We start from the raw sequence: 117,382 nt of genomic DNA on the forward strand, positions 1-117,382 counted from the left end.
CTCTTTTTCCTTTTTTTGGGGTTAAGCATTTATTTTCTATTTATATTCTTCCAATCTTGTGGTAGACATAAAGTGTGTGGCACTATAAGAGAAATTCAGGATTAACAACTTACAACTAGAATAGAATCCACTTAGCAAAACATTTATATTTTTTTCCCATAGAATCATAGATCCCTATGGGAACTATTTGTTGCAACCGCCCCACCAATATAGCTTTGCCAAACAAACCCCACAAGAATTGACCATTTAATTAACACTTAGGCATAAAGGAAACAAAAAATTTCTTCAATTAGTGGAAGACACCAGGCCCATTAAAGATTACTAGCACAACAAGAGGGTCTCAAAAAGACACATTAGTGGGAAAAAGGAGTTTTTTAGATACAACTGAAAATGCTAACATGTGAGAGAGAAAAAGGAGATAGTGCGGTAGCCCACCATAGGATAGGATTGAAAAGTTCGAAAAGTCTAGGCTGAACCTGATCTTCCTTCAAAGTTTCAAAAGGAGTGGCCAACCAAGTTGCATCAGGTTTCGTTAATATCCTATCCAAAGGCTCACAGCCATCTAGAACCTGTTTGGTAAGTTTGGTTTTGAAGTAATAGGTAACTAGAATGTACTTGCAAATTTTGCATTTCTTGTTCCTAAGTTGGGGGAGAAGACCCTACATTTTAGGATTTTGTGAAAATAAAATTATGAACCTTTTTTGAGGAGATAGAATCATTTTCAATGATTTGACTAGCCATTCTAGATAGAGATTGTAGCAATCAAAATCTCACCAATACATAATATAAATATCTTTGATTTGAACCTCATCTCTTCGTCGACCACTATTTATCTATTAAAAGAAAATTTTTTTTTTTTTTAAATAACTGAAAGGAGTTTAGCTTAACACGAAAGTCGGTGAGTTGAACTTGAGCCCAGTCATTTGTGGGAGAGTCAAAGGCACCACTAGTCCAACTTACCTTTGAAATTTTTAGTTGAGTACATATTTGCGCTTTTTTTGAGATGATTAGAAATAATATAGTGTCAGGCAACTAGAATCAAGAAATCATCCAGATCTCGCCCGCCCCCATTAAAAAAAAAAAAAAAACAAAACAAAAATTAAGTGTCTGAGGAGGTGCCAACCCACCTAAAGGTGCAGTTGGTCATATTTGCTCTATTTAATTTAATCATTATAGTATGCCTTGTACAATTTGTGACCGAGTAACAACGTACGTCTCATGCAAAATCTAGTCTTAATTGAGTAAGTTTTACACTGGATTTGGGGCCCAGTAGATGCCTATAAATATAGAGGGCATTAGCGTGGGAGCAGTCCACTAAGTTTTTTTTGGGCCTGAATGTACTAACTTAGATAGCCCATATAGTAACAATCATTTTTGGCCCAAGCCTGGCCTGATCCGACCTGAACCTCATATTCTGGGCCAGCTAGGCCCTATTGTAAAACTTACAAAAAGAAATAATACTGAAGCAGCACATGATTTTATTTTTTATTTTTTATGACATGAAATCTATATTTTCGAAACAGAAGATTTTATTTAAAATAAAAACAAGAAAGAGAAAATTTTATAGCATATACTAAAGGTTAATAACAAAAAGGCTAACGGCCTTGTAATTGAATAGGTTGACATCTTTTAGTGTTTCTAATGAAGACATACATGATTCAAATTTCCTTCACTCTCAACTACCGAATTATAAAAATTAAAAATTAAAAAAAAAATTAAATTAATTTGGCTCAATAACAAATTACACTCTAAATTTCATCGGTTTTATTTTAGTCCATAATTTGAGTAAGCTTTACACTGGATTTACGGCCCAGTAGATGCCAATAAAGGTAGAGGGAATTTTTCTGGGAATGGTCCACTAAGTTTGTTTTGGGCCTGAATGTGCCAACGTAGAGTGCCCATATTATAGCAATCATTTTTCTGGCCCAGGCCTGGCCGGATCCGCCCTGAACGTAATATTGCGGGCCAGATCGGCCCAATTGTAAAAATTACAAAAAGAAGTAATCACTGGACCATTAAATGATTTTTTTGGGGGCATGAAACCGTTATTTTCAAAATAGAAGAGATAAATTATAATTTTTTTTTTTTTTTTTAAAAAAAAAAAAACAGAATATTTTATAGTATACTAAAGGTTAAATGACGAAAGAGAATTAAATTAATTTAGCTCAATAACAACTTACACTCTAAATTTTGTCAGTTTTTGTTTTAGCCCATATAGTTTGGATTTTTTCAATTTCATGTCCCAACTTTCATTTCTTGTTCAATGTAGTTATTTTTGTAGCCTAAAAAAAAACATGACATAATAAAAATGATGTATTATTATTTTATTGGAGAAATTAAACACACATGACAAACTTATGTAGTACCTAATAGAAAATATGAGGGGAAAGATTGTTGATGTAAACAGAATAGAACTTTATAAGGTAAAAACCAAATTCTGAAATTTTAAGGTATAAAATCCAGACATCCTAAACTTTGGGAGTGTAGTTTGCAACTTAGCCTAAAAATAAAAAAAATAAAAAAAATCCTTACTTAACAATAAAAAACTCAAAGAAAAACTATCAAATGGAAAATTTTGAAATTGAAAATGTTTAAGAAAATTAATACCTTGAGGATGCTTGCAACTTGCAAGTCTTGTACGAGTTGTATTGGCTATTCCTTGATGGCGATGAACTGGTCGTGTTAAGTTACTCAAATCACAGAGTTGCAAATCAACTCCTACTTTTAGTTTAGTAAAACCGACACAAAATTTTATTAAAGAGAAAACTATAAAAGTTGATACAACCTGAGCAATAAAAGCTCAAAAACATGAAGGGATTATTACATCCAATCAAACAGAGACAAGTTGAAACCCTTAGACAAAACAGCCAACCCTTCGGCAAAAGTTCCCCTCTCATTCCTCTTGCCATAAAACATCTCCAAGTCCAGTTTGCTAGCTCACGTGGTCTACATATGGGGGGCAGTAACATTAATGAAAGGAAGGTTGAGGTTAAGGGCGGCCAAGACAGAGAGCATGGATCACATCTCTTCTTGGTTCTTACTCCTCTTCATAGCTATAACATGTGATGTGGAGCCAATCAACTCCTACTTTAAAGCTTTGCTAAATGTAAGTTAATACTACCTAGGCCCTGTTCATTAATCGATGAATGTGACATGGACACTATCAGTGGTGGCTCTAAAAAAATTTTCTAGAGTAGTCATTAATAATTTTAAATTATATAAAATCTATGAAAATATAACTTATATATCGATATCAACAAAAAAAAAAAAAAAAAAAAACACAAATACATGAAGTTTTAGAATTTTCTTCTACTAGTTTTCATATTTTGAAATCTTCATTATGAATGCTACTAACTTCATTATTGTTACTAAGATTAATTATTTTTGTTGTTAAGCGAAAAAGAATACAATACACTTAGAGGCAACAAAGTCCGTATATACCAATAACTTAATGTAATTGCTCTAACCAATACTATCACTTAAAATAAAATAATATAAATTTGGAGATTGTTAAAGACTTAAAGTTCACAATCCTATTTTATAAGCTACTGCCCATAACTAGGTTATAATACTATACTCTCTTGTCAGAAAGGAAAAAAAAAAAAAAAAAAAAGTTTACAATACCCCCTCCCCTTTCTCTCTCTCTCTTTAGGGTTTATTTGGATTGAGGGGGGAGTGGAGAAGAGTAAAGTAGAGTTGGTTAAATATATATATAAAGCTCATACATTTACAAGACAAATAAAATAATCCTAATTTTGTACAAATATTATAAGAATTAAAATAAGCATAAATAGATCAAAAAACCTCTTCATTGAGGCATTACTAAACCACATTTTTTTTAATACAAAGTCAAATCATAAGAAAAATATCTTAAGAAAGGCTATCGATGCCTATGAAATAGGGATAACAATGGGATAAGGCGGGGCGGGGCAAGTCCAAAGGATGGGATCTTCACCCCTATCCCGCATAGTTTTGTCTTACCCCATCCCTGCCCCGCCCACATGACAAGGAAAATTTTCTTACTCCATCCCTTTTCCTTGGAGCCTCGCAAAGCCCCGCCTTATCCCGTAAAACTCTACTTTTTATTAATTTACCCCCAACTATTACAATTTTTTTTTAATAAAACTTGTTTTGTTAATAAAAATATACTTGAAATTACAAATAAATTTATCCCATCAAATCAAACTATTTTTTAGCAAAAATTGAATAATATAATCAAAGTGTTTAACAAGACAATCTCACCCAAAAAAAAAAAAAAAAATCGCATAATACAAAATCAATGATTCAATAGTATATAAATTTGTTTCTAATAAAGACAATAACATGTTAAAATTGGATTTAACCCAAAAAAATGTTAAAATTGATACCTTATTTCCAACCTTACTAGAGAAAAAAAGAGGCAGAGAGCCATGTTGGGTAGAATAAAAATAAGTTGATGATATGTTTGTTTAAATATTAATGTTTTAAGGTATGAAAAATTTACAATTTAACACTTATCAACGCAAGATGGGATGGGGTGAGTCTAAAAAGTCTAAACTCATCCCCACCCCACCAACTTTTTGGGGCGAAGAAAACCCATGCAGGACAAAACGGAGAAGGGCAGAGCAAAATTACCATCCCTACTATGGAAGGTCATCAATGCACCCACATCACATTGATACAAGAATCTGTACTTTAAAAATTAAAATAGTTGCAAAACAAGTACATTCCATTTCTTTGCCACATAGATAGGATTTTTACACATGATTTTCACCTTCACAAAACTATAATCCTTACACTAGCTAGAACCAGTAGCATTCTCCCCCCTCCTCTCGCCATGCAAACTACCGGATTTGAATCCACAATATTTGTTTCATATAGATTTTCATCATTCCAAGGCATATGCATCTCTATGGTTAATTTACTAGGGACCGGCTCTCATTCAGTTCAAATTTCTCCCATTTCCTCTTATTTTTATCCGGATGCAAGACGTGTGCCAAAAAAAATATCCAAAGGCACAAAACAAGCCACCTAAAAAAAAACCAATTTATTATTCTCTCAACAACCAACCTCCCTTGCCAAACCCGGACCGCTGGTCACTTCCCACAGCAGACCTTTTAGACTATGTGATTCATATGGTGATGCCCTTTCACTGAAATAATTATCACATATTTCAGATTCATCATACATATAGCAGACTTTCTCAAAAGTAGTAGGCTCCGCTCGTATCTGAGACAAGAGATACTGTCTCCTCCAAATAAACCATTGAGAAGTACAAAATATAAAGGACCTTGCAAATGATATGCACTTTAAAAACTTTAATTATTGTTATACAGGTTGAAAACATAATTTTAATTATAATTTGTGGGTTCAATTAGCTCAACTGGTAAAATTTTGTATGGTTGAATAAAAAATTTAGGATTTAATCCCTATCTACACCAAAAACTAATTGGTATCTTGATTTAATGATAAAAAAACTATTATCAAATGATATGCACTTTAAAAACTTTAATTATTGTTATACAAATCGAAAACACAATTTTAATTATAATTTATGAATTCTAATTAGCTTAACTAGTAAAAATAAAATATTTAGGGTTTAATTTCTGTCTACACTAAAAATTGATTGGTATCTTAAGCAGACACCATAAATTGAAATTTTCCAAAAAAAAATTTAATTTTATATCTTAATGAATATATTAAAAAGAACCGGGTCGATCCAGTACTGCGGTGCATTAAATCCATTGAAATGTGGATACGTGGCATTTATTTGATGATTGTCCACGTTTCATCAAATAAATGCCACGTATCCACATTTCAATGCCCCCATTGAAAGGGAGTAATTAAAAAGAGGGGAGGGGCCAGGGGATTGCTGTTGAAGCTATATTCGGTGGTAATGACAATGTCTTGCAGGTCCACTCTCCAACGTAAATGAATGGACAAGATTGAGTAGAAGCTTAGAACAATCGGATACCACAAGCTAGGTATGCTTAGAAAATTTGAATTCCATGAGTGTCAATGAAATTGCACGAAATTATGGGACGGGTTATATGATATATATAACAATTGGCTAAAAGTAATCTGAATCAGAGCACCCACAGCAGATGTGGTAAAATTATGCCCTTTTAACACATCAAAATACTTACTTTATTATTTTACCACATCATTTTACAATACGCCATTTATCACATGTTTTATTTTTCAATTCTATATATTAAAATAATATATACAACATATTAAAATAATATTTACAACTCATCAAACACAATCAACAACCACCACACTGCTGCCAACAACTAGCAGCCACCACCACACAACCACCACATCCTCCACAACCCAAAACACAATTCAAAACAAACCCATAACCCACCAACACCAAATCGAAAGCCCCACCACCACCACCTCAACCACAAACCTCAACAAAATCACTGCCTCCACACCCTCACCCACACCCACTTCCAAACCCAAAACCTTCATAATCCAAGTCAACCCAGACTTAAAACCCACCATCTTCCCCCCACACTCTCCGCTACCTCCATGCCACTCGCTTCCCTCAATTCCTCGACCTCAAAACCACCGGCAACTCCGACCTCTTCAAAGAGTCCAACTTTGGCTCCGACCTTGTCATCGCCGTCATCGACACCGACATTACTCCCAACCACAAAAGCTTCAACGACCAAGACCTCAATTCCATACCCACCCACCGCCGATCCATCCATCAGAACCCATAGCCTAGCCCATCCAAACCCACCCACCTCCGTCGGAACCGAACCCAGCCAACACAATCTGAACCCACACATCACCGTTTAAACCCACCCACTGCCCAACCCACCCATCAAACCACAACAACAACAACAACAACAACAACAACAACAACAACAAAAAAAAAAAAAAAAAAAAAAAAAAAAAAACCATTACTAGAGAGAGATTGGGGTGGAAGTGATCGTCAGCGTCAACGTGGAAGAGCAGTAAGGGTGAGAGAACAAAAGATGAGAGGTTAAGAGAGAGGAAAGGATTGGGGTTTGAGAAAAAAAGAGAGGAAGAGACTAACAGAGAGATGAGAGAGAAAGATGAATAAAAAAATAATAAACCCATGTGCTATATTGCTCCGTACTGTGCAAAAGTTATCACGATACTATAACATGTTGCAAAAATTTGACACATTTAACACATTTGATAAAGCTCTGTTTTTTGTGTTTGATGTGCCAAATGCCAAATATTATAGCATTTAGCACAAATGTGTCCCATTGTTAAGGAGGACCACATAGTACACTTGACAAAGATGTAAACAAAAATCTTATTTCATTTTCTCAGTGCTAGCCCTAAAATCCCTACTTCTTCTTCTTTTTATTAATTTAAATATTATTGTTAATTATTTCCTCCAGTGCGATAATCGAGTTTATATAGAACATTGTCATTAAACCAAAAAATTAAACTAGAATTTTTTTTTTTTTCACTTTCTTTTCAATTTGACTTTTCTTTTAAAAAAATAAAATTACAAGGTATAAAAGTGGGTAATGTTTATATATTTTACATGCATGGACGAAACCCTAAAAATATCTCCTTCCAAGTTCCAACTAAACAATAGGACTATTAGGTTGTATTTGTCACCATCGATCTCACAAAATGGGATAGTGAAATGTATAATAAAATAAAAATTGACCATTTAAATTTTATCTGTGGGTTTCAGTTAACTCAACTAATAAAGTTTTTTATGGTTGAATAAGAGATATGAGTTCAATCTCCGCCTACAATTCCCTCAAAAAAAATATAAATTGACATAGAATTAAATACATTTTTAGATTTATAATATCTAATCTAAAGATTTTGAATTATGAATTAGAATCTATTTCAAAGAAAAGAGACTGCTTTATCCCCCATCCTAGTATTAAAGAACTGAAAGAAGAGTTCAATGATCCTACAAGGAATTCCCTTTTTTAATGGCTTATTTACTTTCCTGGCAAAAAAAATCAGAACGAAGGAAAGTCCACATAAAATGAATATGATCCCATTTAGCTTTGATTACATCGGATAAAGCACTCACCGAATTTAGAGCATGAGAATTGACACAAAAGTCCAAAACTACAAATCACGTTTGCATGAATTTATGCATGCATATATCTTGAGAACTTTCTCCACAACTTTAGGTGAACTGAACCACCATATATAAATGTTTTTTTTTTTTTTTTTTTGGAGAAAGCACCATATATAAATGTTATGTAAGCATTAAAATTTAACGACTTATTTTCATTACTCTCTGTGGGCAATATGACTAATATCTCTAAACCATTTTCTGTTATTTATTATTAAGGTAATTTATGTGCAAACATAATAATTAGGAAGATGAATTTGATTATCATCCCTATCATACTCAATTCCGAAATGCCTATAAGACACAAGGGATGTGAATTATCCACAAGCACACACACACACACAAAAATAGACATAAATGAAGTGTTTTCTTGGCTATATTGATGTGTTTTGCTATGCTATTTTCAGATTGTGCACACTAATTAATAAATTGTTGACATATTGAGCTATGAGTCTTGTAACTTAACGACATCATTTGTTCTCGAACAAAATCATGTGTCATATTAACATTTGTGTTCCACTTTATTTTCTATCAATTGCAATATGTCATATATCTGATTTTTGTTTTCCATTTTTAACTTTAGTTATTGTATATGAAAAGGGGAAAAAAGTGACAAAATGTGATTGAGGGAATATAAAGTGAAACAAAGTTAGGGCCAAAGATTTTTATTTGTTTGCTCTCTTTTATAATGAGCATCATAAGGTTCAAATTCTCCTCATCTTATTGTAACTATCAAATAATAATAATAATAATAAACCCCTAATCAATTGATAACGTCATGTTGTTGAAATTTGAAAATCGATTGAAAAAATAATAATCAATATATATTTCTAAATAATATGTTGTTGAGGAAAAAAGGTAACTGATATTGTTCATGTAACATTATTAATTGTCCCTAACCTCTCTAAATGGCGATATGTCAACAAGCTTTTAAAAGCCGAAAAAAAGCATATAAATCCATTGGGTAGACCGCCAGACCTGTATAGTATAACCTGATTATGAGAGATGATGACGACTCGCAACCCCCCACTGATCCATCATAAATTCGGTGGTTGTTTGTTTAGTTTGTTTGATGCAATTATTGATGCAAGAGTCCCATGTAATTGTAACTTGTAAGTAAGTGAAACAGGCCCAACCGTCCAAGCCACAAAAGGCAGTGACAAACGTCTTCTTGTTTTCACTCACTCAGTGCACACTCCAATATTGCACACAACCATTCCCACACTTTTATGTCCCGATTTCAGTGTAAAGTATGTGTACAGTTATATGCAACAGTTTGTGTGAAATAAACACTATATATTAAAATCATAATTTTAATGCAAAATATATATATATACGGTTGTGTACAACCGATGTGAAATAAACATTAGTTATTGAACACGCACTTTCAAGTCACAATTTCAATACAAAGTGTATATGTATAGTTGTATGCAACAATTTGTATGAAATAAACGTTACTCAGTCATGATTTTAATGCAAGGTATGTGAGTACAGTTGTGTGCGACTGGTGTGAAATAAACATTGGTTCTTGAACAATATACAAAGTCAGCTAGAAAACAATCTCAATTTCTCTCTGGGTACTGTTGTACTGCCCGACTCTCTCTTGCTCTCTCTCCACCTGTCCCAATTGACATAAATGAGTTTAAAGTAAGTGAGCCGCGGGCAGTTGAAGTAATTAAGCCGCCTGCGTCTAGCTACGTAAATTACTGTATCTTTTCAAGAACAATTTCCCTTATAAATTTGCAACCTTGTTGCTATCCTTTCCAAATACTAAGCTCAGCATTCAGCTTTTTCTGATCTCTACTAAAAATCCATAGCTAAACCAAGATGCATCTACACACTCTCGCTTTTCTCGCTGTAAGTTTTATAATATCTTGCACCCATCTGGACATAATAATCTCTCTTTCAAACTCTCTGTTCCAAGAGAGTTCATATTTCCTTGATTTCAATAACTTTTTTATTAGTATTTTTATGTAACATAACGTGACTTTATGTGTTGCAGGTTGCACTGGTGGCAAGCCATGCTGCTGTGCCTCCTGAAAAGTACTGGAACTCCGTGCTGCCAAACACTCCAATGCCTAAAGCCCTCAGTGATCTTCTCCAGCCTGGTTGGTACTTCAAATCTGAGAGGACCACTCTTGCATCTTTTCACTAACATCTCTATAATATACTTCTAGTTATTTCTTACGACCTGAAAGTTGCAAAAACAATTTTGAGCTTTGGCAAGAGGTTTTTCTTTTAATTTTTTAATTATTTGCTTAGGAAAATGTTAAAATTACTACATATTTTTACTAAGTAAATCACTTACAAACTGACTTAATAATGAAGGTAATTTATGTCACTTAAACAACTAATAAATAAATAGGGAAGCAAGTTAAACATGATAGCCCATGTCATAGCCATTGCTTACCTTACAAAATCACCATTATTACATGATAATTCATCTCTCATACCTTCAGTTATGAAGGCTTGGAGGAGAGATCCTCGTGTGTTCTTCTTCTTCTTAATAATATTGTGGTCTAGCAAAATAAATAAATAAATGGAATGCAACTAAGAACTCTTAGAAAGTGACCTTTTACGAAACGTGAACTATATCTAAATAAATAAAGCATCCATTTTTGCACAAAATAAAATGATAAATAAATATCTTAATTAACTTTTGTGATTAAAGACACGTCGGTTTGTAAGATTTATATAGTAAAATTGTAGTATTCTATCATTATTTAATTGTTTATGTATAGCTTTTTATTTTTTATTTTTGTCTTTAACTAAAAAAAAATGTCTAATTTTTTAGGTACAATTATATTTTAACTAACCTTAACAAATTAACAACAATAAATTTAACAACACAACAAATTTCTTTCATAAATAAAGAGATGGAAAATTTTAGTTGGTGTGTCATAATAGTGACAATCTCTTCTCTTAAATAAAATTTATCTATAGTCTTTTAGGTACAATAAAGTAGGTTCTCCAATTAAATTTAAACCTTTCATTTCATTTACCAATAAGATATATATGGTGCTATATTTTTCATTAATAATTAAATTCAAAATAACCAAATGTTTACATTCAATTAATATACTACACCTAAAGTGCGTATCAAAGTTTTATACTTGTTAATAAACCAATAGGCTTTTAGCAAAAATCTACATCTAGATTCTAGACGTACTAAAAGTCTTTCATCTTATAAGTTCTAGCTTCTAATTCATGTGGTGTTTTGTGTAAAAAAAAAAAAAAAAAAAAAAAAGCTTGATTATTAGTTTATTAGACACTGGTGTATATGGGGTGTGTGCACGTTAATCACACTCACTAATTAAAGTCTTTCATCTTGTAAGTTCTACTTCTAGCTTCTAATTCATGTTGCTAACCTTGCAGGCCTGATCGATGACAAAAGCACTTCAGTCGATGTAGGAAAGGGTGGCGTAAACGTTGATGCAGGAAAAGGAAAGCCAGCTGATGGCGGCACTCACGTCGGTGTTGGAGGCAAAGGAGTTGGAGTGCAAACTGGAAAGCCAGGCGGCAAAGGAACCAATGTGGGTGTTGGCAAAGGAGGAGTATCTGTGAGCACAGGCCACAAAGGAAAGCCTGTGTATGTTGGAGTAAAACCAGGGAAAAATCCCTTTGTTTATAATTATGCTGCCACTGAGAATCAACTCCATGATGACCCCAATGTAGCTCTTTTCTTCTTGGAAAAGGACTTGCATCCAGGCACAAAAATGAACTTGCACTTCACTAAAAACACGAACACAGCTACCTTTTTGTCTCGCCAAGTTGCAAATTCAATACCCTTTTCATCTAACAAGGTTGCAGATATTTTTAACCGGTTTTCAGTGAAACCTGGGTCAATGGAAGCTGATATAATTCAAAGCACAATTGAAGAATGTGAAAAGACAGGCATCAAAGGGGAGGAAAAATATTGTGCAACATCATTAGAGTCAATGGTGGATTTCAGCACTTCCAAGCTTGGAAAAGATGTTCAGGCAATCTCTACCGAGGTGGGAAAAGAAACCCAGATGCAGAAATACACTATAGTCCCAGGAGTGAAGAAGGTTGGAAGTGACAAATCTGTTGTGTGCCATAAACAGAACTATGTCTATGCTGTCTTTTACTGCCATGCAACAGAGACCACACAGGCTTATATGGTGCCGCTAGAGGGTGCTGATGGAACAAAAGCTAAAGCAGTGGCTGTATGTCACACAAACACATCAGAATGGAACCCAAAGCATTTGGCCTTCCAAGTACTCAAAGTTAAGCCTGGAACTGTCCCTGTCTGCCATTTCCTTCCCGAGGATCATGTTGTCTGGGCATCCAAATAGAAGTCTCTGGGAAAGGCTCAAACCTCCATAGCATAATTTAATTGCAAGAGTCTGAAATCCTTATATGTACTGTGATATAAACTACAGCGTTTAGTTACATGTTTGAGTGTCCTTTAGTCATGGATGATACATTATGTACTCACTAATAATACATCCTGTCTCTTTCTACTTACTAATAAATTCATATATTTTCGCTTTATTGGGCCACTTTCATTCTCTTTATTTCCTCCATAACAAGACTTAAATGTAATGCTGGTACGCATCAGTAATAAGATAAACCAACAGAAAGACCTTGTTGTTGCTACATTCTTTTCTATAGTGTCCTCAAACCAGAAGGGTAGGAGCCCTTGGTTTGTTAAGACACCTCAAAATTAGGAGTGGAGGAGGATCCTTAAGATATGGTTTTAGAGCCATTTATGAAGCAACAAGCAACATTTTGCCAAAGTTTCTAATTTCCTGGAAGGGGGGAATTGGGATTGGAAACTTGCAAGGTCTGAAGGTTTTGTTCCTATTCAATGCAAGCTCTCCTTCATTGAGCTTGATGAGAAGGATACGGCCTTTTGGCTTCTTCCAAGTTTGGCAAGTATACTTGTGCTGAAACTTGGAATGCCATTAGAGTGAAGTTACATGAGATAAATTTGAGAATCATCTGATTTTCTACTAAATATCTAGGCATGGTTTCTTTAATTGGTTGGCTTTTAGGAATAGGTTGTCTTTTAGGAATAGGTTGTCCAGTCTAGATACTAGATAGAGTCCTTCAATGGGGGAATCAAGGAGATTAGGCTTGTGTCTTTTTGCTGAGGTTGCTTGAAAAGTAGGATCCATTTGTGTTTTGAATGCGCCTTTTCTAGAATAATACGGAAGGAAGTCATGAAATGCTGCTTAATTAACAAGCCCAAGCTGGTTTGGGATGATTAGACTACTTAATTAAGGCCTTCCAAATTTGAAAAGGAACTCTAAAGGTTGTGCTATGCAAGTTGGTGTGGGGCCTAGCATGTGTCACATTGGGTTTGGGGTTAAAGGAAGATAAAGCTGAGGACAGCATTGTGAATATCACTCAATAAATGAATTAAGGCTAAACACCTACCTGAGGAATTAAAGTTTGATGCGCAATTGTTTCTCAAAAAAAAAAAAAAAAGTTTGATGCGCAATTACCACTAACTATGCGTAATGATAACCATGCAGATATCCATATAACTTCAAAGCCTTTGTTCCATGAGCAAACAAAGCATACAGAGGTGCATTGCCACCTTATTCAAGAAAAAGGGAAAGTGGATTATTGTTTTCCATTAATGTTTCTATAGAAGCTCAAACGGAAAATGTTTACCTAGATTGAATTTACCATATAATAAGTTGAAATCATATACATCTCCCAACTAACTTAGAAGCGGAAGTGATTTGAGAGTTTGAGATCTATATTTTTTAATAAATTTGGATTTAGAAGAGGTATTCTCAACCCAAACAAGTTGTTTCTGTTCTTAAATAAGTGCACCAAAATAGACCAAATAGAACCAAAATGAACTAAAGTAGATTGAACAGACCAAAGCAAACAAAAATAGACTGAAATGCTATATTCTAATATGACTCAACAAAAGAGTAGCAACAATAAATACTAAACTTCATCTTTTAGATATTACTAGCTTGTAACCTGTGCTTACGTACGAAAACATAGAAAATAAATAAAGTGCGTCGAATGAAACAGTTTAGTCTGCATTTTTTTTTTTTTTTGGTAAAAATATTCGAGTCATGTTTTGGGTGTTCTTATTCTATTAGCAATAGTAACATGTTATGATTTAAAATGGAGGAAAAATTTAGTGTTTTAAAGACCTTGGCACTTGAAAGAGGTAAGAGAGGGAGAAATATTTGGTGTTTGTGTTTAATGAGAAGATGAACAACCTCAGTAAATAAGCAAGAGGAAGTTTTTTCTTCTTTTCTTTAAATCACTTTAGAGATCAACGGGTATGAGAGAGAGAATTTGGAGGTTTCTAGGAATTGTGAAGCAAAATTATGGATAATCTCTTTGGATTTTGAACCCAATAACTCATTTGACCCAACAAATATATATATATATATGAACATGTAGTGCAAAATTGAGGATCCAATTGAGAATCTAATCGGATTTTCTCTCAACTTTGGCTTTAATAATAAAAGGATAAGTATGAAATAATGTACTGAAATTACTTTTTTAAATACTAAGTATGTGTAAAGGTAAATTAATAACCCTAAACACACTTCCCAAAGTTAATAAGCATAAGAGAAACCACATCAACATGTGTAAAGTCTTCTAACATAGAAAAATGTACTCATTTTACACATTTTGACCCAAAAAGACACCCACATCAATGTGTGTAAAATTATGCATTTATACACAATTGCTACAATAACTGTGCATATATGCACGGTTACTATAGCATGTGTATTTAATATTTTACATTTTTTTCTCTCTCCTTCACCTCACTCTCTCAACTTCTCACTCTCACCTCTTTCTCGTTTTATCTCTCCCTCGGTCCACCAATCAGTTCACCGATCACCGGTATCCCACCTACAGTGATCATCGTAAAAGCTCTAAACTTTCTAGAACAACAAAACTGAAAGTAAGAAAAAAAAAAGGAGGCTCATTGAGATCAACAGGCAAACCACAAAGGAGGATGCTCGTTGAGATCAACAAGCAAACCACAACGTACAAGACCCAGAAACGACACTGTGGTGAAGCTCTTAGGGACTTGATGTGTGGGTTCGACGGAAGCGACAGTAATTGGGTATTGATCCGTGGGTATTGATCGAGGCTATTAATCGGGTTGATGGTGGGTTTTGATGGGTATTGATCCGTGGGTATTGATCGGGTTGATGGTAGCTAGGTTTAGAATATTTTATTTGAATAAACGTGTATAATAAATAAACTGATGTGGGTGTTGTATAAAAATGAGAGTATAAAATAGAAAAAGTAAATTTTAGATGTGCAAATTTACAAAAATTTTGCATCCACTGATGTGGTTGCTCTAAGTGTAGTTATCCAAAAATGTTCCTCCTAGGCAAGCAAAAGTTCTATTGTCGCAATCCAAAGAATCAACCAATGCATTGGAATACCTTTTTTCTTTTCTTTTTTTTCCTTTTTATGTAAGCAAAATTCACTAAAATCATAAAGATACAACCCATATACAAGGTATACAGAGAAATACCAACAAATCATGAAAAAAGCAAATTAAAAAAAAAAAAAATCAAGAAATCATAACTGAAAAGGGGGGGCTTAACTCCAAAATTGTTCTCTTACAATCCTAACAATGCGCATTGCATTCTCTCCAACAACACCGCAAAATTGCATTACCAAGGCCTCGGAATACTTACAAATCCCACGGGTAAAAAAGATCTAGTCATCTTTGAAGCTTTGCCTACACCTCATTTAAGTTGAAATAGCATCCTTTGATTCCCCGATACCCATTATGCCTCTGCAGGCCACCAGCAGTAGCCTGTTTGCCACAGCTTATTTTTAGCTTATCCGGCTTATGTACAACTTAAAGCTTTACTTTTTCTAGGTACAGTTGAATTTTTATTCAGCTTATTTTGTAAGCCCAATGAACAATGAAAATAAGCAATCCCAAACAAGCCAGTAGGAAGCAAATACATCACAGGGCCCATAGATTCCCATTGTCTTTGCAAAGAAAGGTAATTCATGGATGCCATTTTCCAAATGAAGTAACTGATTCAGCATTTAATGAGAATGAGCTCATCAGCCTGTCTACTATGGACAAGCAATGCTCAAACCTCTCAAATTTCTTCTTTCAAAGCAAACCTTCTAGCTGAAGTCGAGCGAAGGCTATACTTATTGCAAAACTGCAATTCAAGAGATGCACTTCTTTCTCATGCCCTTCCCCAAGGAATGCATTGCATAATCAGAATGGATAAGATAGCTTCCCTGTAGTGGAAAAAGAAAATATTAGATTTGGTATCAGAACATCTGAGGCATAACGCTTTGATTCATCACTAAGAAAAATGGAGTTCAACACTTACTCAATAATCAGAATTTACAAACACTGGTTCAAAGCCATCGTCACCATTCAATGTCATGAAACACATCTTTTTCTTCACCAAGAATAAAACGCTCCCTTCTAATTCATGAATCAGGCACAATAGCTCCCCTTAACACTGATCAGCCTGGAAAGGTTCCAATGAACCCCACGTTCTTCCTACTTTCAATTTGACATGCAAAGGAACTGGAAAACAAATAATGAGATAAAATACAGAAAAGAAAATTTCTCAGAATGCAAAGAAATGTGAACTACAGATGCTGAACATATACCAAGAAGCAAGGTGGCATTTTCCATGCTCATCTGCAACAGCAATGCAGCTTCCTTTATCATACAAGGATCAACTTCCAGTACTAATTCATCATGTACCTAGATGGGAATCACCAACCATCTATCAATTTTCATGCAGCACATATTGCAGTGTAAGAACAAAAAAGTAAAGCAAAAAGCCCACTGCATTAACAAACCTGTTATTAAGATTTTTTTTATTCATAAAATCTGCCTGTTTCAGATTGTTGGAAATAATTGAGCGATGAAAAGAAAAAATTATAGAAAACAACAATAGTAAGCAGTTTTCCCAAGCACCTGTAATAAGATTCGGCAGCGGCCTTTGAGCTTTTGAAACTTTGTAGCGAGTGAACTACCTGGCCTATCAACTCCTTCGACAATCACAGAGTAAATCTCTATCATTGCGATCTTAATAATGTCAGCAGCAGATCCCTACAAAAAGCAGCTATTAATAAATTATATTATAATTTGATGCTACATTTAAACACCCATAACCACCCTCATCCCAAAGGAAGAAAGTTTTACCTGACAAATAGAATTGACTGCTTGTCTCTGGGCTTTTGATCTTTCATTACTGTTTCCAAATTTAATTTTTGACAAAAAACGCTTTCTTCCCCTGAGGGTTTCCACATATCTGAATCACAAGTGCACTCAGATAAGTCACATACTGTATAGCACAAAAAGGAAAACATTTCTGAAAAGACTGCATAATTATACAAGCAGTTAATGGCAATTATAAGACAAATGGAAAGAAAATTCTTGTTTGGAAAATAAAAGAGATAAACAGGATGTAGAACCTAATAACCTTCAGTCACATACATTCAAGAAAAAGGCTTTATAGTGAACAAAATGGAATGTGAGAAAACAAGAAATTGGATAGTATTTAAGTGAAAAACAAAAAAACAAAAAATCTAAACTCTCTCACTCAATCTCTTGCATTATCTTTATCCTTGTATAGAAGGAGAGGGAGAGAGAGGGGTAAAAAACAATGAAAAATAAAATACTCACCCTTTCTGACGGCAAGATGCAACGGCATCACGAAGCCAAGAAGCAACACCAGGAAAAGAACTTTTGAAACTTCGGATTTTTTCTGCAGCTTCGTCCGAGCTGCAATGCAGTTGTTCTGCAAGAGTGTTTGCACCCATTCCATAAAGAATGCCATACACCAACCTTTTGGTCTGGTCTCGTTCATTGGAATCAACAGACTCAATTGGTTTCCCAGTCCATCTTGCAGCTATCATAGTAAAAACATCACCATGCCGCTTGCTAAGAAGTTCAATTAATGAGGAGTCTTTAGAAAAGTGGGCCATCAGCCGCAGTTCAATTTGAGAATAATCTGCTGTTAAAAGTAACCAGTTATCCTGCAAAGATTAAGAATGGACTCAACCAGAATATAAACCAAAAAAATCTCCACAAAATAATTGTTGCATTTACACAAACCCACAAAAACACATGCATCTGAAAAGCCCAAGGGACAAATCCTTCATACAATAAATCATAATGCTCTCTCTCTCTCTCTCACAAAAAGACATCCTAGCCCCTCCCCCCCACCCACCCCCCTCTCACTCTAATTGCTAAAATTCAAAATCACCCAACTTGACTGCTTGCAACCTCACTTAAGCTACCAAATTCCCTCTACTATCAAAGTTCCTTACACCACCACCTACAGTTAGGAACCCTCGCACTGAGTCAAACCAACAATCACCAAGCCAAACACCTAAGTTGCCTCCATCAAGCCAAGCTTCAGTAAACTGGCAGATACATCTTTATAAAATCCCCTATCACAGCATCAACATAAAGTTCCTACTCAAACAGATAAAATTCATTAAATAAATAAAAATTACTGATGTTCTCTGATATTGCTTCTGGAAAAGAAACTTTTCAAAGTACAGTGCCAACTGCCAAATACGGTAAATGTATTATCCTTTACCGAATTTATGTCCACACTGATCTTCATCCTAAAGCTATTTTTTTATTAAAACAAAAAAAAAAAAAAAAACAAATCATTTAACTAGTATCTTTCAATATATACAGGGCAAATTATTGAAGAGAAACAAATTTTACAAGAAATTAAACAAATCCTGGTTTTGGGAATTCCTTTGAAGCAACATTCATCAATATATTTTGCAACAGGCAGATCAACTAGAATCCAAATTTCAAAGTTAAACACAAATCTGGCCTTTCTGCACTATCCCCTGGCAGAAAAGCTTGGTCATAAGCAATTAGGGGACTCCACACTCCCACTGGCTCTCCCAGGCAGAAAACCAGAGAGAGAGAGAGAGAGAGAGAAAGAAGAGGTGAAAATGGGGGAACTTTTGTCCAGCTTGCATCCTCAGATTGCTATGGGTTGAGAGCTAATGTAAAAAAAAAATTCCAGGTCTTCAATTATGAAAATATATTCATCGGTTTATTCTCCAAAGTTTAATTGACGAGCATTTATTATCTACCTGATCATAAATACATGAACATCAAGATCATTACCTGCGTAGGAACAAAGAAATCGCGAGCATTAATTTTATAATGATCAGCATCAGCATCACCTCCATTTTTATTCTTGTTCATTTTGAAGTCAACCACATGTTCCACACACTGCATAACTCAAAAAATACAAGATGATGACGATGATGAAAAAAATAAATAAATGATAGTAATAGTTCATTACACTAATTTTTAAATTTCACTAACACAAGAAAATATCTAAAATGATAAATATGACGGGTGCATATATATGACAGGTGAAGAAATCAAACCTGAAGATTAGGTTCCTCCATTGAAAGCCGCCCAGTTGCGGTTGATGTTTGGAGCCAATGACCATGAAGTGTGTACCTCTGTGTCCTCAAAGATAGCCTAGCCAGTGAACAAATTGATCCCAAGGTGCAGTTTAGGAGCTTTGCCAATGTACGGTGCTCCTTAATGACTGGAACAATAGGATGCTCATGCCTGAAATGAAACCAAATCCAGTTGTTATGCATAGCTTAGCAACTATGAGAATGCCCAAGGACAAAACCTATGTGCTAGAAGCAATGTGCAAATAAATGGGTATATGATATGCAAGTGTAGCAGTTCAAAAATCCAACGCAGATTGTTTATTAAAATTCAAGAGGCTACAATAGTTGCTTTCTCTGTTATATCCACTCCATCTTAGTCTTCAATTGGGAAAAATTATTGGAGAAGGATCATCACTTTAAGCCCTGCTATCCAAAAAAAAAAACTTAAAGGCAAAATCATGTACTGGCATAATGAGGATGCACCTGAACTCACTACCTTGAAAGACATATGTCACCATGTAATGAAGCACAGTTTTTTTCCTCCTTTTTAGGACATAGGAAAGATGTACAGTTCAAACTATATAAAACACAGTTGCACCTCCTTCAACACCAATACCCTTATTACAATCCACAATGAACATAACCTTTTTTTGCATCAATAAGCACAACAACGCATGCTAAAAGGACCCAGAAGTTTGAAAGACTCAGAAGAGGATGATACAATTTCAACAACTGCCCCACAGCCTAATCTATTAAAAATTTAAAGCCTTATGGAGGATAATAATTCCAACAATTATCTGTGCTTGCTGGACCAACCATGAGGAAAGACCAAAGGTTTGGACTGCTGGCAACTAAATCCAACTCAACAACTTCAACCCAAGGACTTGGGGAAATAATACAGGACTCTTTTGCCTCCTAAGCCATTAGGTCAACCGCCTGCATTTTTTCAACCTTCCTCTTGACTTTCTCTGCACAAGTCTACTAGCTGTTTAACAAAGTTTTTCCTTTCAACAAATAATTCACAATTAGATAATTGCTACTATTTTGCTTTTGCACTATCCTTGCAAAGGCAAAGCAGAAAATGTCACAGGGCATTGCAATACAAGGAATGACTCTCTTACTTGTAATTTCAAGAAGAGAAAGACAATATACAAGCCCAAAATAATTGCATGTATTCCAGGAAAATTTTCCCAAAATTTTTTTTTCACAAAAATCTAATGTTTTTCACTATTTTGAAAATGCAGCTATACTTGCTTTCCCAAGACATCACTTCAACAGAGTAATACTACAACATATTCTTAAGGAAAACAAGTGACCAACAAATCGATAGCATATAGAAATTTAAGCTTCACCTACTGAAGATACACTATTTTACTAAAAGGTTCTGCCAACATAGGTAGAAGATCTGGACCACTAGGACCGTTAATAATAATAATAATAATAATAATAATAATATACGGATGACTAACATTCATACACATCATTATGTGAACACTAATGCACTTTTTGAGTATGGCTGATGCAAGCACTTTCCAAATTCACATCGACAAATGTGAAACATTGCTCATCGAAAATAGTAACTCAATTTATCAAAAGTCCACCTGAACTTTGCTGCAGAGACATCAAGTAGTTACTCAGAATAAGAAACCCTCAATGTATATCCCTGATCAGATTTGTCACAACCCAAAAGGGCCACTCTTCAAAAATTAAGAATCTCTTAAATTACACAATTTTGAATTAAACAATGAATGGTATTATTGGAGATAATATAGTGAAAACTTAAAATATGGAGAGAGCATAAATTATTGCAGTATCTAATTAGTAAACAAATTCACCTTAAGATGCGTAAAGAGCATAGAACAAGAAATCACTCCCAATACCTTAACAGATCCAAGCAATGCTTGTCAGTACTTGGATGTTGCTTTCCCTTATTGTGCCCCTCTGGTATTGCCAGCTTCAAGTGTCCATACAGCACATTTGCAATATCTGCTGCTGTATATAATGAAAATGTCATGCCAGCCAGCTTATGAGCTTCCTTCTCCAGATACCTAAGCTTTTTCCCCAACACATTACGTGCCTGAAGGCATCCCTCCATGTCAACACCTATTCCCCAAAGCTCCATGTCTGCAAGCACATTAACCTAACATACACATACAAGCATACAAATTTTTGTCAAATACTTCAAAATCAGTTCAATGGTTTCTGAAGGACGACTTTCTTTTAACTCATAATCCCTAAGTGGCTCAACAGTCAGCTAATTTTAGCACCTATGCCAAGCATCAGTTTCGTACTTAAGCTATTAATCAAGGTCAAAAAATAAGAAGCATCAGTTTCGTACTTAAGCTATTAATCAAGGTCAAAAAATAAGAAATGGAAAATTTAAAAATAAAAGGAAGAAGAACCCCACCAGAAGAGAGGTCACACTTTCAGAGATTTATCGAGGCCAAAAATTAAAGTAGAAAAATGAGATAAGAGAAGTCATGCTTAAGATATTTATCAAGGACAAAGAAGAAGAAAAAGAATGGTTCTATTTACATGCTCCAAAATGAACGCATTATACTATCCATTTCCTTTTAGATACCACCAAAAAGTTTAAATGCCCCAGATCACAGAACTCCTCTAGAAGTTAATAACAGAGAGCATAAGGTAACTTACCAATGGGATTTCTATATTCATAAGGGCTTCAATAAGTTCTTCGGAAATAAGCAACTTCCAAAGTACAGAACATAAAGCTCGTGTTTGTGCAACCCGACGGCAGCACCCATTATGAGCAGCCCTTCGCATCTGATTCTTCCACCTGCCACTCATATTAGCAGCTGCTGCAGCCTCGCTGGATAAACGTTTTTTAACTTCCTATTTTTATAAATTTATCAGAAGGCAGTTTGAGAAAAGAAGAACACCATAGTACTATTAACTAAAAGACAAGATTTCAAGAACTTTAGATGTCATGGGGCCATAAGAAATTAAAAGCAAGAAAATTCTCAGCATTGGGAAAATAAATAAATAAATTATCTTCCAAAAACATACTACACATGCTTGAAATTACTGTCAAAGTAATTGATATGACTCTTCTAAATACCTTCTCCAGGTTTGGGTTAGAGCTTCTTTCCTCATCAGGCCACAGAATCCATGCCACTATGCACACATCAATTCCATCTTTTACATTAACTGGGGATAACAATAAGAATGAGTTGTCTATGAGTTCAACACCCATATTTTTCACAGCAAGATCCGAACCAAATTTTTGAACTGAAACTGCAGAATTTTTAAGAGCCTGAATCTGAACTTTAAGGTTCCAAGTAAATTTTCTAACATTTCTTTGCCCCAATATTTCACCAATCCGGTTCCATCTTTGTCTAACTATCTCCAACAAATACTCAGGAGGTGAAACATTACTCTTATCACCAGATGTACCCACAGATGAGTAACAATTTCTTCTGTTTTCAGACCACAGTAGATCCTTTGGGAGATTGACATAATACACAGGAGAATTTTCCCAACAAATGGCTATGCCGTGTATTTCAAAGGGGGCAACAGAGTTCACTTCCGATCGTTTGTTGTAGTGGATATCAAAATAGAATTCCCGTGTAGTCTCCCAAAGATCCAAGAAGGAATCAAATCCACCAGGAGTATTAATTGCATTGATAGGGCCCTTCCCACAAGCACTGTCCTTATTACCAAGAGACAAATTTTCCTTGCTATGTGGTTCCTGTACTCCACAATGAAGATACTCATCACATACCCTGGTTCCATCACGAGAGTTTTGTAACTGAATAGAGCGTGCCATATCTGCACTTTTGGTATTACCAATGGTAGCATTCAGCTCAGAACCACCAGTAACAGACCCTCCAACTGGTACCCCAGAATTTTCAGCACCAAAGTTACATTGCACTGCAGCCATTGAGTTTACTTCTGCTGAAGCCACTAAGCCAATATCTGATGTTCTCATTAACTTCTCACCTTCACTTTCTGAAGAAACTTTGTCAGAATTCTCATTTTCTGCTGTGGATGGCTTAGCAGAAACATGCTCCATGTGCTCTACATCAACAAAGCTACTACTAGTTTCATTTCCAGAAGATGTAGTTGCAACTCCTTGCGTAACGTGATTGCCCATGGCATTTGCCAATATGGGTTGAGAAATGTGTTGCACATTAAATCCAAGTGATTTGAAAGCTGAGAAGGCAGCAACCCTTGCTTCTTCAGCTTTATCCAGAACAATTTTGCGTGCACCATTCTTAATCTTCTTCACCACTCCAAGTTGTACACGTCTTTGTGCTGAACCTGCTAACACTCATATTAGTCAACTTGTCAGGATTAAAAGATCTATAAAACCATAAATGCATTAAATTTTCAATTGAAGATGAATTACATGAAAACAACCTTAAACTGGAAGAAGAGAATGAAAGATAACAGCATACAGTGCTATAAATATTAAATCTACCACCATTAATAATCCAAGCATCACAAATATTTTTATGTCATCTTTATAATCCTCCTTCCTCATACTAACAGATTAGTAACGTAAATAATTTTTTGATAGATTAGAAATTTTATAAAAAGAACAAAAAGGCAAGGCCCTAGTACACAGGAAATATACAAGATAATTGCAAGAAAAATCTATGATCTAAAGCTACAATGATCTTAAAAATCCAACAAATAGGAAGAAGCTAAACCCTGTGTTAGATTAAATGATTAAATTTACAATTTCCTAATAACTTAAGCTTTTAAGACAATCAATAATTTATAATTTATTATGGTATCAAAGCAATAGATCCCGGGTTCAAACCCTGTATCCACCTTACCTCCCATTTAAAAAAATTTCCACGTGTTGGCCCCACTTAATAAGGGCAGCTTAGCCCACAAATGAAGGGAAAGTGTTAGATTAAATTATCAAATTCACCATTTCCTAATAATTTAGGCTTTTGAGACAATTGATAATTTATCAACCTAATTGCCCTCTACCAATCAAACAATGATCTCAAAAATAAAAGTTTCAATTGCACATATGAGATCTCCATTCCATCAACATCTTGCAATCATGCTCCCTCCAAATGCACAATATCAAGCATAGAGGAAAAGCATTCCACACATTCAAACTTTGATGTCTCTTGAGAACACCTCCAACATATAAAAAGTTCCACCAAATTAGGCATTACCCAAGAAATTCCAAACAAAGCAAATACTAACAATCACAGCTTGCTAGCAATATCACAATGCAAAAAGAGGTGCTTAATCGACTCCCCAACAACTTTGACATACAAGACCAATCAACAATGATGATCTTGTGCTTCCTTAGATTATCAATTGTTAAGAAAATTTTATTCCAATACATAATAATGAGTCACCCAAGTATACAGGAAGTATACAACAGTGGACCAAAATAATCAAATACATAAATAACAAGCATCCATCAAATCATAGACCAAAAAAATAGAATGACTTCCTATGATAGACATCCAATCCGATAGAGATTTAAAGAAGAAAAGTTTTAAATCAACTATAGTTTTTTCAGAATCTTCAAAACACTGATTGTTTCTCTCCTGCTCCTATTAATGTAAATGCTCCTATTAATATAAACCACATAAAAAATGTCAAAAATGTTATTAACAGATAGTGCAAAGCTTGAGAGATAGTAAGACACCAATCAAGAGCATCATTTAATCAATACATGTACTCTGCCTTTATTCAAATTCTCCTCTCCCCCCCCCCCCCCCACATTTATTATATAAAAAAATCCAATTTTGGAGAGACCAATAGAAAGGAGCTTTTAGTTTGTCCCATTTTACCTATCAAAGGGGGGGGGGGGGGGGGGGGGAGAGAAGACCAATAGAAAGCAAATATCAGATAGATGAAACTTCCCAAAGAAATTTGACAAGAACCACATGCTATAACAGTCATGTCAAGAAATCCCATTAATGGCCACAAAACAAATACAACTTATGGTCCATACTATTCTTTGGTTTGAAAATCCATGACAAAACAAAGATATTTTCAATTTTTCATGCATGACTTGAAATGTAATTATAACTATGAACCAATATCAGAGACCAAAAATCTCGTAAGTATCACCTTCTGTAGCCCATGAAGAAGATTCAAAAAGAGCTTTGGTGATTTCAGGAACAGATGCTTCTGCAATTGCTAGAGGTGTACGCAAGCCAGCTTTGTAGAGTGCTCTTGCTCGAGAACCCTAAAAGTCAAATAATAGAAACAACCAATCCTTGACTATTTATAAAATGTTCTAAAACACTAAAATTCAAATGATAAAAACAACCAATCCCAAATTATTATAGAAACCTGAAACCACTAGTGAGGTTCCCCTCAAGACAGTAACAGAAAGGTAGTTTGCTAATAGAAGTACCTTAACATATGGAATTGTAGTAAGCTCTACAATTTCTGCTCTCACTCCAAATGAAACACGATTTTGGAACTTGGCAACCAAGCCTTCCAGATCATGCCATCCAAGCCTCTCACAAAATAAAGTAACCATTGATGCAAACCTTCCAGCATTCTCTTGTAAGGCTTGAACCATGCCTCGAGCCACTTTAAAAGCTTCACAAACCTCAGCCACAGGAACTTCCTTCATCCCAGGTTTAAGAAAATGTATTTAGCAAAACAAGAAAACCAAAAAACAAATACACATCAACAAAACCATCCCATATAAAGATGATTCAGAATCCTATCAAAGTAACCAAACTAATAAATATGCAGTCCAAGTGAAAATCAAGGAAAATAGACCAGAAGATTTAATTGAATGTTATCCCAAGTCACAGTCACCTCAAACATACGCAATCCATTAATAGCATGCAATACATGGTATTTTGTTTGCTTACATTCACAAATTGGGGAAAAATAGGAAATCTATTAGTGCATGCAATACCTGCACTAATCTTGATAAGATGAGTGCAACATAGAAACGTTTACACACTCGAAGTGGTTGATCATCCGAAAGCATATTACTGTTTGTGATCCCAAGTCGGTTTTCACTTTTGCCATGCTGCACTTTCATATTGTCTCTTGACTGCTTTGAAATGCGCAAAGGTGCACCATGTGCCATGCGCATCAAAAACGGCTCAACAACTCCAACTCGATTGCCCACTGACTGCATTTCATGCAATTGGGAAGAGAAATTAATTAATTTTTATTGTAAAATCAGATGTAAAGATGAAAATTACAGGCTGAGAAATAAACCACATTAAAGTTTATAATTTTTTAAATTCAAAAAAAAAAAGAATAAGTTATCAGCATGATTCTGAGAAGATGGAATCATCTACTAAGGAAATCCAATACACAATCATGGATTTATGAAGAAAGAAAGCATACTTTATATTGATTCTACCATTAGGTAAATCTCTAAACCTAATTGCTCTTAAAAATACAAAAAATTTGTTACTGCAACAAGCCAATGAGCTCTAGCTCAATTCGCACCTCCTTCCCTTATAAGTTCTAGGTGGATAGTGAGGTTCTAGGTTCAAGACCCAATGGGTGTGTGCAACTAACACAAAAGAAATATTTGTTACTGTGCCAAGACATCCATTTAAAGAGGTCAATACTTTTAAAACTCCGCATGGCATTTAAAAAAACAATTTGGAGGTCCACTTGGCGCATGAGGTAAACTTTAGATAATCGCAAAGATGGAAGCACAAAACAAGTTCTTAGTAAACTTGAGGCTTGCCTCCAGCGATACAGGAAATCATCCCTTTATCATAGCACAACAAACGGAACTCCAAAAAGCCTCCCATGACAAAATTACATAAGCCTAGTGTTCAATAGAAAACGGAGGGTCAATAATATAAACCAAGAAAGAGTGATTGATAATGAATTTCCTTTTGGAATCAGAGAAGCCACTATAACAAGAAGCATAATTACCTGGTCAAGAGCAGATAATTGCATAAAACGTTCATAGTACAGTTCCCAATCTGGCTCAACGCCAACATTTATTGGTGTTACCAGGTAAACTAAATGCAAATCAGATGCAAGCACAAATCCTTCTCTTGCCCTTGAAAGATCATCCAGCACAATCTAGGGAACCAAACATAAGCATTGAATCAATTTCAACAACAAATATTTTCCCAGTAATCAACATTACTTATTGCACAGAGAGTAAATCAATAGTAAGGAAATTAAATAAAAAGAAAAAAAAATGAAAATAGAAGATGCAAATTTTTACAAGTGATTCTTCTGGGCAAAGAGAACTGCCAAAAGCTGCTCGTCCAAGTGGTGTGGTACTGTATAACCTAGTATCATCATTCCATTCAAGAAATTTTCTGTGGCACAACCACCGAAGAGATTCCTGAGCTGATTTCACCACATCTTGAAATGGCTTGGTGGAATTCAGAAGAGTACACCTAACATATCGATGAATATCATTAGCAGTTTGAACAATCCCACCAGCCACAACTTCTAAAATGGCATGAGTCATTCCATTCATATCTTCAGATAGACAAGAATGCAATGGTGGACAGCTTTCATTAAGAAGTCCCATCATTCTTTTTATTTCTTCTGGTTTGCATATTAGTACCTGGTAAGGTAAAATCATTAGGGGAAAACATCAACATCTTAATATAAAAGCAGTACATTATGTCCTCACTGAAATACATCAAAAAAGTAAGTCAAATATGATAAAAATAAATAAAATAAAGGTAATAAAACAATAACAAGCATCAATCAATTTGACATTTAAAAAGACAGTCAAAAATCATATAAGCAACCAGCAATCATCCCAGATAACAATAAAAAATAAGAGGCGCCTGGACTAATATGAAACATAAAACAGGAACTAAAAAATCAGACATACACTTTCCCCCTTTGTATCTATCCCAGTCCGACCAGCCCGACCAGCCATCTGTTTGTACCTTGTCCCATCAATAAAATCACGACCAATCCTGGGTTGTCGAAAAATGACCCTCCTAGCTGGTAAATTAACCCCAGCAGCTAAGGTAGATGTAGCAGTTAAGACACGTAAAAGGCCTCTGCGGTAGCAGGTTTCAACAATCTCTCTCTCCTCAACCTACCGAAAAGATAAATAAACATCCAAACCTTTAAAAGTAAGGAAATCCCACAACTGTCAATGGCCAAGGAAATCACCATTAAAAATTATTTTAAGACAATCAAAAGACAAAGAAATCAAGTATATACCATGAAAAATAATGAAAGATACAGCCCCAACAAAATAAATAAATACCGTGAGACCAGCGTGGTGATAGGCAACACCAGAAGGGAGAGTTTCTTCCAATGTAGGATCCAGTCCTGCTGGACTCCTTCGCAAGGCGTCAATAGCTGAAGTAATATCCAAGAACTCACTTTCATCATTACGAACATTAATAGAAAATCTTTTGAGGAACTTTGAAACATGCCTTGCAGTTGATTCACATCCTTTTCGACTAGAGCAAAATATTAACACTGAATGACCCTCTTGAACAACCTGAAATATGTTTCTTGGTACATAAATTTTCAACTTCTGGAATAATGCCCTAAGACAGCTTTACCACACAAGAAATCCCTACCTCATTACATAGCTCAACAATATGATCTGGATCTTTACCACCAAGGTCAGATGCTTTTGAGATTGTTCGAACAATATCCATTTTTTTGCTATAAATAGTGTTACCAACTTTAATATATTCTTCTAATGGAACTGGTCGAAAATCTGTCTGGTATAATGCAGCCTACATGCAGATTCAGGAAAAAATAGATCTATAAGTTTATCAAACACAAAAGAAGGCTACATCAATCATGTGGCAAGACTTAATATCCTCCCTCAAGGCAAGGTGTAAAAAGTAGATACCGCTAATTCAATTGCCTTAACAAAAAATGAGAATTTATTTAAATATGAGGCATAAAATCATTTACAACAAATATAAATGCACCATAGATGCATCATATAAACTTGAAACAAATTGTTACGATCAAAGCTACCTGGTGCATTGTGTTCCTTTCACCTATGATTTACCAACCCTGAGACGACAAATAATGAAAAACCCAAAAAGAAAATCTTTCAAGTACAGGGTCTTTCCATAACATTGATTTTTTTTTTTAAGCAATAAAAAAAAAAACTTTATTAAATCAAAAGAAAACATGCCTATCCATACACAAGCTGTGTACAGCAGGACAAAATCAGTGAAGTCTAAAAAAAAAGAAAAAGAATGGCATGGCAGAACAGCCATCCAATCAAACAGAACTTGCAGGAAAATGAACTTCAACTCACACGTGCTTTGTTCTAAATCTTCAAAAGCTCTCTTATTCTATTCCTTCCAAATTATCCACATAAAGCACTATCATCATAACATTGAAAAATAATGATAGCGACATCCAAAAATTGAGACAATGGTGTCCAAAAATTCCTTCCAGATGAAACAAGCATAAATTTCACAAAAGTCAAAATCAACAACATCCACATCCTCAGAGGTATAAGTTCTACTCTAGTATAAAGCACAAATACCCTAGGGTGAGCTTCTATGATGTCAGCTGATTGCCAATCACTCCTAAATCTACAAAGGGAGTAACATGCACTACTTTTAAGAAAGAGGACTAAACTCTCATGTAGAACCCATCAACTAGATTTTTTAGATGTATCACTCCAAGACTCGTAATGTTCCTCCTAGAAAAGGACTAAGATATTTGATGACATTAGAAATATATTAGTCAAGCTTCTATGAATCAATTTTGCGCCCATTTTTAGCTCTATTCCTCTGTATTCCAGATACGTATTAGGCTAATGATACATCCACAGAACCATAGGTGGTATTTGGGGCATTTTTCAGGCATTGATTCCCTTCTTATGTAAAAATGTGTGACAATTGCAGATCTTTCCCCTTTCTTCTTTAGTTCAGGAAGTTACAAACACCTACAGGGTCTTGGTTTTTCAACTTCACCCTTCATCCCCATTCTTTGTTCTTACAAGGGAAAGAGTTGCCATTTGAGCTAGAGCTCATTGGCCACAAGTAGATCTTTACATAAAAATTAACGTGAAACACTAGAATATGTGTAATGAAAATTAGTTCGACTCACTTGAAGCCAATCAGCAACAGCTGCCACATTTGGCATGGTCGCACTCATCCCAACAATTTGCAAACCATGAGCAGGGTCAGCCTTACCACTGCTCATACCTGAACTTTCTCCACTACTTGATTCTGAATTGCCTTCACCAGCTGCATAACGAAGCTTTGTCAACATAAGTTCCAAAAGATAACCCCTATTCCGATCACCAACCTGTTGATGAACATAAGGATGAGAACTTACTATGTAACTCGATCAAAGAGCACAAGCTTAAAGCCAAGAAGAAAAACTAAATGGAGAATGCCTTTCAAAGAGAAAATAAAATAAAAAAGGCAAGATATCTACAAAATACCCCCACAGCCTTTGACTAAAATACCATGTGTAGTTCATCTATCACGATTATTCCAATTTCTGACAAGCGACCCTCTTCAAGTAATCTGTTTATTAGAGAGTTTGCCTTCTCTATTGTGCAGACAGCTACAGCAGTATCTTTAGGAAGTGTTCCCCCACCTTGGTTTCCATAATAGCTACGAACATGCTTACCAAGTGGTTCAAGAAGGACCTCCAGATGTTCAGCCTGCACCAATTAGTACACAAACTTGAAATATATATACATAATTTGAATTAAGGAAACTGTAATCAATTTATGCTTGCATCAATTCAAAAAAAAAAAAACCCAATAAAGCACCTTTTCTGCACAAATAGATACATAAGGAAGTACAAGTAGTGCGATTTTTCCAGTTGATATGACACGCCGCAACATCAAAATTTCAGCAACAAAACTTTTACCAGCACTGCAGCAGAGGAAGCAACGTGAAGCAACACAAAGATTCTCAATAACACTCCCCCCCCACCCCCCCCAAAAAAAAAAAAATTTAAAAAAAAAAAAAAAAAAAGAGCAAAACTTGTAATGAGCGCATAAATTTGGGGTTGATATGGATATAAATAGAACTGCCAATTATACAAATTAATAACACAAGCAATTCAAAAGTCACATGTATATATGATTTAGAAACAAATTGTAATTACACTAGAAAGAAAAATAATATACTTTCTCTTTTTGATAAGTAAAAATAATATACTTTCTCAAATATCAAACCATACATTTGAAAATATCAAGTATGTGTTAATGAATAAAATCTAGAAGCTAGAAGCCTTAAAATGCTCAGCAGCCTTGAACACTACCAACTGCTCCAAAAGTTTAAGCTACTAAGAAATATTGAATATAATTATTTAATCATTATTCTAACACTCCCCCCACATGTGGGCCAAGATGCCCTCTCAATAAGTTGACATAGGATAAATTGGGGAATTGTCTAGGTGTGCTTGTGATAGGCTTAAGGTTAGGAGGATTTACAAATTCATGATTTAGAACCTTACAAAGAAGGGTTAGGGTTCAAGAATGACAAAAGTTTTGTAGGGAAAAAAAAATTTTGGGTTGCAAAGAGGTAAGAAGAAACGGAAATAGAATCTGCCCACAGTTTGTGAACAGTACACATGAATAATACCCATGAATAGTGACAGAATATCAAAGAGAAGGGAAATATATGAGAGAGAAGAAGGGGAAGAAAATTAAGGACAATATGTCTCAATACTCAAAACACTCAATATTTTATTAATCAACATCAATTCATCCTTGATAGAACTAGGACTCCTTTGATTAGTAAACAAAAGCCCACACATAAAATACTCATAAACTAAATAAGACTTACTTATTAATATAAATAACTCAAGTCCCACAACTATGGCTCATTACCAACAATTGTAGAGTTACTAAAATACACTTGGCTCTTTAATAACCAAATAAAACCAATTTAACTACCATGAACACTTATTCTTGGGCTTTGCATTAAATTTAGGCTTCCATGGAGGATATTGTTTCTAACCACAGTACAGTTGCGCTATCATAAGCAAGGCCCAACAAATGGGACTTTTAATTTTTTGAATGAGAGGTAGAGCACATATGTGGTTCAAACTCAAAACCACTTGCATCAATAACAAGATAAACTACCCACTTATCCCAAAAGCTTAAGCTATTAAGAAAATTTAATCATTTATCCATTATTCTAACAAGCCTAACCAAGAATATAGCAACCAGAGCATCACAAATATTATTTGTCTTCTTCATATCTAACTGCAGTAGATCATACAAAAAGTTAATTCATATTGGTTTAATCACATGGGTTTGAAATACTAGAGGGATTAAAAAAAAAGTATTAACTACAAATAATAATAAAAAGTAAAGAATTAAGAGAAGATAGTATAACTGAAAAATTAAGATGAATTCTAAGTCCACAGGAAACTACCTTGTAGATGCACAATATACTAAGTTTCTTCTCTGTAAGACGCCATCCACCTGAAGGCAGTCAACCTGAAGAATAATATAAAAAATTTAAATAAATAAATAAAGTATGTGTATCATGCTTCAAACCTAGGAAGCAAAGGATAGAGATATCTCATGTTGATATGATATGATATAGATACACATCCAGTCATCATTGAAAAATAGGCTACCAGATAAATCAGGGATACTACCAATAATAAATATAAGTTCCATTTTTTGTTCCATTCTAAATCAAACATAGATGCAACTCAGTAATTTAACCACACAGGCAGTCCTAAGTCAATCACATATGTAAACATATGTCATTAATCCCTTCAATGTCTTCACACACAATCACAGCCCCTATATACTTTAAAATTGATAATATGCATATCATAACATTTTTTTTAAAGTAACAAAAATATATTATAAAAAGAAGAAAAGTGTCACCTGAGTATACAAGGAGTATACATCAGGGACAAAGTACAACAGTCCAAAAACCCATGAACTGAAAATAAATCATGAACCGAAGTGAAAGAATGACGGCCTAACACTACAACCCAATCCAGAAGTCTTGAAAAAGAAAAGTTTGAGATATGAAACTGCTTTCTCCAATTCCTCAAAATGGCCATATCATAACATTGAAGGTGTATGTAACAAGTGTCAAAAGTATCCAAGAAGTATCGGCCAAATTTTACATTTTAAATTTTGGTAATTGCATACGCCTATCAAATAATCACACACATTGATGAGTATCCAAGAAGTGATTGTCCCCACTACTCATAAGGATGCAGGTCCCATATAAAAGTATCCATGCTACATAGCTTTAAACTTACAACATCTTAAAAACTAAAGCACATGAACATGATTGCAAGGGCGGTAATAATATATAATGTGATTGCAAGCATGGTAATAAAATACCAAGGTCCAGAACCCCAACCACATCTCCTCACATGCCATAATCCAATCAACCACCACAGCAAACCAAGAGTTTATAGTTACCTGCCAAGGATACAATTTTGAAATTCCTTTCTTTCTATATACGCCGCATACTTCAGATGGAAGCCAACGATTTAGATCTAAACGATCTTCAAGCGGCACAAAACTTGAAGGAGTACTTGCTCCATCCGATTCATGGTCAAGATTTAAATTTTTGACTTCATTAACTGGTGAATTAGATGTTGTGTGATTTGAATCCCTGATTTCAATAACAGGTGGCTTAGATGTCATGCAATCATTATTTGGACACAATAAATCCACCTTCCTGTTAGTTACAGCAACTACAGATGTCATCTCCTTTCCCTCATGCATCTCTTCATCTGTCTGAACTTTGTCACATCGAATTAATGTATTTCCAGTTTCTAGCCCTTTATGACCTACAGAACCACATTCGGATTGCTCACCACCTCTATGAGAAGCACATTCTGAGCCATCTACAGTAGGACAGTGCGGGTTACTTTCATCCAGGGTTTTGTCCTCACATGAAAAGTCAAGATGCTTAACAGGAAGTGGGGATACTTCTTTATCCAGATCTTTTGCATGCTTCCCCAATGACCCCAAAGAAGTAATTAATTCTGTATGCCATACTCTGTTCTCACCCTTGTCCGATGTTTCCTTTGACTTGTCATGACAGATTCCATTTCTCAAACTGCACGAGTTCACGGTTTTACATTGGCTTTTTGAAATATTAGTTTCTTCAGCAGCCTGAGCAGAAATGTCAACCATTGGATCACACAAACCATCAGCAAGTTGAATTGCTTCATTCCAAAAAGCTTCTCCTGATGAAAATACAGAGCTTCCACGCATTGACCTGGGAGTTTCATGAGCACATGCTTTAACCATCAACGAACCCGGTGTGCAGAATTCTTTCATTTTTACAGATGACTCAGGAGTGTTACTGCATTTTTTCAAGAAGGCTTGAAGCTCAATGGGACCATTACCATCAGCAACCTACCCATGAAAAACAATAATGAGAATAAATAATAGATTACTGAATCAGCAAAACAAGACTATAAGATTCATAACTGAGTAGTTTAAACTTCACCCTACCTCTCTAGAAGAGCTGAAAATTGATCCCATGGTTTTATCAACAAGAACAGACTGCATATCCTCAGGATTTTTCTTATTGGAACAAGTGATTTCACCTTCTAAAAGTGACTGATTACTGTTGCAATGCCTCTTCTTGGATGTCTTATCCTTCTCGTCCAGCCACGATGGACTACAATGTCTCTTATGGCCGTTCACTTCTAGCTCTGACCCTGACTTTACATTTGATTGAAACTCACTGCATATAATAAAGCATCAGAATAAATAACAGAAAGTAAAGGAACAGCACAGCAACTTCATCCCAAACGCCACTACTGGAAAGAATTCTTCAAAAAAAGTAACAACAAAATCCGACACCAGATATCAGTAAAAGATGCATACAAAAAATTGTGCCCGAAATTTATTGTACAGTACCTACAATACAAAGACAAAAAGTCAGCAGCAAACTTTTTGAGCTCTGGGTTCTCAACAGCTTGTGCAGAAGTTGAGCAACCCATTGCAAGACCTCCAACTGAAACATCGTCCATCACAGGTACTTCTCGAAATGCTTCCTTCTTAGCCACTTCAACTGCTTCGGAGTGCAATTGTACTTGTGAAGAGGGCCGCATTTGTTCATCCTTGGAAGAATTATTAATCTCCAACGCCAAATTTCTTTTAACCGCGTCTTGCCTAGACAACGAATCACGAGCTGTATAGGACGCTTTTGCATTGTTGTTGTCATCCTCTGAAGTCACCAAGTAATTGTCCAGAGTACCTTTGGCACTCGGAGACCCTTCTACGGTACCTTTCAGATCTTTTTCACTTCTACCAGACTTCAAACCAGGTGATACAGGTTTGCGTTTCTTCGAAGCAAAGAACTGTAAAAACCCAAATGAGTGGTCACTGAGAAACTGGAAGAACTACAAAAAACCCCGTTTGGCTACCAAGAAAGTGTGGAAAACGAAAAAGAAAAGCATCCAACGTTAAATTGCCACTGAATTCCATGTAAATATTATTTTCTTGCTCAGCAACCAGACAATTTGTCACGACATTTTCAAATTTATCAAAATTCTTAGCGCAGTGTTTTAATTCAAGAGCGAACCTAGTGCTCGATCTGTAATCTTCGCTTAGCAAGAGAAATTTGAGTGTGATAAAGTGAAAGGATGTGGATCAAGATGACCGTTGAGAGTATTAGGGTTTGAGAAATAGCGATATTGGATTAGAAAGTGGACGGACCTGATCGATGCGCGCCCGTGGCGAACCAGACGCCATGATCGAAGACGGAGCGTTTTCAGAGCGGTCCGCAAAACCCTAGTTATTTCTTTGCCATCGCCGAGACGATTTTGAATGTTCACGCGCAAGCGCCAAAGTCTAGACAATTTGCAGATGTACAGGTAAAAGCGTTTTCATTCAAAAATTTTGACAATTTTGCAATTGTGCCCTTTTCCTCTTCTATATTTTCTTCATTTACTCGAACTAATATAAGGGTACGTTTGGTACACTGAATGTAGATTACATTAGGAATAATAATCTTTATTACTGGGAATAGAAGACATTGTAATTGAATAACTATTACTATTCATAAGTTTGGTTGTTACATATGGAAAACTTGTAAAAGATGATGTATAAGGAAACTTTATATTTTTTGAAATATATTAATTTTAAAACCTATTATATACACTAAGGCTCCGTTTGGGAGTTTATAAGGGAATGGAATAGAATTGAATGGAATGATTATAAGGGAATGGAATGGAATGAACTAAATTTAAGTAAGGGAAATGAATGGAAAAGAATGGAATGGAATGGAATGGAATTAAGTAACCTTGTTTGGATGTTTTAAAATAAATGAATGGAAAGGAATGAAAATGAATGGAATGTAACTAATCTTGTTTGGGAGCAACATGGAGGGAATGGAATGGAATCATTTTCTGATAATATTACTATTAGACCCCTATTTTAAAATAAAGAGTTGAATATATAGGGGTATTTTGGGAGTTTTAGTAAAAAAATCATTAAATCTAATTCCATTCCCTCCTATTCCTCCCAATTTTGGGGGGAATGAAAATTTGAGGTTTTAAGAGAATAGAGAGGAATGAGTGTTCCCTCCTATCCATTCCATTCCCTCCCACTTAAACTCCCAAACAAGGGAATGAGCTTTCCATTCCCTCCATTAAAACTCCCAAACAAGGGAATGGAAGAATATTCTAAAATTATTCTTTTCATTCCTTTCCATTCCATTCCATTCCCTCCTCCCAAACGAGGCCTAAGGAATAGCTATTACATCCATTTTAAAGAGGAATAGCTATTCTTCAATTTAAAGAATAGTTATTCTAATGTAATTACTAATCCATGTAATAAAGATGCAACCAAATGACCGAATTGATATTACACATGAATAACTATTCCATTACAGGAGCTATTACAGCGTACCAAACGTACCCTAAATGTGTATATGTATATATATATATATATATATGTGTGTGTGTGTGTGAAGTTCCCTCTTGGAGACTTAAACCCCAATCCTTACCCCCACACCCCACAAACACTTATACTTGTAGAGTGATCATTGCACCAAAAGTGTGCGGTGGTGGTTTTCCCATCTACTATAACTAATAATGGAAATAATATGTGTACAAGTACAACTTTTCAGTTTCCCATATGAAAGTGATGTTATTCAAATTACAACTAGTCACGTTAGCTGTTGTGATAATTATGTGTTCTTAACATTGCTCTTAAAATACATTTTATATATTTCCTTACTTTGTGAGTAAAGGTGTTCAAAAACCTACAAATTTGACTTTGATCAACATAATTAATCATAGACAATTTCACTGAAATACTCAATCACAATTGTCAATAATTTTGTAATTCAATCAACACCTCATGGTATTTTTTATTGAGATATCTATAATTCAAATCCTCTGCCCAAGTCGTAACTATTGAATTATCAATAAATACACACACACACCATCATAATTGGGTTTTGTAACCTAAAACCTAACTTGTTTTTATTAGCTTTTGGACCTTTCAACCCTCAAATTGGAGAATCCCACCTACCTAGTGGTTTGATGAATCATTGACCTTTGTTTTGCCATCCTCACCTCTCACCAGCATCATCAATCCTTCACATTTGTCGCACATCAAATATGAGTCGCACTTAATCTCGATCTAAAATATGAGTCGCACCTAATCTCAATCTTTATTCGATATGGCAAATATGATCCACGTTGATGCCACTAGTTAATTGATCTACCTCCTCTAGCATCTAATTGGTGGAACTAGTCATCAGCTTGAAAGTAATCTTTACAAAATCCTTTTTAGGTTTAGTGATTGTTCAAAACTCAATCTAATCACGTTGATTAACAATTTGACTCTCAACTCAACCAAACCCAACCCATAAACACCTCTATTTGAGAGCTTAAACAAGAGGGAATATAACAAGTATGAAGAATTGCTCATTTTATTATACTCACTAGAAGTGCCAAATCATGTTTTCATTTGAATTTGGGCGAACTATAGGAGAGTACGAAAATGTTTAAGTAACTTTTATTGGAATTTAAATAATACACCCCTTATCTACTTGTTCTCATTTTCACTCATCACCTAATTTCCTTGCCATTGGCACCTCCCTATCTTCACATATTATTGATTTGAATGCCTTAAGAAAATACAAGATAATCTTAAAACCACAATGATGATGATGATGATGTTGTTGTTGCTGTGTGTGTGTTTTTTTAAACAAAATTATATCAAACACACAACTAAATTTTCAAGAAATCAAATTTTCATTGAATAATCATTGAAATTGCTAATTATTTCAAGGGTCTGTTTGGGTTCTACTTATTCTACTGAAACTGAAATTTTTTTACTAAAAGTACTGTAGATAAAGGTAAAAACTAGCTGAAATAGTATAGTAGAACCCAGTGGGACCTATGAATAGTAGCAAAAATAAACTGAATAGTAAAATAAACTGGTAAAAATATTTTTTGCCAAACACACACTAATATATTCCCTCATTTATACAGTTTTTTGGAAATTTATATATTTAGGGTTTGTTTGGATACCGCTTATTTTGCTGAAAGTGAAAATTTATTACTAAAAGTACGGTAGATGAAAGTAAAAGATAGTTGAAATCGTACGGTAGGGGCCATGAATAGTACAAAAAGTGTAATAGGAGGCTATGAATAGTATTAAAAGTGCAATAGGATCCATGAATAGTAGTAAAAATAAGTTGAATAGTGAAATAATTTATAATTTTCGTTGCTTCCCAAACGCATACTATGAGTTTGTTTGGATAGCGCTTATTGTTGAAAACTAAAAATATTGTAGCAAAATAAATTTTAAATGTGTAAATAGTGTCGTGGGACCAATTTTTAATGAAAATTTTGCTGAAAAAAAAAATGTTTGTGGATCCTGTAAACAGTGCATGAGATCCACTGATAGACGCAAACGCGCAACGCAAGTGTTGAAAACGCTATCCAAACTCCACCTATGAGTATGTTCCATGGAATCTTAACTTGCAAGGCTGTTATGCCCACAGATGTTGGGACTCTATTTGTGAATGGAGTAAATTCATAAGATAATTAGTTGTCTCCATTAAATTGTTAAGAATTTTGTAACCTAACTAGTTGGCGTATATATATTAGGACAAAATTTAGGTATAGTACCTTAAATATTATTCCTTAAGTTCGCCTCTTAAGATTCAGCCATGTGGCTATTTAACTAAAAAATACACTTTCATCACATCAGAAAAAATCCATATGACAGAATTTTAAAAGGGGAACATAAGGAACAACACCTAAGAATTGTACCTAAGTCTTGTTGGGTTACACGTGTGAGTGAAATCCCACATTGAATAAAGATGAGAATAATAAGTGGTTAATATAATATAATTAAGCACATATCCATTGAGCTTAGCCCTTTTAGGTTAAAGTGCGTCTCTATATGTTATATTAATTACTCAAGGAAGCTCCCTAAGGTGTTTATTCACCCTTCAAGTGGTATCAAAGCCCATGGTGGTGTGCGGTGAAAGTGGTAAGGTGTTCATGATCCCTACCCAGCGGGGACAGAAAAAGCCTAAATGACCCACACACAAAGATCCTAGATAAAAAATTTTAAAAAATTAAAAAAAGAAAAGAAAAGCCCAACAAATGAATATTGCTAATGGTGCTAAATAATGGTGTGATGCAAGGTTGCCATGGACATGGACGTGCGGAGTTCCCATGGATGTGTGTGTAGGGTTGACACATAGTTCCCATGGATGGCGTACGAGAGACCCATGGATGACGCGTTGATGAAGTGAAAAGCCCATTAGGTAAGGGAAAATGAGTAGGACTTGTTCATGGCCCACAAAGAGGTTTTGAACCCTATAGAGAGGCAGACTCACATGAGGGTGAGATTTTTGGGTTACACGTGTGAATGAAGTCCCACATTTAATAAATATGAGAAAAATAAGTGATTAATATAACATAATTAAGTACATATTCATTAAACTTAAGCCTTTTGGGTTAAAATGCGTTTCTATATGTTATATTAATTACTTAAAGAAGCTTCCCAATGTGTTTATCCACCCACCAAGTCTTGCTCTATATATTATATATATTTTAAAGAGCAAGACTTAGGTACAGTACTTAAGTGTTGTTCCTTATATTCCTCTCTTAAGATTCTGCCATATGGATTTTTTTACATGGAATGAAAGTGCATTTTTAAGTTAAGTAGTCACATAACTGAATCTTAAAATAGAAACTTAATGAACAATACCTAAGTTACTGTACCTAAATTTTGTCAAATTTTAAAATCCTAGTTGACACTTTTTGATATCTCTAAAAAAAACATTTAAAGTTTAAATACTCACTCCTATAATAAAAAAAAGGTTTAAAACTCACTCTTCCAACTTTTGAATTATAACTTTCTCAAAATAAAAAACAATTGAATTATTAAAAAAAATTGACTCGTTAAAGTGTTTTGTTGTTATTTATTTATTGAGAAATGTTATAATCACAGTATTTTTACAACAAATCATAAATGGCAAGTTGACATGGGTTGTTACTGGTGAGATAAAAAAATAATTTAAGTAGTAGGTTCAAATTAGAATCAATAACAATTAACCACTTATAATCTATTGTGAAAATTATGTGGACGTTATACCTCTATATTTTAAGAAGACATAACATAACATTTTGTCTTCTCGAAAAAAAAAAAAAAAAAACACATTACATATTGATTTAATAAATTAGAATTATAGACCATTTTTAACAATCTAAATAACCTAGTGAGTACTGAAAGTTGTTGGAAAATGGGCTTTATATATATTTTAGGGTAAATTCCACAAACCACCCCTGAGGTTTGTGATAATACCAACTAAGTCCATAACATTTTAAAACCTACCAATTTCATCTTAAAAAGACAATTTTGTCCCTGAACTTAAAAAAAAACCTAAACGCCGTTACTTTTTTTTTTTAATTTCCACTCCCCCTCTCCTCTGAGTTTCTCTTTCTCAGAACCCTCTCTCTCCACAACGCCAAGGCCGTGAAGGACCTCCGATCCTGCATGGACGCCGACGTGTCCCTCGCTCTCAAGAAGACAAGCTGATCAAAGTCAAGCTCGAGGCGCTGTGGATCGGACCAGGACCTCCGTGGTGAACGGGCTGAGGAAGAAGCTGAAGGATTCGTTTGAGGGTTTCAATAATCTCCGGCAACAGATCTCGTCGGAGTATCGGGAGATCGTACAACGCCGGTACTTCACCGTCACCGGCAAAAATCCCGACGACAAAACCGTTGACCTTCTTATTTCCACAGGTCACCTTTTGTTCAGACACTTTTCGAATTTTCTGTTGAGATTTTTAGGAGATTTCATTGGGAATTTTCAAAGGGATTTATGTGTGTTGTTTGGCTTGGATTTTTGCTGTTTTTTTTTTTGGGTTTCTATTGGTTTTGAAAGAGACTTTTATTGGTGGTGTTGTTGATGCCGGTGACCAAGTCATGGGCTTCACCGTGGCTAAGGTTCCATTACAGATATAGGGATTTTTTTAGAAAATAACTATAAAATCTAAACAATATCATTAGTTAGCAAACGTTTTAAACTATTTTGGTTTCTAACAATTCGAGTTTATTGGAGTCGATTTGTGGGTTGTAAAATCGAGTTTAGTATACTCGATTTTCCTTTTTTGCAGTGAACGACGTGGGAAATGGGCGTACAGAAATCGAGTTAAATAAACTCGATTTCTATGCATACAAACCGAGTCCAATACACTCGGTTTTTACACATAGAAATCGAGTTAAATAAACTCGATTTCCATGCATACAAACCGAGTCCAATACACTCGGTTTTTACACATAGAAATCGAGTCCATTGGACTCGATTTCTGTGTGTAGAAAACGAGTCAATTAGACTCGGTTTGTATGTATAAAAACCGACTAGCGGTTTTTCTACACAGAAATCAAGTCCGTTGGACTTGATTTCTATTTTCTTTTGCCACACGTGTCTCTCAACAGAACTCTGAAAAAAACTCTCATTCAAAACAGTCTCAAAAAAACTCAGTCCTCCCACACTTTACAGTACTCTCTCAAAAAAAACTCTTTAGTTCAAAAAACTCTCATTCCCTCCCACACTCACAGTGCATCACTCAAAAAACTCAGTCTCTCTCTCTCTCTCTCACTCTCAGTCCTCTTCAGCTCCGTCGCCGTTCCGTCGCACTCGATCTCTCTTCAGCTCCGTCGCCGTTCCGTCGCATTCATTCCCTCTCTTCAGCTTCGTCCTTGTCCGTCGCCGTCGGCCCTCCATCTCGCTTCGGTCTCTCACTTTCCGTCGCCGTCGCCGTCATAGAAACGTCGCCTTCGCCGTCAGCGTCTCCGTCTCCGTCGCCGTCGCCGTCGCCGTCGCCGTCCCAACAAACCGCAGGGTATCATTCTCATTTGATCTCTTCTTTTTGGGTTTTTATATCATTGTATGATTTTTGCTTATATGTTCTTTTATTTTTTTTATTTTTTATAGTGAGTTTCTGTCATTGCCCAGATATTGCTGGGTATGGGTATGGCAATTATAATAGATACGCTTGGAATTGAATAATTAAAGTAATATTATTTCTGGTCTAACAAAGATATGTTCAAAGCAAATCAATTTGATTGCATGTTAAGATCTAACATAGATTTGTTCAAAGTAAACGAATTTGACTGCATATTAATTTTGGAAGGCAATGCAAGAGGAAAAATATAGAAAATCTTCTTATAATTTAACTACAAGAACATATGCTTCACCGGGTTGCATCCAATCCCCTGAATCATTTTTAGTAGTGTTTGCCACCACTGGCCGAGGTGCATCTCTAGTGTTTGGATCCACCTCTAATTTGGTGTATTGTCCAAATGTTGAGAGTATCATATGATGATTGAATTATTAAACATATAAATTTATGGTTATAAGGGTTCATATATTAAGGATTAATAATTGCTCAATTTTGAGCAGTAATGCACATTTTTCAAAGAAGAAAATACATTTGTTTTAATAATTTATTAGCTTACATGCATAATTTCATTGTGGTTATTGTGTGTGCTTTTTGGAATATATGCGTATAGTTTGTCTGTAATATTTTTTAAATATAAATAAAAAAAATAAACATTAAATACATCTTAATCACTATCCTTATGACATTTGTTATATAACAAAATCATTAATTTATTAAACTATAATATGCTCCATAAGTTTTTTATTTTTTATGTAGAAATGAGATTTTTCGTACCTAGTTGTGTTGGGGTGGTAGGGTAAAGGCTTTGTTCACCATTGTACCCTGGTTTGGATGTTTTGTTGTGAGTTCAGACAATCAATTTTAGAAAGTCTTTTAAGAACCCACCCCACAAACTCCTCCCCCCTTTTTAATTTTTTCAGATCTTTTATGTAGCACGTAACTGTAGGGTCCATTTGGTAGGAGGGAAAATAGTAAGGCCAACTATGTGGGTAGCCCAAATTAATCAACGCGGATATGATTTTCCTTCATTCTTTTTGTCACCTTTTGTAAAACTTCATTGTAGCCGAAATTAATTTTATGAGTAAAGAGGACCATCTGCTTGTTGTCAAAATAAACTGAATCATTTTCTTGTTCATCACTTTCCTTGCCAATTTAACATGTGATTATATTACTCGACTCCCTAAACTTCGTGCAGTATGGCTGCTGTTCCTGCTCAGCTCCCTGATGAGTTTGGTCCTGAGCCCACTGACGATTCAGTGTTAAGGTTTATAAAAACACATCGAGCGTGCGCTGTTTGGGAAGGCAAGGTAAAAATGAAAACCGATCACCTGCTGAATATTCTCTTCTTATCCTTTTACATTATGTTGATTTTTTTTTCTTCCCATTTCTGAAATTCTAAGTGTCAATGGTATTACTAGCTTTCAATGCATGGTCATGCGCATTAGTTGGGTTAAGTTAGATTGGTTGACTGTTAGTGTGGGTGTACATGAACAAAGCAATCCTAGGTTCATAAGAGTTATTTTTGTTTGAAGCAATGTGACCTGTGATAATTTTATTGTTGCTTGGCAAGAAGTTGTTCAGGTTGTGGTTGTTGCAGTAATTTTTATTGTTATTATTGAGAACGCTAGCCTTTGCCTCTAGTTTCTTTTACTTTCCTCTATTTAGGTTGTTTATTTTCCATATCATGTCAAACAGAGCTAAATTTTTTTTAAAAAAATGTGCTTGAGATTGGAAGCAATGGTACATGCATAAAATATGATCCTTAGGTTCCAAAAGCAAAACATAGAAGTTTATATTTAGGAATCCATTTGGAATTACAACTTGTCTAACAAACCTAGCTTAATGAATCATATTGAAGACAAGCTTTTGTCATAAATCAAATAAAATCCTTAAGGACCCTTTTCACTTGAGTTTCTTACTTGCATTAAAATACTTAGTTAAGTAAATTCAAGGGTTGGACAACAACAGAGCTTAAGGGAAAACAAACACAAATCAGCAACTATGACAACGAAATACAACCAAATTCCAAGATAGTTACTTAAAGCTTCTTAAATTAATGAAATAGCTTTAAGAAGCCTTTTGACTTTTCCTGGTTTAGAGGCAGCAATAGGCTGGTCGCATGGGAAGCCTTTCATTACTAGACAAATGTATAAAGTGCATTGCATCCTTTTATTTTGCTCCCGTTGTTGCTTTTTTTTTTGGTTTTTTTTTTTTGTTTTTGGGGTTGATATTTTAAGGTCCCTTCATAATTGCTTTATTTTTGTTTTTTGGGATCAATAACTACAATCATATATACAAAGGTTATGGCATATTGCATCTCATCACCATAATTCTATCATGTGCAGGATCCAGGGCCACTGAAATGCCGCGGTCGTAATGACGAGTTCCGAAAACGACGCCGGATAGTGGTGGATGATCGTATCGTCGACATTGTGAAGAGAGTTGGATTAGAGGGGCTGTATAGGACCCCAGGTAGAGAGATTGATCATAACCTGATCACGGCCTTCGTTGAGCGATGGCGGCCTGAAACCCACACCTTCCACCTGCCACATGGTGAGACAACGATCACATTACAAGATGTGGAGGTTCTTTTTGGGATTCCAATCGATGGTGAGGCAATTGTTGGAACAACTGACTTGACATGGAAAGATGAATGTCAGAGTCTGCTTGGAATTGCTACTAATGACACCACGCTTAAAGGACAAAGGATCCAAATAAAGAAGTTACTAGAAAAAATTGACGAAGGGTTGCCCGATGATGCAACAGAGGTGGTTGTGCATCAATATGCACGGTGTTATATCCTAGCACTCCTGGCAGACACAATTTTCGCCGACAAGTCTGGTGATAGGGTGCATACGATGTGGTTGCAGATGCTGAGGAACCTTCGGAATCCACCTCAGTACAGTTGGGGGAGCGCTTGCCTTGCATGGCTGTACAGAGAGTTATGCAAGGCAACCGACAGAGGTGCTAGTCAGATTGGTGGGGCCTTGTTGCTAGTTCAGTATTGGGCATGGGTCAGATTCCCTTTTTTGTGCCCAAGGATGGACCTCCCACCAGATGGTGCATATGGCCCACCATTTGCACCTTCTCCATTGTCTATTAAGTAAGTCTCTTCCTTGACCGATTCTCTCTATTGGAAATAAATCCATAATTTTAAACACATTGTTAGACATAGAAAATAAAATTTTAACCTTGACAACCACGGAGGTCATATGTTATGATTGATGTATAATATAAGTCTTATTAATTTTTAGCTCCACCTCTAATCATATGTATAGATAATCATTTATTAGTATAATCTTAGTGGTATGTACTGTTAAATTTACGATTGCCCATCACTTATTGTTGTTGATTACTTCATATTCTCAATTCCAAGTATTGACTCCCTCTTTCGCAATTGTAGGACTGTGTGGGTTGTGAACACCTTGAATAGCCCCGCCGAAATCTGTCTGGTCCGGTACCGTCAGCTTTTAGATTGTATGCATCCAAAGCAGGTACCAACATTGTGTTTATTCTATTGTTTATGACTATTGTTTATGATTATTGTATTTATAAATGTAAAAGAGCTCATAGATATGGAACATTGCATAATGTGCTGCCCTTTGATTTGACTATTTTAGGTGGTGTGGCAACCATATGAAGCTGAATTAGCCCACCTGCCTGCGTTTTGTGTCGCCGGAAGGGATGTATGGACGGCAAAGGTACCGCTTGTATGTTTCTGGCTAGTAGAGAAACATACACCGGACCGTGTTGTTCGTCAGTTCGGGATGGTACAAGAACCCCCCCCATATGTTGATACTGACGAAGCCCTTCATGCCATAGACCTGAGGGGGAAGGTGGAGGTGAATTGGAGGGACAGACATGATGGCCATATCCGAGTATGGAATACTCGAGCACGATCTCTATGTCTTGGAGCACGACTAGAGGGTGATATGTCGCCTGCTCATCCATACTTCGATTGGTACGATAGGGTGACTTGGAGGTTCGTCGACCACACTTCGGCTTCACTTATTATTATGGTAATTGCTTCGACCTTTCTTTTCAATTTTTGTTGCGTATCAGGAACTTCAGTATGATGTACTAATTGTATTTATTTACTTTCAGGTTGCCAGTCACAAGAAGTTGTTGAGACTTTATACAGTAGGCAGTCTTGAGTACAAGCATATTTCAGCTGTACTTAAGACAGTGGAACGCCTTCACCGTATAACTGCTCGACTTCCGTTGGAAGATATCGATGGGGCAAATCCAGAAGTGCCAGAAGATACTGGACGACCAAGCACGAGCTCAACTCGTGCCAGCCATAGCCATGGTCAGCGTGCTGCATCCCATCAGGTTGTCAGTAGGGCAGATCTCCCTCCACCCCCACGTGCATCTCCTGCCCCAGAGTTCCCTCCACCTCCACATGCATCTCCTTCCCTAGAGATCCCTCCACATACTGCTCATGCAGTTTCTGACCTAGATATCTCTCTACCCACTACTCCTGCATCTTTTCACCCCGAGATCCCTTCACACACCTCACATACATTTTTTGATCCTGCTCATCTTTCATTTACTCCACCATCCTTTGATCTCGGCCCTGATTTCAATCAAACCCCTCCTGTCATGCACACGCAATCCCCATCGTACAACATTGGTCATATAGACCATGTACCGCCCCATAGTCACTCCATGTCATTCATGCCCAATCCTAGACTGCATATAGATCCCATGAGTACGGGCACTCACATTTCATTTGCTACACCATCCTCCCCCGCAGTTGTTGGGAGTCAAGCAAAACAACCAGCTGTGCATGTTGAGAATGAGCAGGTTGTTGGGTTACAGTCACCCCCACAAGGTCGACCTAAACGTACAATGAAAGCACCTCCTTGTGGGACAGGTGGTCACAAAGCAGGACACAACGCTGGCCCCACGGTATGACAAATCATTTAATGTAATAAATATCGAGTAACTACTGTTATGGTTGGTATTGGAATTCATGTAATCCATTGTTTGGTTGTAACTTCATCTTTGCAGCAACGTGAGGAGCCTCACGAAGGAGATGCAGTACCCCCTCCCCCACATACCAGACACTATACGAGACAGCATAAGCGTAAAATGCATTAGGATTAGCATCCCATAGAGGTTCGCTCTCTCTCTCTCGCTCTCTGAAATCACTTTTTTTTTATTTATTTAATTCTTTTAATGCTTTCAAAACATTCCTAATTATTTGATGTGGGTTTATCAAGAAACAAAGGAGGACACTCGAGAATTGGAGTTTCTGACCCTAAGTGATGATCAGCACTTAGCTTAGAAAACACCTCACTCTTTCTAGGTTGGACCTGAAAATGCTTCACAGGTTTGTTAGGATCTCTCTTTCTGCCATATTAATGGTGTTTTTAACAATTAATTTGAATTGACTTTTAGGTAAAATGATAATGTAATGCTTTCAGTTTTCAAATTTTGAACTGCACGTTATAATTTTTTGCCATGGAGCAGGTTTGTCCAGCCCCGTACTGAATGAAGGGGAGCTTGAGTCCTTGCTAAATGATCCCTCTTTGAAACCTCAAGTTTTGCCAACATTTTTTGATATTCGTAAAGGAGTTGATGGTTCCTTGGAAAAGACACTAAATATATATAGTGAAGCTGCTGATGAAGCTGTTCGAAATGGTTCCCAACTGCTTGTTCTGTCAGACCGTTCTGATGTGCTGGTAAAAAACTTTCACCTTACCTCTGTATTCATCCTGAAGTTATCTTTGTTTTTATATCTCAATCCTTTTTTTAGCTCATTGAGAGTTTATATCTACTGTGAGCATGAGTTAATTTTATTAAGTTAAAAAGAATTATATTTAGTTAAATGACCATTGAACAGAAACTTTTATAGTTCACTACTAGCATTATTCTGATCATACCGATGTTTGAACTTCCTGATTATTATTCGTTGTCCTGCATTTTTCTTGATAAAGTTTTATGGCTTTATAAAATATTGTATGTTATGCAAACGATTGCCATTTGTCCTACATGTAGTGGGTCATGTTCTAGTGTGTATGCATGAGTTTTTACGTAAACACACACACACACACATATATATGTGCGTGTGTGTGGTACTTTAACGTAATCCTCATTAAAGCCTGGGAGGAAACTTTTTTGTAGACTGATTTTCTTATGTTGGAGCAATGCGTTGTTTCTTTTTCTTCCAGGAACCAACTCGTCCGGCAGTTCCAATACTTCTGGCTGTTGGTGCGGTTCATCAGCATCTTATTCAGAATGGATTGCGAATGTCAGCTTCTATTGTTGCAGAGACTGCACAATGCTTCAGCACTCATCAGTTTGCCTGTTTGGTTGGATTTGGTGCAAGGTAATTTTTCCCTTGTGAAAATTTTTAAATAATGGATTTCTTTTTATTTGTTGAAAAAAATTAACAAATATTGTTTCTTGTTAATATTTTCTTAAAGCATTATTTTATTTGGTCTGATACCAGTTACTCTAAAATGTTCTCAGATAAATTCACTTTCTGTGTGTTAGTTGCATTATCTTAGACAATTTCATAGATCCTTCATAGTTGACACCTATGAAAAAAAATAGATCGTTTATAGCTGATCCCACTGTGAGAAGCAAAAAATTAATAATCAATATATATTATAATTTAATTATTGCAATTAAAAATTAACTGCTTTAATTTTTTTTTTACTTACAAATGGGGAGGGGGATTTGAACCCATACTCTCTCCATGGAGAGGAGCATACAATGCTACTGAGCCATGAGGCTCTTGGCATTTGTACGGCATACATAAAATAGAACAAAGTGTATTTCTGTAAATGAAGGAACAGTTTTTTATTACTTATAAAAAAAAAAAGTAGGAATAGTTTCTTGAAAGTAAAGCTATAAGTTGCAGGGACAAGATTACTTTCTGGAAATGTCTCAGTAGCTGATTAAATCCCGCTAACAGTGTAGAATATTGTAAAAATGCTTTAAATGTATAATAAGTCCTTTTTTTTTTTTTTTTTGCTAAACAATGTATTGCAAACTTCTGTTCCTGTTTTACATGCACGTTTGGTTGTGTTAATGCTTGACCAAACTGTCTTATGAAAAGATCTTAGAGGGTTCTACATCCCTCTGAATCAGAATCCTCTTCTTCATCTTCATTCCATTATTTGGGCTTGTTGATACTTTTACGTCTATTTTTTATCTTGAAAATGCTTAACACTATATCTCTTGAATTATTTTTTCAGTGCCATATGTCCATACTTGGCACTAGAAACATGCCGACAGTGGCGTCTGAGTAATAAAACCGTAAACAATTATGAGGAATGGAAAGATGCCTACTGTAACAATTGAGCAGGCTCAAAAGAACTTTTGCAAGGTCAGTACATCAATATTAGAAGGAATATTTTAGGGATGAAAATATTTTGCTGTAATTTTCTAATGCAATTCATGTAATATTGTTCCCATAGCGTGTGTTGGCCCAATTCAATTCAGGCACTTATGTCAAGTGCGTTAGAACTTGATGATTCATTTTAGTGAGTTCCACCTTAAGAATTATCCACTTCTGGTTTATCTGTGGTTTCAATAGAAAAAAATGTTGCTCTATTCCATTGCTTTACTATTTTATACTGATTGTTTCTAATTATTTCAGGCTGTTAAATCCGGTCTTCTCAAAATTCTTTCCAAAATGGGAATCTCATTGCTTTCTAGGTATTAACTCTTTTTATTTTTATTTATTTATTTATATATATATATATATATATTTTTTTTTAATCATGAATACCTCCGGTGTACTAGAGTGGCACTAATGTAATACCTGTTTTTTGTTCACTTTGCTAATTATATTCCCATTATACGTATAAAATATTCCTTTCCCATGTATATGAAAACAAGAGCTCCTATCAGCAGTCCTGGTTAATAGGCAGCAATTTTGACTAAATATCTAAAATTTGCAGGCTTAAGCAAGGGAGAAAGCTGAAAAAGAGGGATTTGAAGTAAGCAATCCCAAGACCCAAAATTTGGTGGCTAACACAAAGGCCCTAGCAGAAAATGAAGGGGAGGGACTTGCCAAGGTTACATTTCTTTTACTTTTGTGCCTTGATTTATCCACCCCCTAGCTTAAATAAGTGTCCCTGCTCAGCACACTGTAATTCATCTTGATTATTACAGCACAGTTGAAGAGTTGGTGGAAGTGGGTCCTGAACAGTTAAAGGAGGTAAGGAGTTTTTTTTTTTCTTTTTTATAAACCTATAGTTGTAAGACTCCAGAACATATGACCTTACAAGAGTAATTGTGAATCATTTTCCCCCCTAGTAAAAGATATAAGGTGTTAGCAAATAGCTTTCAATGAAGGGATGATATCCTCCTCCATTAACTGAGGCAGTGGCTTGGCCGCAGCTTTTGCTGGAGGTTTGGCCTTTGCTGGAGCTTCTTCTTGAGCTGTCTTCACCTCCTTTGTGGGTCCAATGATAATGTAGTATGCCTTACTTTGTGATAGTTATTATTAAATTACCATCTCATATATATATACACACACATATATCACCAAATTGTTCATTTTCTTTCCCGGCTGATAATTAGTAGCACAAAAGTCAATTGTTTTTAAAAAAATAACAAAAAAAAACTACTGGATATGTTGAATTCTCCATTTATTTTTTTGTATCCCTTGATTTGTTATCACTTTTTTGGCAATTGAACAAGACTCAAAACACAAAATAATAGTCTTTGGTGTGTAGAACAACTCGCTACAGCATATTCCAGAAAATAAGAAAATTACCAAACTACCCCTAGTTTTAGTAAGACTTTATTAAAACTGAACCAGCAACTTTCTAAAGTAAAGAAACTAAATACTTAGATTTAATAACAACTAAAGTAGCCTTTAAAAGGTGCCAAAAAGCCCCCCACGTCAAAATTAGTCCATAATTCTAGGTTTACTATTTAATCTTGTTTCTCCTTGAACACTTTACTTTTTGCATCATTAAGCCTAACGTATAAGTTATCATTTGTCCTTAATGCCATTATCTTTCAGGTACTTAATATACCGACTAAGATGAATGAGGTGACTAATAACTTATGTTGAATCATTTTGCTCATACAGTCATTGATAGTCATCCTTTAATACTGATCATTTGTGCATCCTTTTTGTGCAGCTGTTGGTGCCATATTGTCAGCAACTGATTCAGTTCGCACGCTGCAGGTACACGATGTTCATCCTTACATGAATGTTATACATGGCAGCATTTTAGGAGAGCAGCCTCTGTTCATGTTGTGTATCCTCCTTATAGAGCATTTTAAAATGCCATTCTTTCACATACTAGTTGATATCTGATTAATGGATTCTGGCTTTGAAACAGGGACAAGGAGCTTGTCATTTCCTTCAATGGGAGGATACTCAAGAAATTACCACAATTAATGATCTTGTAGATGAAAGCAAACATGGCATATCTGTAGATTCTACTTCAACAAGCCATGAGTTAGTCACTAAAATGGGTGATTTGAGTACTAATAATTGAAAGAGGAAGTTTGATTCACTAGAGATGGAAAATCCTCAACATCTCCCAACTTCTGTGGCTGTACATGAACATTTTGAGAAAGATCAAGAGCCTGTCATAGAGAGGAGTGAACATGATGAGAGTTCAGAGAATTTAACATCTACAAAGTATATTGATCCATCACGAGTTGAGGACTCTTCAAATCTCCAAGACCTAGCTGTGCTGGAGGTTGAGTTGACTGTAAGTGAACCTTCTGCTCTTACTGTATCTTTGCATTCTTGTTGGCCTTTTGCCAATGGTGATTGGTACAGTTTTTGTGTCAATCATAAACTCCTCGTGTATGCACTCCATCTGTGTTCAGTGTGAAATGCTCCTGTCTATCATCATTAATTGTCTGATATTTAACTAGTTAACACTTGTGACATGGTATGACCTGATTAGACATGGTGTGACTTGGGTGGGGTAGTGTGAGTTGTGAGGGTGGTTTTGATAGTTGTGGAAAAAAATGCCCACACCTTATATGGAGGAAGTGGGGAATATTTGGCTAAACAAAAACGGGAAGGCTGCTATCCTTATATATGAATTCTCAATTTACATGCTGGATTGGCTACATTAATTCTTACATCTAAATTTTGGATGGAGTGAGTGTACTGCTCTCCAACCCCCCACCTCCAATCCTTTTGTTTTACTTGTTGTTGGCTAGCAAGGTATTATCGGCCAATTGACTATAATTGGAGCCTATCTTTAGCTAAACTAGAGCTTTCAATCTTTTTTGCAACTCAAGTTTGCATCCTTTCCTGCCATTGTCCTTTCGGTGCTGCAATTCAGATCATTTGTGTCCATTGGTGCAGCCATTGGACAACAACAAATCTTGCACTTGATCATGGCAGCTTGCCCTGAATTAATGCAAGCCATAAGCCTGTAACCACCAAGAATTAAGCAAGCATCTTCTTTTGCCATATGCCCTTCTGATCAGTTTGTGCCTGTCTGACTATCATGATCTGATAGGTACAGGAACATGCCAATTTTGCTGTGTTTGAAGTATTTAGGATTCTAGAAAGAAAAAAAATGATAAAAACTTAGGATTCTTTTTGACAATAATCTGAACTTTTTGAATATATTTATATTGTAGCCAAAGAAAGAAAATGGATCATACTAGATTTAATATAGTACTATATTTGCATGTTTTTAATATAGTAAACTAGTCTGCATCGCACTATATTTGTTGAGCTAATGTCTACCATCCTTTTGTGCCTTTTCAGTTCTCTATGTTGACCTCTTCATTTCTTGTCTGCTTCCTATCTTGAGGGGGATGGTGGACAAATTGTTCTAGTAGGCATTAGACTTTGACAGTTAAAAGGTTGAAAGCTTCGGATAATCTTATGGTATAAGCCATCGAAGTCCCAATTTTATGCTACTGACCTGATCTGAGTTTTTTGGGACTTGGGAAAACTGAAAAGATTGCATAGGTTCAAAGATAATTGCTAGTGTATTTTTGCATGACTCAGATGCAGGATAGTAGCTTTTCTGGGAATGACTTTGCCTTTGTGATGATTCCTTTGACATTGACTTGATTTTTCAGAGAGGATCTGTCCTTGAGTGCTCTAACTGCTGCTGTTTCTATTTCAGTGGTCCTCCTACGGAGTGTTTTGTCTACCATGCTCGAGCCACAGAAGCCCGACTGCCATCCTCTGTAAGTGTTTCATTATTCATTTGCTGTTTTATTTTCTGACTTTTCTCAATTAACAAGACTTTGTTGGTTTTTGGGTGATGCAAATGATAAGAAAGAAATTGAAAATCTTGTAAATAATTTAAGAGTTGACATGGGACTTCTTGTTCCAAGCTCTCAACTTGTGGCCTAACTGAAATTGGAGCTGGATACCAATTCATCTAAAAAAAATGTACAGTTTGTGTGGGTGTTCTAGATATCTTTTCTTACAATCTGATAGTTATATTGTAGGATTAAGTAGAACTTCTAGAATAACATTCTATTTAATCTTGGAACAGTCATCTGCTAAGAACATATTTTATAAACTAGAACATGTAAAGGTTAAATTTCTTCTTGCATTTTTTGAATGGACAAATAGGTATATGATTGATTTTGTAATGTGCAAGCATGTCCAAACCATTTTTATTTGCTGCTCGGACGTGATTGTGTTGTCCTTATGTATGCTGCAACACCAATTTTTGGATATTCATGTTTCTCTGTATTTTTCTAGGATCATGGGGAAGGAAGAAAGGTTATGTGTGTTGAGCTGGTGGCTAATCGCTTCTTACGCAAGGTGATTGTTTTACGTTTTATCATGTCAAGAAATATATGTGGTAAAGTGCATACATTGAGAAAATAGGTATTGCAAAGATGACAACATGAAATTAATTTCTTTGGATGTGGAAACTAAGGGCCTGATTGGAACAGAAAACTGTTTTTGAGAAGGAGAATACAAAACTGATTCCTATTATTTTTTAAATAAAAAATGTGTTCGATAAAGAAATAGTTCAAAAACAGTTTTAAAAAATTAAACAGAATTTGGGTTTGGGTAATAAAAAAAACTGTTGGAAAGTGTTTAAAACAACAAAACTAACAAGAGTGGTTAGTGCCATGCATACATTTATCTTTGTATTTCCATTCTTAAAACCATCAACCTGCATTTTCGGGTTATCTTGCTGATGCTCTAGGGTCTTGTTGCCACTAATTTGGTGGCTAACCATAATTGAAACATAAACTATAAAGAAGTGCATTATATCGTTTTTTTAATTTTTATTTTATATGAGCTTCTTTCTCTTGCCAGGGAAGCTGGATTTCACATTCTCATTACCAGCTAACAGCTGTTAGTGTCTGATGAGAAGTACTTTCGGCGTGTGAAATGGCAATACATGGTGTTAGATGAAGCCCAGGCAATCAAAAGTTCGAACAGGTTCTAACTTATTTCTTTGTGGTTGTAGTGGCTTTATTCTTTTGAGATGTTTTTATTCTTTGGTCTTTGTTGCTATCATTTTATTTCTTGCGTCCCACTAAAGAGTCAACCGTGGGGAGTTATCTTATTTTGTGTGTATGTAATAAAATGGACATATAGTGGGAAGAGAGTAATACCATTAAAAAAAAGGGTCATACCTAGTACCTATAAAAAAAAAAGGGCGTCATACCTAATGCACAAGACTCCCACTTTTGCGGGTTTGGGAGAGGTGATTGGCAGGCAATCTTACCTCCAAAATTTTCTTTTTGGAGACTAACTTCTAGATTCGATCTTGCAACTTGTCAATTTTGGTTGAAGGCACTTGCCATCGCATCAAAGCCTGACATCTAGAGTAGTACCATAAAAAAATTGAAACAAACCCAAGAATCTACTGAAATCATTTATTTATTCAGCATTCGTTTATTAAATATGTAGTCACATAAAGAACAAGTTTTCTCATCCATCTGATCTTTCCTTTCCTTTTTTGAACTCTGCTTTTATTTCTTTTAATAAATTGATACCTGTTGTTACTTTAGTTTTCATTTCATATCCATTCTGTTCTTTTTATTTCAATGTGCTTTTTTTATCATCATCATTCTTGTTGATGTTGATATTATTATTAGAATTATTTTGTTAAGAGAAATTAAGATTCAATATAAAACGTCATCCAGATAAATTGTATCTTTTTAGTATTGCAGTATCGACATGTCTATAGTATCACATAAGAATTCAGTTTTAGCCATTACAGCCCTCCTAAAGTTTCATGAATCATCTTTCTGGTGAATAGTTTATGTTTCTAATCCTTTATATTCTCATCATTAATTCATTGGATATTTGACTCGGCAGTATAAGATGGAAGACACTGCTTAGCTTCAATTGTCGGAACCGATTGCTGCTGACTGGTACACCTATCCAGAATAATATGGCAGAGCTGTGGGCCCTTTTGCATTTTATTATGCCAACCTTATTTGACAGCCATGAACAATTTAATGAGTGGTTTTCAAAAGGGTAAGCATTTTTTCTTTGGTTGGTTCTTCTGCCTTCACTTTTGACCTTTGATATTAATATAACTATATCTTTCTAACTTGTATTTTGGTTGCCTTTTTTCTTACAGCATTCAATTCTTAAGCCTTTTATGCTGCGAAGAGTTAAAACAGATGTAATTTCTGAGCTGACCAGGAAAACTGAGGTTACAGTGCATTGCAAGTTGAGTTCTCGCCAGCAAGCTTTTTATCAGGCTATTAAGAACAAGATATCTCTTGCCGAGTTGTTTGAGGGCAATCGTGGGCATCTTGATGAGAAGAAAATACTAAATTTAATGAATATTGTCATTCAGCTGAGAAAGGTATATTCTCAATTCTATTGGCATTCTGTTTGGTTCCCCTTCTTCATTTAAAAAGTATAACTTATCAACTCTGTGGGGGCAAGAAGTTGTGGAGTTTCATGCATTTTGTCTGTCATGTGGAATATTTCTTTTTACTAGTTGTCCATGACATGTGTTCCAATGGTGCAATGGTAGGTGTGTAATCATCCAGAGTTGTTTGAAAGGAATGAGGGAAGAACATACCTCCACTTTGGGGAGATCCCAAATTCTCTTCTGCCCCCTCCCTTTGGGGAGTTGGAGGACGTGCACTATGCAGGAGGTCACAATCCTATAACATACAAGGTACGTTCTTAAAGCTTTTTCTGCCTTACATTAATGTTTTTGTTTGTTATATATACTACCAAAACATTAAGGTTCACTGTCATGAAAATGCCAACCTTACTAAATACTCAATTCTTAGGTTTCTCTTATAGCTTTAAAAGTGAGGAAAGTTGCTTTGCTTCTTCTTCTTCTTCTTTATTTATTTATTTATTTATTTTTAATAAAATAAGTGAATACTTCATGCATTTGCACTTGCTTTATGTGTTTGGCTATAGACATGACACATGTACAAAAAAAATTAAAAAATTAAAATTAATGATTCTTTTTTGTTGATAAGGGCAGATTGTTCTGTATTTTTTTTGAGTTAGGCCAGCAGGCTAATATTTTTTTCTAGGAGGTCATTTGGTGAGCTCAAATATTTTTTTGTGGGGGAATGGGGGGGGGGAGAGGGGTGGGCAATTCAATTTTTTCGAATCCCAGCCTTTGGCAGGCCTCTATATATGTGCGTGTGTGGGTGTTGTAAATGGGAATTCAAATTTTGGTGGGCACCATAGCCACCCAAGGGATATTTTGACTCTTCCAATGTGATGAGAATGCACGCTCCAGCTTCATTCTCTGCTTTAGTTTATGAGAATAAGGAACTTGAGCTCTTTATAGTTTATGTTTCTCTTGCTTTGTTCTTGCTAACTTGCTGCTTGCCCTTATCAGTTATCTGTTAATATATATATTTTTTCTTCCAGTGACAGATTGTATAAGTCAAGTTTTAGGACTTCATATTCTGGGTTGGTTGGGCCGGCTTGCTTTCCCTCCTCCTCGATGTTTATTAGTTCTTCCACCTCGGCCTCTCTCTTGTGGTAAATACAGATTACATTCCATTTGTTTGGTTTTTTTTCCCTCTTTCATCTTTGGTTGTGACTCTGATTCATATTTTTGGCAGGTGTTTTCCCTAATTTTGATTCCATATTTGTTCCTCGAGATAAAGATGTGTCTAATTGTGAAGGCTCTGCTGACCTGCATCATAGTCCTTCAATTGTTAAATTTGATGAGACGTCATCACAAATATCTTGTCGTGACGCTCAGTCTTCGAGTGAATTGTCAATCCCCAAGAGTCCTTATGTGTTTGGCTAAAAGGTAGCGTAACAACTTTAAACGTGGATGTGCTTGAGCAGACAGTGTTGCATGTTCAAAATCAGCTTCTTACCCGTCTTGAATCAATGAATCCGCTTCAACACGAGTCCATGACACAGGTGGTGGAATCTACTTTTATCGTTTTGGATCGTCTATTAGTTAATTATACACCTTTTCAAGAGCGTGTGAAGGAGTTCATTGCCTGTGCATCATCAGACAATGGACAATTAGCTATGAGTGTTCTATTCCATATCTTTATTTTAAATTTGTTCTGGTATTGATGAAACATTCACAAACTCACAAGAAGTTTATTGTAGGAAATACAAAGTTGGTAATCTCTTGTTATCAAACACTTGCTGAGAGTAATAATGGAAATGTCTTTTCCCAATTCTTTTGCACATTGACCACAAACATGTAGAAAAACTCACTGAAGCTCTGTTGTTTGCGAGTCTATAGTTATAACTATTGTAATTATCACTGTCACAATGAAACTTAGTATGTGAAATTCATCATGTACATGTGTGTAAAAGACATTTGTCAAAATATAATAAATATTCTGATCTATCTGCTCAAAATTACTGCAACATTTTGCAGGGTGAAATTCATCATGTTGTAAATCCAGATCCATACCATGGAGTTTTTGGTTCCGATGCCAATCGTTATGCCAAAGATTTGCAAGATCACATTGATTTTGGTACTTCAGGAAAAGTTGCAGGATTTATAGCTGAAACAATTCAGGTTATCTTCTTTTCTTTTATTTTTTCTTCATTTTTTTCTTTTTTGGCATCTATAGTAAGGTCTGAAATTGTTGGTGTTACAACCACCTATTTAAGGACACTGAAAATTTTCTAATTGGTTGTACTTTTCACTTACTGTAGGGAGCTGGAGGAGCAGTTGAATTGGCGCCTGGATACTTGAAACTGGTTTATGACATTGTACGCAAGGCTGGTGGTGTCTGCATTGTAGATGAAGTGCAAACTGGCTTTGGTCGAACAGGAAGCAATTACTGGGGCTTTGAAACACAGGGCGTCATTCCTGATATATTTACTATGGCAAAGGTCATTACCCATAATCTATTTTAGGAAGACATGTAAATCATGTTAGTGTTGCAAGTGTCAATAGCTTTTTTCTTTAAATAACTTACAATTTCAGTTAATCAGTTTTTGTTTTATAATCTTATGCAACCATTCCATTGAATCTCACAATTAATATCTATCAGGGTATTGGCAATGGTTTACCATTGGGAGCAGTTGTGACAACCCCAGAGATTGCGAGTGTATTGGCCCAGAAAATTCAATTTAATACTTTTGGAGGAAACCCTGTATGTTCGGCTGGGGGGCTAGCAGTGCTGAGAGTTATTGACCAGGAGAAGCGTCAAGCTCATTGCGATGATGTTGGTTCTCACTTGCTCAAGCGTTTGAGAGCTCTTCAGCAAACACATGAAAGTAATTACTCTTGAATTTAACATTTGTAAAAAAATCATCACACTTTTGTCTGTATATGGGTATCTATTGTAATTTAATAGATAATATTGGCCTTGCCCTTTTAGAGCACTTCCTCTAAGTCTCCAAATTACATTGAAATGTGAATCCTATGAACCAATTGTTAGGTTTCTATGCACTAGTGGAATTTCTTTCCTTAGTATTAAAAACCCATATACGTAATATAGTATTCCCATTAATCACTAATTCCCATTAATCAATGAATGCAAACCTTAAGAAGGTCACTGTTAATTTAATATTTGCCTTCATGCATCATGCTAATGAAAATTGTATGAGGATTTTAGTCTTCAGGCAGGAGCTTGCATTTAAACTTAAACAGAGTTTTATCAAGTTTTACTTGATGTCATGGCCCTCAGTCGGTACTTCCCTGTATCTGTTAGAATCAGTTTTTCGCAGTAGCCAATGTGTTATCTATATGGGTTTCCTCTCCAATTCAATATCGTTAAACTTGTTTTTTATGTGTTATTTGTACACTTATTTCCTCTCCAACTTTGTATTTCCTACAATAAACTTGTTGTGATATTGTGAATGTTTCATCAATACCAGAACAAATTTAAAATAAAGATATGGAATAGAACACTCATAGCTAATTGTCCATTGTTCAATTTAAAATAAAAGTCATCTATTTCACCTTTTCTGTTCCATTGATGCTTCTATCAATCACAAATTGTTAGAATTTATTTTTTCCTTATAAAATAACCAATGTTTAAAATGGGGAAAAAAAATCAGACAAATGAGAGGTTGTAATTGATATATTTGATAGACAATAATCTGTTCACTAGATAAATGCATAGTCGGGTTTGCATGGATGTTGAGGTGGGAAATTTCCTACGAGTGTCGTTAGAAATAAGTGTTTCCTTGGGGTGTTTATTGTTTCTCTCTTTTTGGTTGTTTTTTGATGAATGAGCATGATTGCACTGATGGTACTGACCAAGCTTCAATTGGAAGTTGTAGCATCAATGCTCAAAGCACGAATAATTAAAGGGCTGATGGTGGATTGACAATATATATTACTGCTTGAAGGGGAAGGGAAGGATGTGCATGTGTCTATAGCATTCAGGAAAAATCATAGTTAAGAATTGTGAACATTGGGTTCAATAAAGGCTTTTTATGTTTTTTTTTTTGGGAACAAAAGAACCCTTACAAGTAATATTCTCCCCTAAAAAATAAAATAAATTTTTATTTTTATTTTTTTACCTAAATAATGAGGCTATTGCATTTACGTGGAGCTCTCTTGCCATTTCTCTTTTTGGTCTTCTATAATTAACTATAATAGGAGGAAAAAAACAACCTTAAAAACAACCTTAACCGTCCAAGTCACACATCACTCTGACAAAACTTGTTCCTGGCCTGGATATATATGTACTGTTTAAAGTTCATTTCAGTAAGTTAATTCAATCATCACAATTAAACTAGTGAGTAGTAAGCAATATAAACTACAAAATTGTGGGGATTTAAAATTGAAAGACAAAATTAAACAGTCATAATATCACAATCTACAAACAGGTACATTAGATATAAAATACTTCAATTACAAGTTCATTCAGTGACAAACAAAATAATAATTGTGTGGATACAACCCAGTAGTAAGTTCAAATACATAATAAAGAGAACCCCAATTGACATCTACAATGCCATTCCAAACTCGAGTATTTGCATGCCTAGCAAAAATTCAAATATTGTTGTTAGATACCAAAACCCAAAACATACGTACTAATCTATGCAACTTGGCTAATTGATACAATCATGGCATTTTATATAAAAGCATCACTTACCTAGTTTGGATTATTACTGCTTGTCGAAGCCCCACGGGAAAGCGGACATCTTCTACGGTTATGCCCATGTTGATGACACAGTCCACAGCTCTGCTTTTGCTGAATCTCCCTCAAGTCAGAATCTGGCCTCCGGCTTCCCGGTTCTCGCCGGACCCCATCCATCTCATTTCGTATCCTAGACGCCACAGGTCGACCTTTGCCCCGCAACAGTTTTGGGTCAGGCACCCACTTTGGACCATCCACATCCCTCCACAATGAATCTGACTTTGGCACCACAAATGCATGTGAGTAGGTGTGAATGGCGTTCACCAAACTATAACATGGGTCAATATATGCAGTCGCATCTTGCCCCAAGTACTGAAGAGCTTTAATTGCATGTGAACAAGGGATCTTTCTAATTTGCCACTTTCCACAACCACATGTTCTGGCCTTTACATTTACTTCATAACTATGGTGTCCCCCTCCAGAGCTATAGATGTTGTATGAAGTAATTACTTGATATATACCATTCTGATTATTAAACGGATTTATTTGGTGTGAAATTGATTTTTGTAGGTTGTGTCCATAGATTTTTAAGGCATATTTAGTCCATACCTTGTCCTTTGAGAGCTCATGAGTAATTTCTTTGTGTCGATCATGGAAATACGCAACAAGTTTGCAATGAGTGAATTCAACCATTGCAGCAATGGGTAGGCCACGGGCACCTTTGAGTACTCCATTGAAGCACTCCGAGACATTGGTTGTCATAGCCCCATAACGGTATCCACCATCATGTAGTTGGGTCCACTTGTCTAGATCCTCATTCATTAGATATGTGTATGGCATGATGGATGAGTCGGGTTCACTTTCCTGCCGCTCGGTTCTCCGTTTCTTCCTAAGGGCCTCGATCTCAGCTTCCTTGATAGGTTGCATGTACAGCTCAAATTTTGATTCCTTAGTAGCATACCCCGCTTTCAAGGCTAATGACTTTAAAGTGGCGTCCTGAAAATGCGTGTTGAAGTTGCTAGCAACATGTCGAAGGCAATATCTGTGAACTACTCGTTGTCGTCCATCATCATGTCTAGGCCAGTTTGCAATTGCACTTTGAATACCCTTATGTCGGTCAGAAATTATACAGATGTCCTTATCTGCTATCACATCCCCCAGTGCATTCCTGAGGCGTTCTAAAAACCACCCCCAACTAGACCCTGACTCTTTGTCCACAACAGCAAAGGCAAGAGGCAAAACCTTGTTGTTGGCATCGGTGGCCATTGCAATCAACAACACCCCTCGATATTTACCATACAAATGGGTCCCATCAATACTGATCACTGGCTTACAATGTCTGAATCCTGCAATGCATGGAGCGAAAGCCCAAAATATATAGCGCAATATTGTATCACCGAACTCGTCCCTGGGTATGGTGTGAAACCAGAAACGGGTGCCAGGTTCTTGATCCCAGTATGCAAACAATAACTTTTTCAACCTTTCGTAAGACTCTTCCCAATCCCCAAATATCTTTGCAATACCTCGTTGTTTCGCATCCCATATCTTATAGTAAGAAAGAATATGCCCATAATACTTCCCTTTAATGAAATGTCTGAGGTGATAAATTGTTGCCGTGTGTTTCTCTTTCAACAATGGAACAAATTCTTCTGCTAGAAAATTACAATCCATCATTCTACCATCAAGGGCCGTGGCAAGGGGCATACAACTATGAGGACCCCTATAAGATGTGACCATCCATAGTCCGAGTTCAGGCTTCACAACTGCCCCAACGTACCACATGCATGATTCATCGCTGCATTTCACAGACAGTCTACTTGTGGTCGACCTACTAGTCACAAAGTTTCTGTTATGCTTTGCGGCGTAAATTGTTAATGCACGTCTCACCGCATCTTTATTAGCAAAAATCAACCCTTTCGCAAAATTCATGTCTGCATTCCAAGAACCAAATGATTGCTGAACAACTTCAGGATCAACCATATTTTCCCAAGTATTTTCATAAAATGATGAGGCAGGAGGTTCATAAACGAGGGCCGTATTTGTAACATGCTGAACTCTAGCATTAGCGTCCTCATCATCTTCATCACATTCAGTCATATCATCAACATGAGGAATGTGAGTAATTTCATGGTCATCAAGACCCCTGTCAAAGTCACCATCGTCAATCCTCTCTTCATACTCATCTCTATCCTCACAATCTTCCCTAGAACAGTCTTCGTCTTCATCTTCATCTTCAACTACTGGAACTGTAGAGGATTCACCTCGATGTGTACAAAATTGATCTTCATATCTATTTCCAGGTTCACTCTCAATTGTTACTGGTGTCTCTTGAAAAGGGGGTGTATAGCCTCCCAATGTGGTGCATTGATCATCTAGGACTGCAAACTGTAGAGATGTAGTTGTTTGTACAATTTCGTCTTCTACGCCGACTTCTGCACGAGGCTCCAAAGTGACATATAACTCAAAATCTGCTGCTTGTTTCCATTTGTCCATCTTACTAAACATGAATTTCACATGTTTGTCCTCTGTTATCGCCATATATCTGTAATTAATGCATTGATTGAGGACTTCATATGGAGAACGGAAAGTAATATGTATGTCATGCAAAGCAGGGTTCACTTGCAACTCTTCCATAATTTTTACTTTCAGCTCATTCAGGGTCTTTAGCTTACGGCGTATCATCATATAGTAGCACTGGATACCCGGACCTTGAAATGAGGCTCCATCATAAGGGTTGGCATTGCTAAGGGGTCCACCATAGTATATATTTATATAGATCATTGTCAACCTATAGATCATCAAGTGCAATTGTGTTAGTGACAAATTTATAACGCTCAATCAACATCAATCACAAAACTTTGCGTATGAAATGCCAACAATACTAACCTCAACCAAATTTGCATATACTCACCTTTAGTAATCTTACAAAAATAGTCATTACCAATTTCATATTCTTTAAAAATTCTAAATCATTCTAGGGGCATAACTTTCAAAACCCATTCAAATAAGTTATGATGAACAAAATATTATATACCAACCAGTTATCCATTGAAATCTCTGTTACAAATCTTAAACAAATATATCTTGAAATAATTTATGGTAAAAAGACTACTATCTTAGGTATCAAACTCATAATGTTATGATATATTCATGAGAAAGACCTAAAAGTACTAAATATTCCTAACAATTGATCACAATATTTAGTACTAAATATTCCCAATAATTAATCACAATATTAATTTTTTTTTTAACTTAGCATATTATCACAATATTTACACTAACAAACAAAACAAATATTCCCATATGTTGTAATAACATAATAATCACAATATTTGGTACTAAATATTCCCAATAATCACAATATTTGTAGTTATTTTCTAAAAAAACCCTAATGACTCCATTCTTTTTGCCAATATCTAATCCCCTAAAATCCTAAAGGGCTATGGAAATGGACAGCGTTTGCTCTCTTTCTATTTTTAAAGTCTGCTCCTTTTTTCCTAACTTGGAATGTTACAAATGGTAATAACACCAAATATTTGTAAATTTTTCACAAACTATATGTGCTCGTGCTGCACCATCCTTACACATTCATTCATGGTCATGGTCATGGTCATGACCATTTCATGTTACAATTTTACTGTTGCAACTTCCTTAAAAAAAATAAAAAATAATTGGATTTATAAAATAATTGGATTTATAAAATAATTGGATTTATGCCAAAAAAGTTTTATATATTCTCTTAAATGAAAAAATAAAAATAAAAAGGAAAAAATTGCATATCTAGAGTACTCAAATTTTCACATAATAATCACAATATTTGGTACTAAATATTCCCAATAATCACAATATTAACTTTCTTAAAAAAAAACTTAGCAAATAATTTAATCACAATATTCACACTAACAAAAAAAAAAAAAAAAAAATTCCCCAATATGTTGTAATTTAATCAAAATATTTACACTAACAAAAAAAAATTCCCCAATATGTTGTAATTTAATTACAATTATTTACTAAATATTCCCAACAATTAATCATTAAATTACTACTCATTATAGATATTTTTTCTTAAGTAGATTTATGATCTTATATAAATGTGTTATAACATTAATTTTAAAAAAAAAAAAAGCAAATAATCACAATATACTAACAAATAAATTAATCACACTATTTACACTAACAAATAAGAAAAACAAAACATTTCCTAATATGTTCTAAATTTTTCTTTAAAAAAAACCTAGCAAATAATCACAATATACTAACAAATAAATTGATCACAATATTTACACTAACAAATAAGAAAAAACAAAACTTTTCCTAATATGTTCTAAATTTTTCTTTAAAAAAAATCTAGCAAAATAATCACAACATTGTAAAAATATTACCTGAGAATGTTGTGTGATGAGTGTTCTGTGAGTGAGTTGAATATAGAGACTGTGAGTTGAAAGAGTGTTCAAGAGAACTTATATTCACAATACAGAGAGAGCATATAGAGACTGAGTTGAAAGAGTTGAAAGAGAACTTATATTCACAATACAGAGAGAGCATATAGAGACTAAGTTGAAAGAGTTGAAAGAGTGTTTAAGATAACTTATATTCACAATACAGAGAGAGCATATAGAGACTGAGTTGAAACAGTTGAGAGAGCATAAGACAGTCTTGAGTTTCTGATATTCACAATACAACTTATTCCCACGGCAAGAGAGAACTTATTGGAGCTGGGACCCACAGACACATGGAGGGCTGGGGACTGAAGCTGCTGTGGGGGAACTGTGATGCCCACGTGAAAGCTGCTGTGGGATGGGAGTGTTGCTGTTTGATGGAACTGATGCTGGTTTATAAAAGGAAATCGAGTCCAAAGGACTCGGTTCCTAAGCCTGAAAAACGAGTTCGTTAAACTCGACTTCTAAGGCTGGAAATCGAGTCCAATGGACTCGGTTTCCAGGCTTTGAAACCGAGTGCAAGGGACTCGGTTTCCATGCTTTAAAACCGAGTCCTTTGGACTCGATTTCCAGCCTTAGAAGTCGAGTTCTTTTAACTCGATTTCTAGCAATAATAAACTAATAAACCCAGGAAATCGTGGATACTGAACTCGAGTTGCTATATTCCAAATTAGTTTCAAACGTTTCCTAACTAATGAAATAGTTTCGGTTTCAAGGTTATTTTCTAAAAAATCCCCAGATATAGAGTGCTGAGATTGAGAACTCAGAGAAGAGAGGGGGAGAGGAAATAAAAAAAAAGTAACGGCGTTTATGAAAATGGTAGGTTTTAAAATGTTTTGGACTTAGTTGGATATTATCACAAACCTCTGGGTGGTTTGTGGAATTTACCCTATATTTTATATATATATTTTTTCTAAAGCAAATTTGATCAAAAAGAGAAAAGGGCACCGTTGTTTATTTTTCTCTTAAAAGCCAGAAGATAGGAGGTGGTCTGTGTATTTGTGTAATATCTAGATCAAAATCAAAATTAAATCAAACACACATTAATAGTTAAGAAAAAAAAAAAAAAACACACACACACACAGAGACACGAAACGCGCGCTTATCGCTAGGGTTTTCACTTTTTCAGGCTCAGTGGGGAAGAAGAAAAATTAAAGCAGAGCATTAACACTAAAATTTTCACTCTCGGGGAAAGAAAAAACCGTAAGTTTTTCCCGCCAATTCTTCCATCCATTGCCTCCATTATAGTGTTTCGGTTCTCTTCTGCACTAGCATTGCTCTTTGGTTGCCAGAGGCGCTGTTTGTTTCTCGTCAAAATCTTAATTGGGGCCGTTCATTTCATTTTGCCAGACTTTACGATTGGTTTTAAGGCTTCAATTTAATTTATGTGGACTATTTTTTGCTAGGTTTAGTGCATGTTTATATTTTGTAATTTTTCGATTGGTTTCTGCGATTCAAAAACTCATAGCAAAAAGTTGTTTCCTAAACTTAAGGAGCTCGAAGCATGGTTTGCGTTATAATCTTGTTTTAGGGGTTTATGTGTTTAATTTGTGATATTTCTGTATGAGAGTAATAAAGGAGTGTAGCATTAATTTGCCCTGGAAATCAGGGTTTGTCTTCGTTTCAATGTAAAGAAGTTCCTCAATAATTGTAGGTAATATATATATATATATATATATATTATTTATATTGTATTAATTTAGTGAATGGCACTTCAATTTGGGAGGTGGCAAATTGATTTAGAAATAATTTTTCCGTCAAATTAAATGGCCGTTTTGTTGGGGGGGGGGGGGGGTTGTATAGTCTAATTTTGGTGCCGTTGTTGTTGTTGTTTGTCTCCATTGTGATTGTTTTAATGTTTAAGCAATAATATGTAATGTGTATTGTATATATCACACTTGGATTCATATGATACTTGCATTCACATGTGATTTATGATTTGTTTTTACATATTGGGTTTGATTCCCTCTAGGAGTTACCCCTGAATTACTTGATACACTGGTTTTGGCGAATGAGGTCGTGTATCCGTGATTTACTCCCAGGGGGTGGGTCCAAAGGGCCCTGCCTTGGTGAAGGTTTCATGTCATAAAAAAAAAAAAAAAGAGTTAGTGTCTATTTGGTGTAGTTTATTTTATTTTAAATATTTATTATTATTATTTTTATTCAGCTTATGTTTTTAGAGCCCTCATTTTTTCTAGGTACAACAATACATTTGTCTGAATTATTTTTTTCAAAGTAAAATCACCTAAAGAAAATAAGCTTTACCAAGTGAATTATTATGCTTGCATGAATTAGATTATATGTTCTCTGTGTTTAGAGTATGTTAATACCTTTGGTTTAGTAGTTTTAGCTTTTGTGCTGCTTGTGCAAGTGAATTTTTGTATTGAAATGTAGTGTATTTTAATAAAAAGAATTTATTGCTGTTTCTCAGGTCTTTTTATTACTCATCTTCGAAAGAGGTTTGATAGAGAGCATGGTGGAAGCAGATGGAGTCGAGAACCTTGAATTTGAATGGGGTAAAAAGAGAGGAGTTGGTGGGAAAAAGAAAGATGTCCAATTTTATGAAACGTTTACATATGATGGTGTGGAGTATTCTCTCTATGATTCTGTTTACCTTTACAAGGAAGGTGAACCCGACCCTTATGTTGGGAAAATTATAAAAATATGGGAGAATTCAGACAAGACAAAAAAAGTGAAGATTCTTTGGTTCTTTCGCCCTTGCGAGATTCAGAATTTTCTTGGGAATGAAGACAGTGCTGAGAATGAATTATTTTTGGCCTCTGGTGAAGGTGTAGGCCTTGCAAATGTTAATCCTTTGGTAATTGAACTTAGGATAAAATAGTTTAGCATTTTCCCCTCTTTTTGTATATCCACTCTCTATTGCATTTAGCACTTTGATCTTGTAACTGGTTCTTCTGCTTATAATGTTAGAGATAGAATCAGTTTCCAGGTGATACAGAATCTAATATACTGTTATTTTAGAAAAGATTGGTGTGTATATTATTTGAAATTCTTCTTTAATACTATTGCTTTTTCGGTAGCATAACTTATTAATACTCTTATTTTACGTCTCTGCAAAAGTTGATTTGTGGATTTTCAAACATGTTGCCACAATTGAACTGCTAATTGCTTTAAACAAACTTCAACATCTTCTTTATTTTTTATTATTTGAATTCTGAATGTGTATTTAATTCTTTGACATGAGGTAAGCTTTTTTTTATGAATTAGTTTTTTTTTTTTTAATATTTTGTAAGTATGAAATAGTTTATTTTAAGTGCCTTTGGAGTTGAGAAGTACTTTTCAGCTCAAGTGAATCAGCTATTAATCATTTTTATATGATTAATCAGGAAGCAATTTCTGGAAAATGCAATGTTGTCTGTACTTCAAAGGATAGTAGAAATCCACAACCTTCAGATGAAGAACTTCAAGCAGCTGACTTTATATTTTGCCGTGCCTTTGATGTTGGGAATCATAGAATTCTGGATAAGATAGAGGAAAAAGTTGCTGGGATTGAAGGTATAACTTTTCTTTTCCTGTTTGTTTGTTTGGTTTTAATTTTTTTTTTTTTTTTTTAATAATAATTCCTTGGAAGTCCCAATGGTGTAATTTCAAATTAGTTGTTTATTGTTCTAATTTGTCTTATGTGTTCATTGGTTTGTAATTGTTGCAGTTAAATTTATCTTTAACAGAATAGATCTTCAGAAGACCAATGTTGTTTTGAAACTTGATTCAGACAAGAAAGGAGCTAGTGGAAATGCTGTAGCAAGTTATGAAACAGGGGTTCCTTCCCAGCAAACTCCAACTATAGAGCACACAAATCTAAAGACAACTGGAATTTCTATTGATAATTTAGGGAAGGACAATGCTGGTTCTAACTCTTCATTAGTTAAACAGAAATCTTCACTTAGAGAGAAGCCTATTTCTACCATAGGTGTAGAATCTGATGAAATGGCTAAAAGTAATGATAGAATGGAGAATGATTTCAATGACGGGACCAAATCTGGTCCTATTGTTAAAGAAAATACAGACTTGAAAGCTTCTCTAGTTGAACAAAAATCTTTGCTTAGAAAGCAGCCTGTTTCTAATATAGGTACAGAGGTAAAAATTTCTAAAACTAATAATAGACAGGAAAATGTTTCTAGTGGCAAGACTACATTAAGGTTTGAAGATGATTCAATCAAGGTTGGTAAACGGGTTGACATTGAGAAGAAAGTAAAGTCTGCTAAGGATTTTGGTGAAATGGAGGATAGACCATCTAAGAGAGCAAAGTTTGATGGTTTTGTTAAAGTTGATGATAAGAACAAGAAGAGTCCACAGATATTAAGCACTGATTTGGATAGTAATGATGCAAAGGCTTTAGCAACTGTAACTGCTTTAGATGATAAATCTAGGCTTAAACTTGCTAAGGATACTCAAGTGGCTGAAAAAGATCCTTTCAAGAAGGTAAAACCTGATGACAAGACAAAGTTTTCTAATGGGAGGTTGCCTACAGCATCTCCTGGACGGGCTTTGGATGAGGACAAAAAGATTGATCACCAAGTAATGGAAGTAACACGAAGACCAGATACGGTAAGTTATATTGTTAGGATTACCACTTTCTTGCCTTTTTTCTTTTCTTTTATGGGATCCTAACTTGAATAGATGTTATGTTCTAATTGATGAGGTATTTTTACTATAGCAACTGTATATTGCTGTGGAGTTCTTCTACGGACACCAGAAAAGCTCATAACATTTTCACAATTTGAGGTGTTAGCCAACCATAGGTCAAAATAAAATGAAATAAAAAAAAAAAAAAAAAAAAATTATATTGGGACCCACCACAACTTAAAACAAAGGTTTTGTGAAATGTTGTGAGATTTTGTTGTGCTACTAGACTTTCTCATTACTAATTGTTTCTTTGTCATATATACATATATATATATATATATATATATTTGTGTGCTTTTCTATTCGACCAAGATATAGATCTTGCCTGTAGCCAATGATGTTTCATACCAAAATTTCAAATTTCATATCGGTCGGTATGGCTGGTATTTTTTTTGTATTGGTACCAAATTCAATACTAAGGAACCCATGTTTGTACTGGCTAAAATATAGGATTGTATCAATAAAATATTGATCATTTTCATTTTGGCGATATTGGGAAGTTTGTAGTTGGAACCGATTCATAATATGGTGTTTTTGTAATTTTGATACAACTTAAAAAAAAAAAAAATTTATCAAGACATATCCGTTGTACCTATCATGGTTATAGTCTTCCTTTTTGTTCTCTCTCTCTCACACACACACACACACCTCCATTGGTATCAATCAATGACTTGAAGCAAAGAGGATATCAAATGCTAGGGGCCAAGCTTCTCTTCACCTCAATCTTTTGGAGGTGGGCTTGTTAAGGTGTTAGGGGTCGTGACCAATTGGTAATGTGTGCTCACTCATTGATATTCTTGGAGAGTTTGAGATTTCTTTTTCTTAAGCCAAAGAGTATAATAATTTGAGAGCCGTGGAAATGAAAGGGTATTTGAGGGTGAGATGTGATATTCCATATGGTATTGGATTGGATTGGATTGTATAAGTATGTTGCTGGGTGTGTGCTAAGTCCCCATAAGATAAGTAATAAGTTGATATGAGCTATAAGCAATTATGAGGAGTCCCAATTGTGACTAGTCCTTTTGGGAGCTAACACTTTTCTTGAGTCATGACAAATGGTATTAGAGCCAAACCAGTAACTTTGTGTGGCTTGGGGAGCCTGTAGCATAGCATGGGTTCTGAATAGGATGCTAGAGATATTAGTGGGGGACATAAATATCTTAGACTGTGTGGATTGGATGAATGTGTGTTACGCATGTATGTGCTGAATTCTACATTATACATGTATTATGTCAATCTGGGCTTTAAGAGGAGTTGCAATTGTGACTATACTAACTATCCTTTTGGGGTATAATGCAGATGTGTTTAGCATTTTTTGTAGGACATGATATTAGAATGGTTTGTGGTGAAGTGTCAGATAAAGGAAAAAGGGAGTATGGAAAGTTGTGGATGGAATGGTGGTGAACCATGGGCTGTTGGATTAAGGAGAGTCCATGTGGCAGTTATTCCACCTGTCATACTAAGCAAAAGCCGTCATATTTGCTTTATTGTTGCTTTTTTGTGGCTCAATGTGAATTGTGTCTCAATGTGAATTGTGTAGTACCAGTCTACTCTACCGTAAGCAAACTTTCAGAAAATCATTTCCGATCATAAACTGTCAGTTGTAAACTTTAGACCAAACTGATTTTAAAGTCACTACAAGAGGTTTATGAGCAGCTTTAGACATCTTGATATTTGGATTATGTAAAATGTTGCTACATGAAAATATGAGTTATTGTAGCTGATAAAGTTCACATATATTTGCTCATGAATTTCTAGGTAAAAATATTTTTACGTCCTTTACATCTATTGGAAATTGATTTATATTTATAAATATACAATTGTTTTTTTTTTTTTTTTTTTTTTGATTGGTAAGAAAGAAAATATAATTGAAAAAGGAATGGCAGGAAAAATACACACGATAGTGAACAAAGAGTATTATAAATATACAAATTATTCGAAACAGTGCCAGAATGTATCAGTATTGAAATAGTATGTTCACATAGGCAAACTGGAACAGATTTTACAATTTTACTCCAGAGAAATATTATATATGTCAGGTTCGGTTGCAGACTTACTTTGTTGTTGGCACCATTGGCTTGGGAAATATAATTCCGATATTTGGAATTTGGTACCAGGCTGTTTGATGTGGACTATTTGGACTGAACTTAATTGGCGTTCTTTTGAGGATATCAAGAAATCAATGGCCCAGTTGTTAGTTGTTAGATTTGTGCCAACAGGCTCTCTTTGATTGGTCTCGGTGTTGGGGTCTTTCGGATTGTTCTACTATTACTGATTTTCTTTTGTCTCTTAGAATATGATTTTGATTCATTTATTTCTTTTTGTTGCTACGTTGTTCTTTGTTCACTACTGTGAACTCTATGTATCTTTTATTCTTTTCTATTAATAATATTACTTTCTTACCTATCAAAAAAAGAAAGAAATATTATATATGTCATTCGCTAGTCAAAGGATGTGTTTATGGATGCCCTTTAGTGCTTTCTTTGTTGTTCTCTATGTGAAGGTTCTATTCAAGATGAGATTTAGTTCTTACCGTTTCCCATTTTCTGCATTTTGACAGGATAGAAGCAGATGGTTTAAGGGACTTGTAAGTTGTTCTTTCTCCCTCCAATTGCATGTTCTCAAATTTCATTTACTTATTAGAAGCAATTAAAAAATGACTTATCAATTAGGGAAGTAACATGGAGTTTGACTTCAGAAAGAATAGAATGGAGGAAAAAAATATATGTGGCCGACCCTAACTAATCAATTGAGGATCCATAGCCGACCCCAAAATTTGGGATTAAGGCTTGTTATTATTAGTTTTGATCATTGCTCATGAACCCATGAGTTCATATTTTTTGTTGACATTTTGGTTTCATTATCATAATTTTATTTCCTTGTCTCTCTCTGACAGGAGCAGAGAAACAAGAATTATTAGCATTGGAATCTGAAATACAATTTTTTTTTTACAAGTAAATCTGGCATAGGACATGGATGGCATATATGAATATAAAGTGGGACAGTTTAGACTAATCTATGGAATACCTTTTGTATCTTCAGCCCTGGGAAGACAGAATGAAAACTGCTAATGAGCAAGGAACACTGGTTCTTCTTCAAAATTTGGATCCAACTTATACTTCAGCAGAAGTGGAGGTATTACTCATTCTGGAGCTTTGGTTATTTATTTATTTAGTCTATATGTTCTTGCTGGATTTAATTATGATATCTGTGTTTGGTTTTATAACCCCTATACAAAAGTGCACCTTTTAATGCAGTTTACTTTCAAAACTTTCCCATTTATACAATGGCTAGGAGGAGATTAGGTGAGAAATGTAGAGAAATTGAACATACTTAAAACAAAGAAAAGATAAAAATGGGATGGGGATAAATTATAGATAAAAAAGAAAATTTTGTTGAGATTAGAAGAATAGGGGATTATAATTTTGTTAATAAAAATTGTTTTAAGAGAAGAGATAATAAACATAGTTAGGGTGTACCCTCCTCAAGTAGGGCTGGAAGAATCTGTAGAGCAAATTTTTTGGAGGACATTGATAAATTGATTTAAGGGTTACCAGATGGTTAAAAAAATTTTATTAAAGGAAACCTAAATGTCATGTTGGAAAAGATGTTGGGGGTTTGAAAGAGTTCATGGAGGCTAGAGGTATTAAGGAATGACTTAGGAGATGTTGTTATAGACTTTGGCATTTGATCTGATATTGATGAATACTTGCTTCCAGAAAGGGACACTTTCTTAATAACCTTCAACTGTTGGATTTTCAAAAAAAAAAAAAAAATGTATATATATGTATATATATATATATATATATATTCAAAAGTGGGACAGATGTTAATCGAGATGTCATCTTTACTCAAGAATTCAATAGTAAATGTTGTAACAGTTGCAAGGTGGCTGAAGTGGAAACTGTTAGGGTACAACTTACATCTTGGGTTCGATCCCCACTAGGAGTTCCCTAGATTACTTGATACACGATTCTGACAGGTGGGGTGGTGCATTTGTGGTTTACCACCCAAGGGTTGAAAGGGCCCAGTCTTGGTGAAGTTCCATGCATCAAAATAATAATAATAAAAAAAAGTTTTGGTTCAAGTGGAAAGGGAAGAGGACATTCAAACTAGTGACCTTTGCTTCATGGATTGTAGTCCCTTACCGATTGTATTGCCTTTTGGGGTTCTAGCTATTTGTACTAAAAGATGGAAAAAAAAAAAGAGATTATAGAGGAATCCAATAATCAGGTGGCGGGAGGAAGGCAAGTGAGACCCAAATGAAGAGGTTGAATGAAATGATAATGCTAAAGAATGCTTGGAGAATATTAAGGATGTTTACTACCAACTCAGGAGACTTAATGGTGGAATGAAGAGGTCCAAGAAGTGGTTAGATTAAAGAGAGAGAGTCGGATTATGGGCTAGATCTAAGGCTTACGATGAAATTATATAGCAAGTTGGGGATGGAAGATGGAGAAAAGAATATTTACAAACTGTCTAAGATAAAGAGAAATGAAAACAAAAGACTTAATTTGTGTCTAGTATCTTATGGATTAAGATTAAAAGGGTGTTAGTGAACGAAGAGGAGATAAAAGTGGGATGGGAGTGTTAGTTTTCATCAAAAAGGTGTTAGTGAAGGATGAGGAGACTAAAGAGAGGTGGGAGTGTTAATTTTGATAAATATATTTAATAGAAGCCATAAAGATATTGAAGTATGCTACTAATAAAATAAAAAAAAAAGATATTGAAGTATCCTGAGTAATTAAGAAGCATGGACATGACAAAACCCCTAGCATTCCTTGTTTGACACAGAAATGGTGGAGAGACAATTGCTTGTGTCCTTGGTGTGTTGAGAGGGTTTTTTTTTTAAAAAAAAAAAAAATTGTGGACACTGTCTCAACATGGTGACACAATCTTCTCTCTCTCTCTCTCTCTCTCTCTCTATCCCTTTGCCACTCAATCGACCGTTCGACACTCTCCCCACCTAGATGGGTGTTTAGGTTAGTTGCCATTCAAGCTTGTTTTCAATTTAAAATATTAGGCAAAAAAAAAATGTTGCTATTTTGTGAAACTTATGTGAAAAATAGTTGATTATGGCAGTGAAGGATGGAATTTTGGGAGAGACTGATTGAATATAGGTTAAGAAATAGAATGCTAGTATTGGATAATCAGCTTTCTTACTAAAGTAGACCTTAGAAATCTCCATATGGTTTTTATTGACCTATAGAAAGTGTATGTTAGGGAATTTAGAGAGTTTACATGGTGAGTTGTAGAAAAGTAAGGAGTTCCTCTAAAGTATATTAAGGTTATAAGGATATGTATTAGTAAATATTAAAGTCACTAAGGAGGATTTTGAGGGATACTTAGCTGTTCCAACACTTTTTGTGGTCTCTAGGCATTGGGGTTCAAACCCCACTAGCCCCTTCTTCCTAATTTACCTAAAAAAAAAATTGTTGTTACTAAGATATGTATGATGGAGCAATATCTACTATGAGAGCAAGTGAAAGTATCACGAGTTTCCTATCACAATAGGTTTGCATCAAGGAGGAGCATTAAGTCCATATCTTTTTGTATTGGTTACGGATGGGGGTTACAAGATTGATTTCGGATGAAGTCTATTGGTGTATACTTTTTGTGGACTATATAGTTTTAGTGAATGAAACTAAACGTGTAATCAATGTCAAATTGGAAATTTGGAGGGATATTTTAGAATGTAAAGGCTACATTAAGTGGGAGTAAAACAAAGCACATGGAGTTTAAGTTTGGCAAAAGTAAAAACAAAGATGAAAGGATTGTAACTTGATGGTCAAGAGATACCAAAGAGGCTTTCGATGTCTTGAATTGATAATTCATAAGGGCGTAGAGATGTACAAGATGTGAATCATAGGATAAGAGCATGGCGGAATAAGTGAAAAAGCACACGAGGAGCATTATGTGAGTGTAGAGTACCTATTAAGTCAGAGGAAGAGTTATATAAGGCTGCTATAAGACTAGTTATGCTCTATAGTACATAATGATGCGGTAATAAGAAGCTACATGTTCACAAAATGAGCGTAGTTGAAATAAGAATGTTGAGATGGATAGGTAGAAATATAGGGAAAGATAAGATATGGAATAAATAAATTTGTTTAAAGATAGGTCTGGCTCCGTTTGATGAAATGAGGAGAATCAATGGGTATGGTTGGTCATGTGTAGAGGAGGGCAACTAATTTATTAGTGAGTGAGTGATCTGGGGGAACAAAAAGAGGTAGAGGAAGACCTAATATAGCGTTTGTAGAAGTAAAAATGATTTGTCAATGGAGGAGGTGACAGAGAGTATGATGTTGGATATGATAGAATGGAGAGACGAACACATGTAGCCCATTCCAATTACTCTTTAGGATTAATAGCTGACCTTAAAATTACTTGTAGTTATTTTCTAAGAAAAATATTATTATTTTTTTTAATTGTTCCATCTTTTTAGTTATGGTGGCCACTACACAGTTCATACATTGCTGTTTATGTCGGTTTTTTGTTTTGTAAAGTTTTTCTCCTTTTCCCACCTCCATTTGAGGATGTATTATCCAATCTCAATGAACATTAAATTATTTATTAGGATATTGTTTGGCATGGCTTCAAGGAAAGTTGCACAGCAAAGATGATTCAGCAGACTTCAATTTCTAGCCCTCACTCTGGTATGAAGACAGGCACCTTTACCTTAACTATATTGTCAACCAACTGGGTAGTTTTTTCTTTTTCCTCTTTGGAACAAAGACTGGATGATGTCTTGGAAAGTCATCATTTAATGATTTTTTTTGTTCGAAAATACAGAGCACGGCTGAAATGATATTTTCAGTATTGCTTTTACCTCAATTATGACACGGTAGTTTGTTGTTGTTGTAGGTCAAGCTTTAATTATATTTAAAACAAGAGAAGCAGCAGAGATAGCTGTTAGAAAGTTAGATGAGGGCTGTCTATTATTATCAAATGGGAGGTATGTCTGCAACTCCAATTAACCAGCTGTGCCTTATATTGATTAATTGGTGTCAACAGGAGGAATCCTGCTTTGTCTTTTTCCTTTGTCAAAATACATTTTTGTCAAGCATGATATGTAAAACCTCTTGAACTAGGACTAATATATGTTTTTTTTTTGTTTTTTGTTTTTTTTTTTTTTTTTTAAATTTCTCCTATGACCTTTCACCTTGATGAGAACCTAATGAATACTTCAGAAGCCCCAGGACCACCTTTATGTGCCCGTACCTCAAAAAATTTACAATCTCCTCTATGGCCACCAGTTTCCGTGATGCCAACTTTCTGGTGGTAGTTGCTCTAGTCTTTTTCTTGTTAACCTCTTCTAATCTTGTGAGGAATGTACTTATTGACCAGCTAATGATCTTTATCATTGTGGCATGGCTTCTTTCTTTGTTGCCCCCATCTGGAGACTGTTTTCCTGTATTTTTTGTATTCTTTGGCTACTTCCCACCCTCTCTGCATGAAGGTTTTTATTTATTTATTTATATATATATATATATATATGTATAATATAATTATTCTTACTTATCAAAAAAAGTAATGTTAGCTCAGCCACCTAGGTTCTGGCACCTGTGTGATATGCTGAAAATCCTAAGAGTTGGATAGGCTTTCAAAACTAGTTGGTTGAACCTTTCCCTCCTTGAGCTGTCTGCTCATTCTGGCTCAGGACATATAGCTTATAGTCAATATCTTGTTCAGCTAAGCCAAGGTGTAAACAGGAAATTCTTTCAACTCACTATGTGGCGGTTAAATGGACCATCCACACGGTGGTTGGAAGAGATTCCTCTGAACCAGTTTGGAGGAAAACCTTGTTCTTCCAATGTGCCCATATCTCCACATCTGTATCTATCTCAGTAGCTTGTTTCCAGTTTACTCTGTTTACATTTCAGCTCTACCTAGCCATCTTCTTTTTTCTTCTTATTTATTTATTATTATTATTTTAAAAAATAAATAAGAAAATATATTAAAATAGTGCGAAAGGGGTGCACCACCTTGCTACATGGGAAATATACAAAGAGTTACCCAAAATATTAACACCTAAAGTCTAGCAGCTCTACTAAATCCAACAGATTGGAGAAAGAAAAAAATGGGGACAGCTCTTGCAAATGGATGAAACCTTATCCTTGTTTAAAAGAAGGGAAAATCAGAAAGACCTCCTTGAGGCTTGGCAAAATTTTTTGTTTTTGATAAGTAAAGGAAACTTTATTCAAATACTTAATAATGAGTCACCCAAGTATACAGGAAGTATACAGTAGGGGACCAAAATAATCAATAACATAAACTACAAGCATCCATCGAATCATAGACTGAAAAAATAGAATGTCTTCCTATGATAGACATCCTCTCCGATAGAGTTTTAAAGAAGAAAAGATTAAAATCAGCTATAGTCCTTTCAGAATCTTCAAAATACTAGTTGTTTCTCTCCCGCCAAATGCACCACATCAAACAATGAGGGACAGCCATCCAAATAACACCATTATGATGATGACCAAAATTTCCTTGCCAACAAGCAAGGAGCTCAACCACAGTCCTTGGCAAAATTACACCAGGCACCCCCTCGTTTTGCTTTAAACACAAACCTCTTTCGCTGTTAACACCATTTAACTTGTATGCAAGTTGTCAAACCCTTTACTCACAATCTACTCCGCTTCCTTCTCCACCTTCTTTAGTTTCTTTAACAAATTATAAACAAACATCCAACATATTCTCTGTTTCTGATCATACTTATAATGGTTATGCCCTGCACAAGACATTCCCTATTCAACATGACATGCATTGCATCAAGAAAATGAAAGCAAAAATCAAAATAAAAGCTCAAGCATGCCCATGGATAGCAAAGGATATATTGCCCAAAATTCAACCAAAACCCAAATCTCTTAACAGTTAAGACCCACATTTTAGATCCATGACAAAAAGCACCATTGACATCACATAGCACACATTGCAACACAAAATTAAAAAATAAAAATCAACAGAACTTCCACTCATCCCATTCATTGTTTGATGAGAACGATGCTGGAAGGGCTCTTGGAGGAGAAGGCCATCTGGATGAAGGGTTTGGGGGACTGAATATATCTTTGCTTTGCTCTTTCTGGGATCCATTAGGCTCACAGTGCTATGGTTACTGGAGAGAGGGCTGCTTTGGTGAAGAGAAAATCAAGTGAGAATGATAGAAAGAGAAGAAAATCAAATGAAAAAATCAACTTCAACCTTTGGCTATGGGATCTCAAGGGCTGGTTCAGTCAGATAATAAAAGAGCAAGACAAAGAACAAGAAAAATTACATTTTTATTAACTAGTTTGGTTACTTAACGCAATGATGTTATGTTCCAAGGGTGACCAATGTGATATAACTTGCATTTTAAGATTGTTTTGTGTCTAAAGCAAAACAATGGGAATACTCGTGTAATTTTGCTAAAACTCAAGGTTATTTTCCCTTGAAAGAATGTGTAGCCTATAAGCTATATCTTTCAATTCATCTGATAAAAGAGAGGAAAAATTGTTGACCTTTTTTTTTCATGTCCATTGATTATTAAAGTTTAGATGACATTGGTCTATTCATCCAATGTTAATCACATGTCCTGGATTTGTAAAATAATATTATACAAATAACAGACAAGCTTTCTTAAATTCTATCAAGTCTCTTATTGTTACCTATGTTTACTGTGTAATGTATCTTTGTATTTGAAGTTCGCTTCTCATGCATCTAAAATGTTTAATCATTGATTTCTTTCCCTAACCCCCTATTAATAACTTGCAGGCCTCTTGTTGGAAGTAAAATTACTTGCTACCCAGAAAAGAAGCCTTCTTTTTTTGGCCATCTTGTTATTGATAAACTTAAACATCAAATGCAACGGGAAATGGTGCAATTATTAACTCTCTCTCTCTCTCTCTCTCTCTCTCTCTCGCTCTCTCTCTCTCACACACACACACACACACAAAACGCTGAACCCCATGTTCATGAGCATGCAAAACTTTGACTAAGGTTGTATTTTCTGTCTGTTCCCTCTTATTTATTTGATTTTGGGGTGGTTTTATTTCTCAGAAAGAAGCTGTATCTACTTCACATTGTTCTCAGCCTAATACAATTGAATATGAAATGGCCATGGAATGGTGCTTATTGCAAGATAGATCAGAACTTGCATGGAAAAAGTTGTATGAGGTCTTGAACTGAATATTTCTCCAATTTTACTAATGTATTAATTTTGCCTTTGCTAATATTCTATTATATTTCCTTTGTTGTTCATTAACTGGGTATTTTGTATTTCTTCAGCAACAAGGGGAGGCGTTGAGAAAACTTCAGTCCAGCCTCAAGTTCAAATGAAAATACTAGTTGCTTTGGGCGCTTCCTCTTTATGGTGAGTACTTCCAACACAACATGATCTTTCTTCGAAACATCTTGTAAATTTCTGGAATTGATCCATGCTCAAATTTATTGGCTCGTCATTCTGTACAGTACCTCTATCTTTGTTCATGCATTCTGAACTTCCTCATCCTGAAGCACCCCGAAACAATGGATTTTGTGTTCATACCTTAATGGTATTATCAGAAGTCATCAAATTAGAGGGTTCCTACCTTCTGATTAGTATATATGGGTAATTACTTCCATTTTCTTTCCTTCATTCCAACTGTGATCTCTTTTATGTTGCTTGTTTGATTCTACTTAGTTATGCCCTTAGACAAGTTGGAGGCAAGCATGTCATTGGTATCATAGTCCTTGGCTATCGGTGAACTTGCCTTTATTTGTGTCTGCCTACGTTGTTTCCCCCACTGCTATACTGGAGCACTTCTAAAAATTGACTGGGAATTGTTTGTGAAGTCTTTGTCCTTCACAGGAGGAACACATCTCTTCTATATCCTTACTGTTGCAAAGTTATGGTCATAATCTAAAGTAGCAAAAAGATGATCATATTTTAGCCATTTGCCTTATTTCAACGTGATGGTAATTCTTAAACATCAAAACTGTTCTGTTTTTTTTTTTTTTTTGGCAGGAAGATGGAATACATGGGCCGAGGTCCTTATTGGGAATCAGGCAAATTTTGAGCATATGTGCATATTTTTTGAGGATCAGCTTTTGGGTGTTGGGAATTGGAGTTCAAGTATCAGTTTCATGGTAACTATTGGGCAAACAGTATGATCCTCTTCGATTGATTTGAGATGGAGAGGGGGGCTACTTTTTTCAACGAGGATTCAATTGTTCACGAAACTAAAGGTTTATACGGTGCCATGCCATTGAAATTCTCATTCCATCAAAAAAAGAATGAGATTTGGATTTAAATCATGTGGTATCACTTATACTTCTAGATTCATGAAAATTAAATTTTTTACCATGAAATTATCTCACACCATATCAAAAGCAAATGGAGAGGATCGTAGTGGTTGCACAATATGTGCATCATCAGGGATAGTGTAAATTTATCATATTTAGTGAAATATATAGAGTTTAAATTTATATACATGTGTGTGTTAACTGTTAAGCAATCAGGGTGGATTTGTTTATTGCATTGTTCTAATTGCACTTTATTCTGCTACCTACCCCTTTTGACAAGAAATTATTAGGTCCATCAAGATGGCTGTTGAAGTGGTCATTTTAACCAATAAAACGATGTTAACCTATGCAAATGTATGAGTTAGCTTCCTAATAAAAAAAAAAAAAAATCACCAGGTAAGATCACATTTGCATAAGTAGCACTGTGGCAGCGTTTTATTGGTTGAGAGGATCAGGGAGGACCACGTTAGCAATCCTCTGATGGATCTAATAATTTCTCATTTTTGTCACTATTTGACTTCATATTTCAGGAGAAAAAATGTGGGTCAATTTTTGTTATTTTATTAGCTAGATTTAGATGTCTATTGGATTGCCATTTTCACTTTGAATTTGATAGGTTTTAATTTCTTTATCAAATTACTTGGCTGGATTCCCTAAATATTAGTTTGAATTCTATTAGAAGATCAACATAGCAGTTTAGCTTTATTTTATTTTCGTTCTATGGGTTAAGGGTGGTTCTAATTAGGGCTGTTTATCAATTGATGCTCTATCACTTTTGGGCCAAAAAAACTGACATCGAAGTTTTGTTACTTGACTGACTTGAGTGTCCATTTGTCATCAGCTTTTTCATTTATATTTTAAATTATTTAATTTATGTACAGTTTTTTAAAATTTTGGAATTTCAAGTACAAATATATTTTAGTCAACTTTCAGCAAAATAATAATTTACAAAAAGTTATATAAGTTGATGTCAAACGAATAATTAACCAGTGACAATTAGCTTATCTCTAAGTACGGTATTTGAGGAGGACATTAGTAATAACAAGTAAATATACAATAAAATTCATCAAAAGAAGAAGTAAATAACAAATAAAGACTAATAAGATGCTTTATATTGCAAAAACAATTCTTTTACCCTTCCAAGCCTTCAAGGGGCTAATAACATATATACATATATATATATATATATATATATGGATTCAGATCCTCTAGATTTCCTAGGATACTTTACTAGTAGATTTCCTTAAATCCTAACCACTCTTTAATGATTTAATGGTCAAGATTTTGCCATATCAGCATTCCACTAACAATATTCTTAAAATAATAAAATAATGTTGCAAACAAAACAATTAAGATTATTATTAGTGGAATGTTGATATAGCAGAATCTAGACCATTAAATCATTAAAGAATTGTTAAGATTTAAGGAAATCTATGTGGTAGAGTACCCTAGAAAATCTAGAGGATCTGAATCCATATATATATATATATATATCTAAAAGTTTTAAAAGCTGAAACATAGAATTTAATATTGTTATACTCCTGTTGAGGCTCTTCTTTAGCTACCTCATAATTAAAAAAAAAAAAAAAAATCATTTATGAATTTTCTATTTTATTTTATATAAAGTAATTAAATATAGTTCATGGAAAAACTTGTTAATGCACTTCAATACTATTCAACATAGGAAAATTATTAGTAACTCTCGGAGTACCATAAATCCGTATTTCCTTCTCTCACATGAATGGTGGGTCTCACCATGAATTTAATTAGTAGACTCACTATTCATATGAGAGGAGGGAGTACGCATTTATGGTACTCCGGGAGTACACAATAATTTCCCTTCAACATATTACTATTCATTAGTTTTAAATACAAATATTTAACTATTTAGCTACCAAAATTGATTTCAACTTTTCATTTTTCTAATTTCAAGTAACTGTTAAAATTGAATAATTCATTATCTCTTTAGTGGATATGTGCACATGTTTGACTATTCATTACAAATGTTATTATTCATTAGATGCAAATGTTTGACAATATTCAACTATCCAAATTGATTTCAACTTTTCGTTTTCTTCTTTATAATTTCAAGTAGTTGTTAAAATTGAATATTTAAACCTTTTTTTTTATCTTCCTATTCTTTTAAAAAATAAATAAATAAATAATCTTCTTCTCTTCCTCCAACCTCTCTCCTCTCTCTTTATCTTTTTATCTCCCTACTACTTTTTATTTTACCGTTAAACTTTCTTCATCATTTTTTCTTTCTTTCTTATATTTTGACCCTTCTTCTTCTCATCTTATTTTGTATAAATTTGATACTATTTATTCCATTCAGTCTATATGTTTTCCACACAAAAACTATGAATATTCTCTCTCTCTCTCTCTCTCTCTCTCTTTATTTTTGTTCTTTCTTATAACTCTAATTTAGGTTGATGGTTTTTTTATTTAATTTTTTTGTGCTGTATTTTTTAAATTTCCCATCACAAATCACTCTTATAGCTTTGGTTGAATTTTGGTTTGAGTTAATATGTAGTTTTTTTTTTTTTTTTTTAAATAGAAATTTAAGTTTATATTAAAAAAAAATATACATGGTGTTGATACCCATTTTTGCGACACATTTTCTACAAGCCCGATTTAACCAAGCCCAACTTCCTTATGGGCTCAATTCATGTATTATATTGTTTTTTATTCTTTTAAGCATGACCCAAGCCTATGCAACATATTGGGGAAATTGAGGGAGTGTGGTTTGGAGGGTATGGGTCGGTTCCTTTCGGACCTTTTACATGAGCCCAACCCATACGTGCTACCAAGTGGGCAAGGGACACTAGTAGCACCTCAAGCTCATGGAGGAGGTTTTGTATCCAAAATTTCTACCTTAAAAGAGTTTTTATGCTTTGGGTTACTATGCCCCTAATTTTCAGCCCAGCTCCATTTTTCACACCAAAACACAGCTGACCCTAAACTAATTAGCTAGCCTATTATAGCCACCAAATGTAGCTATTAAAAGCCTACAATGACAAGGAAACAATAGTTATTGGAGTCAGCCACTTTATTTCCAAAATCAGGATAAAAGCATGTTAAACTCTTCCCTAAACAAAAACAACTCAAGCCAAAACACCAAATTAGTATCATGGGGGATAAAAACCTCTTCCACTACTCAAAAATCAGTCATTAGTAACACCCCAAACTCTATATAAAACTCTAAAAAAAGGAACTAGTCACGTTCTACCTACATACCTGAAATTTCAAAGCAAAACACCATTCAGTCGGTCAATAATATCACAATTTTGGGGGTGGAAATGTGGGTACAGGGGAACCTTCTCTCTCTTTCTCACAACCACTTTTAATTTCCTCTTCTTGGTAACTGTGGGTTGAAATTTCAGACTTATTAAACCACGTTTTCCCCATAGAGCTAAAACTTGAGAGCAAGAACCCACTGAGTCAGGAAACATTCTCACAATTCTGAACCTTAGAGGTGGAAATATGGATACAGGGGAACCTTCCCTCTTTTCTTCACAACCTCTCTCAATTCCCTCTTCTCGGTGACTGTGGGTCGAAATTTCAGACCTGTTATGTTTTTATGCTTTTTTCTGCACTTTTGTTATTAGCATTTTGATTCTCTCTTGTTAAAACACCATTAACCTTTTGTTCATTATACATTTAGAATTTTGGGCTTGATTCTCCACAATAAACACCTCTAAAGAACCCAAGGGGAGATTTGGGTAGTTCTTGCATTTTTGACCCTTATCGCAAGACGTCCCCGACACATGGCTACGAATTTGAATGTGCCTACCAATGGACTTCCACTAAACAAAAATGTATTCACAATAGTTTTAGCTTCATATACTTTTTTTGTCTTGTTGCATTCCATGTGTAAGGGCAGGTTTTGGCTCCTAGGCCCAAAAGGTAAAAGGATCTAGGCCCAAAGAGTCCAATACAATGAATTTGTAGAAAGTGGGTTAGAAAACTAGCCTCTAAAGAGTTAAGTCATAATTATAATGGATCCAGGTCACAATGAAGCAAAGATAGACTGGTTTTATATAAAGAAAATTGTCCTCGGCATGATCCGAAGAGATCGGTTATTGTATATATTACTTAAATTTGATTACAAGTACAGTTCTTGTTGCTACAATATTTTTCTCTTAATTCTCCGATCTCCTTCCAACTGGGTCTCCTCTCTATTTTATACTCTTTTTTTTCTTTTATTTCCACCCTCCACGTGTACATTAGATTGCTAGTGTTGATCCTTATCCCATCACACCTTCTTGAAGTCTTTGGGAGTAGTTGTAAGGCTGAAAATTACTATTCAGATATCACTTCCTCATTAATGCGGCCAGAGAGTTAGCTACAGAGCATTTAATGCGGTGATAACAGCTTTCTCTTAGATATTTCACAGCTCCCATTTGTTCCATACGTTCATAATGCATATATTTATCAATAGAATTTTTTGGAATGTTACTCTGGATGACAGAACACACTTTCTGATTTCTGCTTTGTTTAGCCGAGGAGATACTCCTTCTTGGCCTACCTTCCCCAGCCTTCTCATTCATAGCTTGCTCGTGGAGTTTTGAGTCTTACATCTTCATTACTGTTTATCTGTCCTCGGACCACTAAGTGTCCTCAGACAAGACCCAAGACCCAAGACCCAACATATATTCTTGGGCCCCTTATCCCTACACCATGTGTTTGGTAAAATTTCTTTTAGAAATCTTATGTGTTTTTCTCAAATCTATTTGTCATTTTTATTTTGGTCATTTTATTACAAATAATTAGCATCTCCACCATCAAATTTTTAGTTAATATGAACTTTCTTGGTAAGCTTTTACTTTACTTAGTTAATCATCTTTACTGTAAATGCCAAAAAGAAAATAAGATAAAGTATAATTTACTCTAGAGCATTATTATGCCATTAATGTTTTAAAGAATTCTTTCTTTTTGCATTTTATTTTATATTTCCACTTTATGATATATGATTTATTGATAATGATCTATTGCATAGTTATTGTGGGGCCCGAAATCTGAGGTCCCAGCCCACTTTATGCTAAGGGCCTAAAGCCCAGGCCGAGGAGCCCTACTGCCGAGGACGTGCAATGAAAGCTCCTTGAAGGCCCAAGGATGAGGCCGGGGACGATCCCACGCTCAACACCTCACAAAACGCCTGAAGAAAAGGACAAACTCAGTACAAGAGCAGTACAAGGGAGAAAGCTGCCAACACCGTAATGTGGAGCCCTGCGTCTGACAGGCCTATACTGCAGACCTTGCTATTTAACTTTTCCCAACCACCCCCCAACCACTCTGATGTATGGATTGATAAGACGAGTCATTACCCCCAAAAAGGAAAAACTGACACGTAGACAAGAGACGGGAAGTAAACACTGGTATAAAAGGGGAAGAGAGCCAGGAGAGAGAGAGAGGGGGGGGGGGAGAAAGAAACTACAAAAAAGGAGTCAAACCCTTCAGGCTACATCGATGTATGGCTTAGCTATTCAGGCCAAACCTACCTTTGTATGAGCTCCCATAAAATCAGGACCAGACCGCTGCTCGGTGACTAAGGACAAGCCTTTCAAGCCCACTCTCTACAAATTATATTGTTTGGGCCTATTACACACGAACTCAATATCATTATTGGGTCGTTAAAAATCGTGTCCCTACAGTTATCTTTATTTACTTTTTCACCTAGTTTCAATTGTAAGGAAGAAAGAGATGTGGATTCATGTTTTGGAAAAAAGTATATCTATAAGAGTTGAATCACATACATCTGTATAGTGATAAACAAAGTATACATAATTACAACTTGGTCTAATAATTGTCACATTATCAATTTAAAAAAAATAAAAAATTATTGCATTGTATTTTCATACATATCTCACTATATATAATACCTGACTACAAAATATATTTTGTTACACTAAAAAAAATTCTAATTTAAAACATAATTTCAAATAACACAATGAAATATACAATCTAATATATTAATTTAATAATTATCCAATGAAAAATAATCATATCAAATTTTCCTGTTTATCGCGCGGATATGAGACTAGTTTAAATAATTTACAACCACTCACATTATAAAATTACCACTATACTGTTATACACTAATGTTGTTATATGTGATAGTATTACCTATCAGCTTACCTGAGTAGGGCATTTGAGAAAAACATTAGTAATAGCAAGTAAATGTAAAATAAAATTCAGCAAAAAAAAGGAAGTAAATATAAAATAAAGATTAATAAGATGTTAACTTTATATTGCAAAAAAAAAAAAAAAAAAAAAAAAAAAACTCTCTACTCTTCCAAGCTTTCAAGTGACTAATAACATTTACAATAATTTACAATCACGTTCAATATAAAATTACCACTATACTGTTACAAACTGTTGTTCTTACATTAGTACTAGATGTGTAATACTCGTTCCTTATGTGATCCACAGACAAAATTCATGAAAGGGAGTATCATGTTCTACGTGATTAAACGATTCAATCAAATATATTAGTTTGCAAATATTTTATAGCACTCTATGGTCCACATCCCACGCCCAGTCCTTTTCTTACAATAGTTGGCCCCAAATATCTTTTCTTCCTAAATGACCAAAAATTGCATGATCCCACATGTTCGAACTCATGTCTAAAGAAGGCTATGTCTATAATATTTTCACAATAAATTTTAAGTAATACTAGTTTTAATTTAGGTTTATCACTAAAATTACTGTTTTGTTTATAGGTAATAATTTATCACCTAAGATTTATTATAAAATTATAGTAAAAATATTGTGAATATAATATTTTTTTAATTTTCTTTAATTCTAATAATAAGAGTTTTCACCATAAATCAAGCAGACATGCCATACTCATTACTCACCGATGAGCGCAAATAACGTTCAATTTTCAAACTCATGCATTTTAGATTTGAATGCTTCACATCCATCCAATTCCAATAGTGGCAAAAATGTCCCTTCACTGCTTTGCTTGCCCTTACTCATCCAACTTTTTGCTGGAACGAGAAATGATTGTAAAATAATTATGTTTTAACTTTTAATTCTCCTTAAAACAAATTTTTAATTGTCATTACTCGCTAATTATTCTCATAAAAAGCAAGAATTAAATGATTTGATATCCTCCATGTCATGTGCGTAGGCCGTAGCCTCCCCCTAGTGGGCTCGTGACTGCATACCACTACCCCGTAATTCAACTGGGAAACAGTAACTAAAACTAGCAAATTACTTTTAGGGTCGGTTTGTTTAGTTTATTTAATTATTTGATTAGATATATACTAATTTTTAAAATTTTTATTTTTACTAAGTATAATTATAATTTGATTAAAATACATTTTGACCCTAAAAATTTGTGATTTTTTTTTTCATTGTTATCCTTTATATTTGATTTGTCTTTGCATTTATTTTTTACATTTCAAAATTTTCATTTTGATTCTTTCAAGTTTGCTTAATTTTTTTTTAATTAAATTCTTTTTATGTTTCAAGATTTTCATTTTCATAAAAGATTAAAATGAACGGTCAAAATGAAGGTTTTACAAAGTAAAGAGTCAAATAGAAATAATACACTAAAGAACACAAAGAATCAAAATAAAACTTTTAAAATATTAAAATGAAAACATGATATTTTAAAAACAAAATAAACAATAAAAATAAGATAATAATTTTACATTCCAACATACCCACAATCTGTGGCCAAAAAAAAAAAGTAAAAAAGTAAAAACCCATAATATACAGAAATTTCCATATTGTGATAAAATTTTAAAATAGTATACTACTCCCTATAATAGTAGTGACATCCAGTCGAGAAGAAAGACGACGTCGTTTGTCCTCAAAAAATGTGACCGTTATTTTAAAAATGCTGATTAAGACACCTCTTAATCAATAGCAGCGAGTAGAGTAAAAACACACACTCCCAGCGAGTTAAAAACAAAAAAAACAGTGTTTTTGTTTTTCCTCTCTCTCTCTCTCTCTCTCTCACTCACTCTCATACACTTCACTCCTCTGCTCTCTCTGCCACCTTCTTTGTACAAGCTTTGGCTCTATTCTCCTCTCTCTCTCGCTTTTCATGCTCTCTTTCTTTCTCTCACAAAGTCTCCTCACTCACACATCTGGGTCTCTTTCTCTCTCTCTCTGAAAAAATGGGTTGTGCACAGTCAAGAATAGACAACGAGGAGTCAGTGGCACGATGCAAGGACAGGAAGAATTTCATGAAGGAAGCGGTGGTGGCTCGCAATGCTTTTGCTGCTGGCCATTCTGGCTACGCCATGGCGTTGAAGAACACCGGCGCCGCCCTCAGTGACTTCGGCCACGGCGAGGCTGAAGACCCACTTCACCAAAATGAGAACGACAACGAGCTTCACGACCAGCCATTAGAGTCAGCTTCGAAGCCGCCTCCGCCGCCTCCACCACCCATTGAGCCTGAGGACAGCCTTCCTCCGCCGCCTCCTCCGCTGCCTAGCTTCTCTCCTAGCCCTCCCATCAAAAGGACTACCAGTTTGCCGGCTAATGTTAATGTTAAGGGTTCGAGAAGGCTTTGGGGAGGAAGAGATACCATTTCTATAGCTGAAGAAGAGGAAGAAGAAGAAGAAGAAGAAGAAAATCATGATCATCATCATGGTGATGATCGTGATGGGGGCAATGTTAACAACAGGGATGTTAAGAGAAATGGTAATGGCTTTGCTCAGAAAGAAGTGGTGCCAGGGACGCCACCGATGTCGGAATCGAAAGAGGCTTGGGACTATTTCTTCAGGATTGATAATATGCCGGGTTCGACTTTAACCGAGGAGGATGTAGGTAATATTGAAAATGTGGATGTGGGTGTGGCCCAATTTGGTGAGAATGTGAATGTGGGGCCTGATATGGGTGTGGAGATTGAGCCTAAGACACCGGAGAAAGTGGAGGAGGAGAAGGTGTATGAGGAGGAAGAGGAGAATAAAGAGGAGAAGCAAATCGAGCACGCGAAGACTGCCCCTCCTGAGTTTAGGAGAGTGGCAGCACAGGGATCAAGTGTTCGGTTGAAGACTATATTGAAGGAACTTGATGATTATTTCTTGCTAGCCTCCCAGAGTGGACAAGAGGTTTCCAAAATGCTTGAGGCCACTCGCTTGCATTACCACTCCAATTTTGCTGATAATCGCGGTAATCCCTTCTTTCTTCTTCTGTTTCTCTATGCTACATTTGTCGTTGGATGGTTACATCTTGAATGTGTGTTTGTGTTTGGTTAAGTTTGTTTAGCAAAGGGAATGATTTGAAATTTCAATGTGCTATATTTGTCATTGGATGGTTATATCTTGATTATGTTGTTATGTTTGTTCAAGTTTGTTTAGCTAAGGTAGTGATTTGAAATTCAATGTGCATTCATGATGTGACATTCTCCAAACTCTTATGTGTCATACTTGAGGTTCTGTCATGTTAGTATTAATTAGTTGGTGAAGTTGCATAGACACCCTTTAGCTTAATGCTTCCAAAGCGTGTGAATGTGTAATGTATGAAAAATTTCGAAGCTCAAAGTAAAGCATAGATCTGCCCAATTTTATAATTGTATAAGATCTCACCCATGTTTGGATCACTTGGGCTTTACACTCTTTAGAGGATCCACATCAACCTCAAATCATTTATTGCTTTTTTCTTTTCAAAAGTGATAAAAGTCCAAAGCGGCACTTCCACCTCCCATAGTAACGGGATGGAGGGTAAGGTCGTGGCACTTCAAGACCTACCTGCCAAGTGCATGTGTAACTTACCAATCAAGTAATTTTTTTTGGAGAGAAGTCCAAAATGTTTCCCATGGTGCCCTAGTAAATCTGAAGTTTTAGCAATCTTGAGTTACAATTTTCAAATATCTTGCTGTACTTTTTTGGCTACTGTGTGATAATTGCAAAATTGCCGGGCCAGGCTATTGGGAAAATGGTTGATCTGCTTTACTTTTTTTTATTTTTAATTTGCACTGGTATTTGTAGTGATGAATCCAACACCCCTCCCCACACCCCCACCCCCACCCCCCCCCCCCCCCCCCCCCCCCAAAAAAAACAAAGCTGATGAACGGATTACCAACATAACATTCTTTGAAAATTGCAGGACACATAAATCATTCTGAAAGGGTCATGCGTGTCATTACATGGAATAAATCTTTCAGAGGTATATCCAATGGTGAGGCTGGGAAGGATGATTTTGATTCAGAAGAATACGAAACTCATGCCACTGTTTTGGATAAGTTGTTAGCATGGGAAAAGAAACTTTATGAAGAAGTCAAGGTACACTGCCTTGTTTTCTTTGGTTTCATCTTTGTTTTTTTTTTCATCTCTTTTTGTAAGACTTGTGCACATGAAGCTTTTTAGCTCCTTGTATGATTAATGTAAAATGGTTAATTTGTATTTTTCTGAAACATTTTTGTGCAGCGCTGGTAATTTTGATTTTATGGGTTAATTTATGTTGTAAAGTTATTACCTGTACTGAATCTTATTGAAGTTTGCATTGTGTTGACAGCAAGGTGAGCTGATGAAGCTAGAGTATCAGAGGAAGGTCAATCTGCTGAACAAGCAGAAGAAACGTAGTGTGAGTGCTGAATCCTTGGAAAAAACAAAAGCAGCTGTAAGTCATTTGCATACAAGATACATAGTTGACATGCAGTCAATGGATTCAACAGTTTTGGAAGTAAATCGTTTACGTGATGAGCAGTTGTACCCAAAACTTGTTGCTCTTGTTGATGGGTAAGCTTTTATTTCCAAAAAAGTTACTGAGAAATCTTAATATTGCTTTCTTCCAATCAATTTTCCCCTGCTGAGCTGCACTCTTTTATCTTTATGATCTTTTTGGTTATGGAGCAGGGGCCTGACTCGAGCTTTTGTACAGCGAATTAAGGTTTATGAATGCCAAAAGATTACTCCATATCTCTTAGTGTGGTTGCTTTTGCACTTTTAAATTACAGTTTAGTTCTTTGACTCTGATTTACATTAGATTTTTGTGAAGTGTACCAAACTCCTGGCTGGTAGCTTCCCTTTGTTTTCAGTGTAGAGACCACTTGCCAATATGCTCTGTTTCTACTCTAGGTAGTAACTATATTATATGCTTCACTGGCACTGCTTTTCAATCTTATATCAGTATCTTGATGCTTTGTTCTACAAACATCTTTTCTGGCTTTTTTATTTATTTATTTATTTAATGCTTGGAAGTCGCATGAGAAAAAAAAGCTTGCTCTTGTGCTGCAGTTATTAATGTTTTAAGGCCCTTCCCACTTTGTTATATTTAAACAGCAGGAAATTAATTATTAAGGATGGACTGTTTTCAACTCACATTGCCTAAAGTGTCTTCCTACTGCAGCCATTTTCTTGGATATATTATTGTTTTATGTCCATTTGAGCCTGTCGGAACTTAATGATGATTAATGCTAATTTTCCTTGGCAATGCTGTGGTGAGAAACCCATGATCTTTGACATTTAAGATATCGTGAAAATTGTTCTGGGCTGTTTTAGTATGTTCCATCTTCTAGTTGATTCTGATATTGCTCAACCAGAAAAGGTTATTTTGTTCATGTATGATGCAGTGCCATATCTTGCCATCCTCTTCAATCACACTCAATATGCTATGTAGAAAACTTGTGCATATCTCATAGAATTTGGTTTTTAATCCATCAAAAAATGTATTCCAAAGGGTCAGATTACTAGAATTTCCATTCTGCAGTCACAAACTATTGTCTTATATTTATCGTATAAGAAATTATTTGTTCCTTTGAAAGCAACTTGATCAAATCTTTTTTTGATAATGGAAAGCAACTTGATCATGATCATTAATATGATATCTGCTCCACAGGATGGCCAAAATGTGGAAAAATATGTCCATACATCATGAGAACCAGCTGAAATCTGTTTCAAAACTCAAATCCCTTGACATTGCACATGAACCCAGGGAAACATCCAAACAACACTATGACCACACCGTCCAACTTTGGAATGTTGTCCAACAATGGCACTCTCAATTTGAGAAGCTCATAACTCATCAAAAACAATACATCCAATTTCTTAACAATTGGTTAAAATTAAATCTGATCCCCATTGAAAGCAGCTTAAAGGAGAAAGTATCAATCCAACCGGGAGTCCAGCATCCTCCAATCCAAGCCCTCCTCCATTCGTGGCACAACTATCTTGAAAAGCTTCCAGATGAGCTTGTTAAATCCGGAATTTCCTCCTTTGCTGCTGTGATAAAAAGCATAATGCTTCATCAGGAGGAAGAGATGAAGCTAAAAGACAAGTGTGAGGAGACTAGGAAGGAGTTCTTACGCAAAAACCAGGCATTTGTAGAATGGCGTGAGAAGTATTTGCAGCGAAGGGGCCCTGAGGATATGGATACTGAAAGAGGTGAAGATCCAAATCACAAGGATCCCCTCTCAGAGAAGGAATTTGTGGTTGAGAGCTTGAGGAAGAGATTGGAAGAGGAAGTTGAATCTCACCAAAAACATTGTCTTCAGGTGAGAGAGAAGTCACTGGTCAGTCTCAAAACTCGTTTACCTGAGCTCTTCCGTGCCATGACAGATTATGCTCATGCCTGTTCTGACGCTTATGAGAAATTATGGGCGGTCACACAGCCAGAGAAAATTAATGGTGGTGCTTCATGAGATTGTCTAAGCTGTTTTTGTAGTGAAGTTTATCTAGTATATCTTTCTCAGCTGTAGTCTTCCAGACACACTTGTTTTATTTTGTGATGTGATGCTATGCCTTTTGTTCTTGTGTGGAAAATCTTACTGTTATATCTAATGGAAGCCATTCACGCAAGCATTTGCACAGGTAAGCATTTTTTATTCTGATGGAAGTTACATCTATTTTTGTGGTTTACTTCATTACTTGTTCATGATTGCTGAATTGGTTTGCATGTTATAGAAATCCTCTTGAGCGCTTTTTCTTCTGTGATTTTTCAGTGGTTTTTGTGACATCATTGCTTATGACTTGGTATGAACTGGTGTATTGAAAAAACAAGCTTGGGTGGACAACTGTCTCTGATTGCCAATATATTCTCAGGCTCTTACATATTCGATAAATGTTTTTTTATAGTAGAATATTTTCAGTTGAGAACATTTTTAGAGAAAACAACCTATTTTTTGGTGGATGGCTGTGTTCAAAGTCTCTAGAAAGCATTTCCTGACATTTGGCTTATATATAAAAAAGTACTAACAAAATGTCCTATATTTTTTGTTCATGTTAAATAACTACTCGAATTCATCACTTTAGGATTTAAAGAATATTTTTGTCATTATAGAGATTTTCAAGATACTTTTGTCATTTTAAAGGTTTCGAGCATATACTAAAGCTCTTTCCTATTTAGATTATCAATTATACCATACAGTTTCTAGAATCGACATCACCGGTGAAACATTTCACAAACACCCCCAGGAAGTGACTCCGAGATACCTGAGAATACATTTCACAACTGTTTGATGTTCTTTTTCTAGAAATTGAAAGAAATTAATTGACTACTCCAACAGCAAAAGCAATATCATGCCTTGTGCCCTGAGAGTATACGTTAAACTACTAAAATTTGATTCATAAGCCAATTTCTCCGTTCTCTTTGCCAAACTAAATGAATAAATTTGCTATCTCCTAAAAGTTTAAGTTTTTTTGAGCAATTTAATACAGTCTTTCAGACTTTAATATAGTATTGGACTAAGAGGTTATGGGTTCAATCACATGTCAACCTATCTCACCTCTTGTTTAAATTTTTACGTGTTGGGCCCTACTCAATGACAGTTCAGATGGCCCACACATTAAGCATATGAGAGAATTGATAATTTAACACTCTTTATCACTAAAACTTAAAACTGCTAAGATTACTAGTATTAACAACACCACCCTAAACTCTTTCTTAGAACCTCCTCTAGCCCAAGTCGCTACAACTTGTCTCTCTCTTTGTACAACATTTCTTTCTTCTTCTTCTTCTTCTTCATTTTTTTTTTTTTTTGAAAATCCAGACCGGGAGGCCAAGTACAACATTTCTTAATTAGTCCCTTGATGTTTAAGTCTCTTTAATGATTAAAGATAAAAAGAAAAATACAACTATGTGCCTGGATTAACATGTCAAAATAGTAAAATCATAATCATATATAAATGACACTAAATATAAATAGTTATTAAACTCAAACTTAGGAAAATGCTAGATCTACAAGCTATTTTACATACTATTGATGTGATAAGTGATTATTAGTAAGTAAAAAGATGATGTTAATTGTGGATCCAAATGAGAATTAATAAGAATTCGTAACATCATCATTTTAGAAAAATATTATAAAATAATTTGTATTTGTAGTATTGATTTTAAATTTATATATAATGCATCACACAATCTATAGTATAGAAATTTGATATGATAATTTTATTGGACTTTCTTTCTCAACTTTGTTTTACAAAAGGAAAAATGTTGTGAAAAGTCTTACATAAAAAAATGTTGTTAAGAGAATAATTGTTCGAATCTTCTTTCCTCATCTTATTATAATAAATATAAAATCAAAATGAAAAAAAAAGAAAGGTGAAAATAGTAAAATATAACTAGAAAAAGACATTTGTTGAATCATGTGCCATTTTTTTTCCTCGTCTAGGAAGTTTTCCACGTAGTACACGGTCAATCTCCAACAACTTCTTGTCATTGTCGAATTGGTATGAAGGAGAGAAAGAGGGTGGCATGCGGCCAGCGAAGAATGACTCTTTCGGCCGTCTGTCTTTGAATCTTAAACTATGTTTGGTATCATATTCCATACTGTATATCTTTGAATCTTCTAGACTTCTGATGGCTTGCTTGAACCTTTATAATTTTCAAAAAGTTAATGGATGCGAGCACTGCTTAAGAACTATTTTTTAAAAAAAATTATGAAAAAATAAAAAAGCAATTGATTTTTTTAACCGTTTTTTATAATTCCTATGAATTTGATATTAAATTTTTTCTAAAATTGTCAATTAACAAATGTTCTAAGAGGACTTATTAATCGGACCTTTATTATTTTCATAATTTTTTAAGGTTAGTTATAATTACTCATCCAAATTCATAAGTGCTCTGAGTGTATAGCAAATGGAATGTATAAATATTGTTGTTGAGTGTAAACATTAGACACTTCTATTGTCTTCGTTTTCAACTTTCAATTGTCTGCGCCAAATACTTTTCTTGCATACTACTTAATACTTATCAATACTATAACTTATGGAACCAAAAAAAAAAAGAAGCTATGTTCACAATATTTTCACAATAAATTATAAGTGGTAGGTTGTTACAACAGTTACTGGTGGATAAAAAAATAATTTCAGTAGTGAATTTAAATTAGAACCAATAACAACTTATTACTCTAATTTGTCGTAAAAGTGATGTGGACAAAGCAATTCCGAAAAAAACCAAATAATAGTTCCTAATTTTTATCCACTTTTTCCTCTCTTTCTCATATATATTCAATCAAATAAAATCAAAATAGGAAAAATGATAGAGATAGTACTATTTTTTTAATATGAAACTTACAAACTGATATGACAATAAATGTGATTGATGGATTTCAACCACTCATAACTGAATTTAATTTTGGATTGTCTCTTTCTAATTAGTGATACATAATGTGCAATACCAATGTAATAAAACTTGTATTACCCTTTTTATTACCCAATCAAATAGCAATACCCTCCTTTTAAGTTTTAAGTTAACTAGTCAAATAATTTCAATGACTTTCTCTAATTGTAGGTAGTGAGAGAGAAAGATAGCGCCGCTCGGTGGAGAGCTCTAGTACATTAAAAGAAAGTAACGTGCTAAAGCTACATTGCATATAAATATAAGCCTCATTTCATCTATGTATAGACCAAATATATATATCAAGGTGCAGAAAACCAGGTCTCTGTTGTGTAGCAATGGGCATCAAGAAGTGGTTGAATCCAGAAAGAACCGAATGCATCCATTTAGGCCAAAGCCGGAGCTATCGTGTGCAAAGCAATAGTCACAATTACAGGACACAAACACTGATAAGGTGGAATGTCTTTTGGAAGAAAATCAAGGGTAACAAGAAGTATCCCAGTTCTCAAGTCACATTGCAGGCTTATTATGATCCCAAGAATTATTCCAAAAACTTTGATCACGGAGTGATGGAGCCAGATAATCTTTCTCGGTCTTTCTCAGCTCGGTTTGCTGATCCTTCTAGATTTTGTAGAATGGAAAGTTTGTTGGATATGGATTGATGTTAGGAAATGGCAATGAAGGTTATTGATCATGGTGTTTTTTTCTCTTTTTTTTATCATCTCTATGACCCCATTAAATTAGTGTTATTGGTGTTTATAAGTAAAAAGTTGCATCTTAGAATTAGATTTCTCTCCCTCTATTTCTACAAGGATTAGTTTTCATGCCTTCTCTTTCTTTTGTTATTGATATGAATCACGTACAAAATGTCAAGAACACTTTGGCAAAACTCCATACATGAGTCTATAAATGAACAACAATCCTCAGCAATAGCATGTCAATATAACTAAAGTATTATAATTTCTCTGTTTCTTGTTTTCGCTGTTCTTTTTATTTTGTTTCTGGAAATGGTTTTTTTTTTTTTTTTTTTTTTTTTTTTTTTTTTTTTTCTTTTAAAAGTTTTGACCTTTTTATGATCTCAATGCAAGGCTAACACAGCACAAGACAAAAAGAAATGCTTTTATGTTTCCAACATTTGTTCTTTGCTCTAGGCACAAGCAAATAAAGATGCTTTGAGACTTGAGAGGTCACATCTCCACTTTTTTTTTTTTTTTCATTCACAAGTGGAAGACATCATGATAAAAGCTAAGAGAATCTAGCACATGCATTGCTCATTTCTATCCATTGTATGTGTAATGAAAACTAAAATGCTCCACTATGTTTGCATTGATTTTGGAGATACAAATCCATAGTCCTGTTTATTGAAAGGAAGCTATTTGAAAAAAGAGTATCAATTGCATCATTCCAAGACACTCCAAAGACTTTGATACAATCATCTGCTAAATTATTTACATTCAGAATCCGATGAATCTGTATTTTAAATGAAACAGTAACAAGTGTTTGACCAAAAACGTTCATGTAAATGTCCAACTAAATTCATTATCTTCTAACTGTTGTCAGATTCCTCATCCTTGTACAAGTGATCTAAATCATGGTTTTTTGACTTTTTCCTCTCTCTCTCTCTCTCTCTGAGCAAGAAACAGTTATGATTTGCCCATAAGTTTATTATTTCTCAATGATTTTCTAAACTAAAGCTTTTTAAGTGTTTCCTTTCATGATTGCTTAGTATATTCAAATAATCACTTTATGCGCACAATTATGGGTTAGATTATTCAAATTGCTGAGTAGAGATTCCCAATTGCCTTGTGTATGTATGGACTTAAGTCTTATAAAGAGGGTTCAATCATATCACTTCACCAATAAAATGAATGTTAAAAATTGGCATAAAGGGATTGATGGTTCATACTTTTCCAGTTTCCTTGTCACTTTAAACTTTGAAGTCATTCAAATTTTAATACTCAAAGAAGGAAGAATCTGCGAGCTCTAATTTTAATTTATTGTTAAGATGAATTTTCATTTTATGATTAACTTCTATAAGTTCTCATTTATTTGGGCGACATCTTAGGCAAATATCAATCAACTAATAAAAGACTCTACTTCAACCACCCGTGGAGGTTGCATGGTATTTGGGAGCCCTCGTGGCCCATTACCTTGCAAGTTTGAGGTTATGGGTTCAAGTTGTAGCAAGTCTCACTGTTGTGTGAATGGTTCCACGCTATTCATGAGTAAGGTTTAAGTGAGTCAGGGACAGTGACTACACCTACGAGCTCCCTTTTTTAATTATCCAAAAAAAAAAAAAAATGACTTGACTTCAATACTTCTTTTGTTTAATTCTCATAATAGTTGAGATCCTCAAGAGCTTTTACAACAACTCCACCATGGAAGTCTAAAAATCCTAAACATTCATTAAATAAATGGTTCAAGTTTTGCCACATCATCAACATTAAAAAAAAAACATTAATCAATACTATTCTTGGTATTTGATGATAGTGGAAAATTTGAACCCTTCATGAATGGATAAGATTTTAAAAATTTATTAGGGGAATTACCCTAAGAACTCTAGAGAATCTTAATCCTTCCAATAATAATATAAGATATTAGATCAATATATAATCAAATGTTTTTAAGTTAGGACTTTAGGAGCTATGCTTCCTTTCCTTTTTGTGATGCTAATGCTTCAATAGTAACTTCCAGGTTCTAGCCCATCTCCATATTTAACCATTTGAAAAGCATATAGCAAAACTTATGTTGTACCTGCATGTGAATTGCACACGATGCTTTGCATAGGTTTACAACTTCACCTTAAATTGGTTGGTTTGAATGTATTGTTGGAAGTTCTAACTCTAAGTATCATCTAATGCTTTTAATGTCAATGTTACGAAAAAGGATATCATATATTCAATACATGTAACCATCCTATCACATCGAGGTGAAACCCACAAGCATATGAGAGGGTGGTTACAGACAGTCACATGTATCGAATACATGATATACCAGCTTTATCGTTAAACAAGTTTTACCCTTCTAAGTAATCCTTTGGAAATAAATTTTTTCTCCAAATTAAGTTGAATGAATCTTCTTATTCCCATTATGTGAAGTGTATGAAATTACATAATTTATTAAATCATTTAAACAAGTTGTATGACTATTAAGTAGGTTATTTGATGGAAAAGTACAAGTGAATAATCTTTTTAAGTTAACAAAAAGATACAGTGAGATGGAAAACTTTACTGCAAATTTTTTTTTCTTTTTATCTTTCTGTGCCCTCTCTCTCTCTCTCTCTCTCAAAAAAAAAAAAAAAATGTAGTGGGTTGGATAAGGCCATTGATTTAGTTTTTGATTCCGAGAAACTTGGCCGGACATTGTTTTGGTTGTCAGGTTGAACTCCATAAAACATCCTATATGTTAGCCTCTTTTACAATTTTTACGACAATGGCCGTCATAAAAGTAATTTATTACTATCACATGGCAAGAATGATTATAGTTACTGCATATGTACTTTTTGGGATTGAGAAAATTTATTTCCTACAATTGTCAGGGTTCAAAATCCAACAATATATATATATATATTTATTTATTTTGAGAATGAGAATGCCAACATTTCAAGCCTTGCAGTACACTTCCAGCTCAAAAGAACATCACAAACAAATTTAAAAGTCTAGCGAGGAGTGGCTGGTTGGGCCCCTTGAGGACACCAATCAATGCACCAACTCTGCAGAACATTATGTAAGACTTGCAGTTCACTTCCAGCTCAAATCACACAGGCAATCATCAAACTTAAGTAGATGTGTTGCAACTTGCAAGGGAGACAGATATAATTGATTACCCTAGGAAATCAAATATCTAACTATGATCTGTGAATATTGAAGTATTTGCAACTCAATGGGTGGAGAGATTTGTCTACAGACTACACAATTCCAACCGTCAGTGTGTTGTTGCAATTTCAAGTTTTCACTGCTGGGAAATGGGAACCAACTTCATGAGCTCATCACCACAAAGCAAATATAAACACTAGAATTTTTTATCATAACAAAACAGTTGAGCAAATGTAGACATTAAAAGACTTATTGAGAAAAAGGGTGTAAGGAAGTATTCCTTTTACATTAAAGAGGTTTGATGAATAATAGTAACTTTGTTGCTTCTCACAACTGAATAAGGAAATATATGTTAAAATTTTTTACACGGGAGTCTGGTTGCTGGTCCCATGCTTACATTGAGGTTGTTGGTTTTGACTCTTCAACTCATCTCCAGCAACAAGAAAGAATGCTGTGTGCCTGAAAAACATAAAGATAGGCATAAACTGTAATGAAATTTGAACTCAAAAAGGGAAAATTGAGTATTACAAGATGTGAAATATATATGAGAGAAAGTTTTAAGTCAGAAAATTTTATACCTGAAAAAGTTCATCATTCTGATTTTTGAGTCAGCATCAATATCCGTGGTGCCATCCAATGCTTGTTGCATGTGATGTAACCACCTCTCTGCAGCTCGATGTGTGACAGGGAATGGTCGGTGGCGTGCAATCAGAGCCGGATGACCTGCCAAACATTTAAATCCAAACATTAAACTAGTACAAAGAATTCAAATCTAAAAATCAATAACTTTTAGAAGGATGAAACCAATAGATAAATCTCTATCCCAAACTCTTGGATATCATTAGGAAGAAAAGGAAAAGACCATTTGAATAGATACAAAACATACCAACGGCTAGAAAAATTCATACTCAACTCACATGATTGAACTAAAGAAGATAACTAGCTAAGTCAATTAAGAACATTAAACATACAATGCAAACCAAAAACCTATGTTACATCAACTTGGGTATGAGTTGTCAGGTGCAGTTATACGTCAAGGTGTCTGACTCATCTAATGTTCAAAGGACATAGGGACAATGATTCTAAATTGGGTATAGGTATGTTGACACGCCCTATACAAAATAATACAAAATTCTAGAATGCATAAGTTATTTATTACCAATTAATTTTTTTTATAAGTATCAATTTATTTACAAATCACTTAATAAATATTCTCTCTCTTTCTCACCCCTTCCTCCACGATTCTCACATTTTTTTAATTTTTCTCAAACATTTCACCTTGTCCACATCTTGCACAAAAGTCAATCAAAATTGTCACAAAGAAATCCCACTAACCCCAGACCTCATATACAGGCTCAGCGGTGCCATGGGACATTTTGGAGTGTTCTCTAATGAGAAATTTAAATAAAGAGGTGTTTAATTTAAAAACAAGATTGATGGTATTGGTGGATATGAGAGGGAATTGGAAAGGAAGCTGAAGACGCTGATGAGGAAGTGATCTTGTTCTAGGCATTTGAGGGTGTCTATTTGCCTAGTTGGTGGAGGACCTGGAGGTGGAGGATGGTCTTACAGGATTGGATGGAAAATCTGAGTTTGTGGGAGAAGTGCAGTCACCATTTCAACCATCACCTTCCACCCCTCCCACTAATCCTAGTGTCATTTATATTCTCTCTTTATTCTGTAAAATCCACCTTTGCTCTTACTTCTGCAACTTCTACAACACATTCTCAAATTTTGGTGAACAAGAGATTAAATGCCAATCCATCCTTGAATCTTAAGATTCAACAAACCAAATTAAAACTAAATGGATCAATGCACCTAAACCAATGGACTGGGTGGAGGGCTATGATAATGGCGGTTGTCATGAGGAGTGAGAAAGAGTTCTAATTTATTAATCTGTGATAAAAAAAAATAAGTTTAAACTATTTTTTCCAGTTGCTTATGTGAAATTGTCATTTTACATGCACCTCATATGCTACTTCTCCTCAAAATTAATAAAAATAAAAAACTATGAAAATGGAATTGTTTCATGGTCATGTGCAGGGGCTGCACAAGCCACTTAACATGCCTATTCTTAACGGATCTTGACAAAAGAGGTTACATTGACAACACCAAATTGATAACATATCCTAAGTTGAAGAGACAAAAATGCATTGTAACCTTATTTTTTATTACATTCCCAACACCAAAGGACAAAGGAGCCATCAGATATTTGAACTTTACTACAACCTAAAATCCTTTCTACTATTTATTTGAGGAAATATTTTGACATGAATGTCATCCCGACCTAATTTTAACACTATAAACAGCACTATGTGCACAATATCCTCCACAACAAAGCAGGTGAATTCAGTAAATGCTATTTCAAAAGGTTGAAAATACTTAAAAGGAGATCTTCTGACCAAATGGTACAGACATGAGAACAGAGTTTCCTGCATATCCCATAGAAAATAGCAACCAAGTTTTGGAATACTGGATACTACCTTCTTAGTGTAGTTAGCTTCACATATGAATGTAATGGGAAACAAATTAAACATAGAGACATGTGAAAGTATGAAAGAAGGGGAAGAGCGGCAACATGATATTTGAAGACTAGGAGGATTTAGGTTTTTTATGGAACCAAAATAGAGAAGAATAATTGCTGATTGTGAATAGTGTGAAGTCTAGATCTTTCCTTTTGGAAGTTGTATTTTGGTATGCTTAAGAAGTTTCTTTGATATTTGTAAGCCATGCAAATATGCATTCAGCAAGACATAAGGCAAACAAATTTCTCTAGATGTCTCTGGGGATAAAAATAAATGTATTTTTTTTTTTTTCCTGCTGACAAGGGTTTCCAGAACTATTTGAGCACCTAGCTATTCTCCCGGGTGTGTGGTCTCCCCGTCCCACATTCACAAGGTAATTACAAGAATGAATCTCATAGAGGTAGCCCCAAGATATTGACTAGAGGTTTCAAACCAAAGACCTCATAGATCTCATGAGGCCCTAGAAACCACTAGGTCAACAACCCATTGGAATTAAAAATAAAAGTTCTCATTCATCTTTTCTTTTTCTCGTTCATCTTAAAGGTCACAAGGCAAATGTTTCGCACATTTCAAACTAGTAAACACAACTTCATTATTGCTTCTAACGTTAACTATGCCAAAAACAGGAAATCCAAATATACATAGGCCAGAGCTACAAAGCCTACAATAGAAGACACCATTATCCAACTTAACACGGTTACCAGTCAAAGAAAGATGCACAAAGCCAATCCCTGGCACCCTTTTTTTTTTTTTTTTTTTTTTTGAGAAGTCCAATTTCTTACATGTCAAAACAAAACATTCTAGGAATAAATTTACATTCGTTAGGCTGAATTTCAATTTAGTCCCTTGAATTTTACTTCAATTGTCAAATTAGTCCCTAAGGTTAATTAATTGTCAATTTAATCCCTCACTTTGTCAAAATAAGTCACTCTAGTCCATTTGTCCAAACCTGTTTGCAAACAATGCCATTTTACATTCTTTTTTAATTTAAAAATTAACTGAAAATACTCATGAGATGTGTTATTCATTAAATACTATTGTTTGATGAGTACTATTTAAAAATAAAATAGAAAATGTTTAAACAGCTTCATTTGCTAACAAATTTGGCCCGAACAGATTGACTCATGTTGACAAAGTGAGGGACTAAATTGATAACTACAGTAAAAGTGAAGGACTAAGTTGAATTTTAGCTAAAAAGTTAATAACTCAAAAATTTATCACCTAACAAACATGAAATTATGCAAGACTAAAAAAAAAAAACCCAAATGAACAAAGGCCTGAGGGAGCAGGATTCTGATTGATTTTGAATAGCACGAAAATTCGGTTCTTTTTTATACATCGATAGTTGGGACTTGGGAGAGGTGGGATTTGAATTTTGAACCCGAATTTGTTGGAAAGACCAAGAGGTGCCAACCAATTGAGTTACAATCCTATAGAAACGCGAAAGTAAAGATAAATGCAGCAATTCGAGGGAATTTAGTACACTATAGCTATAATATTTTCATAAGCAAAAATAAGATAAAAGCAAAGAACCGGTTACCTCTTCTCTGAGAGTAGAGAGGAGGCCCTCCCATTCTCTGCGCAAAAAACTCATACTGATTTTGAATCGCATCCTCTTTCTTTGAATTCGCAAAGATTGACCGGAACCATTCTTCCTCATCATCATATACCCTGGTTTTTACACATCCAAAAACCTTTAACTAACATATACCCCATTTCGATTTTCGACCAAATTAATATAAATATATAATCTTTTTAAAACGTATAGCTAATAACGAAATAAATAAATAAATTGTTGGCAACCAGTGAAATCAGATTAATCAACCAACAATTCAACGCCTTATTTATTTGGTAGCTGAGAAAAATCAATTGGTTCTTCTTTTAAACAAACGTGCCTTAAAATTTTAGAATTAAAAAAAAAATCATAAAAATAAATAACTAAAAAAAAAAAAAAAACAACAACAACAACAACAGAGCCTTAGTCCCAAATTTTTTGTGTTCTTTTTATCCAAAGTCATATCCTCTCTTAATTGAAAGATCGGACTTTTACTAATGTTTTTTTAACAAAGAAAAAGAAATTCAAACCTGGTGTAGAAATTGGTGGAGAGGTTAATGAAGGTTTGGAGTCCTAGTTTTTGGAACAGATTGGTGTCATCAATAGCAAACGCATCGTCTTGCTTCACTCCGCTCCACTCCGATGCCTTGGCTTGCAGAGACTGCATTTTCTTCACTCTCTCTCTCTCTGTTTCACTGCGGAGACTTACGGAGATTGACTTGGAACGCATAACACAGAGAAAGTGGTTTATTTATATACGAGCTTGTGGTGTCGTGTGGCTTACACGGTGTGGACATTATAGGGAATCAAATTGAAATCTTTTGATGAGTGGGATTGGAAGGGAGGTTGAAAATTTGGGAAACTAAAAAAAAAATCAAAACTGTGGGCTATTTGGGCTGTTTTTAAGCTTCATGCAGCGCCCATCGTATTTAGGAAAAAGAAAAAAAAGAAATGTATGAGGTAACAATGTCGTTACACGATGGAGATTCCACCTTTAGAAGAGTTGATTGGCCTATGTGCGGTGTGGGCCCCCCTTTCTTTAATATCCTGTTTGGAAGTTTAGAGTGGGAAGAGAGTAAAGGGAAGTTGAAGGGAGGAGAGTAGTGGGGAGGAGAAGAAACGATTAAAATAGACAAATTTACCCATATTTGAAAATGGACTTACAACATTGGTCTATTATTAATTTAGAAAGGGTAAATTGGGAAATTTATTTAGTCAATAATTTATCTACTATACTCTCCCTCCAAATCTCTCCAATTTTGGGGAATTAAAAATGAGGGGTTAGAGGTGGTTGAAACCCCTCTAAATCTCTCCAAACTCCTCCCCCTCCTTCTTTAAAAAATTTCCAAACAAGGTAATTGAATTACTCTCTCTCCCTCTACTCTACTCCCCCTCCTTTTTTTAACTTTCAAACAGGCCATAAATAGTTTGTTCTTTGAATAAACTCCACCAAAGGAAGTTTGCCACAACAAAATCTTACGTATAATACTTTTAAAATAAACTGAGCTATCAATTCATATGCGTTGAGTGAATGGTTAGTTATATGTGAAATTGTGTGAAATTTTTCTTGGTCTTTTCTAGTGTTGCTACCCTTTGCTTGATATAGAATAGGCTAAATTGCAATGCAAACTAGGTGAAAATGGCTAAATAGGACATTTTTGTAAATTATGTTGCAATCTATAACTGTTTCGAAAATATTTAGCAATTTATCACTTTTTTAGTACGCAAGATTCTTGAAATTGAGTTTTTAACAATACTCGAGTTCTAAGAACTCGAGTTCCTATTGAGTTTGCCAACGTGGCAGTGGCTGAACTAGAATTTTGCACATTAAAAATACCACCTTGAACTTGATGTTCCTATCCAAACTCGAGTTTAGGAGACTCGAGTATCGTGTTATTTTACATACACAGTACCCGAGCTCAGTAAACTCGAGTTCGGCTTGGGTACCATGTTATTTTACTCCACCATACTAGAGTTCATAGAACTCGAGTACTATGTAAGTAAATAACCGAGTTTTGAACTCTCGAGTATAATGTTATATGCTGCCCATCTTCCACTTTCAGTCTCACTCTCAATCTCCCTCTCACTCTCACTCTCAATTACAATCTCCCTCTCCCTCTCGCTCTCAATCTCGCTCCCACCGAATTTCCTCTCGCTCTAAATCTCACTCAGTCTCGCTCTCACTCTGCCTCTCCCTCTCGCTCTCTCCTTCTAGTGTACTCTCACTCTCAATCTCGGTATTGACGCTATCAAGGTTTTCAGTTGGTGATCTGCATCTTCAATTTCGAATTAGAAGGTACATACTCAATCTCATTCTCAATCTTTGTTTGACCATTTGGTTTAGGGTGGATATTACGGTTTGGGGGTTAGGGTTGTTTGACCATTGAATATGCATACTTTGTTTGACCATTTGGTTTAGGTGATCATTACTGCCTATACTTGAGAAAATGAAGAAGTTTCATTAAAAATGATCTCTTTAGGAAGGGTGGTCATTTCTTGCTAAGAGCTGGTACAGGTAGAAAGTACAAACAAAAGTTTAATTGAATTCAAAAAAAAAAAAAAAATGAAGTAGAATATGCTTGATAATTGAGTTTTTACTATGCTAATGATGTACCTAGACCAAGGTTATAAATGTAGTGGGTGACCACTTGAAGAGATTTAGAGCTTGTTTGGTTTAGGCCAATTTTGAGTGATATCACTAGAAACTCATAACTCAGTGATGAAAAAACGTGGGACCCACACAATTTTTTTTGTTTGGTTTGATTTCCTAATCTTGTTTTCATCACTCAAACTCAAATATTTTGAGTGAGAGTGTTGAAAACCGAAAACACCAAATTGGTATTTTCAGTTTCTGAGATACATAACTCAGTGGCAGGATTGTAAAATTTTTGACCTCTGTGGAGCCTGTTGGGAAATTTAGACCCCGGTTAATAAAATTAACAAGTTTTAAACCCAAGTTATTAACTAGATTTATTATGAATAAAACTTGTTAAAACAAGCAAACATCAATATCATGTCAAAATCATGCAGCGAAAAAATAAATAAGACAAGATATGATGACCCAAGAAAACCAATGAAACAAACTAGTTTCACAGTAAAAAACCTGGGGGGAAACCTTCCTGAAAAACAATCCACTATAGAAAAGAAAAGTTTCAGATCTAGTACAAAACTTTTGTCCCTAGACTCTACAATTTTCGTAGATGAACTTACAGCAGAAACCTTCTATCGCTTCAGAACCTCTAAACTCTTCAATATATGAACACCACCTTTTTTGTTGCACGGATCCCAATACGTGACTAACTCCTTTGCACGAATCTTAGTACGTGACTCACTCACCAACTTGAAGAAGATTATTGACTGCAAAGTTCTTCACTTCATCAACAATGAAGATTAAGAACACTTAGTTACAAAACCCTAAGGCGCAAATACGCAGTAGCTTCTTTCAAAGAGAATAAGGCATCGGTCATCTTTTGCATATGTTCTCCTTGCATTCTCTTATGTGACAGCCTCTAAAATAAGCCTTATATAGGTCTAGGGTTGTGAGACAAGAAACCCTACACATACATGTCAACATGGGTCGAAAATCAGATCTAAAAATCTAAATTCCCGTAACCTCGATCGATCGGGAGGTGTCGAGCTTTAAACTTCGACAGATACAGTTATCGAGAAGCTATCGAGGAGCTGTCGAGGAGACAAGAGCTTTCTCGATCGATCCACCAGCTATCGAGAGGTGTCGAAATTGCGATAACAATCAACTGAAGAGCTCGATAGATAGCCTAGTTATCAAGAGGTGTCGAGCAGCTACCAAGCTTTAAAAAATCAGTACTTCTTAACTTGTTTCTTGGACAGATTTTCATGGCTTTAACACTTTGTTGAGGTCTGAAAAGAAAGGGTCATAATAAAATAAGCCCAAAACAGAAGAACAAGTCAAGCCCAAAAGGAAAAATTCAGGCTAAGCCCAAAGCAATAGATACGGATGACTCATGGGGGAATAAAAGGAAGGCCCAGAGGATCCTGAAGCCCAGAAAAGAAAGAAGCATCCAAAAAAGAAACCACGGCAAAGTATAAAGAAGCAAGGATCCTCAATAAGCGCAGATCCCTTCAAGCACAAATAAAAAGGAAGACTGGAACAGATCGATAGAAAGAAGACAGAAGAAGAAAAACAAGAAATAAAAGCAAAAGACGCGAGCGACCTCTCAATGGCACAGACAGAAAAGGACCTCGGGGAACCAGGACAGGGAAGAAGAATGGTAACAAAGAGGATGCCCAAAAAGGAAAGAAAGGGAAAAGAGGAAGACGCCAGAAATGGGGATGCCGAGAAGGGCATACCTCAGCACGTCCCAAAGAGGATGGCCAACCAGAAGCTTTCGAAGGAATCAGAACCAAGAGAAGGAAAGAATGAGAGAAAACGGAAAAGGGACTTACCGAGACGATGGAGACAGAACATGCTCTGTTTGCAAAAGAACAAAACAGGGGAACCAACGGTTCCCCGGGACGCCCAAAAAACTCCATTATAAAAGGAGGGGATGGGTTTTGAAGAAGGCAGCGAGAAAAAAAGAAAGAAACACAAGAAAGAAGAAATTCTCTAGGAAAAACTATCAGAAAAATCTGTGCAGAAAGAAAATACTAAGGGAAAACAAATACTGCTTCCCGATATCCTGTAAAGGCCACTATTGCACATACTCGGATTCAACGAGAATCAAACTTTGCAAGTTTTGAAGGTTGAAATAGCCATTCAAGACTGTAATTTTTGAGCTTGATTGGACCTTGTATCACGTCCTAGTGAGCTTTCTGTAATCAAACAGATAATGTATTAATGAAATACTGTTTCATAATTCCCAGGATCCTCACAGCACTTTTTTTTTTTTCGTCTCGCTAATCCTGTTTTTCTTTCTTTCTGAACTTACGTTGTTAATTTTTGGCACTCTTCGATATCCTTGTTTGTCATTTTTTTCTGTATATTGTCAGGAGTATTCTCTGCATTCACTTGATTCTTAAACAGCTTGTTAGCTGCGGTGAGTCAAGGCCCGGTCCACCAAATCCTTTCCTTTTCATTTAGGCCCGGGATCCTTGGGCCTGAGTATCCCGAAAAAGACACTCTCACACACTTGAACTTGAAACAAGGTTTCTTGAAGTATTAAACTTATCCTAGATCTACCCAAATACAAGTAAAGTGCGTTTTGTCAAAGGATTAGCAAATTACATAAAATAGTGACATATGTTCCTAACAAGTGAATCACATATGTTCTAACAGAGCCCACAACTTCTGTATTGTCACGTTAGCTTAGACCTGTTTGATATTACTGTTGCAAATTCAAGGGCGAAGACCATTTCTCTTTCTCAGTTCCCTCAAAATATTTCAGCCAAAATTTCCCCCCCTTTCTCACTTCCCTCTCACATTTCATTACTCCATCAAATCAAAGCACGAAGTGGGTTTGAAGTCATTTCTCTGTAACTGGGTCTGAACTGAAGTGGGTTTGAAATCATTTCTCTATCCGTTGCAAAGACCATTTGAATGCAGTTTGTGATCTTCTCCCAAGTGCGTATATCTCTATCTCCCTGTCCATTGTCAATGACCATTGTATGATTTTGACATATGAGTATAATTTCTGTTTTACTAATTTTTGTCCACAGGTATTGGTGAGTGTGTTGAAGTGAGTTTTTCTCTATGAACTCATCTTTGATCTTTTTTTTTTTTATTTATAATTTTTGTTTTACTGATCTGCACTTGGGTCTTTCTTTTCATTATCTGTGTTTTATTGAAGTGGGTCTTTCTTTCTTTCTTGTGATATGACATTTATGTGACCCATTTGTTTAATTGATGAACTGAAATTGCCATTTGTTTAATTTATTTTTCAGCCTTTAGAGATTCTTTCATCATCAACAACAAATAAGATATCAAACCTTGAACACACTAGTAACAAGTACCCCAATCTAGAAGTCAAAAGAGATCACTACTTGAACACTAGAACGGGTCAGTTAGGGAATACTTAAAAAAAATGTTTAAAAAAAAAAAAAAAAAAACCCACTGATTATCTTCACTCTCAAAAATTGGAGGGAACTTATCTCTTTTTTTTTTCCTTTTATTATTATTTAGTGGATTTAGCTTATCTAAGAAGAAACAAGAATTACTCCTCCCTGATGTAGCTCTCTCCTTTTATTAGGTTTAAATTGACTGTTGTAGAGGACTTAGAGCAGAACATTTTAGGTATAAGGCATATATGCTTTTGTTGAACATGATTTGATGATACTGAGTTCTATTACCTACTTTGAGAAACTATGATTTGTAATGTTAACTTGTTTCTTTACTAACCATATAAATATTGGAATAAGAAATGGAATTCATTAGAAATGCTATTTTTGCCAAAACTTATTGCAGCAGCAATGGGTTCCTCTTCCAATAGAAATGAAGTGGCCAATTCATAGAACTTTATATATATTAACATCTCTGCAATTGTGTTGGGATATTTGTATTAGATGGCACAAGAATCTCAAAATGTTGAGGACAAATTGTGGCCTCCCCACATTGAAAAAATCTTCATTGATATTATGGTGGATGAACAACAAAAGGGGAATATGGAACATGGTATTTTTAAGGCTCCAGCTTGGCTATCAATTACGAATGCCCTAAATGAGCAAACGGGGAAGAGTTTTCGCCCTAAGCAATTGCAACAAAAGCATAATAGGCTTAGAGGTAAGCAGAGAAAGTGGAGCCAACTTTTAAGCCATATCGGGTTGGGGTGGGATGAGACAACCCAAACGGTTACTGCTTCTGAGGAGGTGTGGGCGAATGTGACTGCGATATGTTAGATTTACTACCCTAATTCCTTGGTAAAATGTTCGTAATTTTCTATTTTGTATTAGTATGAGTTTGATGTACATCTTCTCATTTCAGGCTAATCCTAAAGCAAATGCATTGCGGAAGAGTGGATGTCCTAGCTATGACAAACTACGGCAGTTGTTTGCTGTTAATGCTACAACCGGTGCCTTTCAAATTTCATCAAACACACCAGCCCCAGATAGTGATGAAGAGCGTGTCTTAGAGGAGGAAATTGCCAATGAGGCTCGTCATACCCAGTTGGGTGCTGATGATTGCTACAATCCTGACATGGAGGGCATAACCCAAGATGATCCCCTTGCTACGGAGCAAACCCAATGTGCGAACAAACGTCCCATTGAAGAGCCTACTGGCAAGGGAAAGAAGGTTACCAAGAAAGTGGATAGGGGTAGTGACATGACCATTGCTCTTCAAGAGTACACTGCGTTGGCAAGGGAACAGTTTAACAAGAAAAAGGGCAAGTCTATGGTAGCTTTGACCATGTTGCACAATCTGCTAATGGTGGCGATCCTTGCTCCCTTGGAAGGGCTTTAGAGGTGCTGAACCAGTACAATGATATTGATGATGACACCTACATTAACATCTCCGAGGTTCTCCAAAAAAAAGAGAGACGGGTGGTGTTTATGGGCATGCCAAAACATAGGAGGAGGAGGTGGATAGATCGCTATGCTCACGACGCAGACAATTAATGGAGACTTCTTATTTTAGTTTATGTTGATTATTGTGATTCGGATGTGAATCACTTTAGTTGTAGCTTTTAAGGACTTTATGTGTGTGCGTAGACGATCTTGGACTTTTGGTTGTATTTGCCTTGTTCAGCTGAACACTTTTACTTAAAGCTGTTTTTGTTGTAATGGTAATTGTTGTGAACTATGCATGTGGATTTGACATGATTAGCATATGTTAGTATGTGTGCTTTCTCACTTGGTGATCTCTACTTGATGCAATCTACATTAGTATGTGGGTTTGGTAATTGCTGTTATGTACTTGGTGTAGGGTAGAATGGTTTCCCCCAATGATCCTTTTTGGACCTTCGATTTTGACGATGCTTACTTTGACTCTGGCGATGATGACATGGAGAGTTCTGGATGCGGTGATGATATGGATGTCAGTGACTATGATCATGACATGGATGTCAGTGACTATTATCATGACATGGATGTCAGTGACTGTGATGATGACATGGACACTGGTGCAGACACAGATTCAGACTATAACAGTGATGAGGATGAGTTTTGGATTGTATTTCCACTTATTGGCGAGATGGTTGCTTATTTCCAGCGGCATTACGACAATTGCCCAATGCGTACTAGCATTTTGAGTGGGAAAGACTACATGGCTAAAGTGAGGGATGGCAATCCTACCAATTGTCATGACATGTTCCGCATGACATTGGACTTGTTCTATCATTTGGTGGATGAACTGAAACAACATGGGTACTTGAAGGAAGGGAAGGGGTGTGTGGACGTGTAGGAGGCTGTTGTCATATTCTTGTACATTGTCGGCCATAATACTTGGATGTGACCTGTGGGTGACAGATTCCAACATTCCACTGAAATTGTCAGCTGCAAGTTTCGTAGGGTGTTGCGGGCTGTCCACACCTATGGCCAACATTTAATCAAGCCCGATTCGAATGTGGTAGGCCTTCCAGAGCATATGCAGTTGAATAACAGATACTACCCTTAGTTTGAAGTAAATCATTTCATAATACAAGTTCTTTCAATGAGTATGTTCGCATATATTACTATTTTGTATTCCTTCATTCACATATAGAGATGTTGTTTACAAATAATTGGCTCTCTTTAATATAGAAAATCATAGGAGCTATTGATGGAATGCATATTAGTGCTCGGCCTCCAAGTGAGAAAACCCAGCCTCACAGGAGTCGCAAGAGCTTGATTACAACCAACGTTATGTGCGCATGCGACCATGATATGAAGTTTACATATGTCCACTTTGGTTGGGAGGGAAGTGCCCACGACTCAAAGGTCTTCAAAGAAGCTATTAAAGACCCGAAGCATGGATTCCCATGGCCACCAGAAGGTATGCTTCTTCATGTTGCTGATTTGTTATGTTTTGATCTAATTCTAAATTCTGTTCATACTGTTCTGTCCTAATTTTTTCTGTGCTGAATTCTGTTTTGTTCTAGTTCTGTTTGCTGTTTGCCGTTTTTTCATTTTGTTCTGTTGTAATTCTGAATTCTAGTATGTTTTTTGTTCTGTTTTGATCTAATTTTGAATTCTGTTTATATTGCTGTTCTGTCCTACATTTTTTTGTGTTGAATTCTGTTCTGTTCTAGTTTTGAATTCTGTTTGCTATTTTTTCATTCTATTTTCTGTTCTGTTCTGTTCTAATTCTGCATTCTGCATTATAATTTTGCATTTTGCATTCTAATTCTGCATAATGGGAAATAAAATGGAGCATCCAAATGGGAAATAAAATGGTGCACTAGTTGCTGCACTATGCACTGAGGACAATCAGGATTCTAGTATTACACTTTGCGGTCCATATTTCTTAGTGATTGATTAGACGACATTTGTGAACATGATTTTTTATTTGATGGGTATGTACTGATTACACCAATTTTTTAATGTGGTCTGCACCTATGTAATGCTAATGCCATTTAGTAATTCTTGTATATATATATAAAACATGCGTTCACTATACCTTGCACTTGCAGCAACCTTTGAGAATATTTTAGCTGAACACTTTATGTGGTAGCCTTTTATTCCTTTTGTTTTCTTTTATCTTATTTTCCTTTATGTAGGTTCCTATTACTAATTGAGATATGCTATTCTTGTAGGGTCCTATTACTTGGTTGATTCGGGGTACCCCATTGGTGCATCGTTTCTTGCATCACACAAGGCCACCCGATATCATGCTCAGGAATTTAGGAGGAGCAATAGGCAACCGGCATCGGGGAAAAAGTTGTTTAACTATAGACACTTTTCATTGCGCATGGTAATTGAGAGGAGCTTTGAAGTCCTTAAGGCTCGCTTTCCCATCTTGAGTTGCATGGCGAACTATAAGGAATCTTGGCAACGTTTGGTTGTTTCTGTGTGTTGTGCGTTACACAATTTTAGACGTATCAATAATCATAGAGATGAAATGTTTAACTCATGGGAGAACCTTGATGTTAATAGAGATGATGTACAAGCTGGGAACAATGAGAATTCTCCTGAGTCAAGTGCAGGTGTTGAAAGGAGGCACGTGAGGGAGATGTCCGATGTAGCGAAGAGGGCAATGGGTGAGTTTAGGGATGATGTGACTGCCTACATGTGGGAGAAGTACACGCGATGACAGGGTTGATGGTGGGCACGTATATGGATTCATTGCTTTTTGTTGGCACTTGTTGTATAGAGTTATTACCTCCGCCTATGACTTTTTGTGGCGACTTTTATATAAAGTTAGGTACTGTGAATTGAAGTCCCTTAAATACATGATGCATTCTTTTGGATATTATGATGCATCTTTTTGTAAATTTACATTAACTATGAACAATGGTTACATGTTATGGCTTAATGTCAATAACTCATTGAAATTTCCAATGTAATTCCTTTTGGCAATGTAAAAATAGGTGTATCTAATACCTATTGGTAATGTAAGTACAAGTGGACATGTTTATATGCAATTGTATGTACTTCCTTTTCTCAATATTTTGAAACAGTTGGATTTCAAAAATCTCAACTATTAGCTATAGGGTCAATGAATAACATGTTAATTTTTTTATAAACAAATTTATTTATATTTAAGGACACAAAGGATGAAGAGTACCTAATCAGAACTAAGCAAGTAGTAGTCATGACTCAAGAATTTAACACAACAGCTTCAGACCAATCATTATAGGATCAGATGTAGTCGTAGAATATAGGAACTTACACTTAACCAATCATTTTCTCTTGCCATTTCAAGTTTTAAATCTATGCATGAGTGCATCTAAGATGAATGGATAATGCACATAATAAAATAATGGGATAATTACACATAACCCACCTGTGGTTAGGGCGAAAATCACTTTGCCTACCCGTGTTTTGAAAAGTATCACTTAACCCACCTGTGGTATGTTTCCGTCAATCTCCGTAACCCACCTCAAGCCCAGCCGTTACAAAAACACCTCTTAACACCAAAACACAACATAACGCGAATCAAAACACCCAAAACTCAGAAACTTTTCAAGAGAGAGACTTGTGGTGAGATCAACGTGTTCTTCGTGGTTTTTATATCTCTTTTTTAGCATCACTCACCCGCAAATCCCTACTCTCTTTCAGTTTCATGGGGTTTTCTCGCAGACCCATTTCGCATTCCACCCGAATTCCCACAAACCCAGTTCAGATTAGTGGGTTTCGTACTTGTTCTTCGTGCCACTCTTACTCTCACCCGTTGAGTTCTAGCCATGGAGCCGATTTTAAGAATTTGGGCCATTTTGAAATGCGATTTGGGCAACTGGGTTTTGATCATTTTCTAGTTTCTACAGTTTCGAATGGTGGGTCGGGTGGCTATGGAGGTTCTGGTGGCTATGGACAACTGGGTTTTTTTTTTTTTTTTTTTTTTTTTTTTTTTTTTTTTTTAAATTCGAGGAGTTAGCCAAAGGGTTGAGGGAGGCAATGGGGAAAACTTCTATCTTTCTTTTCTCTCTATTGTGAAGCCATAACCACTGGCCACCGTGATTTCTGCAAAAAAAAATAATAATAATAATAAAGCACACCCATGAATCTGTAGTAAGGTTGATCTGGTGAACCTATACCAGTAACTTAATTCGATAGTAACGCATCAAAAGCAAAAGTGATTTATAATGGAATAAACCAGCTGCCTAGATTGAAAAAAGAAAAAAAGAAAAGAAACTTGCAATAACATACAAAGAGATTCTCAATCAATACCTCATATCTGAATTTGTAAAAAATCAATATATTCCCAATTAGATCTGCTAAAGAGAAAGGAGGTAAGATATAAAAAAAAAAAAATAATAAAAAAATAAAAAAAAGAAGCAAAGCCCAAATTCAGGTGCCCAACTTTTAGTGATACACACATTTGAAAACCTTCCATATGATATTTATGCCAAATGAAAAGAAAGAAGAAACCATTTACAATCAATCAAAAAGATATGAACTTTCTTATGACATTTGCCAAAATGAAATTATAAAATATTAATACTTTGTCCTTCAGCATTACAGGTGCCTAAAAGTTATAAAACATATAGCAGGAAAAAAGGCCAGATATGGTTTCATAAGTAGAAAAAATAGAATCTATATTTTCCAAGATAACTGGTTTTTGTCAGAAGATAGTGGCAGACCATACCCATTAGGAATATCTCTATTTCCCATTAAGTTAGTATATGAAGGATCATCTATTTCTGGAATGTAGGGGGGTTTCTTTTCCACAAGAATATCTTTGTATCAAAAAAAAAAATAAAGCACACCCAAATGCAAAAACCAACAAAACCCACAAATGGTGACACAAAATCACCAAATGGAGAGCCACAACTCATTAATGGCGAGAAAATTTGTAACCATTTATGGAGAGCCAGAACCATCGTGATGAGATGAAACCACCGGGCCAAGACAGGCTGAAAA

The 117,382-nt window shown here is 35.2% G+C and overlaps 7 protein-coding genes across 14 annotated transcripts; 4 read left to right on the top strand and 3 right to left on the bottom strand.

The window, feature by feature from the left end:
• Positions 1-9,766: 9,766 nt before the first annotated feature.
• LOC126708674 (BURP domain protein RD22) lies at positions 9,767-12,586 on the top strand. Its single transcript, XM_050408529.1, has 3 exons — positions 9,767-9,928; positions 10,074-10,179; positions 11,447-12,586. Exons 1-3 carry the CDS (start codon positions 9,899-9,901, stop codon positions 12,385-12,387), a joined length of 1,077 nt encoding a protein of 358 aa, XP_050264486.1. The 5' UTR covers positions 9,767-9,898; the 3' UTR covers positions 12,388-12,586.
• Positions 12,587-15,461: 2,875 nt separating this feature from the next.
• Positions 15,462-36,238, bottom strand: LOC126708703 (helicase and polymerase-containing protein TEBICHI). 3 transcript variants are annotated; one of them, XM_050408574.1, is made up of 27 exons: positions 36,048-36,238; positions 35,247-35,689; positions 34,836-35,070; positions 33,789-34,736; positions 32,770-32,834; positions 31,152-31,257; positions 30,840-31,040; positions 30,476-30,676; positions 28,972-29,133; positions 28,650-28,889; positions 28,263-28,475; positions 27,636-27,986; positions 27,335-27,487; positions 26,346-26,567; positions 25,827-26,045; positions 25,538-25,655; positions 22,548-23,749; positions 22,124-22,321; positions 21,349-21,608; positions 19,451-19,640; positions 19,182-19,289; positions 17,709-18,061; positions 17,226-17,334; positions 16,998-17,132; positions 16,685-16,781; positions 16,440-16,598; positions 15,462-16,300 (listed from the first exon to the last, which is right to left on the bottom strand). In XM_050408574.1, exons 1-26 carry the CDS (start codon positions 36,081-36,083, stop codon positions 16,525-16,527), a joined length of 6,639 nt encoding a protein of 2,212 aa, XP_050264531.1. In that variant the 5' UTR covers positions 36,084-36,238; the 3' UTR covers positions 15,462-16,300; positions 16,440-16,524. The 3 variants fall into 3 exon arrangements, with proteins under 3 accessions (XP_050264531.1, XP_050264530.1, XP_050264529.1); XM_050408573.1 differs by having other exon boundaries at positions 16,414-16,598; XM_050408572.1 differs by having other exon boundaries at positions 16,396-16,598.
• Positions 36,239-41,266: 5,028 nt separating this feature from the next.
• Positions 41,267-81,743, top strand: LOC126710454 (protein ANTI-SILENCING 1). Of its 6 annotated transcripts, XR_007649668.1 has the most exons (14): positions 41,267-41,608; positions 66,781-66,854; positions 68,083-68,469; positions 68,999-69,167; positions 69,322-70,220; positions 72,859-72,885; positions 73,341-73,433; positions 76,876-76,954; positions 77,163-77,253; positions 80,052-80,154; positions 80,337-80,453; positions 80,565-80,649; positions 80,748-80,886; positions 81,283-81,743. XR_007649668.1 is itself a non-coding variant. In XM_050410919.1 (12 exons), the coding sequence occupies exons 2-11, from the start codon at positions 68,125-68,127 to the stop codon at positions 80,613-80,615; spliced, it is 1,974 nt and encodes a 657-aa protein (XP_050266876.1). In that variant the 5' UTR covers positions 66,658-66,854; positions 68,083-68,124; the 3' UTR covers positions 80,616-80,649; positions 81,283-81,743. The 6 variants fall into 6 exon arrangements, 1 of the variants encoding a protein (XP_050266876.1); XR_007649669.1 differs by lacking the exon at positions 66,781-66,854; XR_007649670.1 differs by lacking the exon at positions 41,267-41,608 and having other exon boundaries at positions 66,657-66,854; positions 80,337-80,446.
• On the top strand, positions 57,928-59,525 carry LOC126710455 (alanine--glyoxylate aminotransferase 2 homolog 1, mitochondrial-like). Its single transcript, XM_050410920.1, has 4 exons — positions 57,928-58,069; positions 58,545-58,688; positions 58,829-59,008; positions 59,170-59,525. Exons 1-4 carry the CDS (start codon positions 58,037-58,039, stop codon positions 59,407-59,409), a joined length of 597 nt encoding a protein of 198 aa, XP_050266877.1. The 5' UTR covers positions 57,928-58,036; the 3' UTR covers positions 59,410-59,525.
• On the bottom strand, positions 60,996-63,993 carry LOC126708194 (uncharacterized). Its single transcript, XM_050408000.1, has 2 exons — positions 61,228-63,993; positions 60,996-61,113 (listed from the first exon to the last, which is right to left on the bottom strand). Exon 1 carries the CDS (start codon positions 63,991-63,993, stop codon positions 61,228-61,230), a length of 2,766 nt encoding a protein of 921 aa, XP_050263957.1. The 3' UTR covers positions 60,996-61,113.
• Positions 81,744-89,526: 7,783 nt separating the features above from the next.
• On the top strand, positions 89,527-94,378 carry LOC126708981 (protein ALTERED PHOSPHATE STARVATION RESPONSE 1). The gene is made up of 4 exons (XM_050409042.1): positions 89,527-90,692; positions 91,629-91,804; positions 92,037-92,260; positions 93,360-94,378. The coding sequence occupies exons 1-4, from the start codon at positions 89,693-89,695 to the stop codon at positions 94,159-94,161; spliced, it is 2,202 nt and encodes a 733-aa protein (XP_050264999.1). The 5' UTR covers positions 89,527-89,692; the 3' UTR covers positions 94,162-94,378.
• A 6,739-nt stretch (positions 94,379-101,117) lies between these two features.
• On the bottom strand, positions 101,118-105,867 carry LOC126709358 (two-on-two hemoglobin-3). Its single transcript, XM_050409570.1, has 4 exons — positions 105,505-105,867; positions 104,960-105,090; positions 101,473-101,617; positions 101,118-101,353 (listed from the first exon to the last, which is right to left on the bottom strand). The coding sequence occupies exons 1-4, from the start codon at positions 105,702-105,704 to the stop codon at positions 101,257-101,259; spliced, it is 573 nt and encodes a 190-aa protein (XP_050265527.1). The 5' UTR covers positions 105,705-105,867; the 3' UTR covers positions 101,118-101,256.
• Positions 105,868-117,382: the final 11,515 nt, after the last annotated feature.

Source organism: Quercus robur, chromosome 12 (assembly GCF_932294415.1).
Source record: "Quercus robur chromosome 12, dhQueRobu3.1, whole genome shotgun sequence".
Lineage (NCBI taxonomy): Eukaryota > Viridiplantae > Streptophyta > Magnoliopsida > Fagales > Fagaceae > Quercus > Quercus robur.

Coding starts and splice junctions, on each gene's coding strand:
- LOC126708674 (XM_050408529.1), top strand. CDS start 9,899: ATGCATCTACACACTCTCGCTTTTCTCGCT. Junction 9,929..10,073: donor ACACTCTCGCTTTTCTCGCT/GTAAGTTTTATA, acceptor TATGTGTTGCAG/GTTGCACTGGTGGCAAGCCA. Junction 10,180..11,446: donor CAGTGATCTTCTCCAGCCTG/GTTGGTACTTCA, acceptor CTAACCTTGCAG/GCCTGATCGATGACAAAAGC.
- LOC126708703 (XM_050408574.1), bottom strand. CDS start 36,083: ATGGCGTCTGGTTCGCCACGGGCGCGCATCGATCAG. Junction 35,071..35,246: donor TTTTTGTCTTTGTATTGTAG/GTACTGTACAAT, acceptor TATTATATGCAG/TGAGTTTCAATCAAATGTAA. Junction 27,987..28,262: donor TAGATACAAAGGGGGAAAGT/GTATGTCTGATT, acceptor TTACCTTACCAG/GTACTAATATGCAAACCAGA.
- LOC126710455 (XM_050410920.1), top strand. CDS start 58,037: ATGAATCCGCTTCAACACGAGTCCATGACACAG. Junction 58,070..58,544: donor AACACGAGTCCATGACACAG/GTGGTGGAATCT, acceptor AACATTTTGCAG/GGTGAAATTCATCATGTTGT. Junction 58,689..58,828: donor TTATAGCTGAAACAATTCAG/GTTATCTTCTTT, acceptor CACTTACTGTAG/GGAGCTGGAGGAGCAGTTGA.
- LOC126708194 (XM_050408000.1), bottom strand. CDS start 63,993: ATGATCTATATAAATATATACTATGGTGGACCCCTTAGCAATGCCAAC.
- LOC126710454 (XM_050410919.1), top strand. CDS start 68,125: ATGGTGGAAGCAGATGGAGTCGAGAACCTTGAATTTGAATGGGGTAAA. Junction 70,221..72,858: donor TAACACGAAGACCAGATACG/GTAAGTTATATT, acceptor GCATTTTGACAG/GATAGAAGCAGATGGTTTAA. Junction 72,886..73,340: donor GCAGATGGTTTAAGGGACTT/GTAAGTTGTTCT, acceptor TTGTATCTTCAG/CCCTGGGAAGACAGAATGAA.
- LOC126708981 (XM_050409042.1), top strand. CDS start 89,693: ATGGGTTGTGCACAGTCAAGAATAGACAACGAGGAGTCAGTGGCACGA. Junction 90,693..91,628: donor CAATTTTGCTGATAATCGCG/GTAATCCCTTCT, acceptor TGAAAATTGCAG/GACACATAAATCATTCTGAA. Junction 92,261..93,359: donor CTTGTTGCTCTTGTTGATGG/GTAAGCTTTTAT, acceptor TCTGCTCCACAG/GATGGCCAAAATGTGGAAAA.
- LOC126709358 (XM_050409570.1), bottom strand. CDS start 105,704: ATGCGTTCCAAGTCAATCTCCGTAAGTCTCCGCAGTGAAACAGAGAGA. Junction 101,618..104,959: donor TCTCTACTCTCAGAGAAGAG/GTAACCGGTTCT, acceptor AATGTTTGGCAG/GTCATCCGGCTCTGATTGCA. Junction 101,354..101,472: donor AGAATGATGAACTTTTTCAG/GTATAAAATTTT, acceptor TATGTTTTTCAG/GCACACAGCATTCTTTCTTG.